The sequence below is a fragment of the Eucyclogobius newberryi genome, unplaced genomic scaffold, assembly GCF_026437365.1.
Source record: "Eucyclogobius newberryi isolate DKJ021-1_F unplaced genomic scaffold, fEucNew1.0.hap1 SCAF_15, whole genome shotgun sequence".
NCBI lineage: Eukaryota > Metazoa > Chordata > Actinopteri > Gobiiformes > Gobiidae > Eucyclogobius > Eucyclogobius newberryi.
Genome location: NW_027315779.1, coordinates 13,182,376 through 13,326,554, shown reverse-complemented (window position 1 = coordinate 13,326,554; position 144,179 = coordinate 13,182,376). Strand labels below are relative to the sequence as shown.

The following is a 144,179-nucleotide window of genomic DNA, read 5'->3' as shown; positions in this document are numbered from 1 at the left end:
GTCCCTCTCTCTCTCACATCACCATGTGTGAGATCAATCGTGACTCGTGATGTCTGTTTTACTTTGACTTCTTAAAGTGCAATGAGAGGAATGTAAAGGTTTATGCACGTAAGGTCCATCAGCCAATCACATCGCAGCATTGTGTCATGCAGGAGTCCAGTGTGTGATGTTCAGATCAGAACAAACATTTATATTGTAATTAACTTTTAATAGAGCAATAAAACATTTCAATTTATTTAAAAAGCATCATTAGACTATTTTTATAATTTATAATAAATTGATAGTGAAAAATAACCAGACATATTATAATTACGTCTGTTATAGAATAATACTATATATTTTTATATCAAAGTGGCAAAGTTGCAGAAACGCAGTCTCTTCACTATAACTAGGTTTGGACCTTCACTTCTCCTTCTGTTCATTCTCTGGGAATAATATGTTTGCACTGTTTTATCAGTGTTAATTGTTAATCAAGCAATGCTTATGCCATTTGTTTAATTTAATATAACTTGTTTTGTCACTTTAGCAAGAAGGAACAGTTGGGAGCTGTAAAAGATAAATTAGTAAGGATAACTATTACTTTTACATTTTCAGTTAAAATGAATCAATTTGACCATAATTATTTTTCATAGCCAATATTGTATTGAGTAATTAAGTACACTAATGTATTAATAACTGGCTTTAATCATTTTCTCCTGGCACAGTTTCATCACATCATCATTTTATAGCATTACAACCTCAACATTTTACTCTTACTTTAGCCGGCTGGACCACATTAAAATGCACCAGAAGACCCAAAAAAGGTCTGAAAATCTCTGGGGGAGGGCCCCCAGATCCCCCCTGTTCATTAATTTAAACTAATGTGCTAATGTGGCTGTAGACCCTTAACGCCCACAAATACACCCAAAAACATATCTGGGATGTGTGTTATTTGTACAGGGAGTAGAGGTGATGTCAGCGGAATACCAAGTTGCATTGTGGGATTTAAGTTATCAATATTTGAGCTTGTGAGGTGTTGAGAATAAACTAACTGGCAAACAGATGCCCTGGAGTTTTGGTGCGCTTTGTTTGCGTTGAAGAAAGTTCCCATATGTGAATTGTTTACTGACAATGGCAATAAAACTGATTCTGATGACGTGGTGAGGGGCCCCCAAAAATGTTTTCGCTTAGGCCCCCCTGAAGGCTTGGGCCGGCCCTGCTCGTGCTCACACTGATCTCAGCCTCACACTGGTCTCTGTGCCTCACACTGGTCTCTCTGCCTCACACTGGTCTCGGCCTCACACTGGTCTCGGCCTCACACTGGTATTTCACCCTGGAGAGACAAAGAGACCACGAGAATGGACTGTTGAGCAAGCTTTATTCGAGAGTTATTTGGCGCTCAGACCCCGGCGGAAGACGTTGCAATCATGGGCACTCCATGATCTATTTGTATTAGATGTCTCCCCCCGGAGCCTGGAGACTGGTGGTGGTAGATGTTAAGAGGAGGTAGAGGATGAGGGGAATGCAGAGGAGGAGCAGGGGAGGTGATGGGTCGCAGTACGGTTTGAGCGGCCGAGCCATCAGCCTGAGGGCTTGAATGTGACCGCCTGGGTGCTGATTGGGAGCAGGGGAGGAGTCACTTGAGAGCGTTGATTGGGGATGAGGAGCAGGTGCGAGGGCCATGGTACAGACGCCCCCTGACCTTTCACCCTACTTCTTTGGCCAGGAAAAACTGCATAACCTCTTTGGGATAAGCGCAGAAACCTGGGAGAGTCCATGGTGAAGGAGGGATCTGACTCTCACAGACGGACAGGCGGGCGCCCGCTTGAGTGCGATGATGGCGCTGGGGAGAGGGGTCCTTCCATGGAGGCCTTGACGTAGATGGATGGAGTTAGGTCTTCCAGGCTGAATTTACGCAGGCTTCATATCTGCTTCACACTGGTCTCTCTGCCTCACACTGGTCTCTGCCTCACACTGGTCCCGGCCTCACACTGGTCTCTCTGCCTCACACTGGTACATCTGCTTCACACTGGTCTCTCTGCCTCACACTGGTCTCGGCCTCACACTGGTCCCGGCCTCACACTGGTCTCTCTGCCTCACACTGGTCTCGGCCTCACACTGGTCCCGGCCTCACACTGGTCTCTCTGCCTCACACTGGTCTCGGCCTCACACTGGTCCCGGCCTCACACTGGTCTCTCTGCCTCACACTGGTATATCTGCTTCACACTGGTCTCTCTGCCTCACACTGGTCCCGGCCTCACACTGGTCTATCTGCCTCACACTGGACTCAGCCTCACACTGGTCTCAGCCTCACACTGGTCACAGCCTCACACTGGTCTCAGTCTCACACTGGTCACAGCCTCAAACTGGTCACAGCCTCACACCGGTGTCAGCCTCACACTGGTCCCGGCCTCACACTGGTCTCAGTCTCACACTGGTCACAGCGTCAAACTGGTCACAGCCTCAAACTGGTCTCAGTCTCACACTGGTCTCAGTGACAGATCAATACAGAGCCGTTCACCGCTCACACCAGAACAGTCCCATGTGACCAGCAGCACATTTTTTATACGTAATGGTACATGAGCACTCCGTTTATAAACTGCTGTCTTAATGAGACCAGTGCGAGTTCATCTTCTCTGAGCCTCTCAAATTTCCCAGATTTGTGACTTTGTCATAATTAGGGATCTGGAGGTCTCCTGTGCTGTAAGTCCATCATTCATCACAGACTCATACTCGTCGAGTATTTCTGACATGTTTGGGGTTAGCTTTTGTTTATTTTTCTAAGGTAATTCCACCTTTTGCTGTAGATGGAGCGCTAACACCAAACCCTTCTGAGGGAACGCCTGACTGAGAGAACGTGGGGTTGTGAGTACATACATTATTTTAGGAAACAAAACAAGTGAGGCACAATATGTGTTCTTTAAATAATCAAATGCAGTAAAAATATTGTGAAGCTAAAGATAATGTATTTCCCCCTGACTGTGATCATGTTTTTCTTTGGATGACCGTCTTTTGTACCGACTCTTTTACTTCTCTGCTGTACCATTTTCACATCCGTCCCGTGTGAGAGGGTCGTCCCGAGTGAGGATGAGGCAGGTGACACACATGAATTATTGAAGTGCAGGGATACGGTGGGCGTCAAGAGAGGTCAAAGGTCACACGCCTCAGTCACTCCGGGGTTGGTCCCACTGCCCCTCAGCTCTGAACATACAGAGACTCAAACAAGAGTCAAGAAACACAAATAAAACTACCTAATGATGGACTTCAGATGACAGTCCGGCAAGGTAATTGGTGCTTTATTGACACTCGGGCAGGAAAGGGGAGTTTTTCAATTAGACTGGCGGCAAACTGGAGGGTTTTGAATTCTTCTGCAATTTTAGGACGTGATATAAGCGTAGTCCATGGTGAGGAGGATACTTTGCAACCATTTTTCACCTCAAACTCGCATCTGGCTCATAAAAAAACTAATACATGAAGAAACGGGAGGAGTCAGCTGACTTTCCATGTGCTCTTTTTAAATAAAAAATGAGAAACGTGTGGATTTAACTCGCTTATAGAAGTCCCAGGAGCAAAACGAGCTTTTACAGTCAATGTAGCATATCATGTTCACGACACAAATACAATATTACAACTAGTATTTATGTTATCAGTTCAACAAAACGTCCAGGTTACCCTTACATCCTTCTCTCTGATGGAGCACTCCTGGACGAATGCGGGATTACAACAACTTTCCTTTAAATAAGAGTCATTCGTTAGTTAGTTAAAGGCGCAATGGACGATTTTTCGGCTATTTGAGAACGCAGGTGGAAGTGCGCATGCGCACTCCCCCATGTGGATTGATACAACACACACGTGCGTTTGTTTATTAGCGCAACGGAGCGCATCGCATCTCTCGTCTCCCGTAGATTTCATGAAATTTCCCCATGTGGGACAATAAAGGAATATCTTATCTTATCTTATCTCTTCTGAGTCAGCTCGAGCAGTCTATCTCCGTTCTAATTTTGTCCCGTACACTGAGGGAACTATATTATGATAGATCAATGCGCTTAGACACGCGGAACCGTGCTGCTCTCGGGGGACGAGCCACACGCGGCTGCAGGTGAGCGGTAGGTGCGTTTTATGATTGATACGTGGCAGGACTAATCGGCAGTCCACGCCACGAGGAAATAAGACTCAGATTTGGGCCAAAAAAATCGTCCATTCAACCTTTAATTCATTAGTTGTAATTACTACACATTTTGAAGTACTACATAACCAAAATAAACTGGGCCATGTTGTACTACGGCAGAACACGTGATGGGTGCGCACAACGACGGGCGCCATGAGGATAACGACGGGGCCCATGAGGAGAACGACGGGCGCCATGAGGAGAAAAACGGGCGCCATGAAGAGAACGACGGGCGCCATGAAGAGAACGACGGGCGCCATATTTCACATCTGTCTGATAATTAGACCCCAAAAACATTGAGGTTTTTGTCAAAACCGTCCCGGAGCGATACGGCTTCGGATTGTTTTTGCTTCTTCTCATGACTTTTAATCTTTTAACATTTACGTGATGTGCGCAATTACCATGATTAATTCAACACGCCTTCCCGATATGTGCGAGATGACACGTCTGCACCTTCCGACTCCCTCGTACAACCTTTTTATTTTCTTGACTTTACATTCAAACTGAAAGCCCGTCCTGTAATGTTCTCACAGCGCTAAAACAAAACATGTGCATCTCTTCCAGAGCGCTCCGGCGTCCGCCCAGAGCTCAGAGCGGTTTGTGCTTTTTGACTGCAGTCCAGACCCGGGACTGGGCCCTCGCTCCGGGGGCCCCTCTCGCCGCCCGCCCCGTTCATCCACCGCTGCTTTTTTGGCCCCTCTCAGCGCCTCTACAGCGGGACGCGGAGCAGCGGTAGCAGGGCAGCGCAGTCTGGCCCGGGCCGCGCTCATTAAAAATTGAACGCGGTGTGTCCCTTCGAGGAGCTGGCTTTCTGCTGTTCGCTGCAAAAGGACGAGGCGCATAAATATTTAACCGCGCAATCTCCTGCCTGACAAATTCTCCCACGTGATTGGCTAAAAGCTGCTCGCATCGCCTCCGCGCACACGCCGGCGCAAACACGAGCGCGCTGCAGCTCTCCGAGGCGCTGAAATGTCTGATGTTTTTAGAGCGGGATTTAGCCCGACAATGTTTGTGGGTTTTTCCGTTGAATTTGAATACTCGCAGTGGTGTTGTGTGTGATATAATTGTGATGCTTTATTGCAGTGTGCGCAGTATGATTTGGTTTATTGCCAAGTCTTTCTCCGGGCATAATTATGTATGTGTAGTTTTCAGTATGTATTGTTGGTTCTGTTGTGGGTGGAAGATTATACAGGAAGGTTTTCACGTGTTAAATAGGATACAGGTTGGGCAAAATTGACTTAATTGTGCTTATACTTGTTATATTATTGTTCATACCCAGAGTTCTCTTTAGGTTTGTTGTGCCGTCCCAGGTTGTAACAGGAGTGAAGTCCCAGTACATGAGCTGTGTGATCTACATGGAGCGTGGCGACGTACCCTCCACCAGAAAAGTTCCACAGGGCAGCTTTAAAATCAAAAGGAAGTGCATGTGTATTTGTTCTGGGTCTGTACTGAAAATATTATGACAGAAATAAGTTACAAAAGTCTTGGCGTGTCACTTTGAATCAGGCCTTTTGTACTTCATTTGTACTGTATTTCTAACACACAAATCAACCACAGAAATGTATTCATCAAAACCACCGGCTGCATCGGTTTTCTCTGGAGCAGAAACATTCTTATTTTATTTTGTGTTGTTGATTTTTGCCTGAGTCTGAGTTGGTTCAGATGGTTAATTAATTACGCCCCTTGCGTCGCCCCTTTCCGCGTGTGTGATGGGGTCCCTCAGGGGGACTCCTCGTCCCGGGCCGCTCAGAATGAAGTGCCATCCATTTTTAATGAAGAGCAGGTTATCCTGTTTAGTCAGATTAAAACCGGCCGAGGGGGAGGGGCCCATTAACCTACTCCTGAGTGCAGAGCTGACAGGTGCGGCAGGTCTAGAGGCTCTGACAGGTGCGGCAGGTCCAGCAGATGTGCCTGTCACTGTTACCTAGCAACTAGACTGTAAACAAGAGCCAAAATACACATAAATGACAGACAATAATTCCAGAGTAGAACCTTTATTTTGTCAAACGGTGGATTAAATCAGAGCTTTTCAAAGTCATTTTCCAGAGGGACAGATTGTTGGCGGGTCGAGGCCTCTGGGCAGAATCATACAAGGACTAAACCCAAGACCAAACCAGGTCTAATCTAGTTTTAACACAGAATTAAACCAGTGAACAAGACTATTGTTATTAGTTTTATTTTATTTGTTTAATATTTGGAAGATGGGTCGTGGGCCAGACTAAATCGCTTGGCCTGATTTAAGTCTGTTAAGTCTCAACGGCACGTCGCACGCTGATGACATCACAGAAGGTTTCAGCTCTACTTCCTGTCAATTTAAACTCTTATTTTTCCATGTGTAAAACTATGATGAATATTTACCACAGGTGCCCTCCCACCGGACCAAAGATTATAAAGACGTACCGACTTCTGCCCCAGTGTTGACAGCGAGTCTTCCGCCGCCGCCGCGTGGAGCTCGTGTCCTCATTGATTCTCTCTCGGTGTCCGTCCCTGTGGTCTTGTCCTCTCGTCGTCGGCGCTCCAGTTTTCCCAGCGAAGCCCTCTCCGTTTTTAACGCATGGACGGAGTAACACGCCATGATTTAGACCCGCGGCCTCGGAGACCCAGCGGGGAGAGGTCAGATCTGTGGAGCGGGAGTCGTCTTCGGCTTTAGCCGCGATCTTGAACATTTCTAAAGGCTTTTCTAATGCCAAATGGAACATTTTTAGCTTCTGTCACACTTGTTTCATTCAGGTTAGTGCTGGATATGCTTGTTGCCATGGTATTGTCTTAAATTCGGTTGCTAAACTGTTATATTTTTGACTGGTTTGTGTTTTTTTTCACAGCAGGTGATGGGATCAGGCGTGTAGGCGATACGTTTGTTTTCTTTAAGTCATGGCTGTCACATGTGAACCAGTTTTTCTAACCTAAACCCAAACTAACCCGTTATCTAATCTCACCTTTGCTGTCTCAGCCAGTTTCCAGTGATCTGCAACGTGGGGGGCTGTGGGCTTAAGCAGGATTATAAACAAGGAGTCCAGGAAGGTCCGCTCCGCGCTCAGAACCTGGTCCGCTCCGCGCTCAGAACCTGGTCCGCTCCGCGCTCAGAACCTGGTCCGCTCCGCGCTCAGAACCTGGTCCGCTCCACCCTCAGAACCTGGTCCTCTCCGCGCTCAGAACCTGGTCCTCTCCGCGCTCAGAACCTGGTCCGCTCCGCGCTCAGAACCTGTTCCGCTCAGCGCTCAGAACCTGGTCCTCTCCGCGCTCAGAACCTGGTCCTCTCCGCGCTCAGAACCTGGTCCTCTCCGCGCTCAGAACCTGGTCCGCTCCGCGCTCAGAACCTGTTCCGCTCCGCGCTCAGAACCTGGTCCTCTCCGCGCTCAGAACCTGTTCCGCTCCGCGCTCAGAACCTGTTCCGCTCCGCGCTCAGAACCTGGTCCTCTCCACGCTCAGAACCTGGTCCGCTCCGCGCTCAGAACCTGGTCCTCTCCGCGCTCAGAACCTGGTCCGCTCCGCGCTCAGAACCTGGTCCGCTCCGCGCTCAGAACCTGTTCCGCTCCGCGCTCAGAACCTGGTCCTCTCCGCGCTCAGAACCTGTTCCGCTCCGCCCTCAGAACCTGTTCCGCTCCGCGCTCAGAACCTGGTCCTCTCCACGCTCAGAACCTGGTCCGCTCCGCGCTCAGAACCTGGTCCTCTCCACGCTCAGAACCTGGTCCTCTCCACGCTTAGAACCTGTTCCGCTCCACGCTCAGAACCTGGTCCTCTCCGCGCTCAGAACCTGTTCCTCTCCACGCTCAGAACCTGGTCCTCTCCGCGCTCAGAACCTGGTCCTCTCCGCGCTCAGAACCTGGTCCTCTCTGCGCTCAGAACCTGTTCCGCTACGCGCTCAGAACCTGGTCCTCTCCACGCTCAGAACCTGGTCTGCGAGCGTGGAGAGTAGAATGGTTTGCAGTTGATGAAAAGATATTCCAGGTCAGGAGAGCAGTGTTTGGAGATCACAGTCACATCTCGGTTGGTCTTGTTTGTAAAATTATGATGTAATGATGTTTTTAGTGTATATAATTAGTGAATAGAATGGTAGAAAAGTGAATTAAATAAATACAAGCAAAAATAGATATAAAGAATACTATTATTACATATATTTATAGATAAATGGAAAAGACTGTTCTGGTTATAGAAATACAAAACCCATAATATAATGCAATTCAATGTGTTCATAATACAGTGCTCTGATTGGACCATGTAGTAGATTATGTTCTGAAGTACTTTTGAACGCACATATTCCGTATTCTGTGACTAAAACGTGTATTCTCCTGAAGTATTCTTCGCATGGACAGAGCGCCCGCCTGAAATGATCCGCGGCGCATCTCGAAAAACATCGCACTCACATTATTTGTTCTTAAAATGTTTCCAACGCTGTCGTAAAGTCAAGCGAAACAAACACGAACTGGTCTAATCTCAGCGGACGAGAAGCGGAAAGGCCTTTTACTGAGGCGTGTTTCTGTGGGACGTCCCGTTTGAGTGGGCACAAAAGGCCCGTGTCCGGTGAACGGGCAAACAAACCTGTCTGTGCACACTCCACTGGTCACTGCGCTGTCCGTCCCTCTGGGTCCGGCTCCAAACAAAACGCTGCCTCCACTCCAGAGGGCGCGAGAGGCTGAGGGGCTTCAGTTACTAAGACAGAACACATTTTACTACATTTTTTATTCAATTCTGTTTGTCTGTTTGAGTTGTTGTGTATTTTAAGACTTTTATGAAGCCGAGGTGTTTTTCACGATTTTACACTTGAAAATATACTTCAACAAAAGCTGCGTTCTCTTTTTTTGGAGTATGTGTTTGTTTCAAGGTTAAGGCGGACGACATCCTCTGCATTTGACCCATCCTTTTACGCATATTTATTTAATCCATTTCCAGATACACCCAGACATAAATGCATTTGTTTGTACGAACAATACCGTATTTTCCGGATTAAAAGTTGCACCTTTTTTCATAGTTTTGCCCAGGGTGTGACTTATACTTATATTTATACTTATATACTTATACTCCGGAGCAACTTATATGTGATATTATTTGTTATTTTCACACTTTCAACCGGATTTCATACTCCAGTGCAACTTATATATGTTTTTTTCTTCTCTATTATGCATTTTTTGGCTGGTGCGATTTACCCTCCGGAAAATACGCTAATATGTCAGGCCAATATTTGCGCTCAGAACGCTCAGAAAGTCCTGCCCTTTCGTGCAGGACTTTTCCAGCTGTTATAATACACATATCAATGCTATTTTCTCAGATTGAAAATAACGTCCGGATGACGGTCGAAACGTCTCGCCATCGAAAACAGCGTCCAGACGACCACATCGACTCTTTTCTGTCAATTTCGACTTTGAACGGCTCCAAACACGAAACCTGGGCCTAAAACGAGGCCACTTCCAAACCAGGTCAAAGCCGGCGTGTGTTTGCGGTGCAGTTTTGGGGGGTCTCTAATGTGCACTCCACTACAAATGTGTGCATTGAGGAACATAAGTGTAGTCCATCACGGCAGCTCGGAGATGTGTTTCTGCCGACCACAGGACTCCATTAACCGCGCCGTACTCTTCTTCGGGATGTAAATTATGAATGGGGCGCGCGTGTTGGGTGCCCCCGGCCTCCTCCGTCCACGCTGCTGAACATTTGTGCCGAGAGAGACAGCTCAGCCAATCAGAGCGCGGAGGGAAACAAACTGAAGCAGGGCCTGACCGCTGCAACAATTTGAGTGAGACAACTGGAATAAATTCAAATAAACGGGGCTGTACCAATTTATTGCATGCGATAAAGTGAAATTAGTACAGCCCCAGTCCAGATATGGTAAAAGCAATTCTTTGTGGCAAAATTAGACCGCTGTGTGCTGTCTACATCGACTTATAAAAGTGCTTAATTGTCCGCGAACCAGGAAGTAACGCATGCTAGCCGCCATTAGCTTCACTATGATGTCCGCGAACCAGGAAGTAACGCATTCCAGCCGCCGTTAGCTTCACTGTGATGTCTGTAAACAAGGAAGTAAGGCATGCTAGCCGCGGTTAGCTTCACTGTGATGTCCGCAAACAAGGAAGTAACGCATGCTAGCCGCCGTTAGCTTCACTGTGATGTTCGCGAACCAGGAAGTAACGCATGCTAGCCGCCGTTAGCTTCACAGTGATGTCCGCAAACAAGGAAGTAACGCATGCTAGCTGTTGTTAGCTTCACTGCGAGGACAAAAGTTGTGAAAAGCGGGTGAATAATGAAGGATGTTTAGGCGCAGTTTTTCACGCTTTTATGACAGTAAAAATCAGGTACATTTAAGTGGTGATAGAGAAATACAATATTATTCCCAAAACACTTTCCAAACATTTTCTCCCAGTGAATAAGGAAAAGTGTCACTAAATGTGTGATAGAACAGTAATTATTCTAAAGGCCGTGGCTGGAGAGCCGCGGCGCGGTCAAATGGCCACGCAGTTTCAGGGACCGCGGCATTTCCCTTAATTTAATTACTAACCCTAACCCTAACCTTAACCTTAACCTTAACCTTAACACTAACCCTAACCTTAACCTTAACCTTAACCCTAACCCTAACCCTAACCCTAACCTTAACCTTAACCTTAACCTTAACACTAACCCTAACCTTAACCTTAACCTTAACCCTAACCCTAACCTTAACCCTAACCTTAACCCGGCGCGGTCTAAAACGGCGCTAAAACACGGTCAAATAGCGGCGCAGTTTCAAGTGCGCGGCGCGCGGCAGGCACAAAAATAACATGGCTTTTTCGGCCGCGCGCCGCGGCTCTGCAGACACTCCCTATTCTAAAACACAGACATAAGCTCAACCGGGACAATACAACAATTCCACTATTAAATACGTGAACTCGACCATCTCAGCCTCGTGCTTTCCACGGCAGAGTCACAGTCACAGCGAGAAGGTCTGGGGTTCGATTCCCGAGCTCAGTTTGCATGATCTCCGGTGCCCCCAAAAAATACATAAATAAACAATTAAAAAATAATCTTCAGTTAAGTTTGTCCTGATCAAGTCTGTCTCACAATCTGCAGATGGTGATGCCAAACCTGCTCCTCGTCTGCTTCGTTACCTTATAAACAACTCATTTGCTTGTTTTTCCAGCTTAATTGACGTCTTAAAACCCTTTACTCACAGCGGCCCGTGTGCGCCGCGACATAAATACACTGCGATAAACGTATGTGACTCCGGCGTCAGAGGACAGGACGTCTCATTGGCCGAGATTCAGCGCTAACGAGGCTAACAGCGCTAACGAGGCTAACGAGTGGGCCTAATTAGCGCATCACACGGACTCGCTAAGTATTTAGACGGTTTTAATCAGTCCCGGTTTAGCGGCCTGTGTAAGCGTCACCATTTCACACTTTTGCATGTGTTTCCCCAAAGACCGCCGCCGCTGCCTCCGCCGCTATCGGGGAAACCCAGAGTTTGGTTTTTAAAAGTTAAATGCCGCCGTGTAATCCATGCAGATATCCAGGGAATAATCAAGACTTAATTTAGCTGCTAATTTAATTACTCACCGCTGCGAGTCCCCGAAGCAACACACTGCAAAATGAAAAATCTGCACTATTAAATGACTAGAATTTTGATGTTTATTATTATTATTTGAGTTATTATAAAAAATATATATATGTACGAATACATTGTCGAGCATTTTACAAATTCGACCGCAATCACTTTTATGTTTTTACCGCGCAAACGTTTTAATGATTTCAATGTTTTTCTCGTGGCTTTTACACCTGTTTTTTGTTTGGTCAAGAATGTTCCTCAGTGTCTTTTACAGGTCAGGTCTGTGGAGAGGTGTTTTTGAGCAATAAAAACGTATTCGTAATTTAATCATTGCTGGATAAGTGGCGGAACATTCCAGACCGGCGACTGAGCGGCCTCACAGCGAGACGGTTCCGGGTTCGACTCCCGAGGCTGTGATAAACCTGCCTCCAAAAAAAAGAGAACACACCTTTAAATTTTGAAATTTTACTTACTTAAAGGCGCAATGGACGATTTTTCGGCGATTTGAGAACGCAGGCGGAAGTGCGCATGCGCACTCCCCCGTGCGGACTGATACAACACACACGTGCGTTTGTTTACTAGCGCAACGGATCTCATCACATTTCTCGTCTCCCGTAGATTTCCGTCTCTTCTGAGACTACTCGAACAGTCTTTCTCCGTCTTCATTTTGCCCCGTACACTGAGGGAACTATATTATGATGGATCCATGCACTTAGGCACGCGGAAACGTGGGGACGAGCCACACGCGGCTGCAGGTGAGCGATAGGTGCGTTCTATGATTGATACGTGGCAGGACTAATCGGCAGTCCACGCCACGAGGAAATAAGACTTAGATTTGTGCCAAAAAAATTGTCCATTCAACCTTTAAAGATCTTCTCAAAAGAAAAAATGAAAGACAAAAAAAATCAATTTAGCGCCCCCTGTGTGTCCTTTAATTCCTGATAAATGCGCATGGAATAAAAAAAACGACAAAAACAAACAAAATATGAAAGGAAATGGGGGAATCTCGTCAAAGAAACTCTAAACCTTGACTTTGTTTTTGAGCTTGTCCCAATCAAACGGAACAAACACACAAAACTAGTCTTGGTTTAGAGTTTATTTTGGCAGTTTATGGCTCGAGCAAAGAATTTCATTTGAAAAACACATATTAGCAGCTGCATACGGAGAGCGGAGAGTGTCCGGGGGATATTTCGACATTTGTGGAATTACAATAAGGCTGGATGAGAAAAGGGGAGGGAAAAGGCCAAGATGGAGCCTGGGTTCTGACGAGTTGTAGCCTGCAGATGTGTGTGTTTGTGTGTGTGTGTGCGTGCGTGCGTGCGTGTGTGTGTGCTGTGCGTGTGTGCGCGCGTGTGTGTGTGTGTGTGTGTGTGTGTGTGCGTGAGTCGGTCAATCGGGTTTATCAATGCCACGCTCGATCTACGGACCCGCTCGCAGCTTTAAGAACACAGACTTCACACGGTTTTGATCATTTTTCGACATAATCATTTGAATAATGTGCTCTCAGTATAAAACACACACACACTTTCCTCTGCTGCTGGAGCTTGCACAATATCAGGAGCGTTTCGGTGGCTTCGTGCTAAACATCACGTCTGGACTGACAACACGAGCTCATTGGCTCCGGGGCCGGTCCTTTGTAGTCATTACGTTCCACTTTTATCCCTGGGGATTCGGCTAAGTCGCTCTAAAATCAATAACTCCTGACATGGCACAGCGAGCTGCAGGTGAACGTCACGGCAACCAACACGACACAGACTTCATGAATGAGCTCGATACCTCACCGGAGACACCTATGAGTTTTTAAAGCGCTTAGAGTGCCTTAAATCGCCCTGAAGGTGAAAAAACGCTGCACAAATAGTGACAATTTACCATTTTAATAATAATAGCAATAATATTAACAACAACAACAATAATAATAATAATAATGTTAAATAATAATAATAATAATAGCAATAGTATTCGTAATAATAATAATAAAATAATGATAAAAATTACATTAACAATTGTAAAAATTATGGTTTATACAGCACTTATTTGGACACCTTATATTGCATTATATATTCACTCCAGACTTTAGGTGACAAACTACTATTGTAGCCACAGCTGCCCTGGGACAGACTGAGAGAAGCGAGGCTGCCAATCCGCACCATCAGCCCCTCCCAGCTCAACCACTCACACGCCAGATTCATACAAACGCCACAAACTGAAGCAATCTGCACGTGTCTTCACTCTGCAGTTCACGCCAATGTCTTTAACATGTCATTAACGTCGTCGGGCGGGGTCAGGATGGGTCGGGCGACTGTCAGACGGCGTCGGGCGGCTGACCCGTTGCACGCTCTGTCCGTCATTGGTTCCAAAACTGTAAAGATCTGGTTCATTTTGGGACAAACGAGACTTTGATCACCAGTTTCCTCGCAAGCGCAGTTGTAATCCCGTAATTCTACTACGGTTGTGTGTGGCGAGCGGGCCGGGGGCTTCGCCGAGGCGCCGGGGCAGGCCTGGGGGCGCACTGTGGGGGGGCTGGGGAGAGGGGTCCCGGGGGGTGCGCGGGTTCCCCACCTCCCTCCACTCCAGCTGGGCCACACGTCCGTCCCTTTGAACAGCCTTTCCTCCACCGCTCCGGCGAGTCTGTTCTCTCGTCAGACTAATGAATGATTAATTTAGCCAATGCTCCACCTCTGCTCCTCCAGCACACGCCTCCCTCTTTCCACGCCTTAAAACCCCCTCTGTGTCCTTTTATGTGCGAAAGGGAAATTAGAAGTTCAGAAGGGCTCGTAGAGGGTTGAAGAAGTCCCTGTTCGTGTTGGAATTGCCTGAAAAACGACCATCTTTAGAGTTAAATAACAAAATGTGGCACCGCTTTGTTCGCCCCAATAAACCACGAACAAACACGAACAATGGTGTGCAAAGAATGACTCAGGGTCACATCTTCCTGAATAAAGGCGTTATGGTTGGTGTAAATACATTTCCGAGTCTGGTCACCGCTTTCAAACTCCAACAGAACCGTGCAATCCGATTTGTTCTCTTCCGTGACACGTGTGGAGCTCATTGGTCGTTATTCAGAACAAAATCAAACTTCGATTAACACATCGATCATTAGCTCATCGATTCGGCAGTTTTTCAGTTCCCTTGCTGTCCGTGTTCCTCTCCTTTCGTCGATCGTTACCCAAAACGAACTTGACAAAACTGAACTGTGAAATCAGTTTTAGGACAGAGCTAACGACGAGAACGATGCATTTTCTTCTGCGTATTCGATCGGGCCACTGCGAGTTCCTTTCCATCAGCTGTCCTGCATTTAACGCTCACAACTGGACGTCCGAGTGCCACCAGATCCAAACCAGGACTGATCCGGGACTCTTTCAATGATGTCTTGGTCTTAGACGGCGCTGCAACAGAACAGAACAATCATCACAAGTAGAAAATAACAGCTTTTTGATAAATGTCATGGTTACTTTCGACCGCACGGGCAAAACTCTCACGGAACTGCCTTTTTATACCAGTTAGAGTGACATGATTAACGTCAAAAAAGAACAAACTGTTGCGGTTTTTCGTACGCTCCATCTCAAGAGTGTCGATGATGAGTTCAAAGTCTCCACATACTGTAGATTTAACTGTTTGTCCGGTCGACTAACGGGAAACAGTAAAGTCGACAACTAAAAGTACTGTTTGTCGTAACGATAGAACTGGTCTGGTCTTTGCGATTAGCGCAAAGGTGGAAACGGTTGACTTAAAAACAAACCTCTGACCTCCACCCCGCGAAATGTGTGAAGCGGTGCTATTGATGCTCGACCGTACCGACAACCGCGGTCAAATGATACACGTTTCAAAGTTATTTGAGCGCCCCAGTTGGATTTTCTGAAGAGGAACTTGCTTCGCTCTTTCGATCGCGATAAAGACGGTGCGTGTGTTTGACAAATTACCCCACGATCTTTGCGGAGAGACGCTGGAAAAGGCGCGCGCGGATCAAGGGCTAATGAGCCTCCCTTTAAATGAAGTCTAACCTCCCCCTGGCACGCCAGAAATCAATTAGCCGCCTTATTATGTGCCAAGAGTGCTTAAAACTACACGTGGATCGGCCGGGACGTGTTTGGGATAATTGCTGTGAAGAAACCAAAATTCTTAGATGAAAGAACACGTAAGTGAGTTCGGACGGCGCACTTGAAAGCGACGCCGGGCGAGGGACAATTTAAAAGACCAGACCAGTTTTCTTTCTTTCTTTTTTTCTTTTTTTTTTAACTACGTTCTTGGAGAGATTTCCCTAAGCTCCCGACGTAACAGAGACGAGCCGGAGATGTGTTTTTATAATGAGGAATTATTATGGGATTATGTTCAAGCAGAAGATGGGTGTGGGTGATTTCAGGGATAAAATGGACTTCAAGGAACAGCAAAGTAAAGGAAAAACCTGCTAACAACCCTGAGGCATTGGGTGCACGTCGGTGACTTTAGTGACTTTAATGACTGTGAGAGGTGAAGTTCTTCTGTTGCACAGGTCAGCTGGTGGACACTGGTCTTTCCCTATCCACTGTGTGGCCGAACTTTTCTGACCGAAGGTGGTTTTGGCCGAGTTGGAAAACTTGAGCTTCAACCAGTCAGGAATTATTCCCAAAGGTAAAGTCATGATGGTGTCTGATGGTTCTGTCTGTAGGAGCAGGATCTCTCCTTCTGTCTGTGGAGCAGGATCTCTCCTTCTGTCTGTAGGAGCAGGATCTCTCCTTCTGTCTGTGGAGCAGGATCTCTCCTTCTGTCTGTGGAGCAGGATCTCTCCTTCTGTCGGTGGAGCAGGATCTCTCCTTCTGTCTGTGGAGCAGGATCTCTCCTTCTGTCTGTGGAGCAGGATCTCTCCTTCTGTCTGTGGAGCAGGATCTCTCCTTCTGTCTGTGGAGCAGGATCTCTCCTTCTGTCTGTGGAGCAGGATCTCTCCTTCTGTCTGTGGTTCTCCAGGTTTCTACTTTCTCCCAAAGGCTTTTGCAGTTGAAGGAGGGGCGGAGGATGCTGGGACATTAAACATTTACTGAATTCTTGTTCAATTGTTTAATCTGCTTTATTGACCAATGACTGTTTGATTGTCTGACGTTCTATTGGTTGAATCAACAACTCGAGAAAACTGCTGTTGTGATTTTGGACTTAAAAAAAAACATTTTTAATTGATTTAATTTTCTGAAGTCACAAAGCAACAGAACACATAAGTAAAACTCACCGGACTGAAAGCAGTGACCAGAAAGTTATTTTTAGGCTCTGGATCAAAGCCCTGAGTGAATTCCCTCTGTTGGCAGCAAGCTCTGATTGCTGTGAATTAATATCATCATCTTGATACTAAGCAGTCTTTAACTTGACACAAACAGAGCTGTGGTGGTTGGATTCATAGATTATTGTTCCCCTCCAAACGTCAAGGGACCTTTAGTTTGATATAGGCTTCATCACACTCATATAGCTGCTCCATTTTCCAGCGTTTCTGCAGGTTTTTTAGCTTAAATACGGGGAATATTCCTCGTGTCAACCATGGCTATGTGTTTGATTATATAGTCCCGAAACAGCAGTCATCTCACAGACACAACTTTTCCCCAGACAGAGATTTGCATCTTGAGACAAGCTTCCAGGACGTCAAAGACACATGTCTCCACAAGCGTCCGACAAGAGCAGTTTGACACGATTTAGAGTTTGGTCTAAACGTATAAGAATATATATTTTTCAAGGCTTTTGATTACACACGAGAAATATCACTTTAATGTTATGGGGCAGATGAGTTTGTGTGGGGCTTGGGAAGGACACTGACAGTGGCTCTCCGCTTGCTTCTGGTTTTGGCAGAAGTGTGAGCCAAAATGGCGTCCTCGTGGTGCTTTTTTTTGAAGTGGAGCCATCTTGGATCGAGTTGCGTCTTCGAGGCTTCGACTGCAAGAAAGTGCGGGACGACTGGGACCCGGGCGGAGCTCTGCGTCTCTCAGAAATCAAAGCCAAACTTCAGTCTTTGCCCAAGTCACGAGGAAAACACGAGAGGTCAAAGCCCAGAGCATCGGAGCCGCTCTTTCTTTGTACTTTAGATGAATTTATGAGCTATTTTTAAGCTTGAGCTATAGTCCACTTTTCACCATTATATTTCACAAAAGTAGATTATTTCTGTGTTCCTGAAGCCAATTTAATACCCAAAAAGCAGAAAACAATATCCTTCCGTTGGGTTTCCGGATTCAAAGTTCCGCTGTGATTGTAATTACATTTTTAATTCAGTAGGGGGCACAAGTTACAGCTTCACCCTTCAAGGACATTCTGTGTTGTTCTTTGCTCTTAAACTTGCTCTTTGAACTTAAAATAATCATGTACCACAAACCGCATTTGTTCCTGAATTAGGATGTTTGTCGTTGGCGCTCCATCTACTGGAAGCAGAGGGAATTACCATGGAGAAATAAACAAAAGCTACTGTGAACACACAGTCGTAATGAAGGTGATTTGAGTCAGAAATGCTCAGAGCGTGTCTGATGGAACAGGAGACCTCCAGATCTCCACCTCTGATGTCACAAATCCGGGACATTTGACGGCGAGAGTTTTTGTGAAGCTCAGAGAAGACGAGCTCGTGAACGGGACGAACAAAACAAAGTGCGAATGAATAAATACAAGTTAGAACAGTTCTAACTTGGCATTAACTATCTCCATGGACACAAGGAAGTGGCGCCACAGGGCCAAGTTACACCTGTAATTGCCTAAACAGTGTGACGGCCGGTGCTGGATCCTCCACCGAAAGGTCACACGGTGCATCTTTAAACAAGACCCCGGTTCAGGGCTCATCCCCAACGTCTTCAGAAATGTCCCGAGCTCTTGGGTCGAGACTTGCCTCTTTTTTCTGATGTGTATTTTCTGTCTTTTGATCAGTGATTATCACGGATGAATTATTAAAAGTGCTGAAAACTTAATAAACCACTTCACTCCAGAAATCGTTGGACGTGTGCGGCCTGAGGTGAGGGAGGGGCGGCTCCGTTTGACAGACGTTTAAACTCGGAGCGGTCGCACACGCATTTCTATATATATTTAGGAAAGTGAACTGGCAAACGGGCCGCCGGGACAGGCCGATCACTGTCGGAGGTGTGGCCAACCCAACCGAGGGGATCCGGGAGTCTAATTGCTACTTAAAGAGGCGCGGCGAGCAGAAACTGTTGCTATCATAAGAAATTGATGAACAAACTGCGCAAGCGGGACGGGCCAGAAAAGGAAGCGTCGTAAATGTTTTAGCAGGATAACTTACTTGGGCAAAACAGCTGTTTATGCATTATTTGTGCGGCGAGGCGTTTAGCAGCATTTAGGATGAAAAGCAAGGTTCCCGGGCCGCGGGAGACGCCGTCAGGGAGGGACCAGCGTTCACTCAACGAGGAGACGATGAAAAATGTATCGGCCGTTGGGTTTGTCAGTCTGAACGTGAAAAAAAGAGCGTTTGATTGAGAGTTTAGTGGACGGGATTTGATTGAGAGGGTTAAAGTGGAGCAAACTGGACCACGCTCAAACCAGGGCAAACTCAAAAGTGCACTGTGGAACTTCTCTGGTGCCTGCTCGTCTCCATGGAGATGCTTTGCAAACTTTGTATCAACACTTTTTTAAGGATCATGATCACAAAGAGCTTCTAAGCCATTACAGCAGCAAAGTAAATACGACAGAGGCCTTGAAGGTCACGCCCCCCTCGAGTCTGAAGTCTTGCTTTTGGGAGCAGGTTCTGACCGAGAGGACCGAAGGCTTTGACCAGAGGGGTGAAGGGTCAGAAGGTCCAAGGTCTCGTGAAGGGGGGATGAAGCTCGAGTGATGCGGGACCTTCTGCGGCGATGGAGGTTCTGCACGAGCTGAAGTCTGTTAAGAGCAGTCGAATTAAAGCCGTGATGACATAAAAGCATAAATAATCTTTTCCAGGTCAGACTTTGAAACCACCTCAGAGATATTCCTCAGATGATATAAGCAACATTTTGACTTTTTCAAATGGGCTTCAAATGACGTTGTAACTGTTTTTGTCTGGGTTTGAAATACTTTTATTTCCTGCAACAACAAATCAATCCTGGAATGGGACGTCCCGGTTGAATGATGATATATGTTGTGTCCAAATGAATTCCAGACTCATTCATTAAAGGCGTTTCTGTTGATTTTGACCTGAGCTTTAGTCGACTAAAGATATTTTAAACGCTTAATTAAAGGGGGCGTGGCACGAGATATCTTAATGTCGCTATGATCTAACCGTGTTTCTGGACCAAACTAGATTTACAACATGAGATCTTACAAAAACGTACTTATTAACAATATTTTCACAGTGCCTTTGATAGTTTAGGATGTTTTTGCCACACCCCCTTCAGGCGACCAATCAAGACACGCCTTTTGTCCACCAAGCATTTCTTTCGTTGTGACCGTGAACCTGTAACTAAACCAAGACCAAACCAGGACCAAACCAGAACCAAACCAGGACCAAACCAGAACCAAACCAGAACCAAACCAGAACCAAACCAGAACCAAACCAGAAACAAACCAGGACCAAACCAGGACCAAACCCGAACCAAACCAGGACCAAACCAGAACCAAACCAGGACCAAACCAGGACCAAACCAGGACCAAACCAGAATCAAACCAGAACCAAACCAGAACCAAACCAATACCAAACCAGAACCAAACCAGGACCAGAACCAAACCAGGATCAAGTTTGGACCCTAACAATGGCCACACGTCTCTTCTATTTAAAACACGTTCAAAATGGGGAATTCCAGTCTTTCTTCCTTCTCACTCTGTGCCTTTTAAAGATGAATGGCGCTGGCCCGGGGCAGGTGTCATCTCCCTGTTACCGCGGAGATGGGGCTGTCACCCTGCCGTCGCCGCGGTGACTGCCTCAGGGCGACAGGCGAGAGGCACTGAGGTTGATGGGAGCTGAAGGAGGCACTTTGTCGCTGTTTGTTTCACCTGAGGACACACCTGGGACCGACTGCCGCTGTCACTGTCGCCGCGGTAACAGGCCGGGGTGGCTCACGGGTCAGGTCAGTGCACACGTGCGGAGTCATTTGGCCGGCCACAGCGTCGTGAAGTCCCGGCTTTGTAAACAGCGGGAAAGGAAAAAACTTACATGTGTTACAGTTACAGGAATACACAGGAAATATGGATGGAAGACGTACTGTTGTTACTTATAAATAAAATCACAAAATATACTCATATACACCAAAATATACGTGACTAAAAGTTTTAAAGTACCCATTAAACCAAAACCAAATTAACTAAAGTCAAATGTGGTGATTTTAATAAAGATTTGTGCAGATCTTTTGGTTAAAAGGAGCAAAAATTGGTGCAACTCAAAACATTTATGCAGAATAATAAAAGTAACATCTCAAACCTCATGAATAGCACTTTATACTTTTTTAGTCCAGTTAAAAGCATTTAGAGGAGCAGAAAGTACAGCTCCTGCTCTCAAATTGAAGTCAACGTCAGAAAGACAAATGCGAGGACAAACTGAGAGGACAAACTGGGAGGACAAACTGGGTGGACAAACTGAGAGGACAAACTGGGAGGACAAACTGAGAGGACAAACTGAGAGGACAAACTGGGTGGACAAACTGAGAGGACAAACTGGGTGGACAAACTGAGAGGACAAACTGGGAGGACAAACTGAGAGGACAAACTGGGTGGACAAACTGAGAGGACAAACTGGGTGGACAAACTGAGAGGACAAACTGAGAGGACAAACTGAGAGGACAAACTGGGTGGACAAACTGCGAGGACAAACTGGGTGGACAAACTGAGAGGACAAACTGAGAGGACAAACTGAGAGGACAAACTGAGAGGACAAACTGGGTGGACAAACTGAGAGGACAAACTGAGAGGACAAACTGAGAGGAAAAACTGGGAGGACAAACTGGGTGGACAAACTGAGAGGACAAACTGAGAGGACAAACTGAGAGGAAAAACTGGGAGGACAAACCGGGTGGACAAACTGAGAGGACAAACTGAGAGGACAAACTGAGAGGACAAACTGGGAGGACAAACTGAGAGGACAAACTGAGAGGACAAACTGGGTGGACAAACTGAGAGGACAAACTGGGTGGACAAACTGAGAGGACAAACTGGGAGGACAAACTGAGAGGACAAACTGGGTGGACAAACTGAGAGGACAAACTGGGTGGACAAACTGAGAGGACAAACTGAGAGGACAAACTGAGAGGACAAACTGAGAGGACAAACTGGGTGGACAAACTGCGAGGACAAACTGGGTGGACAAACTGAGAGGACAAACTGAGAGGACAAACTGAGAGGACAAACTGAGAGGACAAACTGGGTGGACAAACTGAGAGGACAAACTGAGAGGACAAACTGGGAGGACAAACTGAGAGGACAAACTGAGAGGACAAACTGGGAGGACACGGGGCCAGGGGCAGTGCAGAAAATGTTCCGATGCCAAATATCTGCGAGATAGAGTCAAGAAATAGCTTTTATTTTCAGTCAAATCAATCAGTTTGGAGTGAATCGGGATCAAACTCAAGTCATTTGATTAAGAGGAAAATCTGAATGAAAAAGTTATAATAAGCCCAGATTTATTTGGGGCTTCAGCTTTAAAATGGGACAGGCCAGTCCTTCAACAGCAGCTTTACTCCTCCTCATATTCACCAAAATAAAACGTTTTTCTCTCTGTTACACTCATAATTAGAGTAAATCAGACGACAAAAGCCAAAAAGCCTCAGCTTCATAAAAACCCCAAAGGTTCAGAAACGGCTTCAGTTTGAATCGGGGCCAGAATCATCATCGTCCTCCTCGTCTCAGCTTTAGTCAGACAAATGTAGATCCGTGGCATTTGCAGTCCGGTCCCAGCGTCTCCGTTCAGAGCTGTGATTAGGCCTGATGTATTCTGCGTTTGAAAAGGAGGGACCCTGAAATGCTAATGTCTTAAATGTCACCGCCTCATCAACCTTTTGGTCGCCGGCCGCTGTGAATATTCTTATGGTTCGTCATGTTTTAGTAATGACAGTTGAAAAGTAAGTCAAATTTAACCTTCGCTGTACCTGGATCTGCTATGAATATTAACCGGGCCCATTATGTGAACCGGATCTAAAAGAATTTAACCTCCTTCAACCTCAAACGAAAAAGAAAAAAAAAAGAAAAAGAATCACATTTTTATCAACTGTAGAAAGAAATTCAGACAATGTTAATTTTAGGTTCATGCTAAAATTATGACATCATTTATACTACTTCACATGTATATTTATTCAATTATTATTATTAATATCGTCCATGATGCTCCGAGAAATGTTACATAATTGAAAAAGAAAAATCCTCCCTGCCCATTGTATTAAATCAAGATGAAGTTATTTTTCCTTCTGTTCTTGAACTGTGCGTCGCAACAATGGAATTTCCCCATTGTGGGAAAAATAACGATTATTTTCATTTTTATTTGTTTTATACTTGACATCCTTCTCTGGCGCTTTGAAAATGTGCGTTTGTGTGTTTTGCCTGAACTGAATATACGTCAAACATAAATTGTAGCATCATCCGCAAACACATTGACATTTAGAACACCAGATAACTTTTAAATACAATAATTCAGGGGCTAAAACAGAACCTTGTGGACACTTCCTCGTTGCTCCCAAACTTTTTATTTTTGTCCTGAGAACTCTCTTTGATGTGTCTCAAGCTCCATTAATTCAGGTACTGGGCAAATAACCATGATATATTTAGTAGTATAGTATATTGTCAATAATAACTTTATCATTTCTTGTTTTAACGATATTGCCGTCCAGAATCCTCTAAAATGTATGGAAAACATCATTCTTGTTTCAAATGCGATTCACTTTCACCTTCTTTCAACTGCCTCAAAGCAAAGGAACAAGAGCAAATAAAAGGACAAAAACAATACAAACACTGCAGAATATTTGTCAAAAGTAGCTTGTGTATTTTGAGCTATCTATTTCATAGAACAATTAAATCCTAACAATTCATAATTTCAAACATCTCGACCGGCTAAAATTAACCCAGTCGTTAACCCTTTTCCCTCCAGGCTCCTCCCTCATCAGAGATATTAGTATTTATAAGATTTACCTCCACAAACGCGTTTAAACACGGCCTCTGTATTGGCCCCGCCCCCCTCTGCTCGCGGCTGTTTACCATTCGTGTTTGCACAGATCCGGCAAACGCACGTCGGGATTGCATTTTGATCAAGGCTCTTTCATAGACCCCCCTTCAGACCCCCCGCCGGGCCCACGTCTCCAGGGACCGGCCCGGGAAGGTTCAGGGGGATCGCAGTCTCTTTTTTTTTTACGGAGGACAACAAAGAGCGAACACGACTGTCTCCTCATGTTTTCGATGATGTTTCTGATCCATGTTTGTTTTTTCTTAAATATCAGCGCAGGGAGATCAGGAGGGCGGCGCTCTGCTGTGCAGTCATGTGACAAGACGTTTTAGATGTGCATCAACCCAGCTCCAGATCAAACATGTTGTGAACTGAACGCGCCATGTTTGCTGCAGCAGTGCAAGCGGTCAACATTCCATCCAACAACACAATAAATGACAAAAATGAATATGATAAAATGGATTTGAAATGTGATGAATTGAACCAATTTAATTATGTGCTGGACGACTCGTTTCCTACCTAAAGGATCTAAAGTCTTTCTACTGTCTTAAGGGAACCGCACCGGCCCGTTTAAATGATCCAAAGTGAATTCTGAGAGGTACATCTACTACCGACTACCATGGGGGACTAAAACAAAAGCTAGCTTGTCCCGACATGCTAGTGCAAGCACACAGTTGTAATTAAGCTGATTTGCGAGTCTGGTGATGACGTGTGGACTTAAAAATAGCACCGGAGACCTCCAGATCTCTACCTTTGACGTCAACAATCTGGGAAATTTTGTGTTTTTGTGAGGCTCAGTAGGATTAATGAAACGAGTGTGACCGAAGCTAAACTCAACTCCTGCTTCTGACGATTGAATCATGTTATAACGCGGTTCAAAGAGGTAAAAGTCAGTAGAGTATTCCCACGGCGTTGTCACTCTGGACTGCGCGGATACTTGAACCCCTCGGCCCATGTCTCCTCCTCGTCTCCCCCTCGGCCCAGGTCTCCCCTTGGCCCACGTCTCCCCTCGGCCCTCGTCTCCCCTCGGCCCTCGTCTCCCCTCGGCCTACGTCTCCTCCCCCTCGGTCCACGTCTCCCCTCGGCCCACATCTCCCCTCGGCCCTCGTCTCCCATCGGCCAATGTCTCCCCTCGGCCCTCGTCTCGGCCCACGTCTCGGCCCACGTCTCGGCCCACTCCTTGGCCCACGTCTCCCCTCAGCGTGACTCTGATCCGGTCTGAAGGCGTCGAGCGTCCGTCGTGTGGTTGTTCATCGATCTAAACGGAGATCCGCAGATAATCCGGCCTCGTTATCCCCGGATTGAGCCGCGATCCACTCCGCGGCATGCTCTGGTCGACCGCCGCTGATATAAAACCCTCCTCTGCACCAAAACAATAATGCAATGTCATTACTATTTACTTTGTTTTCTCTCTGAACAAATACTGGCGCATGCTGAGACGCTGCATTATCAATGGAAACAATGGTGAAGGTTTATTAATCAAAAGCTGCTCCGTGGAAAGATTCATGTGGTTTATGGATTGATTTTACGGACTACAAAGCCTTCTTTCGCTTCTAAAATGTATCACACAGAATTACATTTGTTTTTCAGTAGGCTAATTGTGAGGCCGGTACGTGCGTTAATTTATTCTTTAGCAATTTTTAGAGGGGTTCTTGAACCTTTAAAACATTTTCTTCGACAGTTTACCCACTGGACGAACGAGGGATCGCGCCCACTCAGATCGTTGTAATGCACTTACTTTTGGGTTTAGTCAGACTTCTTTGGCTGCAAACGCTCCCGCACGACTCTCGCGAGCTTCCATCTCGTTTCACCTGTCGATCACTTCGTCGACTCCCAGTTCGTCATCGCGTTGGCGTTTCCTTTTCCACTGTCTGGGTTCAGGGTTGCTTCTGGTTTCCCAAACTCACAAACATGTTTAAAAGGCTATGTTAGATACTTATTTTGACGTTTAACTTTTGACCTGTAACTTCTAGAGATGCGTCAATAACCAACATATTGTGCTATCGTATCAAATTACAAGCTCCTTTGCTTGAACGCATTGTTTTCTTGCAGCAAAAGCCAAAAAAAACAACATGGGGTACTGCGTAGGCCATGATCCTTTGCTCCATTTCAGTGCAGACGGCGTGACGACATCGCTGTTTGCATGCACTTTTATATTTTATTTCTTTGCATCGTGACAGTAAGAAGGCTTGTCGAGGCATTTTCAAAGGAAAAAGTGTAAAATGAAGTTGACAATTCTGTTTGCCTCTCCACGATATCGCAATAAGTATCATACTGCGGGACCGGGGTATCTTTGGGGGTCCGCCAAAGTTCCACTGTGCACCTTTATATTCCTCTCTTACGTTCATATCCTAGCGCCGCGAGTCCGAGCGTTTTCCGCACAGTCTTCCTTCCTGTCGTTCGGCGCGTGGCGAGACGAGTCCTGGTTTCGGAGGAAGCTCGACCTGCTCCACGTTCAGACCGGAGCCGCATCGATCGCCGTCGTGTGATTTCAGAGGAGACCAGGACCAAATCAGGACCAAACCAGGACCAAACCAAGACCAAACCAGGACCAAACCAGGACCAAACCAGGACTAAACCAGGACCAAATCAGGACCAAACCAGGACCAAACCAGGACCAAACCAGGACCAGAATACTGTGATGAGACGAGTCCTGGTTTCGGAGGAAGCTCGACCTGCTCCACGTTCAGGCCGGAGCAGCATCGATCACCGTCGTGTGATTCCAGAGTGAGGGCGGGTTCACGACGAGGCAGGCTCTGAATGTTTAACCACTCCGATCCGCACTGACCTATCTCGAGCGGGGCACTCACACTCTACAGTCCCGCAGAGTCGTTACGTTTCCTTGAGTGGCGGCTGTTCTTCCCTGCTGCCGGATGCACGCCCCAAAGGTATCCATCCATTGTGTCCGTGACAGGAGTTTTGAGGCCCAGATACAACGCTCTGAACTCAAGTGGAATGACAAGACTCTATCTTTTATTCGACACGGATGGATTGACGTACTTGTTCAGTCAAATGCAATGGAAGTCTCTGTACTGGAGCTATGTATTTATATCTATTTTAGACATTATTTGGAGTAAATGTTTGGACTGTGTGTCTGTGTTGTGTTGCTTGGGAGAAAACGATCAGAATCAGAAAGGGTTTATTGCCGTTGTCAATTAACAAAACTCACAAACATAGGAACTTGTCTTGGGGATTCGGTGCAACATAAAACAATGTACAATGATGAAGCAACCTATATAAAAGAGAAGCAATTTAAATCTGAAAGTCTTGAGCCTGTTGTCAAAAGTAATGTTTAAAATCCTCATTAAATCAAGTCAGTATTTTCAAAATCAATGGGGAATAATATTTAAGACAATTTAGAAATTCCAGTCCATTATGATCCATTTATTTAGATAATATTGGAGTTAGCCAAAGCCTTTCCTGAACTTTATTGTTTGTGAATTTACAGCCGGGTTAAACAGTTCGATTTGATCTGAAACGTTGAGAAAATACACTGAACTGATTCCGGAGACGAAATGAGAAAAAGGTTTAGAGAGAGTCCACGATCCTCTGTGGACCGACTGCTCGACCCTGGGTCAGGCCTGAGGGGGGCGCCAGAGACAGAGACACAATTATGAAACAAGCAGTACTTTTCGCAGCTGACGGGAGACGTTCTGTGCCCGTGACCACAGCCAATCACAAGCCAACCACGTGCCAGAGTCATTTACTCTATTGAACATATGTTATAATGTAACTTTAAAGTTCCTCTATTCGATTTAGAACCACAAAAACAGGTTGGAGAGGGTTTCATGCCGACTCAGACAGTGTTGCCATGTTTGCCGTTTTCCCGGAGACTCAGACAGTGTTGCCATGTTTGCCGTTTTCCCGCAGAATCTGGTGACTTTTCATGAGCTACCGTGCGTGAAAATACTGTCCACTGGTTGGTCCGGAGCCATTTCCTACATAAAAGTTGTTAATCAGTGACAAAGCTCCGTATCCAAAGCCATCAGCCTCGATCCGGCGTTTATGTGAGCGCGAGCCTTGGCACGGGTTTTGGGTGTTTTTTCAGATACTCTCGCGCGGGTTCGGACGCCCTGAGCGCGGGTGCTTGTCCGAGCACCTGAAAACCGCTGCAGATCGCTGCGGCGTAAGTGGATTCTTTCCGTGAACCGGTCCGGTGTCCTTAAGTTTGGGTTGAGTTTGAAAATTGTTCCGGAGGTATCTGAATTCGAGTCGGATGGTGACGTCAAAGCCAGTCAGCAGAGCTTTTTTTTACCGATCTCAGTCCGATAATGCTCACATGAAAATGGCAAGCCTCCCTGCAATTACGACAACAGTTAGCATAATTTCCTTGTGAATAGAGAGCGCTTTGCCACGATGCCAGGAAAAATTGTGACACATTTTCCCAACAGAATTCTTTCCAAGCGTGTGATTTTGTAGCCCTCTATTGAGATGTACTTATAGTTTCCCATTCTTCGTCCGTCAAAACAAAACTACCCTCTCTTTCATTATTCATTTATTCATAATTTTTTTTTGCAATTCTTTCACGTTTGTTGCGTAGCATCAACAGCATGTACAGGCGCTTTAACGCGTATCCTCACTTACCCGACATCGCGCTGGGTGAAATAGCCTTTTTTTATATTGTGTTTGTAGCAGTTACTTGCGTGAGAATCCGATTGTTGATTATTCTCATTACATCCCCGCCTCCCTCTCTCTCGTCTTTCTATCCTCCACCTTTTTCTCCCGCTCTCTCGTCACACTCGATTACACGCCGCTGATATCTCTTCCTTTCTTCGTCTGAGCGCGTTGCTAATTTGCCGCGCGGCCGAGAGGAAGAGGCCCGGCTTTAATACAAATCATGTTTCAATCGTTACTTGAAGACCTCTAGGCCCGACGCGCCGCTCCTCGGGGCCGGGGTAATGAGCTCTGCAGGGACTCGCTCACTTTCACATCAGTAGGAAAAGAAAAAAAATAATACTGACGAGTGTGAGCAGAAAAACAGCACCGAAAAGGAAGAAAACCATCGACCCCCTTTTCCTCCCAGCGCGCACCAAAACAAAATAGTTTTTTTTTGAGGGTTCTTAATGCGAAATATAAAAGCTGCTTTTTTTTTTCAATACTTTTGTGTTTTCCAAATTTTATGGCCTTGAAAACCTTCTTCAGCACCGCTCAGAACAACTGTTTAAAAGTGGCCTCAACAAGATATGAACTGAATAAATCTTTGTGATATTAACCCTGTTTCATTACAAACTTTGTTTTTTTAATTTCATTACAAACTTTGTTTTTGGTTCTTAATTCTCCCCATATGGCGTATAACAAGAAGCTGAAAACCAGGAAAAAGTTAAAGAAAAAAAAATGATGAGGGGGTAAACTTTTTTTCTGTCCTGTGTCCTGATCGGTCACTTATTATTGTCCATGTCTCGATTTACAAAGACACAGCAAAAAATATATGAATAAACAAGGCAGGATCGCGTAGAGCTTTTCTAATAGTAACAAAGGTAACAGCGACAGTGACACAGAACGGCTTCCTATTGGTTAATGCTAGACACGTGACCTGTTGGCTGCAAGCAGCCATCTTGGTACTGGTCATTAACGTAAACAAATGAACTCGCTAATGTGGCTTTGTTGTAGTGAGTTAAATAGAAAATGCTAATACATGATTAGCACCGGTGATTAGCGCTGGTCAAACGTTTCATCTAAAAACTGAAACATGGCTGAAACATCACCTGTGTGTAACAGTGCAGCACTAAATTTGTTTTGTGATTTTGAGCTTTTCGTGTTTACTTTGATGAAGTAACAGTCTGTGTAAAGTAAAGTCGTGATAAAGCCGTTCTAAAGCTCCGATATCTGCGCTTACTGTGAGACATAAGTTGACTGTGAGACACCGTTCAGGCAAAATTTGTAAAAACATTTGTAAGATAAGATAAGATATTCCTTTATTGTTCCACATGGGGAAATTTCATTGGTGCAATGCAGGAAGATACAGAGGAAGATACAGAAGAAAAGTCTTGGTCTTGGTCTTAATATCCACACAAAGGGAAATTTCGTTGTAAGTACAAAAAACAACTTCCCGTAACAATATGTCTCAAACCAGCCGCAATTTAATCCTATTCTTGATGTGCGACGTTGCATGAACCGATTTGGAAGCTAACGGGCTAGCTACACGCTAAGTCCACTTCTGTGTACAGTGTGTGTACTCAAGTGAAATTCACAAAATGGAAAAAAATAATTACCTTTGGATTCAATTTGAAAATTTATTTATTTAACAGACGTTGGACAAAAGGGGACTTATGTTTCGCAGATGTCTTTTGCCATTTTACACTTTTTTAATTTGTGTTTTATGTTTTGTTATGAAATTGAAATACTAAAAGATAAATTGATTATAAAATTAATAATAATAACAATAATAGTAATAATAAATCAATAAAGATAGAAGGATGATGTGTGGAGCGTGAGTCTTCTCACTGAACACGTCATCTTCAATATTTAAAGTTGGAGTTTCTGTTCTGATGTAACTATTACCACTTTCACACAAACCGATCGAGGCGGAAATCATTTGTCCTGAGAGGAAATTCAAATTTACATCTCAGAACTTCAGTGTTCAGAGGAGCATCGCACAATAAAGAACAAGGATTTAGATTGAAAGACGTTTAGTTGCTTTAGGACATGAGTTGGAAGCTCATCTGTAAAAATAATGCACAAAAAGGGCTAAAGCAACATTTCATATGAATATAAAATTCATAACAACATGAGGAAACTTTACACCATTTTGGAGAATTGTTGACCCCAAAAACAAACCAACTCCTGCAGTTTTTCAGCAGTGGATACTTACATCAGATAATACAATAATTAGATTTAAAATTAAGAATCAGAATCCGAAAAGGTTTATTGCTATTGTCAATGAACAGAATTCACAAACATAGGAACTTTCTGATGAAAAATAACAAAACCACAAATATTAAGTCAAAAAGGGCACGTATTGGAGAAAAACTATTTAAATTCAATATAGGAAAATAAATACAGCCGATCACCTTCTCAGCAGAGGGCACTGTAGTCTCTGTTTGTCCCTGGCTGTGGCTCCAGCGTATCACGCGGTGATGGAGGAGGTGATAGAGGAGGTGATGGAGGAGGTGAGGATGGACTCGATGATGGCCGTGTAGAACTGCACCATCATCTCCGCTGGCAGCTTGGCTTTCCTCAGCTGCTGCAGGAAGTACATCCTCTGCTGGGCCCGGTCCACTTCTTCTGGTGTGTTTTCATGGCACAAGAGAACGGCGATCATCAAAAACCCTGTGAAAACCTACAGTTCAGCCCATTATCACCAGTGTCCTGCCCATAACGACTCCCCCACTACATTATCCAGCCACGCCCCCCTCTTTTCCCTCTTAAAGTTATATTTCTACTCTTTATTGTAGGTATGGTTTAATGTACAGGTATGTCAATTAAAAAACATAAACCGGTTGTAGCACAATCTCCAGTTACTATGAAGAAGTCTGTGATGAAATAACCTTAAAAAACGACAATAATAATAATGAAAAAGCATTAACCCAGACATTACTGGACGGGAGGTGTGTTCGCTGTTGTTGGCTCACTTTGTTGGACACAGACCGAGCCTTCGACCTTCCTGAGATGCCTGTTTACATTCACTCTGAGGGACTTCTCTTTCAAAGCCCCAAAACTAAATCAAACATTTGAATATCAAGCAGCGAACGCCCCGCAGCCTTTGAAGCCTCCTGAGCTGCACCAGGGGGACCGCGGGCCGGATTGAAGTCAGAATTCCCTGTGTATGTCCGTCTGATCAGAGCAGCCCCCCAAAGACAGACCTCCCACCCCAGGACCGGTGCTCCAGACCGGGCCGGACCACCTCCGACCCCAGGACCGGTGCTCCAGACCGGGCCGGACCACCTGACAGACCTCCCTGAACTTGCTTGTGTTTAGTTGTTGGTTTATTATGTATTAAACTGGGTCAAAGGGCATGAAACCAGGCCTAGAACTGGGCCAACTCTTGTCTGCATCAGGACTAAATCAGAATCAAATCAGGACGACTTATTTGTCAAATCCAAATCAGAAATTCTGATTTAGTCCAAGTTTAGTCCCGGTTTAGTCCTGGTTTAGTCCTGGTTTAGTCCAAGTTTAGTCCTGGTTTAGTCCTGGTTTAGTGATGGTTTAGTTCAAGTTTAGTCCTGGTTTATTCCTGGTTTAGTCCTGGTTTAGTCCTGGTTTAGTTATGTTTTTTACATGGAACTAAAATGCAGTCAGGAGAAATTCACAGAACAGCATATCGTTTGAGTTTATAATTTCACTTCATGTTTGTAATTGATGACATCACACTAGGAGGTAAGTGTTTTATGGAGAAGGTTTCCTCCCCCTCGGTTTTTATTCTATGTTTTTATCATACAAACAACAATATCCAGCTTTCTGTAAAATGGCTTGAATTTCTCATCATTTATCTCACGTTGAGTGAGTTAGAGTTGACGTGGACATTTCCAGTTAATTTACCTTGAAATAAGAAAATAAATGTACCCCTGACTCACACTTATAAACCGTAAAAGTGAAATCATCTTAACTCCTCAAATGTCCTGAATTCAAGTAATTTGAACTTCTCTAGGTTTTTGCCGTGTGATAAAAGTGGATTCATGCTTTTAGACTTGCCAAGCGGCTTCTCGACTGATCCTAACGCAGCCACGGTGACGGAAATGCAAACTTGTGTTGTGTCCTTGAGCCAGACACTCGAGTCTGTGGAGTTAAGCGTTTGGAGTCTGTTTCTAACCTCTGACCTCAAAGCGACAGGCGCAAATCCTCCGACACAAACTGGATCAATACAAAGTCTGTAGGGAACGAGAGAGAGAGGTCACATGTTACTGCGCGGCTATGCTAACAAACGTTAGCCTACTACAGCCTCGTTTCCAACGGTCTTCAACCATCGACCCTTTTACTTTTCTCTTTTATGCTCTGTTCATCATGACTCAAACGGCGAGAGGCGACGGCATGTGACGTCTGCATCACATGACCACAGAAGTCACGTGACCGCAGAAGTCAAAACCGCTGTAATCGCGCTCAGAAGACACGTGTTTTATAGTCTTTAGCGGCTGTAACGTGTTTAATGCCGTTTCGTCTTTTCGTCGCCGTCGTCATAACTCTGAGCGCATTCGAGGAAAATGGTCCGTCTCAAATCTCTCAAACTAAACCAAGACAAGGAAAAAGCCCCGAGCTCAAAAACATTGGCGTTCATACACCTGCTCACCTGCCCCGGGGCAAACTGACACGAGCGTGACTGCTATTCTGTGTGATGAGCACGACCACCACCTGTAAACGATGCAGGAATAACATTTTTAATTTTTTTTTTTTTTTTTCAGACCAAATTTAATGTCAAATGTTGTTCAGTTTTGGGATGAATCAACATTTTTATTTAATTATTTTTATTTTTTTCATATATATATTTTTTTGTTTTAGTTTAATACATAAAGTACATGACCGACGGAACAGAACCAGAGAGCAAAATTGGTAATAATCAATTGTTTTAAATTAGAAAATGATCATTTTCCAACAAAAGAAACACAAAAAAATATTAATTAAAATCAAAAGTTGGTCAAATCTCTCCAAAGACCCTTTTTTTAATTGAAGTTCTTGTTTTTATGTTTGTTTGGGCTGGAATATGCAGTACTTTACTACATTTGTACTTATTGGAGTCGTACCTCGTAAAGGTTTGGAGAGAAATTAGTTTGTGTTTTTTCAGATTTACTGTGTCTTTAATATAATATATATATATATATATATATATATATATATATATAGATATATATATATATATATATATATATATAATCCAAAATAATGCTAGATTTTGTATTTTTATTTAACATTTTAAATCTCAAATTATACTTCAGTCGTCACGTGCAGTAACTTTTACAATTGCTGAAGTAATAGTTTCCCCAAATACTTTTTCTTGGACCAATACTTTGTACTTTCACTTGAATATGATGTGTGTTTTGTGTTTTTGTTTGTTTATTTGTTTGTTTGTTTGTGTTGTTTGTGTGTTTTTTGCTATATCTGAAGCAGCATGACGCGTTAGGTGTTTTTTTTGTGTGTGTGTTTTTGTGTGTGTTTGTGTGTGTGTTTTTGCTGTATCTGAAGCAGCATGGCGCGTTAAGTGTGTTTGTGTGTGTTTAGGTGTGTTGTTTATGTGTGTGTTTGTGTGTGTTGTGTGTGTATTTCTGCTGTATCTGAAGCAGCATGACGCGTTAGGTGTGTTTAGGTGTGTGTTTGTGTGTGTTGTGTGTGTATTTCTGCTGTATCTGAAGCAGCATGGCGCGTTAAGTGTGTTTGTGTGTGTTTAGGTGTGTTGTTTATGTGTGTGTTTGTGTGTGTTGTGTGTGTATTTCTGCTGTATCTGAAGCAGCATGACGCGTTAGGTGTGTTTAGGTGTGTGTTTGTGTGTGTTGTGTGTGTATTTCTGCTGTATCTGAAGCAGCATGATGCGTTAGGTGTGTGTTTGTGTGTGTTGTGCGTGTGTTTTTGCTGTATCTGAAGCATCATGGCGCGTTAGGTGTGTGTTTGTGTGTGTTGTGCGTGTGTTTTTGCTGTATCTGAAGCATCATGGCGCGTTAGGTGTGTGTTTGTGTGTGTTTGTGTGTGTTTGTGTGTGTTGTGTGTGTATTTCTGCTGTATCTGAAGCAGCATGACGCGTTAGGTGTGTTTAGGTGTGTGTTTGTGTGTGTTGTGTGTGTATTTCTGCTGTATCTGAAGCAGCATGACGCGTTAGGTGTGTGTTTGTGTGTGTTGTGCATGTGTTTTTGCTGTATCTGAAGCATCATGGCGCGATAGGTGTGTGTTTGTGTGTGTTGTTTGTGTGTGTTTTTGCTGTATCTGAAGCATCATGGCGAGGTGTGTGTGTGTGTGTGTTGTTTGTGTGTGTTTCTGCTGTATCTGAAGCATCATGGCGAGGTGTGTGTTTGTGTGTGTTGTTTGTGTGTGTTTTTGCTGTATCTGAAGCAGCATGGCGCGTTAAGTGTGTTTTTGTGTGTTTAGGTGTGTTTGTTGTTTATGTGTGTGTATTTTTGCTGTATATAACGCGCTGATCACAGATGAAGCTGGAGCAGGTTCTTCTGACTCATTTCATTGAACAAACAGCGGTCCAACAGCGACATCTAGTGGACACTTCTGCCCTTGCGCCGTGTCAGTGTTGAGTTGTGGTGTTACACAGCCGCCACCAGAGAGAGCTGTGGGTCTGTGGACCGTGAATGTAGAGTGACACACTTTCCTCTTAAAGTGCAGGACAAAACTGAGAATATTTAATGAATAAAAGTGAATAATTTATGTTGATGAAGCTATTAAAATATGATGAACTGTCATTGAAACGCGACTTTCTTACAGGAGGACAGAGGGTCTTTTCTGGTGTGTGGGGGGGCTTCTCTCCACATGTTCAATGCCATACTGTGGAACATTCCAGACTCTGAAGCTCAGACTCTGATATCAGTAGAAACAAGCGCCGCTCAGAGGAAATCCGATTTTCTTTGTTAAACATGTGACTGTAATAAAGCAAAACTGTCCAGGCCTAATCCTTGTTACTTTATTTTAGGGTCATTTGTTGCTTTATTTTTGGGTCATTTATTGCTTTATTTTAGAGTAATTTGTTACTTTATTTTAGGGTCATTTGTTATTTTATTCTTAGGGTTGTTTATTACTTTATTTTAGGGTAATTTGTTACTTTATTTTAGGGTCATTTATTGCTTTATTTTAGAGTCAGTTGTTGCTTTATTTTAGAGTCATTTGTTGCTTTATAATCATAAAATTATAATCAAAATGTTATCCCAGAATAGTAATTTCTTTTAGGTTTATAATTTAACTTTCTGTTTGTGACTGATGACATCACACTGGGAAATATAACACTAATCTACGCTTGAGTTAATCTTAAATGTATATTAACGTAATTATTGTTATGCTTTTATTTTTTGTCTTGTGATTCATGTTTTAATGCGATTTTAATGTTTTTACTGTAGTGAAGCACGTTGTATGAATTGTGCTCATGACTGTGCTCTACAAATAAACTTTGATTGTTTGAAATTACCCAGCAAGCACTGGGCCAAAGCTCGTTTGACCATTTATTTTATTTGACAAATAAAAATACATGAAAACGACTTTATTTTGTTGAATTAATGTTTAAAGAGTCAAAAAGATTTAGAGAGTCCCTGGGGTGATGTCACTTCCTGTCCCTGGTGTGATGTCACTTCCTGTCATTTTCTACAGATTTTTCTACAATGTTTTCTCTACAAATACCTGCTTGATCGGTGTAAAACTATCATTTATATGTACAACAAGTCAACATTAGAACACCGTACAAACCTGTCATAGTCACTTTAATAATGAGCTTGTTGCACATCTCACACCCTCAAACCAGGGCCTGTCCAGTTCGCACGCCCCTGAACCAGAATGACCGCGACGTCCGGTTCATTCAGCCGAGGCCAGGGAAAGTCCGCTACTTTTATATTTAGCCGTGTTTGAGGAATCGAGGGCCAGCGGGTTTGCACTTTCCCACAGTCCTCAGCTGCAGCGCTCGGCCTCATGGGAAACGTAGTGCTGTCAACGGGAAGCAGGGGGTCAACGCAAACGACCCGCACTGTTCAACGCACTGGTCAGGGCCCGGCCAGATCTGCAGCGTGCAAAAATGTGGCTTCACAGCGGAATGAGCAGTCACAAAGTTTGTGTTTCGCTCGTGTTTCGCTCAAAGTTTAGTCTGTGTTTCGTTTGTGCCAGTGCCGTGCCTGCGGTCAGCGCAGAGGTCAGGGCTTTTGAATGGCCTTTTGCACAACTTTACACAGACTTTTTAAAACGCAAAGACCTCCATCAAAGTAAGCACAAAGACACGAACGTCGATGTGTGTGACCCGGATGCTTAAACAGTGTAGGCACGGGAAAGGGCGTGGTTGAGGCATGGTCCTGCTCCGAAACTTAAGATAACAGAAGCTTTTCTTCATTTCATACTTGGTGCGGCACTATTACCACATACGAGCCACATGCACGCCGTTAGAAGAGTTCTTCGATTCCATTATATTGACGCTGATCATTGATTAGCTTTTTCTCGCTACAACAAAGCCACATTCGCTCTTTAATATGCAGCTGTAAAGGCTGGGACGGCTCTGACATTTGCGTTTGTTTGCAATAGTGTCAAGAACTGAGATGGCGAACACGTCTGGCAGAAACCGATATCACAACTCATTGCTGTAGAATTATATTTGAGATGACACAGGGAAAGTCCAACCCAGTGAAGCGACCCGACTGCGTCCCGTAACGATCTTCATTAACTCCGAACCGCTACGGGCCAGACGCTTGACCCATCCGGCCCCAAAGTGACGAGCTCATTCTGCTCCGGTTGGATTATACGGTTCGAGAATGCAATCGCTTGCTTCCTGTCCGAGGACACTGTGGCGTTTATGAACTACTGAAGACGTGCCGCGCCTGAAGTCGACTGGCGGCGCGCGCTTTTCTGTTGCACTAACGTAACCTCTCCAGAGCCGCTGCAGATGGTCCGAGCGGCGCAAATGGACATGAGTGCGTTGAGGTCGGGCCATTACTATTCAGGAAATACTCTGAATAATTCAATCACTTCCTGCTGCCGGCGCGGACGACGCTCGCTCATGACCTACATCCCATCGACTTTGGCGTCAATACATGCACCAGTGTCAGCCGGCGACAGTTTGGACTTTAGGTCGTGCACTGTGGACGAAACGGTGGTGGAAGCTTTCAGATCGTCCAAGAAAAGGTGGAGGTAAAACAGCTGGAGACGTATTCGCTTTCTGAAAATGAGCTTTAAAGACATAAAGATCTGCCCTTAAAGTAGCACCAAACTTTACAAGAAGTAATTGATATCGAACTCTAAACCTGATTTATTAAAGTTTTAACTCAAAAAAAGAGGAACAACTTAAATCCGTCGGACCTCGTTTACCCGAATACTAAATCAAATATCCCAAAGCAAGACACTTAAACATTAAAGATAAAGTAAGTAGATTTAAGAAAAATAGTTTTGAATCTACGGCATAAAATTGTCAGTTACTTGGCTCCTCCTAAAGGAACGCCTTAAAATCTTATTTGAGCTTCACAAAACATTTCTGTAAATATTTGTACGGTAAAACCTAAAAATCTGCATTTGACCTAATGTGTCTTAATCTCCCATTAATAAATGAAGTCAACCGAACAATGGCAAATGTGTTCAAACGTGCGCGAGCAAGTTTTGACAAAACTAATTTTTCATATTTCCCAGTTTCTCCATTGAAATCTCATTACGTTTCATTATATTTTTGCTCCCTTTCTTAAACTAGAATGTATTCACATACTTTTAAAAGAATTTATGAATAAATGAATGCTTATTTTGTACATTTGTCTGAAATGTTGCGTGATGAGCCTATAGAATTATACTTTAATGTTTTTCACAACTATCATCCTAGAAACACATTTCTTTGACTATTTAAACTTTGATTCAACAAAATTAAGATGTTCTTGTATATTTTTATATGTCAATAGGCCCTTTTTATGACGGGCCCTTTCCACCTCGGCCCTTTGGGGCCGGTCTAGTTCCAGTTGCAGTAAAAGTTCAGATCTTCAATTCTCGTTCCGTTCATTCTCTGAATTTGCTGAGTCTCGATCAAATCAATATATAAAGCAGTGACAGAGCAAGTTCCAGAGTGATAATCACTGCAGCAGGTCCAGACTTTTACGTCCTGTAAATATGTCACAGAGGAAACCTCCGTGTTTATAAAAGTGTTTTTGTCTCAGAGCCAAAGGCTAACACACATTAGCTTAAATATAAAACATACAAACTTGATAAAAGTAGAATGTTTTAGTGAACAGGTTTGTTCAGTTTGTGGAGTTATTTTAACATTATTGATCATATTTATTGTAAGTTAGCATTAGCTTAGAGACCAAAGCACTCATGGGTTATTTTAGCGAGACTCATAAGAATGAATGGAGCAGGAAGTGACGTCATTTCCGGTGAGTGTGTCGCGTTTTCAGAGCTGTTCGTTCTTAGAGCCTTTTACCGATTAATCCACGAATTATACACACTATTTACGCATCATATACACGAAAGTGAACGTTTGATTTCTCCGCAAACAATCCGGAGCCTCAAGCCGCTCGCTTTTCAGTATTTCGTGGATTAAAAAGCCCTCCTCACTCTCTAGCTCCAGCCTGAACTAGCCTAGCGTAGCCTAGCCGCTAGCGTCATGGCTGGATCTACCTTTACCTGTTTGAGCTGTCATATGTCGAGTCAGAACCCTGGCTCCTTCTCTGATGATAGGTGCGTGAAGTGCAGTGTAGTGGTAGTTTTGGAGGCCAGGGTTACGGAGTTAGAAGCGCGGATCCGCTGTTTAGAGGAGCTTAAGTCCAGTTATAGTTCGGTTTTAGCGCGAGGGCTACCGGACCGCGCTGCAGGGCGTAGCATTAGCATTAGCAGTAGCAGTAAGGCCGAGCTCAGCCCCTCAGCGTCTCCCGTGCAGCCGGGACTAGACCAGGAACAGAATAGGGACCATTTTGTGACAGTTCGGAGGGGACAAGGCGCTAAACGCCGAACCTCAGAGCGCCGTGAGCTTCACGTCTATAATAGGTTTTCTCCCCTCAGCGATCACACGCCCGCTGAACACACGAGAGAAACTCTTGTAATCGGGAGTTCTATTGTTAGAGACGTGAAGCTGCCAGCTGCTAGCGTTAGGTGTTACCCGGGGGCCAGAATGGGTGACATCGAAGGAAACCTTAGGATCTTAAAGCGGAGTAGGACCCGTTTCCGGCGAGTCGTGGTTCACGCAGGCGGTAACGACGCCCGGCGGAGACAATCAGAGGTGCTCAAAGTTCAAGTAGCCGCGGTGTGTGACCTAGCGAAGTCGATGTCGGACACTGTAATATTTTCTGGTCCTCTGCCCAATCGGATCAATGCTGAATTGTACAGCCGTCTCTCAGCATTCAACAACTGGTTATCCAGATGGTGCCCTCAAAACAACGTTGTCTTTATTGATAACTGGAGTGCGTTTTGGGGAAAGCCCGGGCTCATACGCAGGGATGGCATCCATCCGACTTCGGAGGGTACATCCCTATTAGTTCGGAATTTGACCGATAGTCTTAGTCGTGTTAAGTGACCATCTAGGGATGAGCCCCAGGTGCAGAGCAGCAGTTCAAGACGCTCCTCTGTCGCTGAACTCTCGCCCGTTCTGTTACATGTGAAGTGTTCAGATTCAAGACAGATAGAGACTGTGTGTGTCCCTCGTGTCCCTCGTGTCCCTCGTACAAATAATGCCAAAAAGTCACATCTCAGAAAAAATATTTCAGGCGTCAGACCAAATAACTTAAGGAAAATAACAATCACAAATACACAAATGAATAAACACGTAAAATGTGGACTGCTAAACATTAGAGCAATTTCCTCCAAATCGCTCTTAGTTAATGAATTAATTAGTGACTATAACATAGATCTTCTAGCTCTAACTGAAACGTGGCTTCAACAAGACGACTACGTCAGACTAAATGAGTCCACCCCACCCACCCATGTTAACTTTCAGACTGCCAGGAGCACAGGCCGAGGTGGTGGTGTGGCAGTGATCTCCCACTCAAGCCTACTCATGAGCCCTAAAACTAACAATGCATTTCACTCATTTGAAAGCCTTATGCTGTCAATCACATGTCCAAATATGAAAAACCAAAAAGGAGTTTTGTTCATAGTTATCTACCGACCTCCTGGTCCCTACTCAGAGTTTTTAACAGAGTTTTCTGACTTTATATCAAACTTAGTGTTAGCCTGGGATAAAATAGTTATAGTTGGAGACTTTAATATCCACGTGAACATGAGTGATGACGCTCTCAGTAATGCCTTCAGCGCCTTGTTAGACAGCATTGGTTTCACTCAGAATGTAAATAAACCGACTCACACTCACAAGAACACTCTGGATCTTGTCCTAACGTATGGAACAGAGATTAGTGACCTCATTGTCCTCCCTCAAAACCCTATATTGTCAGATCATTTCCTAATTACCTTTCAGTTTATTCTTAAAGATCATCCAGTCCCACAAAATAAAGTTATAATGAAAAGGACAATATCTGAAAAATCTATCTCAAAATCCAAAGAAATAATAGAGCCAATATTCAGTGACATGTCATGTGATCCTGCTGAGAACAGTTTTAGTCCCAGTTTAAGTGATCAATGTGTCGACTTGACCATGAATTTTCTGAAGTCTGCTCTTGACGTTGTCGCGCCGTTAAAACAGAAGGTCATTAGGCCAAAGCGCGCCTCCCCATGGTACAACCAAGAACTGCGTTCACATAAACAAAGGGTTAGAAAGTTAGAGGGATTATTTCGTCGCTCTCACACCGAAGAATCCCTAAAAGCATGGAAAAGTTGCCTGCTGTCCTATAAGCAGGCTCTGCGTAAGGCCCAAACCAGATATTATTCAAATCTAATAGAAGTCAACAAAAGTAACACTAAATTCCTTTTCAGCACTGTAGCTAGGCTAACAAACTGTCACAGTGCAGTAGAGCCCTCAATCCCAGCTACACTTAGCTCTGATGATTTCCTCCTATTTTTTAATAATAAAATAAAAACAATCAGAGATAAATTAGATGAAATTACCCCCGCTATTAGCCCTGAACTAGCCCAAGCTGTAAATCTAACGTCCCATATAAATCCACCTGTAAACCTAGAAAGGTTCACAGCTGTTGATCAAGCAGAGATAACTTCAGCCATTATGTCCTCTAAAAGCTCAACTTGTGTCCTAGACCCCATTCCAAGCAGACTCCTCAAAGACATTCTTCCCCTAATTATAGACCCTATTCTTAATATAATAAATACTTCACTCGAAAGTGGCTATGTTCCACAGTCCTTCAAACATGCAGTCATTAAACCTCTTCTGAAAAAGCCTAATCTAGATCCCGACCTATTGGTAAACTACAGACCTATTTCAAATCTTCCCTTCGTCTCTAAAATCCTTGAAAAAGTTGTAGTAAAACAGCTTTGTCGCCACCTGCAGGACAATAACTTATTTGAAGTTTTCCAGTCAGGGTTCAGAGCCCACCACAGCACTGAAACTGCACTAGTTAAAGTCACAAATGATTTGTTATTAGCCGCTGACGATGGACTGGTCTCAATCCTGGTTCTGTTGGACCTCAGCGCAGCGTTTGACACCATTGACCACAACATTCTACTGCAGAGGTTAGAATGTGATGTAGGTGTTGGAGGAACAGCCCTCAGCTGGTTTAAATCCTATCTATCTGATAGGTTCCAATTTGTTAATGTAAACCAGAGCTCCTCACCAAGCTCTAAAGTAATTTACGGTGTGCCACAGGGTTCGGTACTCGGTCCAATTCTGTTTACTCTTTCTATGCTACCATTAGGCAACATTATCAGAAAGCATGACATTAACTTCCACTGCTATGCAGACGACACTCAGCTGTATTTATCAATGAAACCTGATCAGAGCGATCAAGTAGACAGACTTAGTACTTGTGTGAAGGAGATAAAAACCTGGATGACACTAAACTACCTGCTTCTTAACCCTGAAAAAACCGAGGTCATTGTGCTTGGCCCTAAGCATCTACGAGACGCTCTATCTGAGCAGATAGTCACACTGGACAATGTCAGTGTAGCCTCCAGTTCTACTGTAAGAAACCTTGGAGTCTTATTTGACCAGGAGCTCTCATTTAAAGCTCATATAAATCAAGCTTGTAAAACAGCCTATTTCCATTTGCGCAACATCGCCAAAATCAGAAGAATCCTGCCTAAAAGTGATGCCGAAAAACTTATCCATGCATTTGTAACGACTAGATTAGACTACTGTAACTCCCTGCTTGCAGCGTGTCCTAAAAGCTCCATAAAAAGCTTTCAACTGGTTCAAAATGCAGCAGCAAGATTACTAACAGGAACAAAAAGAAGAGAGCACATTACGCCAGTGCTGAAGTCTCTTCACTGGCTCCCCGTCGAGTCCAGAATCAAATTCAAAATTCTACTCTTGACCTACAAAGCCATAAATGACTTGGCCCCATCCTACCTCAAAGATGCTATAGAACCATATCATCCAAACAGAGCTCTTCGCTCTCAGAATGCCGGCCTTCTGGTGGTGCCAAGAGTCTCTAAAAGTACTGTAGGAGGTAGAGCGTTTAGCTACCAAGCTCCTGTGTTATGGAATCAGCTCCCGACCCATGTTAAATATGCTGACACAGTCTCTTCATTTAAGTCCAGGCTTAAAACGTTCCTCTTCGAAATCGCTTATGGTCAGAGTAGTTAGGAACAGAAAGATAAACCCACAGCTTCAGCTACGCTGCCCTAGGAGTAACTGGGCTGGGGGAAGTATGACAGCTTGAGCACTATCCTCTTCTTCTTCTGACTACTTATGCTATCAAACAATATTTATTTTTTGATTCCACTTGCAAACTGTTCACCGCCTTCTTTTCTTTCTCTCACTCCTGAGGACCTGTGGACCCAGATGCCCCTCCCCTGGTGAAGTGGTCCCTGCCCTGTGTGGACGGTCCCTCATCTGCCTGAAGAGTGGCTCCAGTTCGCCTCAGTCGGTCCCTCTTCTGCCTGAAGAGTGGGTCCAGCTCGCCTCCGACGGTCCCTCATCTGCCTGAAGAGTGGGTCCAGTTCGCCTCAGTCGGTCCCTCTTCTGCCTGAAGAGTGGGTCCAGCTCGACTCAGACGGTCCCTCTTCTGCCTGAAGAGTGGGTCCAGCTCGACTCAGACGGTCCCTCATCTGCCTGAAGAGTGGGTCCAGCTCGACTCAGACGGTCCCTCTTCTGCCTGAAGAGTGGGTCCAGCTCCAGTCTCCTTGTGTCCGTCTGTCCGTCTGTGAGAGTCGGATCTCTCCTTCACTGGAACTCCTCCAGGTTTCTACGCTTTTTTCCCAAAGAGGTTTTTTTTGTAGTTTTTCCTGGCCGAGAAGGAGAGTCTAAGGACAGAGGACCCTGGGACATCGTCCCTCGCCACCACAGACATTGTCTGACTTCATCGCCACCACAGACATTGTCTGACTCCATCGCCACCACAGACATTGTTGATTCATTTCTCCCTGTGGCCCTCAGAGGCAACTGTTGTTGTGATTTTGGGCCTTACAAAAATAAATTGATTTGATTTGATTTGATGAAGTGGAGCTCCAGGCGCTCGGTTTAATGTCATAGGGGTTTCCAAGTAGTAGCCAAATCAAGTTTTAACTTTCAGCAATATGTGACTCGTCCACGGCAATTGTCGGACCATGTCGGCCTCGGTGAAACTGAGAAAAACAGCATTTTACTTTTTTTTCCCCAAATTTGTGATTTTCATTTTTTTGCAGAATGTGCTAGTTAAAGTTATGAATAAGCCCCTGTGTGCTTCAGATAACACTATTGGTTGTCTTAAACGTATACATTAAGCTGTTAAAAATGTGGAGTTTTCGGGTCTTTTTCCTGCTCTCCTGGGGGGCGTCACCTTTTTCTAGCCAACGTGTTGTTTACATTTTCCACCAATCAGCTGTGATCCGCATGGCAGCTGCGTGCTCTGCGTGCTCCGTGTTTTCCTCTCATTACTCCAGACCGTCTGCAGAGCACAGTCTTCAGAGCTTACATTTCCTGGACTACATTGCAACGGAACTGTTTACTCAGGTACACTTTTACTTTACTACTAAATTATTGCTTTAACGCTGTGTTTTAAGGCGGTCTCGTGATCACTTTAGAATCTTACTTGTCTGCTCCGGTGGAGCTAATGCTAAGCTAACATGTTGCTTCAGTGCACTCTGCAATACGGGCTTAATGTGACTACTTGCTGTTATCACCATGTTATCGGGTTATTTTTCGGTGTGGGTTGGCCCGTGGGTTGTGTGGGTCGTGCTTTGTGTCTGTTTTATCGTGCTAAACCGGCCCCACAGCCCGGAGCTAAACGCAGCTATTCAGAGCTAAGTTGTAAGCTAAACTTTGCTATGTTATCGGGTTATTTTTCGGCGAGGGAAGAGAAAAAACTACAACTCCCGATACCACTTCTGGTCACGTGGCTTACCCACTGCGTCACTCGAACCAATCACGCGCTTGCCTGGCCATTATCAGCTTCCTGTGTGTCTCTCTGTGCACGGTGTTGGGAGAGACAACAGGACGGCTGAACCAGGTAAGCTTTGCGACTAAAATGTTTGTGTTTTGGTGTGCTGTTCTGCAAGTGTTTTGCTTTTACGAGCCGTGTTATCTCAAGTGAGCTAGCTAGCATCGCTAGCCGAGGGCAGATGTCCCAATATCTCCGCGTTTTGCATCTTAAATACTCCGTTAACGTCACAATGTGAACTGTTATCTGTGAAGCGTGTTATTCCCATATTACTGTTAACCCTAATCCTTTTATCCCCCTTTTCAGAATTGGCAAAGACACCCTGACTGACATGACCTGTCTCTACGTGAAGTCTGCTAAGGAGCGTGGTAAGTGTAAAACATTATTTTGGTGATTTTCGTGTTCTAATGATTAGAGTATAATTAACCATAAGCAACATCTGTTTTTTCAGGTGAGCCTGCAGTTTGTACATCAAGCTTCAGATCACTGTGGAAACAGCTTCTCCCACACATCAGAAGCTGCAGGCCACGCACAGATCATCAGATTATCAAGCGAGCATACATGAAGACCAGGGTTGACACTTTGGAAGACATCGCTGAGGTTAGTTTATATTATTTGACTACTGTAATGTGTAAACATTAGCCTGGCAAAACTTCAGTGCTGCTCTCTGCTTAAGATATGTTTCTTCTGTTCTCGTTTTTTTACAGTGTCGCCCTTGTCATCAGGTAGTGGAAAACAGCTCTCCTGAGAGTCACCTCAATATCCCACAGCTTGTTGGAACGGCGGATGGCAAAGTTTGTCAAGAACTTGGACTGGCAGAAGCATCTGAGTCCCTTCTTCAGACGGCTTCCAAAGATCAAGAGTTATCAGCACTTCAGGTATTTATATTGAAACTCTCACATTGTGTTAAAAAAAAAAAAATAGTTAATGAGTGTTTTATGTGAAATAGTTAGCCATTTCTTAAATGTCCTGTTATTTGTTTACAGCTTTGATGCCAAGAGCCGAGAGTCACAGCACAGAAGAGTGCACAGACGAAGAAGAGGATGAGGATGTGATCTCTGATGTAATTGGACTCTGGTGGTGTACATATCATATCTATTATCTCATATCTCATATCTCATATATTCAAAGCCATGGACCTGTTGCAGTTTGTATACCTGGCCCTGGCATCTGTTTATAAGAGTTCTTCTATTAAGAGTGTTTTTTAAACTTCCTATAAGTTACTGTCCTTTCCCCCTGTATCTACTGTGTTGTAACATTAAAGGCTATCTTATCTTATCTTATCTTTTGTTTGTGTTGCACTGAATCACCTGTGAATTATGTTTATCGACAAATGCAATGAACCCTATTCTCATTCTGATTCTTTGATTCTATTCAGGGCCTTTTGTAATCCAAGTATTTCCATTTTAATATAGTAACTTCTAATTCTGATTCAAGTCCAGTTACCATCAATAACAACACTCCTCTTGAGTCTTCAGTGACAGCTGTAGGGGGAGGTGGTGTCAGTGTGACAGGGGGGAGGGCTTATCTCAATGAGATGCAAATGAGCCCCCCTGTGACTCTGGGCTCACTCCGGTGAGAAACTTTGGAAGCCGTTTTCTCAGTGAATGGGTTTGAGAGTTGTTTACATTCAAATGACCACAACTTACTTAAATATTATCAGATCTACATGAGTGAGACATCATTGGAAAGCTTTGAATTCACACTTTCAGAATCTGTGAATAACTCAAAATGTCTCCGGGTAGACATGTAACTGGATTGGCCACGGTCAGTCACAAATGTTTATGGATGATTCTCATGAAACATGGCCGCCAATGGCAGCGAACATTTGCGCGTGTCGCCAGTTTAGCCTTTAGCGGCTAGCTACATCAGGTAGTTCTCAGTCCACCGTGTGCTTCTCCCAAGTGAGTCATGTGACCACTCTGACCATTGAGAGTGAGGACCGTTAGAGCAAAACTACTACGAGCAGTTTGTTTTCACAGTGCGCTCCAAGTGAAAAATGCTTTTATTCCAGTGGACGGGCCACATGTCCAACTCACGACGGGTTTAAGCAGCAAGACCCTGTCCAGACAGTTGAGCAGATCCATGGTCAGGGCTGGACCTTCTTTGCTCCATCAAACCGCCTCATCGCCGCGAGTGTGCGGGACAAAGTCATCCCAAAGTCTGGGACAAACCCGGATGCCGTCTGCGTTCTGGAAAGTGCTGGTGCGCTAGCCGGGCGTGTGCTGGCGAAGCCTCAGCGCTCGGCTCCATTAGACGCTCATGACTTATTAATGAGCTCAGCCGAGTGAAGGGAGTGACACTTCTCTCCTGTTTCCATTGTTATCTGCTGCTCCTCGCGCTAACGACCTACATGTCTTTGCTGGAATCACGATAAACTCTGTTATTGCAGCGTTTCAAATGACGTCACAACATTTTGAATTTTAGCAGCGAGTACCAAAACTGTGTGAGTGGTTTACTACAATGTAAAAGAGCTAATAAAAACATGAAAGGCTACAACTCTGCTAACTATATATACATCTGTACCTTGACATGTAAAAGAAAAAAATCAATAGAAAACCAGATAAATAAACAGAACGCTGCAGCTGAGTTGAAGTGTCCTTCATCTCCCCCTGTTGTTAAAAAAAAAACAAGCTAGCTAGCTCTGCACAATCGCAAACAAACGGAGGAAACTAAGTTCAGTTTAGGGGTAAATTTGAGCAAAACAATGGCTCAAAAATAATAAAAAAGCACATTTGATCAGTCGCACGTGATGCTGCCGCCCAGAGGAACGTTGAGTGGTGTTTTTGAACAGAAATTATAATATTTAATACAAATGGGGGAAGTTTTTGATGTGATATAGCAAGTTCTAGTCACTGGGTCCATCTACAAGACGAGACAGAACATCTAGAATCATAAAATAACGGGATTATTAGACGTGATTTTTACACGCGTTAGTTAATTAGTCAGAGTTTTGATGTGACCAGTCATAAAATCACTGAGTACGCGCTTCAGCGGCTTGTCCTAGAGCTGACCAGTAAGATCTGTCATGAGCTTTCTCAACGCTAAACATTTGTGTTTTGGGAAAGCCAACGTTACATCGCTAGTGGCAAAATTACTCCTTAAAACTAGAACAATGCCCTTGTTTTAAGCAAAAATGTCCACAAAATGAGTTAAATAAGTGAATCTTAATAACCTTACTTATCTAGCGTTTATTTAGTAGACATGTCTTAAAAGAAGATCATTCTGATTTTTGTCGTTCCAGATTTAAGTGACAAAAACTCGGTCAGGTTTATGTCGTTTGCAAATGTCGTGAACCGAGCAACGTTTAGTCAAAGAGCTCAAAGGATGAAGCTGGACGAACGGCTCGGCTGACCCGAGTCCTTTTCCTGAGCGTCCGCGAACACTTCGGGAAGTTGGATGACAGTGAAGGAACGCCGTGACGAGATGGCGGAACGCTCCCAAAACTTCGACTTTAACTTTACGCGCAAAGTAACCTCAAAACGCCGAACTCGTCGTACGTTTTATGCCAAAGGAAGAGAGAAAAATCAGGCGTTTCTAATCATCGTTTCTAATCATCGGTTTCTAATCCCTCCCTTTATTGCTCGGTCTCAGCGGAGGGTCGCAGCCACGCCCCATTCAGCGCTCGTCATAAATAAACATCTATCCACACTTTCCGGCGTGAATAAACGCCAACAGAAAAGGAGATGCACATCGTCCCGTATAATATATTCACTTTAGATAAACCTATACATATATTTGTTCAGTCAGGGTCCTTTACATTGGTTTCAAATTTTCCATAATATTTGACCTTTCATCCATTTCACACATACAAAGTTCTAACTGGTTTACATTTTTCATCTTTATTTCCTTTCCATAGACTTTTTTGTTTTGTTTTCGATGTGGTAGTACAATTTTCTCACGCCCAAAGACAAATATTTCCTCCTGAAACTTGGAAAAAAGACTTTGAAAACCAGTGGCACCTCGGTCCAAACCGTCTGCCCACGTTTGGGGTCTAAATCGGTGAAGCTGGCTACGCAGACTTTCCCCGTCGGCGGTGGATCTGTCGGAGGCGTCGAGTCTGGGTGTCTGAAGCATGACGTCAGTTTCCGGCTCCATCTGCCCCTCTCGGCTCCGGCACCATTAGGGTCTATCAGCCGCTAATTGCCCGCTTGATCAACTCTCCGCGGACCTGCAGCGGAGGCTTTTAGGCGCGTTAGCACGGGACGGACGCGAGGGCAGAGGATACGGTTAGCTCGCCGGCCCCGCTCCACTTCCACCGCTGCAGAATCTGAGGTAAAACTGCTCATTGTCACGGATAAAAGAAAATAAAAAGTGGTTTTGATTTCCTTCTTTGGAAATGTGAAAATACAAAACTCTTCACTCGTTCGTAAGTGTGCTCTGTGAAGCTTTTCTGTCTCTTGTCTCTATGTTAAGTATAATCTGACGCAATAGACCCAGTAAAAGTTTGTAAACAAAAACATTCTAATGTCCTGAATGGAGGCAAAAGTGAAGTGGAGGATGGAGACATTGGGATTAACCTGAGAATGTCAGAAAATATGAAAAGATGTTTTTGTCGGACACATTATGAGCAATGCCAGAGTCTGGTTCAAACACATTTACGATTGTGTTTTACATGTTGTGCTTCAATAATATGAGATTATAACACATTTTTGACAGGCAAAATTCAGATTCTTGGTTTTACTGGACAAACACGTACAGAAATGTTGACCCCACAATAGTTTTTCATTTTATCTACAGATACATTACATACTTAACCAAAAAATATACTTTTTGTGAAGCTCAAATACCATTTTGAGGCTAGAAAAAATATAGATTTTTAAAATATTCTTTGTAATAGAAAACCCACCGACTGGAATTTGTACCCTGGAAATTAAAATTGTTGTTTATTTTTTGCTTTAAAGACTGAAAAGCATTAAAAGTTATATCTGATGTCAGTTCATCTTTGAAAATGTGTTGGTTTACTTAATTTTGCCTCCAGTCCCCTCCACTACGGACTTTAAAAGAAAATTGTGCGTCTTTAACTCCTGCGGTGGCGAGCCCCCCACATACTGCATTTTATAACTTTGTCCTTGTTTCAGAAAACAATTTCAGAATCCTAACGCAACGGCGAGTAACGCAAAACAAACCGCTACGAATTTGGAAAGCTCGAGTCTGTATCTGGGCAGAAGTTGTGAGGTGCGTCTGGCGACAGAATGACTTTGTAAGGAAACCCGACCACCGCGTCAGAGCATTGCGGCTAAAAATAAACCAAAGCCAAGACAAAGGGAGGCTTCTGCAAACACAAGACATGCATGGGCTCTCCCTCGACTTCTCTCCCTGTGTCGCTTAGAAATCAGAGCAAAAACAGTGCATGGTCTTCTTTTTTAATAGATGTGCATAAGGTTACAGACAAATCCACGTTTGTCGTTTGTAAAGTCTTTCAGAGGCCGTTTTGGAAAGCACCATGGTCCTTTTACGCTTAAGAGTGGGGGAATAAAGGTGAGTTTTAACAATAAATAAATAAATAGATTTTGTCGATTGTGCAGCAGAAGGCAGAAGGAGTGTTTTTTTTCTGTCTGGAAGAACAGGAGTCAGTCACAGGCACAAGACAAGCTTTGGTCCCTCCTGAGATGGAGATAAAGGTACGTTACGGTGAAGACGCGTTAGATTCAACCTAGTTTGCTTTGGGTGGACAGAGAGCTTGGATATGTGGAAGAGTCAGGATCATCAACCCTCATGAGATGGAGGTAACAGCACATCAGAAAAAGCGAACTGATCCAAGTGGGCAATGAAGACATGATGTGGTCTCGGCAAGAGAAAATAGGTCTGAACAGACGAGATATTCGTGGGTTTCCGCTTCCTGTTCAGGCGTCATTTGGGGTGCTTTTAGTTTTGAATATAAAGATGAATACAGACACACAATTCTCTATCTTTGTCCGTTGCTCAAACGTGATCACAAACTAACACACATGAAGCCAATCCCCAGATTAAAGGGGCTGTATCTGATTTTTAAAAACAGAACTAGTTCATGAACCCACATTCTTTCATGTGATAAAGTCAAATCTGTTTTGTCCCAATACAGATTTATTGTAAACGCATCTATTCTTATGAAAATTAGACCACCAATGAGATCTTTGTTAGCATGCTAACAAACATAAGCATACTAATGTTTACCAGGAAAAAGCAAAACTGGCATTAGGAAAGTGAGAAAGTGTAAACCAGACCCAATTCTGTTTTTACATTTCAAAACAGTTAAAATCAGATACAGTGCCCTAGAAGTATGTCATGTAATCCCTCATCCAGAGTGATCTATCGTAGAAGAACAATCAAGTTTTAAACTGTAGTCCTCAATTCCTCTCAGTGCAGTATAAAGTCGAGCTTCACAGACCAGCTATTCAAACTGAAGACAAATCATCTTGAATTTTCCAAACATTTCCCCGATGACCTTTGAAACCTTTTCCGCCATATTAAAGTACATAAATATCATGAAATATCATGTTTATTTCATGATATTTGTGTAATTTATCTGCTCTCCTCGCCAGCAACATTCTTTCCAGAAGCACAACAGAAAAAAATCTCTACTTAAGGTCACTTAGCCTTTAGTTCAGATGCAAGACGCTAATTATCATTTCAGATTACTTTTAACGCACATTTTACCTCACCTAAATGTGGTCGATGGGATGGTACCAGCCCAAACCCACTTTATTCATAACTAGCTAATTTTGCAGGCTAACGCTAACGGCTATAGCAAAAAATACAGGGGATTGGCTTCCTTGAAATCTTACCGGACTAGCCGAGTTAGCATGACACATCACACTTAACCCACTTTGCGGATGTATAAATGGGGTGTGTGATGAGCAACGGATTTTTGGAAGTCGGAGGCCGTTGCCAAAGAATGGTCAAGTTTGAAGAGTGAATTAATAACGCAAGGTCGCTTTCTGCTTATATAAATCAACATAGAGTAATTGATATATGGGCACATGAAACTACAGGTACAAACGGCGTGTGTTTTGGACCGTGTGACCAGTGTCAGTTTAAGCTAACACATTCATTTTGCATAGTTTTTGTTCGATCCTAACTATTCCACATATTCTTCACAATAACCACACAGATGCCCTTCTTCTGACTGGGTTGATCATAGGTAGGTTTGTCGCCAAAACTCTGGCTCCTTGTTGTTCTTGGTCGCGTAGCTTTGGACATTTTCAACCCTGTCATAAAAGTTTATCCATGGTTTTGCTTCTCAGCGGCGGCGGAGGACCAGCGCTGGGGTTTGAGGCTGAGATTTTGCGGCACACGGTATTTGTGTTGGTGCATCTGCATCCGGGGCGCGTGGCTCTGTCGTGGGCGCACTGGCACAGGGCAAGGCACAGGCGGGCCGGGGGGTAGCAGCACAGGCAGGGCAGGCAGAGGGCGAGGAACGTCATGGCGCCCCATCGAGAGCAAGAGTGGGCGGAGGAGCAGGAGCACGGCCGGTCAGCGCAGTTCTCCTCGTCGTCCTCGGCGGAGCAGTGGTAAAAAAGTCCCTTGACGCAACACAAACAGGTCCCGTACTCGACGAGACTTTCGGGAGAGCACAGGCAGCGCTGGTTACACGCCCAGCACGAAGGAAGGCGGCGCGGGGAACAGCACTCCTGACATTTACAGCGACTGCAGCGTTCACAGATAAACATGTGCTGTCCGAGCTCATCCTCCGTAAGGCTTTTCCCAAAAGAAATGTCCTGTTTTAGATCCGCTTTGGGCTGGGAGCGCACTACAGAGCCCAGACCGGACTGGGATGGCGTTAGACTCGCCAGAAGACGCTGGTCGGACGCCGCACTCGTCCGGGACAGGGTGGAGCTGACGGTGCTAGAGCGACTCAAATGGGAGAAATGAGGGTGCTGTTGGTGGCTTTGGCTGCGGGGCAAAGCGGGCGGGCCGTGAACTGGGTAAACCCGGTCTTCGTGGACGTAGAAGAACCCGGTCTGAGGTCCTGGGTCGAAGCCTGCCACGGGACGATCCACATAGTCGTTGTTGGCGCGGATGGCCCTGATCTGGTCCAGGGACAGCACCTGGTCCAAGCCGTCGGGGTCCGTCCTGAACGAGCGAGGGTCCATCTCGAAGAGTCCCGGGTCAAAACCAGGACCGACTGCTGCCCAAAGTCACGGGACATCAGACAAACCTGCACAGACAGAAGAAAAGGCTCAATCACATCACAAGTATCATTTTGGATTTCAAGCTTTGTCCTCCCTGAGCCTGACCCCCTGAACCACTGATCACTCAAGTCCGCCCGGCAGATCGGGGTTGGCATATTGATAAAGCACTGCATCCAAATATTATAACTTTGTGAGTACAGTGATAGTTCTAATAGAAGGTAAAGGCCATAGTATGCACTGTTTTTGTTGCTTAAGGATTGTTTGGGCCGTGGGCTTCATTTGACCGGACAGTGTGGCCAAAGAGAGAGCCAAACAGCAACGTACCATCAGATTTATTTACTAATGTGAGGTGAAGTTGGATTTTGCTCTTAATGATGATGACAAACGGGTTCATTCACTGCACATAGAACTAAATTAGATTTCACTAAACTAGATTTCACTGAACTAGATTTATGTGCTTCGCTTGTTGGTACGCCAGAAATCTGCTATGTTCTTTAGTCAGTTTTTCCCTTTCTCTTTTCCTTTTAAGAAGCTTGTTGTGGGACGTACGGACAATGCCTATCCCCGATTGGCTAATCCACCAGTCAATCACGCCCATCTGAACTCGCCATGGTGAGACCGTTTTTTTCAGGCAAACAGTGGGCTGCACATGGCGCCTGGCACACGTCCGCCCGGCCTTTGAGTGAAGAACATGTTTCAGAGGAACTGTCCCTTTCACTCTGAGGCTAAAACATGACTTTTTGTTTCAAACCCAAGTAATACTATGATAAGTATCGCATCAATCTGATACAATACCAATGAGTTCTATAAAGAATTTACCTTGGCAGATAAAAAATAAAATGTAAATGATGTATTTCCAAAATGGACTACAATTTTATTGGAAAGTAAGTATTGATATTTTTGCATTAGAATGGCTACTTTTCGATACCTTGGTCAGTATCGGTACATGTCAATAGTTGCTATCGATCCTCCGCCCATCACTTCAAACAACCGTCTTGGATTGTCACAGAGTTTTGAAATAGTCTAACAACACTTCATGCACAGGTGAGGTTTGAACTGGTCACACAAACTGTTTACAAGTGTTTAAGTCATTTCCTTCATACTTCTTCTATACAATCCAAATATGAATTAAAAGCTCTGTGCAGGTTTATATACCGGACATGGAACGATTCCTGATCCAACAGTCACATCACAAAGTCTCACATCTGCTTCAGTGCGTGTCTGGCGGTGCCTTTAAAATTACCAAATGTGATTTGCTGAGGGTTTTGTAACGCTGGTGTGGCCCGAAGCAACATTACTGTATTTTTTGAGACATAAAAATGAGAGCGAGTCAATTTTATGAATGCTTCTGTTCAGCGTCAGGAGGCCTTTAGCTCTTTATCACAGATCTGCAGCGCTCTCCCATTGGCCTCATTTCCCTGAGAGCGCGGCCTGTGTCTGCCCGTCGGCCTTTTGGACACGACACGACATGGCTCTGCCACAAAGACACTGAAATATAGAGTGCAATTCTTATTCCTCACGTTTCTAAGCTTTTCACAACTTTCAGAGAGCCAGCGCAGAGCCATCACGCTAACGCTAACAACAACAAGCATTTCCTGGTTTACAGACAATCAGACGTTATTGATTGATCGAATGGTTTTGGGTACATCGCTTACTCATATACGTATGTACTAAACCACACAAAAGTAAATTTCTCAAAGGGCAGTGGGTAGAACAAAAACATTTATTAAGCCATAATGTGTATAAGAAAATATTAGATTAATATCTACCACAACAAAAAAGTTGTTCGATTCATTTTTTAAAAACTGACTACAAATATACATAAGACTCTCGTTTTTATTGAATTATTTGATGCAGACGGCACATAGTGGTCTCATTTTGACATGAAAAGGGCTGTACTTGATTTTAGTGGCTGCCCACAAGTCCAAAGGTTCACAAGTCCAAAGGGTCACAAGTCCAAAGGTTCACAAGTCCAAAGGTTCACAAGTCCAAAGGTTCACAAGTCCAAAGGTTCACAAGTCCAAAGGGTCACAAGTCCAAAGGTTCACAAGTCCAAAGGGTCACAAGTCCAAAGGTTCACAAGTCCAAAGGTTCACAAGTCCAAAGGTTCACAAGTCCAAAGGGTCACAAGTCCAAAGGTTCACAAGTCCAAAGGTTCACAAGTCCAAAGGTTCACAAGTCAGAAGGTTCACAAGTCCGAAATGGAGAGCTCTCCAGCTCCCCCCTACGCGCCACCGAGGGCTACCTGGTTGATCCTGCCAGTAGCATATGCTTGTCTCAAAGATTAAGCCATGCAAGTCTAAGTACACACGGCCGGTACAGGGAATGGCGAATGGCTCATTAAATCAGTTATGGTTCCTTTGATCGCTCTACCGTTACTTGGATAACTGTGGCAATTCTAGAGTTAATACATGCAAACGAGCGCTGACCTCCGGGGATGCGTGCATTTATCAGACCCAAAACCCATGTGGGGTTGCCCCTTAGGGCTCGATGAGCTTTGGGCCACCGGATCTGATCGCTCCAATGATGCTGTTTCATGCCGTGAGCAGGATTCGAACCATCGACCTCGACTCTACTGCCAGATCAAGTTGTTGACAAGGAATATTTAAGCTCACGGATAAAAACTGCAATAACACCAACAGTTTTCATCAATCATGACAGCCAGAGAGGTTGGATAACATTAAAACCAATGTAAGTCCAGTTGTTTTGGTGTGTTTTCTCAAAAGATATCTCAGTGACTAGCTTTAATTTCAGTTGCCATCGCCACAGCGCGGTGCGAGCCCAAAGACTGCTCCACCGAACGCGAGAGTGTCTGAAAAATCCAATACAAAAACAATCAACGGCAACTCAAGACTCTGAAACCAGAGCTCACTCATCCATCACCAGACGGACGGACGCAGCCTTCGCTTAGACCGACTTCTGTTAAGAATTCAACTTTACAGGCGAGCCACACTAATTCAACTCAGATCTCGTGTTAGCTGAAAACCCAGCTGAGCCGTTTCTACAACAAAAACATGATACATTGCTTATATGTTTAGTACGAAGGCGTATTAGGGCCACTTGTAGAGGAAAGAAAAAAAAGATAGCCATTTTTTTTATTTTAAACACGCAACAGTTCAGTATTTAGTGTAAAGCCTTGCTCATACCACAGCGTCAAATTCACGCCTGACGCAGTAGTTGGACGCCTGTACATTTGAAGGCACCCGTGTCCAAAAAATAAACTCACCAGCAGACGCGCGTCCGAGGCGTCCAGCGCACATGCTCAGTGGAGGGGAAGCTGTGTTTCCCCGTGTAGCTGTGCGATGGAAGAACAAGTGGAGAAAGTGGCTTTGGTGCTTTAACTGTAAAAATTCCAAACGGAGGCGATAGGCCCCGGGGCCAGTATGGGACCCGCAGATACTTCAGAGCTGAGCTGAGTTTAGTCAATATCATTATTTGCTCCAAGAGCTGCGTCTTAAGGATTTTTTTTTTATCGTTGCGGGGTCTGTTTTGGGTCTTCTTCCGGGTCGTGCGTAGTACGTCACTGGAGCATCATCTCTGATTGCAGCATCTGCCGCAGAAAAGTTTCTGCGTCCGACTCTCAAAACACAGGATTCGCGCCGCAAAAAACGCAGGACTCCCAAGACGCGTGTTTGCATAGACTTTGAATGTAAACTGGATGCTTTGGACGCTGCAGTGTGAACGGGCCATACCCACTCATTACGGGTCATCTCCAAAGTGTGTCTGCTGCTGTGTAGCTCACACACACACACACACACAGACAGGCACGCACGCACGCACACACACACACACACACACAGGCACGCACGCACGCACGCACACACACACACACACACGTTTAAAACTCGAGATGTGTGTGTTTTTCCTGGCAAATTTGCCAGGAACAAGTTTAAACTTGCATTTACATTTACTATGATTTTTTTTTCTTCAGTTCAAACTAATATGGTCAATGAATGTCTGTATGTGCGGACAACACAACACTTTACAAGTTTTTTGTTTTGTTTCTCACTTATAGTAAAAGGTAAACAAGGTATATGCAGCATAACTTATGTCGCAAACTGAAGGTGAAATTCTAGTTTTTAAAGGAATACAGGATCACTCAAACAAAAATACAACTCTGGTTTAGTTCATGCCGAGGGAACGTCTTTACAACAGGGCCAAAAGCTCATAAACCCATCAATGTAAATGTGTTTAGTTTACCAAATCCCATCTCATGTTTTAAACCTGCCGATCCGGATGAACACGGCAGGATAACATCACGAATATAAATGTTTAGGGTCATCATTTTTAGATTTGATACAGCATGACATCCAAGGACATGAAAGCGACTTCACTGAGTGGATTTGTGTCCGTCTGCGTCTGGTTCCTGTAGCCTGTGGACAGAGATTGGGTGTGTTTTTAGACGAGTCCTGGACCGAGGACTAATGAGGCCTGGTCTGGACTATCAGCACAATCTACTGTCCACAGCCCCACATGTAACCTGCTTTAGACCTGCTTTAGACCTGCTGTAGACCTGCTTTAGCCCTGGTTTGGACCTGGTTTTGAGCTGGTTTAGAACTGGTTTAGACCCGGATTAGCCCTGGTTTGGACCTGGTTTAGACCTGGTTTAGACCTGGTTTTGCCGTGGTTTTGCCCTGGTTTGGACCTGGTTTAGCCCTGGTTTGGACCTGCTTTATACCTGGTTTAGCCCTGGTTTGGACCTGGTTTAGTCCTGGTTTAGACCTAGTTTAGCTCTGGTTTGGACCTGGATTAGCCCTGCTGTATGTGGACCTTCAGACCTGTTTCTGACCTGGTTTGGCTCGTCTCAGTCTCAAGCTTATTCTCTCGTTTTTTTAAACTGTAAACTCAATCACAAGTGAGTAACACCAGCGTCTCATGACAAAACATTACCACATTGTTTTGTGCTGTACATTAACATTTAGCTATTAGCGCCAGAATTACAGAGCGTTGCAGTCGTTCTCGGAGCTCGGATACTCCAGGTTCAAGCTCAGAAACTGAGAGAAGATATCAAAGCCTGTTAGACAATCAAATCTTGACTGCGTCCTGTGTTTAAAACCCCGACAGCTTCATTTGTGATAAGTACTTGTGTTATTTTACCTTCAGTTGCTCTCTACTTGCTGTCTGCGAACCTGCTTCTGCGTCTGAGCTACCGCAGTTAGAAATGCACAGTTATGCTAATATCGCTAACGTCCACACAAAGCTAACATACACAAAAGCAAAAAATCACTCTCAAATATGGTTTTATTAAGTGGAAATGTAAGCTAACGACCAGCATTTTGGCTGATTCGAGCACATAACTAGTGTGTATTACTTGATTGAGTCGTTACTGTAATATACTGGTGATTGTGTTGCGAGTTGCACAAGTGAGCCACAACATTTTGACAAAGAAAGTTTTATTTCATGAAGCGCCACGAAACCTGCAAACATGAGTGATCTTTAGAATGTGTAGGCTGAAGTTAATGATTTTGACTTTCATTATTCTTAACAAATGTAAAAACAATTTGTTTTTTTTGTCTGCGCTGTCAAAATCCTGTCACGTTTTTAATTTGCTGCCTTGTTAAAGTGAACGGGATAGAGTGTTTACATAAGTACTGGCCTGTGTGAAATTCTTATTCTGGAAGGTCCTACATTCGTTTAAGAAAAATGACAATTGTTATCAGTCAAATGAGGCATTGAACATGTTTAGACGCCTTGATGTGTGTTTGAACATGGCAGAGTCTTTTCTGGGGCTGAGAGCTGAGGGCAGCAGGACCCAGGGGCCTGCAGCGGCGCCCGTTGGGACCTCAGGCAGATTGAATGACCATAAACCAGGATGAGTTTCCGGATGTGGCGAATCTGAGCCGAGCGGAAGGACTGAAATATAGACTGTCCAGATCTGAGCGCGGAGCAGGCCTGAGGGAGCGGCCGCACACTGGGAAAGTATTCAAGTCCAAACAACTGCCATGGATGTTTTGACGGAGGATTTCGAGAAACATGGTGAACTACAGCTGCGTAAAGCTGCGTGTGCGCGTTATTAACGACGCTAATCAAGTCTCAAGCGACTCCTGAACGAGATCGGTTTTCAGATCAAATAAACTGTGCAACTTACTTGACCCAGACTTAAACCTGGACTATAGAGCCAGACTTAAACCTGGACTATAGAGCCAGACTTAAACCTGGACTATAGACCCGGACTTAAACCTGGACTATAGACCCAAACTCAAACCTGGACTATAGACCCGGACTTAAATCTGGACTATAGACCCAGACTTGAACCTGGACTCTAGACCCAGACTTAAATCTGGACTATAGACCCAGACTTGAACCTGGACTATAGACCCAGAGTTAAACCTGGACTATAGACCCAGAGTTAAACCTGGACTATAGACCCGGACTTAAATCTGGACTATAGACCCAGACTTGAACCTGGACTCTAGACCCAGACTTAAACCTGGACTATAGACCCAGACTTAAATCTGGACTATAGACCCAGACTTGAACCTGGACTATAGACCCAGAGTTAAACCTGGACTATAGACCCAGACTTGAACCTGGACTATAGACCCAGAGTTAAACCTGGACTATAGAGCCAGACTTAAACCTGGACTATAGAGCCAGACTTAAACCTGGACTATAGACCCAGAGTTAAACCTGGACTATAGAGCCAGACTTAAACCTGGACTATAGAGCCAGACTTAAACCTGGACTATAGAGCCAGACTTAAACCTGGACTATAGACCCAAACTCAAACCTGGACTATAGACCCAGACTTAAATCTGGACTATAGACCCAAATTCAAACCTGGACTATAGACCCAGAGTTAAACCTGGACTATAGACCCAGACTAAACCAGGACTAGAACAGGACCAAGTCACGTCTTCATCCGGACTCAAACTTGGCTCAAATCAGAACCAATCGAGAACATGTGCAAACAAAAACTTAAAACAGTAAATAGTAACGCAACAGATTGTTGATGTTCTAACAATCTGTTGGTAGAATCATCATTTCCCGAACGCCCACCGAGGCCAACGGCTGTGGTGATTTTTTGGCGTTTCAAGAATACATTCTGTTTCCTCTCAATACATCATCAAACGTCATGTGTTCTGTAAGTATTGTTACCAACACTAACAAAAATGATTTGTGTATTTCGTAGGTCTGGAATCACAGGGTCTCTCATGTTACGACACCCAATATACTGCACATGATATTCTGCGATATAATCTGTTTTAAGAACCAAATCAACAGTATTTCTTTGTACAACCGCAACCTGCGCGAACGTAATGTAAAACACACCAATTTTAAGCATCAAACGCGCTTCCATTCCCAAAACAAGCAACAAAATTGTAGCTCTGTCACAACATACTTTTGTAAAATAAATTTAAAAATACTCTTGGCAATCAACCAAATTTGGCGTCACGATACAGTGATACTTTAGCATGCTTGTTTGGTAGATCTCAGCGAACTTCCCTAACTCCAGCTGGATCCTGGCCCTCATGACAAGGGACCAGCTGAACATCACAATTCTGTGTGTCTGGAATTGGTGAAAAATTCATTTTGATTTCATTTCTTGAGGAGCCCAGGGTAACTTGAACCTGGCCTGGACCAGAGTGAGCCCTGGGTGCACACCATCGACTGACACGAACCTGGCCTGGACCAGAGCGAGCCCTGGGTGCACATCATCGACTGACACGAACCTGGCCTGGACCAGAGCGAGCCCTGGGTGCACATCATCGACTGACAAGAACCTGGCCTGGACCAGAGCGAGCCCTGGGTGCACATCATCGACTGACAAGAACCTGGCCTCGACCAGAACGAGCCCTGGGTGCACATCATCGACTGACAAGAACCTGGCCTGGACCAGAGCGAGCCCTGGGTGCACATCATCGACTGACAAGAACCTGGCCTCGACCAGAGCGAGCCCTGGGTGCGCACCATCGACTGACAAGAACCTGCTCCAGCCCAGCTTGAACTGACCTTTAAGTAAATATATGAGTTGAATGATCATATAAATTATGTATTTCAAAAATTTGGTCTAAAAACATCTGTTTTTGGAGGAATCTTAAGTATTGATATTTTAGCATGATAATCAATACTTTTCTATGCCTCATGTATATCATTTGGTGTCGATTGTAGCTGACAAATATTGTGCTTGATTTGTCTCGTTATTGGCTTCAAACAAGCTCTTAAGTGCTTTTGCTTTGACATTTCACGTTCTAGAACAAACATTTATTTCTCGTTTGCCACGGCCGTGGGAGGAGCCAGAGTGACTGAGCTTTTGGGTATGACACAGTTTAAAATACACATTTGAATCTTGCCTCGGACTTCTTGGTCTAAGTTGAACTGATCGCGATTAGACGTCAGAAATCCCCAGAGTGGATCGAGAAAACGTCACACACCAGGCTCGAAGGGAGAGGACTTTCATCAAACTAGCGTGAATGAAGCTAAATGCTACTCCAGCTGTGTTTCTGAGTATGGAACAATGTTAGAACAGGATTAAAAGAGAGAAACAGAAAGATTGGTCTCATGATACGACAACACGATTTGACTTCACGCGGCCCACGGCGACGGCGCCCAAGGTGTTTTGTTTCCGTCGTAATGTTTCGGCAGCACACTTTATTAACGCGCCGCACTCTTAAACCGTGCGCGATTATAAAGTCTTAGCTCATGCGTCTGTGGGAGCGGGGCCCGTGTTTCCGGTGCTGTGAGCCGGTGATGCTTCAGCGCATTAGAGCACATTACGGTCCATCAGCTGCCGTCCATTCACTGGCGTAATGTCGTCCACCGCACCCACACTAACGCACAGGATCAATCGAGTCTGGCCTTTGGAGGCTTAATAACAAAGTTTGGAAGCGAAGCGATCCGGTTCAACTTGGTGCTGATTCCGATTTGGCGACGTGTGCACGTGGCCAAAGATGAAGGAACCCAAACACCGTAGACTATTTCCTTTCACAAACTTAAAGGACACATATTCTGCATCATGTATATTGTTATTGTACCTTTGGCGTCTCATGTTTAGTAATTCCAATGATGTAAACTGCACATGACTTTCTCTCAGTTGGGTGTTCCCTCATCAGGATTTGGGTTAACGCTCCATCCACTGGCAGCAGAGGGATTTACCATGGGGAAATACACAAAAGCTAGCTTGCCCCGACATGGTAATGTAAACACAGTTGTGATGAAGGTGATTCGAGTCAGAAATGCTCAAAACAAGTGTGTGATGATTTGTGGAGTTAAAAACAGCTCATGAGACCTCCAGATCTCTCCCTCTGACGAAGCTTGTGTTTTTGTGAGGTTCAGAGAAGATGAGCTCGTCAACAGGATTAATGAAATAAATAATGGAATAATAAATTAAGTTAAATACAACTGCAGGTGTGTTTTTGACGAGGGGACAATGTTCTAACATGGCAAAAAGCTCAAAAAAAGAAATGTTTTCATATTATGGGTCCTCTAAAAGAGTTTTACGTAATGATACTCATTGATTACCACATACAAGGGCAAGAAATATTTCATTTTTATGTAGATATTTTCTATACCAGAAACCAAATAAAACATACCTTTTCTGCAATTAGCAGTTAATTTCAATTCAGTTCTAAAACAGGACTAAGCGAGTACTAAGATCAACCAGGAGAACTGAACCAGGACTGACCCAAGACTTCTTCAGGACTTCACCAGGACAACCACGTTACTGAGGACTTTATCAAACAGGAGAAGAGGATTAACACTGGGTTTAATTATGGGAATAACTGGGACTAAACCAGGACTAACCCAGGACTAACCCAGGACTAAACCAGGACTGACCCAGAACTAAATTAGGACTGACCCAGGACTAAACCAGGACTAAACAAGGACCAAACCAGGACTATAACAGGACTGACCCAGGACTAAGATCACGTTTTGCTGTTGATTGCCCCTCCCCCGTCCCACAGCGGAGATGGATATCGACATTTTACATCCGACCTTGAGCGCAATCAATGCCAACCCACATGTCCCATCACACTGCCCCAACCAGGACTAAACAGGGACTAAACAGGGACTAAACAGGACTAAACCGGGACTAAACCAGATTAAAATTGGGACAGGATGCAATGCCAAGATTAACTAAACTTCCACAGGTTTCATTCAGTAGATTCAGGCAAATGTGGATTTAATTAGACTTTAGATCTCACTCGCTTATATTATCACCAAACTTAAAGAGTTTAAACTGAAAATTAGACACTTTTAATTGCTTCAAAAACACAAATGTCCAAACCGACACAATTGTTAATCTCAATAACTAAACATGCTATACCAGAACTGGGACTAAACCTGGACCAGAAGCAGAGGAAGTGTGAATTCCATCAAAATATTAGTTCACTGGGAGAAATATGTGTCAGGACAAAAACAAAATACAGCTAAACTTTATTTGTGTAGCGTTTTACAGCAACAAATGGACCAAAGTGCGTTCCATGAGTGCAATAAAAGATTAAAAATGTCATTGTATTAAAGGCAATGAACAGAGACAGTAACTCAAACTAAAACAAAATATTTATATTAAAGGAATGAGACAATAAGACAAGTGCCATTGGAAAAATAAAAGTCCATTGATTTGTTTAGTATGTTAGTGCAATAAAATTCTTTTGAGCGAAACCCAGAACGGTTAGTAATATGTGCAGAAGATGGAGTCAAAAAACAAATTTATGACAATTTTTCCAAGCCAAGAATCCCGTGCATTTCAGAACACGTCTCTAAGCTTCAAACACGGAAAAAGACAGAACATTTTGTTGTTGATTCGTTACAAAACTTTGAATTCGACTGCAGCTCAACTTTGAACCCACTTCCTTCATATTCCATGATTTTTTCTGTTGAGAACTTATTATTGGGCATCTACGATGTTCTAACAAGATGATCCGCCTTCCAAACTTACATCGAAACCCATCAAAACCCATCGAAACCAATCGAAATCTATCAAAACCCATTCAAACCCTTCAAAACTCATCGAAACCCATCAAAACCCATTTAAAGTCTTCGAAATCCATTGAAACCCATCAAAACCCATCGAAACCCATCGAAACCCATCAAAACCCATTGAAATCCATTGAAACCCACCAAAACCCATAGAAATCCATTGAAACCCATCTAAACCCATTAGCCGTGATGCTAAATCCCAGCCGCTCTCAACCCAAGGTCACGCGCATCATCAATACTTTAACAGTGGATCAAATGTCTCTGGGACTGATTCAGACTTTACCTCTCACTGGGGCCGGCTCCATGATCTCCGCTTCGTCTGTGCGGCTCGTCCCGAAGTCGCTCGTCCCCCCAAAAATATATATAAAAAAGAAAAAATCTGCCTTTTCAACCAGTCTCGTTGGTTAACCTATTTTCTGGGCTTGCCTTCGTGACATCCTCGTGAATATTTAATGACTGTTGGCTTGTCGGGAGGACGCTTCCCTCTCCTCTCTCTCGGTGCCCTCTTTATCTCCTCCGAGTGAATCCTTTAAGGCGATTTATCGGGAGGAAAACAACAAAACAAATAGATGCCCTCGAAATGACGGTCGACGCGCAAAGGCTTTCAAAAGTTTGCCGTGCAATGACAACGCTCGAAATGGCCGAGATCTTGGTGCTCTTGGCGGTGGAAACGAGCGGGAGTTTGCCGTCCCGTGTTTGGAATCAAAGCGGAATGAATGAGCAGCGCTTGGGACGCTCAGAGGGACGGCCCGCCTCCCTCCTCCCTCCCTCTTCATCCCTCCTCCTCTTCCTCATCTCCAGTCTCGCTCTCATCATTCAGCCTGATTCAGTTGAGGTTTTATGAACGTGACGGTGCAGAAGATCTGGGCTGCACCGCCGCTCGCTGTCACTGCGCCTCACACGCCTCGACTCGGTGAAAAACAAAGATTTAGCCGCAATTAGCAAATCGGTAAAGACTGCGTTTAGTTGTCACGTAGTTCACTTTGCAAAGAACCACTTCTTGAAAAGATAAATAGTTGTTCTTTTTCTAATTAATTATTTTGCTCCAAAGAAAATAATTTAGATTTTAAGATGATCTGTTGATGTTCATTCAACATTAAAATATTGAAAAGTAAAGTGGTGACAAAATATATTTAATGAGGGCAACCATTTATTTCTATTGTAGTTTTGAGCTTTATTTTGTGTGTGACAAGTTTAGTTTAGTTAAAGCGACACCGACTTTATAGAGGAGGATGTGTGGCATCAAACTCATCTGTGTAAAACCCCCTCGCCTCTCCACAGATTGGTCCTGTAACTTTACTTGCTTCCTGATGGAACTAAACATGAAATCAACTGTATCAACTCTGCCCTTCAGTCCTCCAGGCCCTGCCCTTCCTTATTTGAATGTAGGTGTTTATTTCCACTTTAATCTGCTTGTCTTTTATTGACCTATGACAGTTTAATTTACTTACTTTCTGATAAATTGAATTGAATAGAAAGTCCATGCCACACGTGGAACGTTCCAAGCAAAGCAGTAACGTCTCTTTCAAAAGGGAAAAATAAAAAACATATATGATTTCCATTCTTCAAAAAAAAACACATTTAAAATCTTCAAAATAATTTAAGAGGAGAAAAATGTAACAAGGACAATGTTCAAATGTAGTTGGAGGAAGCAGATTAATGGTCGTACTTAAAACAAATGCAACAAATTACACTTTCAATAAACCATCGCGTGTGCATTTATTTGCTCTCCACAGGAAACACGTGGTCACGGTGTGAGGTTACAGCGAGGAGCTGAGTAAGGCCACAAAGTGCACATACATGACATTTTCACACAAAACACGGAGCGCTCGGATTACGGTCCAGGCAGCACAAACTTCACCCGCTCTGTCACAGCTCAAACATAATCACTGTCAACGTGGCTCGGCGACAGTTTCATGCAGTTTTAGGCTCCTCAAAAAGAATAAAACACAACATAATTTCCCATCCACTCGTGCTATTGGTCAGCCTCAGTCATGCTCCCAGCAGATGTGACCAATCCGAGTGAAGAGCAGATCGCTTCAGATCCCTCTTAAGAAAAACATGAATCGTGATCTGGCTCACGACAAATTTCTCATCGTATTTAACGTTTTAAGAGCTTATGAAAAACAAAACAACAAAGACCTATTTAAATTCACTTTTATTTACATCTGAATTAAGCAGATTTGGCAAAGTTGGTCAGAATATTGAATCTGGACTATTTTGATCATTCACTCAAACGATGCAGCGAACAAACCATCAGTTTTTATTTTATTTTTAGCTCATGGGTTTCCTCCACTTCCTACCTTGCGGAGTCTTTTTACGCAAACATTATATGAAGTCGTCGAAGAATAAGGTGTCCAAAGGTCGTTTAAAAAAAAAAAAAAAAAAAAGCCAAACTCACATTGGGGCAAGGGAACCGTTGACCCTCTGGTTGATGGCTCATTACAGACTGCACAGAGGGTTATTAACGTGGACGTGTGGGTAAAGTCGTGGTGAAAATACATCATCGCGTTGTGTCCCGTTTGTTTGCCGCAGCAGAAGTAACGACAGCGTTGAATCCGGGCCGTTCGGCATCGATCCTCTCTGACCCAGAACGCGGTCACTCGTTTTGCTTGACCGGAGCGTGAGCGACAAAGATGGGGATTTGGACTGGAATTCAAACCACTTAGACATAGCACAGCATTTTAGATTTTAACCGCAGCAGCACTACATAACTTTAGCGTTCTTCACAGTAGATTTGTGACGTCAAAGTTAGAAATTGGAAATCATCTCAAGACCCGTTCTGACCATTTCTGCCTCAAATCACCTTCATCACAACGGCGCGCTCACTTTAGCATGTCAGGGCAAGCTAGCTTTTGTTAATTTCCCCCGTGGCAATTCCCGCTGCTGCCAGTAGATGGAGCGCTAACGCCAAATCTTGACGGGGGAACGGACGGCTGAGAGAAAGTCATGTGTGGAAGACGGCTCCAGATCGTAGCTGCGTGAAACTGAAAGCAGTTGTAACAAAAAAAAGCCTGAATCAAGATGAATTTGGTGAACTCCAGTCGTTAACTCACAGCTATGACTTTGTGGAAGTGGAACTGGGAGAGGAGCCGGTCCATTAGAGGCCGTCGGTGATTGGCCGTGGACGCGGGCCCTGAAATAGCAGGATTGGCCGCGCTCCAGGCCCCATTTCCTGTGCTGTGTCTGAGAGAAACGCATTTCCTGAGCGCGGAGAAAACTTTGCTAATGAGACAAGAGCATCCTCGGCTCATCAAAGAGTCGGAGCAGCGGAAGAACCGACGCAGCGGGCGCAGGCTAATGGGCCGAGTTTAAGACCCTGGAGCTGGGATGGGCACGGAGAGTCGTGGAACGTGCAGCTACGCGTTTGTCTCTAAACTGCGCACGGGAAGTGTGGTCAAAGCCAACCCGGAACCTTCTTGTTCTGTGGCTCTTAGACTTTTTCTAGCGACTTCTCATGATAACCTGCTCACTCCAGACTGACCTGTGTCTCTCGCCAAAAGCCGTCGGAACGTTAATAAAATACGTCACGCTGATTGGTCGAAGCGTCACAAAAGCAGAAGAAACGGAACAATCTAAATAGTGTTAAATCCAGAGTTGAGAAAAGCACAGTTGTCTTTCTCCTCCACAGATGTACAAAGTGCCCTTAGTGACCGGTTCAAACCACAATGCTGGTGATCTTAAGACAAAGCACAGTCTCTACAATAACAGTCAGTGACGTCATGATTCTAAACATTATAGGAACAATGGCGAAGGGTAGCGGGACATTCAGCAAACGTCTGACTGGCACCTTCAGCAGCAGAGTCTTTATAATGCAACTGTTTTGACTTGTAACTGTCACAGTCGCACAGAAGGAGAGCCACATTTACTTTTTTCTCTCTTTTAACCATGTTTTTTAACCAACATTGTTCCTCATCAAAAACACACCTGGAGCGGGATTTCACTTCATTCACCCTGGTTTTATGAACCCTGGTTAGAAACTCTTCTCCCATCCGAGCCTCAAAAAACCTCCAATCTTTTTTCTTTTTCTGCTGTTTTCAACTCCATAAATCGTCTCCAGACTCTGTGACTTTCTCCCGTCTAATCACCATCAGTACAACTGTGAAGCATCTCAGAGAAAACATTCCACCTGTTCATAATTAACCTGTGTAATTCTCTCTGCTGCCAGTAGATGGTGCCAAAACCAACTTTCAGTTCTCACAACCATGACTTTGTTGGATTACAGTGAATACTGTTTTGAAAGCTATATTTAATATAATATACAGTCAGATCATTGTAAACCACAGGATTTATACTGCACCTTTTCACCATAACAAGCTGCAGATTTACATGTGTGTTTTTATTTTAAGTTTAGAGCTGTGAAAGTGAAGTCTGACAACTCAAACATGCACCAGAGCCGGAGCCAGAGCGAGCTGAAGGTGTGAAGAGCTCACATAGTGCACCTGTTCATTCAAAGGGTGTGACTGTGATCTCTTCTGCGCGCTCTCCCTTTGGGCGCGTGCAGCGTGTGCAGCATGTGCTCGGGGGCTTTTGGCAGGACGTCCCGCTGATGGGGCACATCGATGGAGCCGTGCAGGACGAGGGTAATGGGGCAGCATTGATCTGGACGGAGAGCGCTGGACGGTGCTGTGCTGGTCCGACCTCTTCCGGGAAGCCTCTGTGGAAAAACGAGCCGACGGACACGCCATTTTTCCAACTCGCATTAAATCATAACGTTACACTTTTTGATGGCGTGCGCAGCGTTCGATCGCCCGGATACGGGATGATCGTCTCTGTGGAGATGTTTGTGCTTTACCTGCAACGTCCCGCAGTGTGGAATTAAACATCATATCAGTCCTCAGAGTGTTCAATCACAGGGGATTTTATTGCTCCAGAACACATTTCTCGTGTGCGCAGGCTCGCCTTGGCACAGATCTGACTTGTAACATAGCCTGGTGGCGTCACCTGCTCATCTCCTTTGAGATACAGGTTTAACATCGCAAAAGTTGAATATTTCGTTATTTATTCCAACAGGTCCAGAAATCTATGAAGACTTTTGATCGTTTTATCCATTTCTCCTTCGTAGCAGCGATCTAATGCTCCCGGTGTAATTGATACAGAAATATAATTGTATATATAATTTGAAACCTACTCCTACAGTCTGCACTCTTTATCTCCTTATCAAAGTCCTTAAATCTCTTCGGTCTTCTCTTTTACTTCAAACCTCAGCATTCTTCTGTGCAGATATTCTCATTTCAGACCAGGTTTAGCCTGAATTTAGGTCTGATTTAGTTTGGGTTTACTTTCTGGTGACTTGAGTGACAGTGGTGTGAAGAGAACATGCACATTTAAGTGCTGCACAGACGGAACACAACATACATTGCATAAAATGAATGAAAACGTCTATAAAACTGTAAAATGAATACAATTAGCAACAGAAAACTACAGAAAACAGGCTTGACTGAAGGGGCAGTCGTGATGTTCAGTTGAAGCCCTCAGACCTCAGCGAGTGCGAAGTGAAGAACGAAGTCCGAGACGACTGAAGTGCTTCTGAGAACAAACTTTTGAAAGAAACTCAAAAACGAAAGGGGAGGCGTTGTGGTGTGTTCTTCACCACGTGTGCCCGTTAAAAGCTCGTCACCGCCGCGGTTGGACGCCTGGGCATCTCGAAGACACTTTGGACGCGTGACCAGCAGACGCACGAGGAGTGGTGGCGTTTTCCCGGTCGCCACAGACGCTCAGGAAGCGGCGCCAAAACCCTGGATGTTTGTCCACCGTAGACGACACATGTAAATCCAGCTTCTCGGAGAATAAGACACTATATTCAGATTGACCTGTTCTGGGGCTAAACAGATATTATTTTATCACAGGAATACAAGTTGAGTTGAAGCACTTTAAACTCTTAAGACCCCAAGTCTGGCGGCTGTAGGTCTGATGTCAACAGTTATGCGGTTTCTTCAGTGGCAAGTGGATGTGAGAAACACCATAAACTTTGTATGAGCCCATGTTTTTGACCTATCCCAGAATCACACCGAGACCTTTCTTGCTGTGAGGGGACATTGTTAACCACTCTGCTACTCTGCCTCCTTCCACTAAGAGACGTGGATGATATTTGCTGATGTCATTGTTGTGCTCGTGGTGTAACTGCTGCTCCTCACAGCGAGAGCAGTTAAACACAGATCTGACATGACCTCACTCTCTGAAGCCAACCACAAAGGCGGGGCCGAGCTGAGCGGCGCCGTCAGCTGGAGAATAAGTGTAACGGCGTGCTGTTAGAGCGCTTTGTTTTTAAATACATTATCCACCAAATAAAGGTGGGAATGTGGTGACAGAAGGCTTCTAGATAGAGAATATTTAAGAATAAAGTGTATTATTTATGACAAACAAAAATTGGAAAACTTGGTTATTAAAAGGTGTTTGGAGCCTGTATAGTTCTAGTAAATACTTGAAAGGGTATTTTCAGAATTGTTTTCGAGACTAGTCATTATTAGTCAATTCCCTGGTTCCCCAGAGACCCTGGTTCCTCAGAGGCCCCCTGGTTACTCAGAGGCCCCCTGGTTACTCAGAGGCCCCCTGGTTCCCCACAGGCCCCCTGGTTCCCCACAGGCCCCCTGGTTCCCCACAGGCCCTGGTTCCCCACAGGCCCTGGTTCCCCACAGGCCCTGGTTCCCCACAGGCCCTGGTTCCCCACAGGCCCTGGTTCCCCACAGGCCCTGGTTCCCCACAGGCCTTGGTTCCCCAGAGGCCCTGGTTCCCCAGAGGCCCCCTGGTTCCTCAGAGGCCCCCTGGTTCTCAGAGGCCCTGGTTACTCAGAGGCCCTGGTTACTCAGAGGCCCTGGTTACTCAGAGGCCCTGGTTACTCAGAGGCCCTGGTTACTCAGAGGCCCTGGTTACTCAGAGGCCCTGGTTCCCCAGAGGCCCTGGTTCCCCAGAGGCCCTGGTTACTCAGAGGCCCTGGTTCTCTGCAGTGGTTGGGTCCAAGTATCATCATTGTCTCTGGGTCAAATGCAGAGACTAACTGTAGTGTAGCTATGATACCACAATCAAAAGCCATTTATATTCTAAGAAACATATAAAATATGTATAAACTATACATATCATGGTGTTGCGGTTGTGTGAGCAGCGCTTTGGAAACGTCTTGTTCATAAAATGAGCCGTTTCTTGTACTTGTCCTGATGAAGCTTAAGATCATTTAAAAATTGTTCAGGAAAGGTCACATTTTCTCCTGTTTGTGATTATTTCTGTTCAAATAAGCATGAATTAACTCAAAGAAACATTTAGTTCATTTACGCACAATTGTACGTCACGTTAAGTATTGAGCTCAGTTAAATAAATCCTTCAAGAAAACACACTTGTTGATGCACAAATCATTTTAATATCAACTTAAAGGCCAAAAATATTTCTCCATATGTAGCTCAAAATATATTAAAACATCTATCAACTAAGGGCATAAATCCAGCCAAAATGTACCCACAAAAAGAACAAATGTCAGTTAAAAATAACACATCATTGATTAATCATTTGCTTCGCTCATTACAAAAGTAAACACGTTCAAACGGGTTGACGCTGAATAAACGTGTCTGTATTTCACCCCAGAGCCTAAACATGACTTAAAAAAGTGGCTTTTTTGACCATTCAAATCACCAAAATGTCTGATGATGAATGAGTTCGTGGCCCCCTCTAGTGGACATTCATGTAACAGCAGTCAGAGTTGGTGCATATGAGATGAAGAGCGCTGCACAGTTCTTCTAAACGCACTACAGTTACGTATATATGTATTTATTATGTTTAAAAATGTCTGTCACCATCAACACAAAACATGCTTCAGTCCCACAAACCCCCCGCGGCCCCCCGACCTTCACCAGTCATGTTTCCACAACGCATTTTACATTTTAAAATCACAGATAGTCGGGACTTGTTTTGGAGTTGTGTTTCAGATTTACTCACCAATTATCAAACTTTTTACCAGACATTGTTCACTGGTTTTAAGATGATTTTAGTGTTAAAAAACAAAATAAAATACAGCGTTAACGTAAGAAAATGTAAGTGGGATTTTCCAACTTTTTTAGATCATTTACCATGAAATAGGAGAATATACTGGAAAAAAGTCTGAAATAAAGCTAGTTATTTAACATAAGAAAGTAAGAGATTGTCTAAACAAATTGGCTCCAAATCACGTTTTGGTGACAAATTCGTTTGCGTAAAATCCGTCAAAAACAACATAACCATAACGACGGGAGCTTAAATAACATGACTCACACGTGATATGACCCGTGCAACCAACACAACGGACAAACAATCGACGAGAACTGGTACAAACAAACGGAAGGATAAAACCGTCCCCATGGAAACATCTTTACAGAGCGCACACCTCCTTTAGAACATTATACATATGCTTTGTTTACATTAGACGTCCCCGTTTCGCTCGTGGGGTCCGGGCTGTGGCCGAGACACTGAAGTCATTAAATAAAAGACAAACGTTTTCTAAAAAGTGTAAATGTTAAAAAGAGAGATCAATATTTTCCCGTTCTTAAATGTGCTGAAGTTTTTCCACTGTATGTGTGTATGTGATAAGATTCTACCATTATGTGCCATTTAGTTTGATCCAATGTGAAGCTTTCAGCTGTATTTCACCTCAACAACAATAATAATAATTTGGCAAATCTCATTTTAGTTTTGCACGACCCAGTTCGGCCTAAACCCCGCCCTCACGGTGAAATATGTCATTTTGTGAAAGTGAGTGTTTTTTTATGTTTTTAACAAGTTATCCGTTTTTTATTATTCACTTCTGTACCTAATTTGTGTTACCAGAAGATGGCGCAGTAAATATTATGTACACATTATTAGTACTGTTATCAACCTTTAAACATGTTCTTGAGTACGTTTGGTTTGACATTTTGTGATTTAAAACAAAAATTATTTGTAAAAAAATAAATCAGCATTGGTACTGATAGTGTATTTTGTGACGAGTTTGTGACGAGGCACAGAGAGAGAAAAGAGAAAGGAGAATTATCTTAATATGTGTCCTTTAAGGAACAGGCCACTCCAGCAGGTTTCATCCCATTAATTTGAATCTAATGATTTAAAATGTCGTCGTTTGCAGACACAGGGTCGTTTTTAAATGTTCATTACATTTTCCAATGAGTAATAACGATCAATATCAAACTTCAGCCTCTAGTTTCTAAAATTCACTAATTACTGCAGGATTTGTGGCGCTTCATTAAAAACAAACATTATTGTTCAGAATCAGATTGGATTAAATAGATGTTTATTACGAGATTGTTAGCATGTATTACTAGCATACATGCTAATTAGCAGGGGGTGATGTAACGAGGTGCTGTGTCCAGGGGAAGCTTTACGTTACACTGCAGGGTCTATACATATTCATTTGTTCTCAATGGTGATATTTGTTTACTGTGCAGAGTCATATTTGGTCATGTACGGTTTAAAAATAGAAATAGTAAATACTTTTTCGTGTCATACAGTGGAAAACAAACTCCGTAGATTTGCTTTTTTGAAAAAAAAAAAAAAAAAAACACAGGGTACTCCGGGTACACACTGCGTACTCCGGGTACAAACGGCGTACTCCGGGTACAAACGGCGTACTCCGGGTACACACGGCGTACTCCGGGTACACACGGCGTACACCGGGTAAAGGGGGCTTCAGGGGAGAACATGCAGTGGTCCGGCGCTGGTCAGGATCTACGCTCGTTCAATCATTCCTGTCGAAGAGAAGCATTTTTAAAAAATGTCCAGTCCCGGTCCCGGTCCGGCCCCGGTCCAGTCCAGGTCCACTTTACCCGTCTCATTTCCTTGTCGCCGTCCGCTCGATGACGACGGTCTTGTCCTCTTTCATGGGGGACGTGTACTGATAATCATCGCCCAGAAGTCCCAGCAGTGGATACTGGTTTCTGTATCTGTCAAACGTGGAACAGAGAGTTTGATTCTCAGGAATATTACAAAGAATAAACAGAAACAGTTCCAACGACAATCTACAGTTTTTCACGCACTATAAGACACACAAAATTGCCTCGAGGTCAGAGAGCACAACCAGAATTAATCCATATAAAAGACGCACTGGATTATAAAGCCCCCAGTCATTTTTTGAGAACATTAAAAGGCTTTTAAATGCGCCTTAAAGTGCAGAAATGTTTTCGAACTACAAATGTCAAATGTGCGTTTTCTGGATTGTTTGAGATTCAAAGTGTGGGATGAACCTGTTGGTGATGGTGGTCCTCGTGACGCTGTTGGAGCTGCTGTTGCTGCTGTTTCTCTCCTGAAGCAGCCTCTTGATTTCCTGAAACACCATTTGTTACAAAATATTAGCCCCTCTAGTGTTGAGTAATAGAAGGATCATGTTCAGAGCATTAGGTCAGTGGTCTCGGTTTATTTATGATGTTTTACCTTTAAACATCTGTGAGTGTGTGTGGCTGTTTTTAATGTGCCATATAAATACATTTGATTGATCGATTGCTCTTGAGTCTGGCGAGCGTAAAATGGAAAAAAAATAAATGAATGGAAAATGGAGTCACACATTTGTCGTTTGTTAATTTTCTGTGTCTGTCCTGTTCAGTGATTTGTGTGTTTTTAATGTTTAAAAAAACTGCAGAAATTTAAATACAATAGATAAAATAAAATAAATACAATAAAATAAATAAATAAAATGAAAGATGAATAAAATAAATAAAACAAATAAAACAAATTGATTTATATGTTAAAAAAGTAGAATTAATGTGACCTTAAATTAAATATAGTACTACAAGCAATAATTATTAACTACAACATAAAAAAACAAAACTGAAACAACAGGCTGCAGGTCTGTGGTGAAAATAAATAAAGTAAAAAAAAAAAAAAAAGTTATTATGATTCTGAACTACAACTAAAAACAACAAAATTATTAAACGTTAGGATTGTTTCTGCTTTGTGGCGATAAATGCAAGAAATAAACGCATGAATTGGAATCTATGGAGTCACGGGATAAGTTTAAGAAGAGTCCAAAAAGGAGGCTTTCAGTTGTGTCGATTGTGCGACTCTCAATGTGACTTCAAGGTTAAAGAAACGTACAAACAAATGAAATGGATAAATTAATCAATCACTAGGCACAATACATAGCGGTGGTAAGTAATCAAGTACAAAGGTAAAAGTACTTATGTGAAGTACAGATACCTAAAAAAGTGTACATTTTACTGTTACTTCACTACATTTGAGAGAAGAATATGTACTTTATACTGCACTGCATTTTTTAAATGGGTCAAAAAGTCAAAATTAAAAAGGTTTTGAGTTCAAATCCTGAGCGAACGGCAATATAAAGAAAAGAAACATTGAGGAAAATCAAAATAGTACTAATAGTGATCAGATAGGTGTTAAGACCTCGATAACAATTATTTTCATCCATAAAACTGTTAATTCCTTCATATTCTTGCCATAAACGTAATCTATTTAGTTCCCAAACATCTCGTGTTCAGTTCAATTTGAGCTTTCAGTCTCAAACACTTTAGGATCAGATCAGAACATTGTCAACAACTATATATACTATACAACTATATATAGGAAATGAAAAGATAAGTGTTGTAATGTTGATCCGTGGAACATGAGGTGTTTATCCGTTTGCGTCTCGAATTCAACTGCATTTTGTGTGAGCGTTGGTCACATGAGAGAAACTCGGGAAACAAACAATGCAGCGAAACCGGAAAGTCGAGGCTGGATTAGAGCGTGATCGTTTTCTGAAGCAGTTAAAGCAGATAACAATCAGGTCGCAAAAGTATGTTAACATGATGGGGACGTAAACACAAGTGTGAGACAGTAAACGCAGCAGACTGTGGTTAGCGAGGCGTGGCCGATGATGAGGAACTGCAGCGGCTTCTGTTTGATCTCACTTTGAGACGCCGCGAAAAACAACACCATATATTTAAGTCATTACATTTGCTTATCTTTTGGCAGATACAGTTAATAAAGATACAGACAATAATAACTCCACCGCTAATATTAATCAAATAATGCCCGTTATTAGTGTCAATGGTGAATCAGGACATTTTCTCAGAACAACTCAAATGTGAACGAGCCGCTGCAGGCCAACAACACATATAAAGATCTACAAAAGCGTGTTGTTTACCACTGACGCAGCCTTTAGTGTCACAGTTTAACGGATTATTCTGTATAACCCTGACTGAACACCCCCCTCTGCAGGAGTCATCCACATGGGCGTTGAAGTCCCCCTGCAGAACAGCAGAGCCCCCGGCCTGAAGGCCCTGGGACCCTCTCGCTCACTGTTAAAGATGCACTATGTAACTTTTCTGGTATTCCGACATGTCATCGCTATGCCAGGGAATTAGACTTTAATATTTGACTATATTTTCCATTGATCCTTCTTTACAGATTATTTGCATCAATGTTGGTCTTATCACTATGACACAAAAACTAGTCATTTAACCACGCCTGCATCAGATGAAATCATGGGAAACAAAGCTCACGAGATGGTTCTTGATGAGCTCGTGTAGGTGTATACAGAGCGGGCTCAGAGCGAGCGCAGAGCGGGCTCGGAGCGGGGCGCAGAGCGGGGCGCAGAGCGGGCACAGAGCGGGCACAGAGGGTGCAGAGCGGGGGCGCAGAGCGGGCGCACACAGGCCGTACCGTCTCCTGCCGTGTGATGGTGGTATGCCGCTCCTCTAACGTGGCGAGCAGCTCAGAGATCTTCAGCTGCAGACTTCTCTCTGAGGACGAGCTCTGCGTGGTGGTGGTGGTCGTCTTGCTCTGGGTCTGCATACGACTCATCTGAGACTGAGCCAGACAAACATTTGGGAAATGATGGAATGTTTACAGTCAGATTTCATCACTTATTTGTAGTAAGTCGTGTTTACTCTGAGTTTCTCGAGCTCGCGGTCCTTCTCCTCCTTCATGGAGTTCAGCTCCTCCTTGTAATGACGGGAAAGTTCTTCAGTCTTCTGCTGCAGAGTGCTGCTGCTCGCCTGCCCCGCCATCTGAAGACACCAGGAACCAAACACATTTAGAAACATGATCAATTCCAGATGAAGTCTCATACATGAAGATCACATCCACAAATGTCTTAAAACTAGTGATTCTAAAACAATAAAATACACTCTCTTTGGAATGACAAAAAATAATAGTTGTTTATTAATGTGGTCATAAACTAGTTCTGATAAAGATGAAGACCATTCTAACTATTCAGGAAAGGTCAAATTTTGTCCTTGGGTTTTCAGTAGTGATAACTGTTCAAATCTAGTTTCCATTAGCTTCAGTGTGGAGTGAGTTGCTGCTGAGAACTTCCACACAGAGTCACATCTCGTACCTTCGTGCGCAGCATCTCGTTCTCCTTCTCGAGCGAGCGCAGACGTGCCTCCAGCTCCTTCACCTTAAACTCTCGACTCGAGTCCATGTCTTTGCTGCTCATGAGCTGGGACTCCAGGGAGCGCTGCGACACCGTCACCTCCTTCAGAGACGACTGCGGCCGGAAACACAACAGCGCCACGTGGATTTGTGAATCGCCAAAACACATTTCACACGAGACCAACACAATCACAGTACGCAACGTAAAAGAGTCACACAAGACCAATCTGACACTGGTCAAACAGAGACAAAGAGTCAGAAAAGGGAATAGAACTATTCAAATTACATACAAAAATTGATTAGGCTAAAGTGTGCAATGTAAATTAAAGGCGGTATGGACGATTTTTCGGTATATATGTATTTCTGGGAAGTTTGAAGTGCCCATTGTCACCCCCTGCTGTCTCGTTTTATATTTGGCAGCGTTGAATTGTGTTGTATGTTGATTGTACTCTAAAGCGAGTGCCTGCGTGATGTCACGCAGGCACTATATGTTCTTGTATTTCACATATTTTTTATTATTATATTTTCCATGATTTTCCATTTAGCCAGTTTCAACTCCTTAACGCTTTAACCGATTTCAACAAGTTATACCTCATTATGATCGCTTTCACAGTAGTACGTGTGCTATTACTTTTGACATTTGAGAACAACTTGTACTTTTTGCAGAATTATCAAAAGTATTAGTACTTTTTCCCCATTTAAATAATTTGGGCATTATGAGTGTCTGCGGAATTCTTTAGGCTTTATTCTTTAGAATAGAGAGAGAGAGAGAGAGAGAGGGAAAGGGAGAGGGAGAGAGAGAGGGAGAGAGAGAGAGACTTTATTCTTTAGTAGTTTGGGATCTCTGTCAACAACAGGTAAGATTATCTTGTGTTTTATATACATCAATACATGGCACACACAAGGGAGTGAGAGAGAGGGGGAGATGGGAGGAGAGGGAGAGACGCAGACACTCCAGCAATGGCTTCAGCCATTGCAGATTTTCTAGTTGTGTCTGTTCTTTGAGAGTGTATTCCCACGAGGGAGCTGCAGGGGGAGCTCTGTCGCGCACGCTTACCTGCAGCTGCCTGTTATTCTCGCGGACGTTGTCCAGGAGTGTGTCGTACTGTTTGGCCTGATCCGCTCGGAATGCCACGTCTCGCTCCAGAGTCTCCTTCTCCGCCTCCAAACGCTGGCGACACAAACACAAAGGCGCGTTCGATTAAGTCGCTTTCGACAGACAATTTCGACGTTTGGGATCAAATACACTCTGAACTCTGGACAGTTTCAGTGGAATGTGATGCGGTTTTGCTGGAGAAACTGAGATTAACCTCGGAACGACACCGAAATATGAACAATCCTGGTGGTTTTTGGCAAAGTTAAACCCCTCAGACACGGGGCAAGTGACGTCAGTCTGGTTCAAACACATTCACGGTTCTACATGATCTGTTTGATTATCAGTATTATGAGATTATGAAGGAATTTTGCATTTTTGATGAAGGTAAAACCATGACTTTTGTTTAGTTTTACTGGACAAATATACCCACAGTAGTGTCGAGCCCACAATTGTTTTTCATTTCATCTACAGATAAATTACATATTTTATAACAATTTTTACTTTTTGTACATTTTGAGGCAGGAAAAGTTTATAGTTTTTACTTCCTTTGTAACAGAAAATCAAGCAGACATTTCCACCCTTAGAATTCAGAACGTTTGCTTTTTTTTTTTTTTTTAATAAAGCCTTCAAATCAAACAGTATTTAGAGCTAATCTCATTTATTCTGATGAGTTTTAGTCGACTCGTGTTGCATTTACAGCTTTTTAAAGGGTCTGTTTACAACCAGAACGTGAGCTGCGGAGTCAAGTAAAACCAGAACAAACAAAACTAATGATACCGCTAGGACATGACAGAAAATACAATATAAAAAAGGCTGTGGCTACAGAGCGGCGGCGCGGTTAAATAGCCCAGCAGTTTCAGGAGCAGCGGCACGGCCATATAGCCTCATGGCTAAGCTTTATCTTAACCTTAACCTTAACCTTAACCCTAACCCTAACCCTGACCCTGACCCTGGCCCTGACCCTGACCCTAACCCTAACCCGGCGCAGTCAAATAGCCCATCACTTTCAGGAGCCGCGGCACAAAATAGCCTAGCAGTTTCGGCCGCGTGCCGCGGCTCTGTAGACACTCCCTATAAAAAAATATATATATTTTGGTTTAAACTGTCAGAAAAGTAAGTGTAAATGGTCTCCGTGTCGCACGCTGATGACATCACAGAGGGATCGGGCGCCATCTCCTCACTCACCCTGAGGTCCTCAGACATGTGCAGCAGCTCCTCCCTCAGGCTGCTGAAGGTGGACAGCAGCAGGCGCATGCTCTTGTCCGCAGTCAGGCGAGTCTGACGGAAAGAACACACACGTTTTACATTTTTATCCCAAATCAAACCATCAAAAGTCATTAATGACACTTTATTTGCAAACACTCCATCTACAAGCTTCGATCACCTTATGTCAGCCTTTATTGGACTAAAAATGGATTTAGAAAGCCTCAATAGAAACAATTCTTTGACTATTAAATCAACTTGAGTAATCATATTTTGAATTTTCTTTCAATCTTTTTACAATTGTGTTTAATAGCAATCTCTGGCCTGTGGGTGGAGCTTAAAACGAACCATCAAAATGCAGAAATATCACTCTTGGTTGAGCTAATTTTAATACTTTTAATTACGATGCGCTCTATATTCTACTTAAAGGCGTAATGGCCGATTTTTCAGTGACTTGAGAACTCAGGCGGAAGTGCGCACTCCCCCGTGCGGACTGATACAACACACACGTGCGTTTGTTTATTAGCGCGACGGATCGCATCGCATCTCTCGTCTCCCGTAGATTTCCGTCTCTTCAGAGTCAGCTCAAACTGTCTTTCTCCGTCCTAATTTTGTCCCGTACACTGAGGGGACAAGCCGTACAAGGCTGCAGGTGAGCGGTAGGTGTGTTTTATGATTGATACGTGGCAGGACTAATCGGCAGTCCATGCCACGAGGAAATAAGACTCAGATTTGGGCCAAAAAATCGTCCATTACGCCTTTAATTGCATTATTATCCTATATATATATATTTTTCTTGCATAGTTGCGACCTCTGCCGAGAATGTAAAATGATTTGAAAACAGTCGTTAATTATAATAATGATAAGACCCGGGCAGTGTTCAGTCCGACCTGGAGTAAGTAACGCATCTGTTGTTTGGTCAGTTCACTCGCTCCTTTGGGGATCAGCGCCTCCACCTCGTCACGCTCCACCTGCGAACACGGAACACGGAACACGCGCTCAGACGCTTTCAGCTCGGGGAAATGCACACATCAATACTTAAAGTGACGCATGACAGGTGTGTACGGTGTTCTAATGTTGACTTGGTGTTGGTGTATTTATACTTGTTATACATATACATTATAGTTTTACACCAGTCGAGCAGGTATTTGTGCAGAAAACGCCAAATAATCTGTAGAAAAGATCGACAGGGAGTGACATCATATTCCAGTCAAAGTTTATGCAGAATTTACACAACCTTTTTGACTCTAAACATTAATTTAACAAAATTATTATTATATTATTATTATTATTAATAATATTATTTGTCAAATAAAATAATAGAGACATTAGATGAGTTTTGGCCTAGTGTTTGCTGGGTAATTTCCTACTGTGATGTCATCAATTACAAACAGGAAGTGAAATTATAAACATAAAAAATGTGCTATTCTGGGATAACATTTAAAAAAAATTTTTTAGCACAATTCTAAATAGATTAATCTTAACTGCGTTTTAGTTCAATGAGTCGCTCGACCGGTAGGGGGTGCTTTAAACTTCATACAACGAGGACGTGTCAAAAGGTGTTTAAACGTTTTTTTTTTCCTGAACTAATTCCAGTCAAAACGCTAATATTCTGTCGTGTTTGTGTCGCCGGTGGAAAAACTGTGAAATTACCTTATACTCGAAGCTGTCCGTTTTCCTACAAAGACAGAAGAAGAATGAATGTTTTTTTTTTACTTTCTTTACCATTTAAATAAGTATTGAAAAATAACAGCAGAAGCACAGCGACACGTTTAAGAGTCACTTAAAACAAAGTCTATTTTAGAGATTTGAAATAATACACAAGACTTTTGGACAGAAACGACATCTAAACAAACTGACACTAGGTCAGTTCAGGGATAATATTAAAAAACTGTAACATTATAATGATTTGCGCAAAAAGGAGAAAAATCCAAATGAATCATTAAATGGGCGTGAGAACATACATTTCTGTTTATTTGTATTAAATAAATGCTTGTTATTGACCATTTTATCATGTTTTAAACAGGAAGTTCATGAAGAGGGGGCTTAAAAAAATAAAATAAAAATAAATGTTGCTCTGAATAATGACATTTTTGATTTACACACGTCATTTTAATCAAACACAATAATTTAATCTACATTTTGTTCAGCTGTATTTTCCATTTCTAATTTTGGTTCCACATGAGTTTGGTTCATCTGTGTCGGGTGGAAAGTTTACCACATCGTTTTAATTACATTTTCGATTTAGTTTGATTTTGTAACACCCAAAATCACAACAGCAGTCATCAGTATAAATGTGTGTACCATGCATCTATATATATGTATATGCCATGTACGGAAGTGATATATGTACCCAATGTGTAAATATACACGCATAAATAAGCATACATATTTAGGTTTTAAGTGTTTTTCTTTCTCGAGATCCTATGGAGTAAATGTTTGTCTACCTGTAATTTAAAAAGAATATGAAAAAAACCACACCCAATATAACAACAGCACAATATAATGAATGTTATAAATCCTGATTGTAAAAACAAAAAAAAACTAAACTCAATTGAATACAGAAAGTTCAATATGTTTAAATAGAATTATGAAAATTACGTACAGGTAGTACCGAGGAATAATGACACACTGAGACAAATATTAGAGCGCGTGACCGTTTTAGGCAGATTATTTTGTCTCGTGGTAGATTTACTTTTACATTTTACTTGTAAATCTAAATGTACATGCAATTTGAGAAGTATTTAATTATGGAGCCCAAAGGAAGACTTGCGAGCTAACGGGGATCCAAATAAGAGATTTGAGAGTAAAAGGCCCAAATGGATTTTATGAACCGGTATTTTATCATTGCTGCCAGTGCACTGTATGCGCTCTCAGATTACAGAGCGGTTTCAGACAGTATAATCCAGAGTCACATCCCGTGTGTCCCGTGGCGGTGAATGACTCCGTTTGTACAAGGACAAAAAGGGTGTGGTGATTGAAGTATGACACCGAAACCGACGACCCGCCTCGAGCCTGTCCCGGCACGGAGCAAGGCGGAGCCATCGTTCATGTCGAGGTAACCCACGGCAAACGCCCGCGAGTCGACTCGGAGCGCCGACTCCTCTGGATTTATATTATAAAGAGTAAACTGGGATTCTCCTGCTTCAGTTTTATTGTTTATTGTGGAATTTCTTATTAGTATAGGCCTAAAACTAAGTGTACATTAAAGATGCACAGTGTAACTTTTCTGCTAGTGCCCAGAGTCAGGACTCAACATGGACCGGCCTCCTGCTGGTACCAGAGTCAGGACTCAACATGGACCGGCCTCCTGCTGGTGCCAGAGTCAGGACTAAACATGGACCGGCCTCCTGCTGGTGCCAGAGTCAGGACTAAACATGGACCGGCCTCCTGCTGGTGCCAGAGTCAGGACTAAACATGGACCGGCCTCCTGCTGGTGCCAGAGTCAGGACTAAACATGGACCAGCCTCCTACTGGTGCCCAGAGTCAGGACTAAACATGGACCGGCCTCCTGCTGGTGCCAGAGTCAGGACTAAACATGGACCGGCCTCCTGCTGGTGCCAGAGTCAGAACTAAACATGGACCGGCCTCCTACTGGTGCCCAGAGTCAGGACTAAACATGGACAGGCCTCCTGCTGGTGCCAGAGTCAGCACTAAACATGGACCGGCCTCCTGCTGGTGCCAGAGTCAGGACTAAACATGGACCGGCCTCCTGCTGGTGCCAGAGTCAGGACTAAACATGGACCGGCCTCCTGCTGGTGCCAGAATCAGGACTAAACATGGACCGGCCTCCTGCTGGTGCCAGAGTCAGGACTAAACATGGACCGGCCTCCTGCTGGTGCCAGAGTCAGGACTAAACATGGACCGGCCTCCTGCTGGTGCCAGAGTCAGGACTAAACATGGACCGGCCTCCTGCTGGTGCCAGAGTCTAGATACTAGTTTGGGCTTTTATTGGGTTTTGACAATTCCTCTTTCAAAACTGGAGCTGATTTGACTAAAATTGTGTTTTAGGGACGTGTAATAAAGATGAAAAGTCCTATTAAACGTTTTTGGAGAACAAACTGAGCCTGATTCATCCCAGAATGTTGGATTTGATTGGAAATAAGAGTGGCACAGCTTTATTTTTTCATATTTAACATGTCCAGCAGCTGATAATTCCATTTTGTCAGGTGTGGACAAAAGGAACACAAAAAATCATCGCAAATAATTTTTAAATTACGAACGGTAAAATGCAGGTGCAACCAAAGCGTGAAGACGTTTGAAACTTACTGCCCCTTGATCTTGGACACGTGCTCGGAGATGCAGGAGTGGATGTCGCAGTTCTTGCGGTAGACCTCGGCGAGCAGCTCGCCGAAGTACCGCGTGTCGAGTTTGGTGGCGGTGTGCGGTGCCGCCGCCGCCTCGCTCAGGCTGCTCCTCACCTCCGTCCGCGAGATCTTCTCCACGAGTGGCGGCGGCTTGTTCTGGAAGACGTTCACGATCTCGACCTCCTCCACCTCCACGACCTCTTCCTCCTCATCCTCCTACATGACAGAAGGGTTTGTTTTCAGCTTTCTTAGTTACAGACAATACAGACAAAAACACATAATTTCAACCTCAACAATCCTCCACCGGCTGTTCATTATTCACAAGGTAATTATACTGCTGGTGAAACTGTGGCATCAGGAGAAACTGTGGCACAAGGAGAAATGGCACCAGGAGAAACTGTGGCACCAGGAGAAACTGTGGCACCAGGAGAAACTGTGGCACAAGGAGAAACTGTGGCACAAGGAGAAACTGTGGCACCAGGAGTCAAACCACCATCACATGTTCTGGGACTGTCCCGTTGCTTTTTTTGACATTTCTATCACTCTTAACTTTAGAACTATGTACTCGGGCCTCAAACCTCCTGCCATGGACACAATAAGTGGATACACCTTTGTAATGTTCTTTTGGCGGTGAGACTAAAGGGCGTCGCAAAGAAATGGATGACAAAGAAATCACCGACGATCAAGGACTTGGACTGACATAGGAACAGACATCATACAAATGGAAAAATATTACATTCGAACTTCATTTGGAAAGAGGTCTATTTGTATCTTTATTGTATAATTTGCTTTCTAGATGTGTTCCATTTGTAGGTCACATTTAGGATTGATTTTAAACTCCCCCTCCTCCCCAACGCTCAAAGCCAGTCGCTGCCTTTCCCCGCAAAACCAAAAGGGGGCAGTGTTTTGCCTGTAGCATGTATTTAACCTCCCGCCACAGACCGACCGCCACTTCCATCGACACCAGTTTGAAGACTTTGTTGAAATGAAGTCGAGCGGCGTCGTTCTAGTGCTATGCGGTGGAATGTTACTCTTTGGTTCATTTGCGCGGTTGCCAGAATGTTACGTGGCACACTTTTCTGTTAACACTGCGGGCTTCTGATTACATAGGAGAGTTCCACGTGGTGTAACGTCAGGCGCTTTGGAGGAAACACACCCGGGTCAAACTGTGACGCGGATAAATATCAATCAAGGCATAATCGCTGTTTTGGAGATCTGCAAAATTAGAATATAGAGTGTATTTTCTGATTAAAATTATAAAAAAGAGACAAACATCTAGTGCAATCTCCCAAAAAAAGGTATTCAATTATATTTCTACATTTTAGTGGTTCATTTTATGACATTTACAGACACACCAGGTTCTGTAGTAAACAATTTTGAATGCATCAATAAATCACTAGTTATAAGCACTAGTTATAAGCACTGGTTATAATCACTGGTTATAATCACATCACTAGTTATAAGCACTAGATATAAGCACGAGGTATAAGCACTAATGATAAGCACTAGTTATAAGCACTAGTTATAAGCATGAGGTATAAGCATGAGGTATAAGCACTAGTTATAAGCACTAGTTATAAGGATGAGGTACAAGCACTAGTTATAAGCACTAGATATAAGCATGAGGTATAAGCACTAGTTATACGCACTAGTTATAAGCACTAGTTATAAGCACTAGGTATAAGGACTAGTTATAAGCACTAGGTATAAGCACTAGTTATAAGCACTAGTTATAAGCACTAGTTATAAGCACAATCACTAGTTATATGTTAAAGACATTTACTAGTGCTTATCACTTAAACAGTTTAATAAGCAGCTCATTCATGCTCTTACAAACATGTTGCACAGGGTTGATTAACGCACAGGCTTATTAACAATTATAAAGGCGTTATGAGTTATCTACATATGCTACTGATTGTCCTAGTGCTCATAAACGAACCAGTGTTTATTAATGCCTTTTAAACCCTACGTCGGTGTAATCCCTCATTCGTCCAGGCGTGTTCCATAGTAGAAAAAGCTTCAGTTGTAGTCATCTGGACTCAGTTAGAACCCTACCCTATATATGCATTTAACATGGAACTATTCACGGGTTTCAGGCACTTGATTCCTTCCTGATATGAACCTTCTGTGGAGGACCTCAGATTTGAACTGTGCCGTTGCTATGACAATGGAAGACCTTTGCCTTCGTCAACGTAAAGTGACATGACATTCATGACAAGTGTAAAAAAGATCAGAAGAGAAGCTTATATAATCCTAACAATATACTACTACTAATAATAATAATAATAATAATAATAATAATAATAATAATAATAATAATAATAATAATAATAATAATATTATAATTATATTATTATATTATACTTATTAACGCTACACAGACACACACACACTAAAAACACACACTAAACACACAAGCACACCTGCTGCACATTCCTGTCGCTCTGACTAAAGCCACACCTGAAGCTTATCTGTCTCGCTTATGTAATGTGTGTTATCTAACCTCCTTCACTCTCACTGTCTCACACACACAGCCACACACCTCTGAGCATGAGTAAATGCATTAAAATAAACATGGACTGGCCTCCTGCTGGTGCCAGAGTCAGGACTAAACATGGACATGCACCTCTGCTGGTGCCAGAGTCAGGACTAAACATGGACATGCACCTCTGCTGGTGCCAGAGTCAGGACTAAACATGGACCGGCCTCCTGCTGGTGCCAGAGTCAGGAATAAACATGGACCGGCCTCCTACTGGTGCCAGAGTCAGGACTAAACATGGACCGGCCTCCTGCTGGTGCCCAGGCTGGCTACGCTTGGCCCCTTTTGAACTCAAAGTGTTTTTGTGCCAGGCGATGGGGCGCCCGTGGGGGGATTCCTACAGCAGTGACGCGTCTGCTATCGATGAGGAGGGCACGGCCCTAAGCAAATAGGAACGCGGGTTGAATTGCAGTTTAGATTATGAGTTGAATTATTCAGAGCCAGTGACACGAGAGCTTTATAAGAGATGGTTACGACGTTTATACTTTATTTGTGTTTTATACACGTTTCTCTTTCAGGTCAATCAGAGAATCTACTTAGAACAGTTTATTTTGTCCTGATCAAAGGTGAAATCTGCTTTGACCCGATTTAATATGTTTGTTTCAGACCTGGTTCAGACCTGGTTCAGACCTGGTTCAGACCTGGTTCAGACCTGGTTCAGACCTGGTTCAGACCTGGTTCAGACCTGGTTCAGTCCTGGTTCAGTCCTGGTTCAGTCCTGGTTCAGTCCTGGTTCAGTCCTGGTTTAGTCCTGGTTTAGTCCTGGTTTAGTCCTGGTTTAGTCCTGGTTTAGACCTGGTTTAGACCTGGTTCAGACCTGGTTCAGACCTGGTTCAGACCTGGTTCAGTCCTGGTTCAGTCCTGGTTCAGTCCTGGTTCAGTCCTGGTTTAGTCCTGGTTTAGTCCTGGTTTAGTCCTGGTTTAGTCCTGGTTTAGACCTGGTTTAGTCATGGTTTAGTCCTGGTTCAGTCCTGGTTCAGTCCTGGTTTAGTCCTGGTTTAGTCCTGGTTTAGTCCTGGTTTAGACCTGGTTTAGTCCTGGTTTAGTCCTGGTTTAGTCCTGGTTTAGTCCTGGTTTAGTCCTGGTTTAGTCCTGGTTTAGACCTGGTTTAGTCCTGGTTTAGTCCTGATTTAGTCCTGGTTTAGACCTGGTTTAGACCTGGTTTGGACCTGGTTTAGGTTCAGGTGTGATGTAGGTCAGGTGAAACACTAGGAGCCTCTGTGTTGGTGACGGCTCACGTTTCTTCTCGTTCTTTGTTTCGCTGTGAAAAGGTCTTTTTGTTCGGCGGCGAAAAAGTGACACCATGAAACATTTTTACAGATCTCCTTTTTGGTCCCATCACACCACAAATGTCCTGGACTTAGTATTTGGAGCTGGGGTGCCAAGACCGGCCCCCCAGACCTTTAAATCCCGCCGACCAAACATTTCTAATTCATATGTATTCATTTCCGACAGATACAAACTGTTTTTATCGCTAGAACTAAGAAGTCCCACAATCCTCTGCAGCAGCCATGGCCCCTCCCCCACGCTGCTCAGTCCTGCTGTGCTGCTGGAGCGAGTGCACTTTACAGACTTGAGCAGAGGTCTGAGCGAGGAAAGAGGCGTGTGGTTTCGGGAAACACGTGGAAGAAAGAAAGGAGATGGTTTGTGGACGTTAAATGTGGCGCTAATGTGGAGCTAGTGAGGAGCTAGTGTGGAGCCAGTGTGGATCCAGTGTGGAGCTAGTGTGGAGCTAACGTGGAGCTAACAATAAGAAAACAAACATCTGTGATGATGCTCTGTGAGGAAAACCAGTGCAAACCTGGACAGATCAGGAGCCACAGGTAAAAACACAGGTCAGAGTGTAAAAAGTATGAACATAACAGTGTGATGCTGCTGTGAGCTCTGACTGTGTCCACACTAATGTAACTGTTACTAAAATAAGTTTAAACTATGAAGATACTGAGCTCTTATTGAGTTTGTGCAGTAACATGTCTGTGATTTCTACATTTCACATCAGAATCATCTCACAAGTCCATGTTCCTGTTCCTGCTGCTGCATGAATATGGATTTGTGCAACAGTGTCCACAAATAAATATTACTAGGGTCTATAAAAGCCATTAATTTATAATATTTCGAATTGTTTTATTTTTCCGTCGGCCTGCAATCAAAATTAGTTTGATACCGCTGGTTTAGAGCTTTGGCTTTTGTGTGCGCAGAGAGCGATTGAGAGCGATTTGTGAGACTGCAACGCGCTTAAATCGTGTTCATTTTAAGCACATTCATCTTTTCACAGCGCCAAACGTTTCTTCGTGTTTCATAGCATCGTTTACGTGGCTGTTATTTGCGCGCTCGGAAAACCACGTTGGAAAGCCCGTGCGAAAGGCTCAAACTACAAACTAAAAAGCTCAATAAAGTCCATTTTGCAGTAGCTTCCACAGTGTCGCCAGAGTCCACACAGCTGGCCGGGTTTCAGTCGCTTCCAGTCTTTCCTTGGACCCGGTCCCAGATCCAGACCAGTGACCGCTCTGTTTTGAAGTTGGACTGGGTCAAATGAGGACAAGTTGAGTCCATTTAACTAGAGCTGTAAATCCTTTAGCTGTTTAGTCAATCAAGATTTGTATTAGTCGACTAATTCTTATCATATTTACAGATTGCAGTATTTATACAAGGCACCAGCTAGATATGGAGTGAGTTAGCTGAAGACTTTGGAGTTTAATCTCTCTTATAAAAACACTCTGTAAGCAGTTTTTGCATGAACTCCGGTGCAGTTGTGATCTTTTTGAGTGAAGTTTAGGTCGTATACACAGAAAAAAAATAACGCCGTTGTTTTGAGAGCTTTAAGTCGACTATTCGACCGATAAAGGCACATCTTTAGTCGACCACAGCCCTCGACCAGGTTTAGAGGTGATTTACACGATCGTTTGTGATCCAACCTCTCCAAACCGTTTCACTTTTCTATCCTGCGATCATCTGAAAGCCTCCAAACATCGCACGCTGCGATAATGCAGGGCTGTTGTGGCGACAGAGCAACACCAGTAGCGCCTCCATAGAAAGCCTGTCGTTATAATTACTTTATCAACGCAACGTTCCATAAATAACGGCCGGAACAATTCACTTGAGGCTCAATAAACAGTATGGAATGTTTACTTCTTGGATTACAACAGGTTTTGTGCCGTAGACGATCCAATAAGTCATTTCTTTTCCTAATTATATATACTAAATGAGTACCAAGTCTTTAATACTGTTTTCTATTTACCACAGATTATGTATTTACAATATTATACATTTAGAAAAGAGTGTGCACAGCGAAAAAGTATAGTTCAAAGCGCTAAAAGTTAGCAACATTTTAGGACAAAACATGGTGTGTGAACGCAGCGCCGCACCCTTCACCACCCTTCAGCGACAGCCTCTCATTTTCTCCAGTGTCTGTAATCACCGCCGAGTCGGGCTGTAGGTAATATTCAAATCAGACAGAGCACAGATGGGGTCGTGAAGGGGGCGGGCCTGTCTCGTGACAGGTTCGGAGGCGGCCTTTAATTATGAAGGAATGTGTCACTCACAGCTGTCGCTTTATAGGTCCAACAAAAACTTGGAAGTCTATACGACGACACATTTCACTGAGACGCAGTGAAAACAGTTATATTTCAGATTTAATCAACATTTTGCCCGTTTGTCCCCAGTAAAGTTTATAATTGTACTTCCTGGTTGGACACGAGCACAAATATGACATAGGTAGAGGTAATTCCACAGCTGTTACCTAGCAACCAGACTGTAAACAAGAGCCAGAATCCACATAAATGACACAATAGTTCTGATCTGACACACAATAATACCATAAAACACCTTTATTTAGTCCAACAATGTTTTAAACTGTCTCTGTGTCGCACACTGATGACATCACAGAGGGATTCAGACACTTCCTGTCATTTTACACTCTTATTTTTCTTCACAAACTGCAACTTAACAGAACTAAAACTACAATACATATTTACCACAGGTTCTACTCCACCAAGTCAGAATGAGTGAAACAGGAAAAACTTCATATGGACTTTAAGACAAGGGTTCCAAATCACGTACTTTTACAGCAAATATATGTACATCTGTGATCATAGCCTTAATGTTTCATTTTTTACATTTATATATGTAATTTAATTAAAAAAAATCTACTTTTAAGTGGACAAAACTGCCTGTAATTGTAATGATTTTATATATAGGTTTAATATATTATTATTTATAGGTATACATCTATTTTTTTCATGATTCTATGTTTTTTCCCCGTTTTGCTGTGTTATTTGTCCTCGTCTTTGTCTCTTATGTTGAATGAGGTAAATTATTTTGTATGTTTTGCCCACACGAGTTTTGCTGACCATCTGTATCCTTGCCTCATCTGAATAGTGCAAATCACAAATAAAAACAAGTATACATCCCATAAAAATAAAATAAAACGCATGTCAATTCAGTCCCAGTTTTAGCCTTAGTGAGAAAATCTTCTGCATCGTGAAGCTCGCCGCTGTGAATGCAAAAGTGCCCGTCACACACTGCTCCTTTGTTCACGTATCTAAGTAACTTGTTCAGACTTCTGCACGATAAATCCCCGGTTGAACGAGACAAAACAAACGGAGTGGATTCACAGCACAGGTTGGAGTTGAAAAACGCCTGCAGATGTGCGACTGTTTTAACACGCCGCGGCGGGCCACACCCCACCGCCGTAAATCACCCGCCTCGTTTCGGCCGAATATTTGCCTGACGCGTCCCTGAGCGCCTGGCCGAGGCTCGGGACGGAGGGCACGATTCCTCAACATTCCTCAGAGCAAATCGACTGCGGCACGGGCAAAACGGTGATCCGGCGAGCTGTGCGACGGGCGGGACATGAAGATGGCCCATTGTCGCGCCCCAAAAAACATCAAAATACATTGTTTCGTAAGGCGAACCTTGTTATCTGATGGAGACTAACACTCCAGGCCGGAGAGAACTATGGACGCAATGGTATAGGGTCGATATCGATTCGATTTCGATATGTTTTGGTGCTCATTAAAAAAAAAAGAAAGAAAAATAATTATAAAAAAACATTAAAAACAAGTTAAATCATGACAGCTGTGAATGTGTCTGACGAATCATGAGTTCAATGATTAACAGCTCTGAACTTTTAAACTGTGGAACACTTTTTATGATGTACTTAATGTGGGCCGCTGGGGGAGACACACCACCAGAGCCAGGGTGTGATGCGGGCAGGACGGTGAATGCCAATAAACCCTCAGATGGGTGTATATCCAATACGGTCGCACCGCTTCCTTGTAAGAAGCATGTTTTTCAAAGTGTAATTTGATAAACACAAAGTAGATACATTTAATGGAGTGTTTCTGACGTAGATTTAGACCCAAAGGCTGAAGTGTTGTGGCTGAAGGCTTCAACAGGTCAAATATTTATATCTGAAGTTGTTTGTAGGCTTTTTTGACATTTTGATTTAAAATTCTGCTGTCTTTGTTATAAAATGTCTTTTCGTTTGTGTTTGAGAGAGTGTATAGTTGAGATAACTATTATGATGGCCAGGGCCAGGGCCAGGACCCAGGGCCAGGACCCAGGACCCAGGACCAGGACCCAGGACCCAGGACCCAGGACCCAGGACCCAGGACCCAGGACCCAGGACCCAGGACCCAGGACCCAGGACCCAGGACCCAGGACCCAGGACCAGGACCAGGACCCAGGACCAGGTTCCAGGACCCAGGACCAGGTTCCAGGACTGCTCGGCCAAGTCTTTCCAAAGCGCCTTTCAGAAAACCGTCCCACGTCGTTACCTCTGAGGCAGTGACAGTATTCATTAGCGCAGGAGGGGCCCATGTCACCGTGTCCTCAGGGGCTTGTTTTTTTCTTTTCTTTTCCCAGTCATCCATAATCCTCTGTGATACCTCGAGTAGCTCAGCGCTGACAGAAAACCACTACAAACACAAATGTAAGTACTGCACGAGCGCTGACGTTCAGACGGAATCAGGAACAGAAACAAATAATAATCGTGACCATTTTAGATGCAAGAATCAATTATTTAAATCTGTATTCTAAAAAAGTAAAGCTGAATGTAAAAAGCTTTTATGTAGCCGTTTATGTTAAATATACACTAAGGTTATGCACACGTTTACTGGAACACACTGAACACATTTATTTAGCAGATCTGACTAAACATTTTGCCCGTTTGACCCCAGTTTGACCATTTAAGTAAAGTTAATAATTGTACTTCCTGATTGAACATGAGCACAAAGATGACATATGTAGAGGTAATTACACAACTGTTACCTAGCAACCAGACAGTTAACTAAAGGCAAACTCCACATAAAACAATAGTTCTGATCCGACACACAATAATACCATAAAACACCTTTATTTAGTCCAACGATGGTTTAAACTGTCTCTGCGTCGCACACTGATGACATCACAGAGGGATTCAGCTCTACTTCCTGTCATTTTAAACTCTTTTTCACAAACTGCGACTTAACAGAGGTAAAACTGTGATAAATATCTATCACAGGTTCTACAGCACTAAACTGAGACAGAATGTGAAAAACAGGAGAAACTTCCTGTGGACTTTAAGCTACACCTGCCCTGGGCTAAACTGGCTGTAAATCTGTGCCAGTTACTCCAAGGCGGGTGAAGAGTCTGTGTGTGACTGAAGCGCATTAAAGGATCAAATGTAATTACAGCTCGGAACAAACGCGACGCAGAAATCACATTTAAACAGTTTAAAAGTAGTTTTAGGTTCAGTAGAGCGCGTCCACGATGGAACACCCACAATCTCACAATCTGTCCCTTTGTTTGCCTCGACATCAGCAAAGTAGTCGAGTGAAACCTTAGTCTTCAATCTGTGTAAACACCCGACTAAAGGCAGAGCAAAACGCCACTGTCACGATTATAAAATACACATTTAGAGGCAAAAAACATGCAATAACAACAACAGGAAGGAATTAAGTCACGATATCACGACAAACTTTGAACGCTGATGTGTTGCAAATGAAAATATTACTAACTTTAACTACTTTATGACACGGACAATAACGCTAAAGCTGAATTAAGATATATTAAAAAAACATGAGCTGCAATATAAAATAACAATGAAACGCTAATGTAGGTAAAAGGAAATGTCAAAGTCTTGCACGATAACAGGTCGATTTCCTTTTTCAGCCTTTTGTTTTGGCCTTACATTTTCAGGAAGAAGACAATGACACACTTTGTCCCTGGAGTAAATCATTACCGAGTTGAAGATGTTATTTATTTAACGCTCTACCGCTCAAATGTTTATGTGACACACAGAAAAAGCTGAGCACGTGATAAATATTGAGCCTCTAAATGGATTGTTATTTCAAGTGGTATTTCACCCTGGAGAGACTCAGACGGTCCCTCATCTGCCTGAAGAGTGGGTCCAGCTCGACTCAGACGGTCCCTCTTCTGCCTGAAGAGTGGGTCCAGTTCGCCTCAGTCGGTCCCTCATCTGCCTGAAGAGTAGGTCCAGCTCCAGTCTCCCTCGCGTCCGTCTGTCCGTCTGTGAGAGTCGGATCTCTCCTTCACTGGAACTCCTCCAGGTTTCTACGCTTTTTTCCCAAAGAGGTTTTTTTTGTAGTTTTTCCTGGCCGAGAAGGAGAGTCTAAGGACAGAGGACCCTGGGACATCGTCCCTCGCCACCACAGACATTGTCTGACTTCATCGCCACCACAGACATTGTCTGACTTCATCGCCACCACAGACATTGTTGATTCATTTCTCCCTGTGGCCCTCAGAGGCAACTGTTGTTGTGATTTTGGGCCTTACAAAAATAAATTGATTTGATTTGATTTGACAAACACAAGAAGACAGTATTAGCAGGCTTTATTACGAAAGTTATTTGGCGCTCAGACCCCGGCGGAAGACATTGCGATTACGGGCGCTCCGTAATGTTATGTTTAGATGTCTCCCCCGGGTCTGGGGACTGGTGGTGGTAGGTAAGGGAATAAAGAGGATGAGAGATGCGCGGGAGGAGAGGGGGAGGTGGTGGGTCGCAGTACGATCGGGGACGGCCGAGCCAACTGCACGGGGGTTATATGGGACCGGCTGTGCGCTGATTGGGAGCGAGGAGCTGCGTTGATTGAAATGGGGAGCAGGTGCGGGGCGATGGCTTGTTCTTGGACCCTCGTTCTCGCCAGGAAAAAACTACAAAAAACCTTTGTGGGAAAAAGTAGAAACCTGGAGGAGAACCGTGATGAGGGAAGGGATCTGAACTCCCACGATGGACAGGCTGGACTGGGTGCGTTGGTGTAGCTGGGGGGGGGCAGGAGGCCATGATGTAGGTGGAGGAGTTAGGTCTTCCAGGCTGAATTTACGCAGGCTTCATTAGTTTGACAAGTAATTTTAATCTTAGCGTTTTTGTCGAGCAATTCTTTTTAAATTAAAGTCAATTTAGTCGACTAAATCTTTACAATTTTGAGCCAGTGTTTGGGTTTAACTGTGATAAATATACATGTTATTTATTGTCAGGTTTGATGCTGAAACGTGAAACTGTCTCCATCGCCATTCGTTCCTTTTATGAATCCATGTTTAGTTTTTATTATTTGACAAAAGAAATCTATACTTTGTCATTATGCTTACTTTTTATTTACAGTAGAGCACCTGTAGTTCATGTGTTCATTGTCTTGTTTTGTCATCGTTACTTTTTTTGGTACCACTTTATAGTCACTACACCTTCATTTGCATTACACGGCATGAATAGACGTAATTAATAATGAACACATAGTTTATTAAGCACGATTTAGGCTTAGTAACAACTTAATTAAGGTCAGGGTTATGAATCAGGGTTAGAGTATTACTAAGCCTGAATCAGTCTCAACAAACCATTTGCTCATCATGAATTAGTTAGTTGCAGCCCTAGACTTAATTTTGATAATAGATAAGTCTAGCAATTATTCTTTTGATTAATCGATTAGTTGTTTTTGATGCGAAATGCCAGTAATATGAGAGCTTTACCCAACTTTACCCAGATAAAGCTGAACGTTAAATAGACAATGTTTGTTGTCCGAGTAACAAAACCTCTTCTCTCAGCTCATGGCATGTTTTGTGTATGGATCAGTTAACAATTATTCAATTACCTAATTAGTTGACTTAGACCATTTTTATTGCGATTAATCGATGAAATTGTTTCAGCCCTAATTAAGTCTTTGTTATTTACATATTACACAGTTGTAGTCAGTAAAAATACGACAAAACGTATGTGTAAATGTTTCGGGCGACGTCATAATCGTGGCCTGCCAGTCTGCGCAGGTCGTAAACCGCCGTCTCACAGGTCAAACTCCAGTCCCGCCTTGTTTTCGTTCAAAAGCCGGACGCAGCAGGTTTCAGGTGCCGCAAAGCCTTCTGGGAAACGCAGTCACGCCCGTAAAAGTGTGTGTAAATGTGTCGCCGTTGAACCCAGTGCTCGGGGGGGAAAACGCCTCTGCTTCTGCTGGTTTTATTTTCAGCGCCACGGGCTTATTGCGCCGTCACACGCTCACACACAAATCTTAGTGAAACATTTCACATGAGCAGCATTATTGGAGTTCCAGCGCAGTGCAATTCTAAATATGTCGAGTTTGTTTTGTTTTAGAATGAATGAATGACAATGAAAGTCAAACTGGGCTCGTCTTGTTTCACGCTCCGTTTATAAAAGCCGGAACAATGCGCGTGTAAGGATCTCACAATATCACATTATAGTGAAGAGAAAATCTAAAAAAAATACCGTTGCATGCTTTTTGCACTATAGCTTGAGATAAAACTCAATACAGACTCGAACATTATAGTTTTGTATTTATTGCAGTTTGTGTTTCCTTAAACTTTAAAATGCTCTGTAATCAGAATGGAGACAGAAGTTCTTACCGGGTCAAATAAAGGTTAATAAAGTAATAAACAAAAAAGTGAAGTAGGCTTAACACATCAAAATGCTAAACAACAGGGCCATTTAACTACATTTTCCAAACACGAGATCTCTTTCACTAATCATGAAAAAACAACCGGTACATTGGATTTTTGTACAAACAGTTTTACCCAAACCAGTACTGAACCAGAGTTACTAGTACCAACCAATCTGGGACTAAACCAGAACTAACCCAGAATCAAACCAGCTCTAAAGCAAGAACTAAACATGGACCAAATAAGGACTAATAAGTTTACAAGATAATATTTAAAAAACAAAACAATATTTGGCAGTGGGCCGGATCCGACAATCTGAAGGGCCTGATATGGCCCGCAGGCCATATAATAACATGGCTAATTCTTTACACCCATACAACCATAAATAGGCAACAATTCTTTATTTCCAGGGTAGAGATGACAGTTCTATTACAGAGGTTTTTTTTCTCCTTTTTAAAAAACGAAATAAAATAAAATAAAAATAATATATATATATATATATATATATATATATATATATATATATATATATATATATATATATATATATATATATATAAAGTTATGGTAAAGTTTGTAATAAATCTGCAGATAAAAAGAAAAAACTATCTGTGAGCATTTGTCTACTTTTAAAACATGTTTTCATCATTTTCTCCTATATAAACAAATAATTCATGTAAAATACAACAGTGAATGTGTTAAAACCAGGTCCTGACGTCGCTCACACGAGTCTGAGGGTTTCACGTCGACAAAACCATCGGGATTTGTCATATTCTGTGATTAATGGAACAACATGTTCCACTTCACTTTAGCCTCCAGTCAAAAATATTAAAAGTAATTTTTTACAATCTCCACGGTGACATTTATCGTTCTGTACAGACACAATTCAGCGTCGTCCCACTTTATTCAGCTTCGCTCAAAAACGTCCAGTAGTTACAGACTCTTTATTGTACAACTTGATTTTCAAAGTTTCCATCAAAAAAGGGGAGGAAAAACGTCTTGTTTATTTAGTTCAAACTGGCATTTAAGTCTCTGAGGGTGTGGCTGTGTTGACTTTGGCCTGGGAGGAGCTTCGTTCTTCATTTTGACTCAAAAGACAAGACTGACCTTCGACATTGAAGTTTAGACAAATTCCAAAAGACTTGAAATCTGACCGATAAAGTAATGCTACGATTTAAAGACGGCGCGTTCTGTTCAGGGCGATGTGTGAGACGGGGAAACACTCAACGTTTAAAACACTGTCAGAGTTTGAAAATTACACAACCTAGTGCAGCGTTGGGCCTAAACCACGACTGGGTTAATCCATGAGTCGTGATTATTCAGGTCACAATATAATCCTAAGAACCAAACAAATTATGATTCTGACACATTTAGAAGCAAAATTAACAGGCCAAAAAATAGACCTAAATGTAAATATTTGTTTTCATTTGGTTGTCTTTGTCACATTTAACTTTATTTTGTCTTTCAGAAAGTTTCATGAAGCAGCTCACTAAAGAAATAAAGATTTCATTGTTGTTTGGTCAAAGTCTCAATAATCATAACACAAAATATTTTATGCCGATTACAGAGCAGTTAAAGTACAAAGAAGAGCTCCGCCTCCTCATAATGATGGGTAATAATAATAGGTCTTACTCGGAGTTGGATACGGATCTGTCCAGATGATACAACTGAATTTTCTGCGATGGAACCCTACTGGATGAATGAGGGATTACACCCACTTGATATCGCTCACTAAACTCACTAAATCATAGTAATCATAATAGTAATATGAACATATATTTGGCATTAGGGAAAACATATCTATTAAAAATAAAAATAATAGAATACATTTCTATTCTTACTTATTAAGGACTTAGAAATGCCCATCTTCGCACAACCCTGCACATTCGTCTGGGTTTGGGGCTGGCAAAGAAGGGAATAATGTCACATGTGAAGCATGCGCAGTGTTAAACCGGCTTCAGATCACATGCATTGTGTGTAATCCGAGCCGACTTCAGACAAATGACACGGTTCTGTTGTGACACGCCGCGCGCTCATCTGCCCAAAATCAGTCTGCAACTAGTCTGCTCTCACAGCAGTTCGATCGGAGGTGCGTCCTAGTGTTCAAGAGAGGAACAACTCCAGCTGCTTCATCGTCTTCCTCCTTCTGAAGCCACAGCAACAGTCTCCATCCAAACCCCGTCATCCTCCGTTCACCTCGGCATCTCTCTAGCCTCAAAACCTTTATGAACGAATGCATTTATCTTCCCTTCACTGGCACTTTATGATTCATTTAAAAACAGCTTTTATTTGTGTGTGAATGTTTGGTCGTTACATCACTTTTAAAAACTTTTGACACAGTTTGAGTATTTGAGTTTTATACATGTATTGTATTCGATTGTGTTTTGTTTTGAATTGTTTTTTTGTTAGCGTGTTTAAATAGGCCTTTTTGACTAAACCGAGCGGTTGCCTTAAAAATGTGGAGCTCCACTTCCTGCTCCACTCATTCTTATGGGAATTAGCCGAGTATCACTAGAATAAAATCAATTAATGAAGAGAAAGAGTGAGTTCCAGATAATAATCAATCACATGTTCAGACCTTTACGTCCCGTGTAAATACTTCACTGAACCTGCTGCAGTGATTATTACTCTGGAACTAGCCGGGCCCATGGTGGAAAGGGCCCAGAATGGAAAGGGTCCAGAGTGGAAAGGGCCCAGGGTGGAAAGGGCCCAGGGTGGAAAGGGCCCAGGGTGGAAAGGGCCCAGGGTGGAAAGGGCCCAGGGTGGAAAGGGCCCAGGGTGGAAAGGGCCCAGGGTGGCAATAGTAACGCACAATGAATCACTGAAGTAACAATATTTCAGTATTTGACAAAGCAAATATCGATACCACGACAAACTACACATATCACGACAACAAGAAGTCCTCCATCTGACAGAAATGTACAAGAATGTATTCTTTCAGTCGGAATCAACCTCCATTTTGTCTCTGTTAAGTCATCACAGTCATATCCGATATTGCGCAGCGCTAAAAGCCGGTCAGTCGTTCCTGCTGATCCAGACCAGATCAGGAAATGGTCCACGTCGGGTAAAGTTCAGCGTTTTTGCAGTTGTGCGTTATAATCGTTGCGTTATCTTCGCTCTTACCTCCTCCTCCTCGAGCTCCGGGCTCTTGATGGGACTCGACGACTGACTGAAGACCGAGGACTTTCCACTGACGCTCTGCGAATTGATAAAACAAAAAGACGTCAGGTCAAAACACACATTAAAGCTGAATTAACCCAGCGTTTCTCCCCCGCACGCCTCACTTCATCCGCGCACAGATCGGTTTTATAGATCGAAAAAGGTGAGCGAAAGAGCCACTCTACGACAATTTGGGACGGGAGATGATTGGCCGTCCTTTGGCGTCGCTTTTGCATCCGAAAAGGCCCGTTCTAAACCCGTGTTCGTGGCCCGAACGGTAAGATTCACACCTACTTTCTCATTTCATGGTTTAAAAATCAGGCTTTTAGTAAATAATGACGCCAATATTATTTGCACTGCCCTAAACTGGTTAAGTTCCTATCTGGAAGACAGGAAGTACTTTGTTGAAATTGGTAGCTGTGTCTCAGACCACATGACCCTGACCTGTGGAGTGCCCCAAGGGTCAGTCCTGGGTCCCCTTCTGTTCAACCTCTACATGCTGCCGTTAGGTCAGTTGATACGCAGTGAAAATGTGTCCTATCACAATTATGCAGACGACACTCAGATCTATGTTTCACTATCGGCAGGTGACTATGGACCAGTGGATTCACTCTGTCACTGCATCCAACAAATCAGTTTGTGGATGCAAAACAACTTTCTCCAGCTGAACTCAGACAAGACTGAAATAATCGTTTTTGGCCACAGAAACAAAGAGAAAGTGTTAGCGGTCACCTCCAGAGTCTCGCTCTAAAACCTACAAACCAAATTAGAAATCTGGGGGTAATAATGGACTCAGACTTGAACTTAATAGCCACGTCAAATCAATAACATCAGCAGCTTTTTATCATCTAAAAAACATTGCCAAAATCAAAAATATAGTGTCAAAACCAGATTTAGAGAGACTTATCCATGCGTTTGTCTCCAGTAGATTAGACTACTGTAACGGCCTGCTCACTGGTCTCTCCAAACGAGCTGTAAAACAGCTGCAGTACATCCAGAACGCTGCTGCTCGGGTCCTGACTAGAACCAGGAAGTATGATCACATTAGTCCTGTTCTCAGGTCTCTGCACTGGCTCCCTGTGGCTCAGAGAATAGACTTTAAAGCAGCTCTGCTTGTGTACAAGTCTCTCCATGGCCTAGCACCAAAGTACATCTTGGATATGTTAGTGCCATATGAACCATCTCGGACTCTGAGGACCTCAGGGACCGGCCTCCTGCTGGTGCCCAGAGTCAGGACAAAACATGGGGAATCTGCGTTTCAGTTTTATGCAGCTAAAATCTGGAACAGTCTTCCTGAAGATGTGAGACAGGCTTCAACTCTGACAATGTTCAAATCTAAGCTAAAAACAGTTTCTTTGCACTCTTCTCTTTTGTTTGTGATTTTATTAGTTTAGAAAATCAGTTGGATTGATAATTTTTAATTTAGTTAATTTTATTGTATTTCTGTTTCTGTAATTTCTTTCTGATTTGAATGCATTTTTCCTGCTGTGAAGCACTTTGAATTGCCTTGTGTATGAAATGTGCTCTACAAATAAACTTGCCTTGCCTTGCCTTGCCTATTTGGATTAATCTATAATAGTGATAATTTGGGTCACAATACGATCGTGTGAACCAAAAAGTAACAATTCTGACAGTTTTAGAAGCAAAATTAAGTATTTTTAGCTCAATCTATTGTCCAAAAAAATAGATCACTTTATCTGGCTTTGAGTCACATTTAACTTTATTTGTCTTTCAGAAAGTTCAGTTTGGTAAAGCCGCTCACATGTCAGACTGAGGGAACGACAGACAACTAAAGATTTCACAGTCGTTTGGTCTCAACAATCGCGAACAATCGTTAAACCACAATGTTATTTACCACACAAAAATTTGACATTCGACAATTTTAGTCAGGCGGGTTTATAATGTTTAATGTGCAACGTTAACCGACACGCGCGCTGCTTTTTGTGTTCTTTTTATCTTGATTTATGGGATTGTCGGCGTTACTTGGGAGTTTCTCTGCACTTCCCGAATAATGGTTGATTACGATGTAAAACGGGCCATTGACACACATCGTTGCAACATGATTGACGCTGCTGTTGTCATTAGCAGTTCAAACCCTTTACTTAGTGTGCAAAACCTTCAAATCAAACAGAAGAAACGTCCGTGACTGACTGAAGTGCAGTGACTGACATGAGACCGTTTTAAAAATAATTCACACATTCCTCGCAAGCACTAAAACCATAAGTGGAATTAGTTTCTGTGTCGGCGTGTCTTTACCGGGCGATGATTTACAGTTTTCCGACACACCTGTTTGAAGAGACACGCCCCGGCACAGCGCATAGTTCCACCTGGACCTGAAACAAGTCCAGCTCTGTCTCTGTCTGTTATTATTCAAAAAAAAAAAAAAAAAAAAAAAACGCTTCTGGATCCATCAGTTCAGAGATTTAGGATAGGATGTTACCTCACACCTATGAGCGGAGAACTATGACGAATCGGGCGTCTACGATAGCCACAAAGGAGTGTTTTTAATGCCGTTTTTCTTTTTCCCATCGAGCACTAATGGTGACACGATTGGGTTTTTGAACCGCCGATTGTTTGTAAAACGAGTGGTTTGGAGCAGACTTTGGAGGAAGAAATTTTAGTATTTTTTGTGTTGAATGACACAAGTTTAAACATCTGCACGGTTAACGCCAATGAAATCCATATGAAAATACATTTTTATTGTTGTTTTTGAACCAAATCAAATTAAATTGACATGGATCAACATGACGACAAAAAACATTGACTTGAGAAACGTTTTAACCACTTCATGGAGTCGTTTTTGGGCACAATACTTTTCACTCCAACTTGATTTAGCTTGAAGTAACAATATGCAAGTGTTGGTTCCTTTTTCCACCGTGACACTTCATGTCGACAATATTAAATTATTTGAACATTCCTCCAGCTGTAATTTAGTTTGTTTCATTTCTGTCACATGTCCGTTGTTTGAAAATACCAGTTTCTGAGCTTCATCTAAAGTTTTGTCGTACCAAATACATAAACTTCAAATTATACATCAAATACCCCCGACAGATTCTCTTACTGAAGTAGTTGTAATTTCCCCAAGTACTTTTGAACTCAATATTATAGGGGTGTAAATCAAAAGTACCAGCCAAGGACACATTGGCGGCATTAGAAGTTGGCGTGGAGATAGAGTTGAATAATGACATAATTAAAGATAATTATATCGTACGGTCTAATCTTTTCACTGCAAAAAGTCGCAACTAAAAGCCTTAAGAATGTCAACCAAAGCAAAGAATCCAAGAGTACCTCGCCGAGCACCAAACGATGTGGAACGACGATGCGCCCAGTTTCGCTCGGTTTAACTGGACCACAAACCAAGTCCTGACCACAAAGGTGTCTTATCTGGGCTTTAAAAACAAAAACGGCGATCCTTTCCCGTTTGCCTTTGTGGCTGTCGAAGGTGTCGGGCCAAATTGCCGGCGGAGACGTTCCTCGAGACGTTCCTCGAGACGTTCCTCGAGACGTTCCCCGAGACGTTCCCCGAGACGTTCCCCGAGACGTTCCCCGAGACGTTCCCCGAGACGTTCCCCGAGACGTTCCCCGAGACGTTCCCCGAGACGTTCCACGAGACGTTCCCCGAGACGTTCCCCGAGACGTTCCCCGAGACGTTCCCCGAGACGTTCCACGAGACGTTCCCCGAGACGTTCCCCGAGACGTTCCCGAGACGTTCCCGAGACGTTCCTTGAGACGTTCCTTGAGACGTTGCTTGAGACGTTCCTCGCGTCGTTGCGCGATTGAAAACCTGACAAAAGGAGCACGCTGCAGGCAGGACTCATGTCTTCCTCATTGACTTGGAAGCGTTTCAGCCGCTGGGCTTTACTTCCTCCAATTCTTTCTGTAAGCGTTACACGCAGGGAGTTTCCAGAGCACTTTTAGTTGGGTAATTGCGGCGTCCACAAACACATTACCACCTTTATTAGACAGTTTTTAGCATTTATACATAAAGTTCACAATATTTGCCAATGAATTACACACAACAAAACACTAGATTTAGATTAATAGACCTAATATTTTACTTATTTATGTATTAACCGTGATTTAACCAGGTAAGAACCCTCTTTTTCAAGGGGGACCTGGGATTTTTGTTGAAAATTTACGGGAGAACGTGTGTGAGTGAGCCCAAACATTACGACTTATTTAGTACTGAATACAGTTTCTTTTCATGTGAACTGTGGGTCTAATTTCTCCAAGTTGCACTTCGCCTGCTACACGTCACCTTGGTGTTATTTTCTCGTGTTCGAAGAGATGGAAGGGGGTTTGAGTGTCCTCCCCCTAAAAAAAACATTTGTACAAAAGGAGGTACAATTTCCTGCTTTTTGTGGCTTTTAGAGTTTGCCCCAAATAAATCCAACTACCGTATTTTCCGGACTATAAGTCGCACCAGCCAAAAGAAGAAAAAAAACATATATAAGTTGCACTGGAGTATGAAATGCGGTTGCAAGTGTGAAAATAACAAATAATATCACATATAAGTCGCTCCGGAGTATAAGTATAAATATAAGTATAAGTCGCACCCCGGCAAAAACTATGAAAAAAAGGTGCACCTTATCCATCTATCTTCTTCCGCTTTATCCGGGGCCGGGTCGCGGGGGCAGCAGTCTAAGCAGGGACTCCCAGACTTCCTTCTACCCAGACACTTCCTCTAACTCCTCCGGGGGATCCCGAGGCGTTCCCAGGCCAGCCGAGAGACATAGTCCCTCCAGCGTGTCCTGGGTCTTCCCCGGGGCCTCTTCCCGGTGAGACATGCCCGGAACACCTCCCAGGGAGGCGCCCAAGAGGCATCCGGAACAGATGCCCGAGCCACCTCAGCTGGCTCCTCTCGACGTGGAGGAGTAGCGGCTCTACTCCGAGCTCCCCCTGTGTGGCCGAGCTCCTCATCCTATCTCTAAGGGAGCGCCCAGCCACCCGGCGGAGGAAACTCATTTCGACCGCTTGCCATCTATAGTCCAGAAAATACAGGTATTCTTTTTACTTTGAGGATGGCAGTTCAGTCGCCTTTAATTTGTTAGTTCTAGTGAATAAGTATAAACTCATATCTAAATTAGTATTTCAAACTTGAGTAATTAAGTTTTGCTGTTCTCTTTGTGTTTTTCTCGGCAGGTCCATGAGGACATTAGAGCCCCGTCCATCAGAGCCACTGCTGCTCTACAAACTCCGTGAAATCTCAGAGCTACGTGTGAGAACTGGGACCGCACCGCCACGGGTCCCTTCACACCACGGGACCAGACCAGGGCCAGACCAGGGCCGGACCAGGGCCTGATTAAGGCCTGACCAGGGGCAGACCAGAGGCAGACCAGAGGCAGACCAGGGGCAGACCAGGGGCAGACCAGGGGCAGACCAGAGGCAGACCAGAGGCAGACCAGGGGCAGACCAGGGGCAGACCAGAGGCAGACCAGGGGCAGACCAGGGGCAGACCAGGGGCAGACCAGGGGCAGACCAGAGGCAGACCAGGGGCAGACCAGGGGCAGACCAGGGGCAGACCAGGGGCAGACCAGAGGCAGACCAGAGGCAGACCAGGGGCAGACCAGGGGCAGACCAGGGGCAGACCAGGGGCAGACCAGGGGCAGACCAGGGGCAGACCAGGGGCAGACCAGGGGCAGACCAGAGGCAGACCAGAGGCAGACCAGGGGCAGACCAGGAGCAGACCAGAGGCAGACCAGGGGCAGACCAGGGGCAGACCAGGGGCAGACCAGGGGCAGACCAGGGGCAGGGCAGGGGCAGACCAGGACCAACAAACGAGTATTTTAGCAGTAGACTAGTCAAATGATAATTTCTGTTGTACATTGAGACTTTTTGATACATTTTTAACCAAATAAATGTTGAAATAAAAAGACTGAAGGCTTCTAGATAAAACATATTTACATATTTATTTGATTTTTTATCAATAATACACTTTGTTTTTAAAAAAAAATGTATATTTTAAAATGTTGCCGTCTTTGTTCTAAAAAAAGGTTTATTTTTTTGTACTCGACTAGACCCAATTAAGTTATAGTGACATGACCACAATGATAGTTACAATTTGTTATTTTGACTTTTCAAACTCTAAAACACATGAAAAGACCTTTTTATAATCACAAAAAAATAAATACATCTTCCTGATTTTCATCAATAATACACATACATATTTTTAAAATATGCTCTATCTAGAAGTCTTCGGTCACCATATTTCTACCTTTATTTTCCTCTGACCTGTGGGGTGCCCCAAGGGTCAGTCCTGGGACCCCGTCTGTTCAACCTCTACATGCTGTTAGGACAGTTGATACGCAGCGAAAATGGGTCCCATCACAATTATGCAGACGAGTCAGATCTATGTTTCACTGTCGGCAGGTGAATATGGACCAGTGGATTCACTGCATCCAACAGATCAGTGTGTGGATGTGTGGACCTGCCTCCTGCTGGTGCCAGAGTCAGGACTAAACATGGACCGGCCTCCTGCTGGTGCCAGAGTCAGAACTAAACATGGGGAATCTGTGTTTCAGTTTTATGCTGCTGATGATGTGAGGCAGGTCTACTCTGACAATTATCAAAGCTTGGCTAAAATAGTTTGTTTTAAATGTGCATGTGACTCTTCTCTTTTGTCTTTATCTGCTCTGTGATTTGAAAGCCTTTCTTCCCTGTTGTGTGAAGCACTTCGCCTTGTGTAATAATTGTGCTCCACTGATAAACATTTGGACTATCAAAAAAATAAAATCATTATTCTTTGTTGCACCCCAATTGTGATCATCAAAATATGACTACAAATGTGTTTTTTCATAATCGACTTGTAGTCCTGCGGGATACATTAATCTTATATTTGTTATCATTATAATTTGGTCGAGACAGTGCGTGTTAATCTAGCCATGAGCCAATATTCATCCGTTGCCCCACAGTCACTCTCACAAACACTCTGTCATATTATTGTAAAGATTCCAAGTAACCACGAAATAATGAACTAATCAAATGAGAAATCAAACGATCAAAGCAGAGTTTCTGTTCACATTAAAACTAAAACTCTTTCCCACAAACCTTCTATAAACACCTTTTGTAATTAACCCGTGCGACTGGTTTCTAGCTCAGCGATGTCACATTCTCTGGCATCTGCTTCTTCATAACAGAAAACCAGCATTACCCAACAGGAACATGATGATTCAATGACAAAACGGCGATATCCACTGCAGAGACGCGTTTCCACACGTTGGATCGTCGGCGTTTGCACGACGGGGATCAGAGGTTAGAAGTACAGCAGACAAAAGCACAACGCCGTCTTTAACATCCACCCTTTTCACAGGAGGATGCCACAAAGAGATGATCTGCATTTCTGAAGTTCAACCCTGCTCTACCTTATGTAATCAGCAGCTCGTTAGAACAAATTCTGAAGTGTGATTTACTGCATACTGCTGAATAAAGTACTGACCATAATAAAGAAACTCAATTATGCCAGTGACACAGCAATCTGGAAGCAAATGAACACCCAAAATATTTTTCGGACTATCCGAACTATAAGTGGCACTTTTTTCATAGTTTTGGCCGGGGTGCGACTTATACTCCAGAACTACTTATATGTGATATTATTAATTATTTTCACACTGACACCCGCAAGAGGGCGCTCTAGGCTCTTAGCGACGCAGAAGATCTGCACTTACTCCGGATTTTGTGGAGTTGTTAAGAAGTGACACAGAAGAAGAAGAATTCAATGGATTTAGTGATACAGCGACACATTTCCCCAAAAGATGCAACTTATATGTTTTTTTCTTCTCTGTTATGCATTTTTGGCTGGTGCGACTTGTACTCCGGTACGACTTATAGTCCGGAAAATACGGTACTTCTCTGAATGTGCAATGTTGTTACAAAAATACCTTATTTTAATACAGAAAACAAACAAAACGAGTCTGACTTTTCACGCTTTCAAAAGGTCAAGTTCAAGTGTCACCTGCAGCACAAAAGACAAATATCTGCTGTGGCGCCGTAAAGTACAGCTAACAACGGCAATTTGTTTTGAAGTTTGGTAAAGCCGCAACCAACGACTGTTTTAGTAATAAACGAACTGAACGGTTGTTTCTATTGCACGCCGAGACTGTTTAAATCCATTGTCAACCAAATAAAGGGTGAACTCTGGTGACTGAAGACTTCTAGTCATTTTATTATTGATGAACATTGGAAACTGATCATTTTTTGGAAACATTTTGACTTGATACCGTCGCTGCCTTTACACGTTTCAGAGTCTGTTGCACGATATTGGACGTTATTAACCATTATTATTAAGCATTACCATGCGATATGGCTGTGCTGTGGAATCGATACATGAGAGTTATTGCAATATTTGAATTGCCTTTCTGACGCAATACTTTCAGTTATATTGAAACTAAAATGCGCACACTTTAATTTACCAGTCAGAAAAACAGCTTGACATTGACTAGTCTAATTAAGGACTTAATTAGAATATGAGAGGTTTTGTCTTAAGAGTTTTGTTTATAAGAGTTTTTCTATTAAGAGTGTTTTTTAAAGCTTCCTATAAGTGATCCGTTCTTTTACTTGTATCTACTGCGTTGCAACACCGAAATTTACCTGCAACCAAATCTACCCTCGGGTACAAATAAAGTAACCTTACCTTATGTGTTGACAAATAAAGTCTCATCTTATCTTAAAATAATTATTATGTTTTAATAATAATAATGAAAATAATAATAATAATAATAATAATAATAATCATAATATTTAACAGAATGTTTATTGATATGACCCTGACAAATACATAAAAATATAAAAGCAATCTGCCGTTTTAAAATTGCACATACAGATGTAGTCCAGACGCCAATCATCCAAATATGATCATTTTAGCAGTTCTAAACATAATTGAAACAGCAATAAAAACGTCAATGAAGAACCCACAGATCAGCCGAGGACACGCATCAAAGACTTAATTCAAATGGAGTCAATCAAATTCAAGGGATTTCATGCAGCGACATTAGCCTTTGGCAAAAACTCTTCAGTTCTGTTCTGTCACAACTTGTGGCATTCCTTTCAGCCAAATAAGGAATCATTCAGGTCACAATGTAATCGATGTAATCTGGCTGTTTTAGTCAAGTTGTCACTTTATTTTGTCTTTTAGCAAGTTCAGTTTGGTAAAGCCGCTCACAAACTTGAGGAACAGGAATGAAAGGGCACTGAAGACTGTTTGCACGACAGTCAGTAAAAACAATATGAATCAGCTACAGCTTTTATGTTTTTGGAAGAAGAAGAACCGGAGTTGTGTTAGACCTCACGCTCAGAAAACACATTAACACAGTCACAAAAAAACAGTACATTTAACATGCAAAACGTGAAACAAATTTGACCTTTCATCAGAGCAGAACACGCCAAATCCAGTGCATTTACAGAGGCCCATTAATACATGCCGTCCCATTCAAATACATACATAAACTAAACATTTGGTTCACAGTCTAAATTGTGAATAATCGTTAAATTGTGATGCATTTTCCCATAAATGCTAAAAGACTAAACTTTGATATTGTGACATCCAAAACAAGAATTATTTTTATTAATTTAGATTTTTGTTAAACAATGCATTTTCTTATGTTCAGTTCCTATATCTGTAAATGTTGTTTATTGACAAATGGCAATAAACCCTATTCTGATTCTGTATGGTCCTGACAACGACTAAAATTTTCAAAACTACAATTATTTTCTACAATCAACGAGACACGATTAGCCGATTAGTCGTTGCAGCCCTCGTAAATGCGATAAAGCGGCTATTGTGACGCGCGTGTCTGCGGGTCACGGGTTCACGGGTCTCACCTCCAGAGTCTGCTGCTGCTGCTGCTGCTGGTGGTACATCTGGTGGTACTCGGACTCGTTACCGACGCTCAGGCGCGGCATGCTCTGCAGGTAAACGGGCTGCACCATCTGCTGCATGACCTGCTGCTGCATGACGGGCTGCTGCATGAACACGTACTGCTGCTGCGGCTGCACGGCGTGTTGCATCGGGACCAGGTAGCGCACGTCGTACGACCCGTTCACGGCGGTGGCATACGGTATCGTGGACATCGGCGCCGCGGAGATCACCGTGCTGGCGGGCTCAGGCGACGCCACGCTCAGGGTCCGGTACGTGGTGGTCTCCGGTGCTCCCACGCTCAGGGTCCGGTACGTGGTGGTCTCCGGTGACGCCACGTTCAGGGTCCGGTACGTGGTGGTCTCCGGTGACGCCACGTTCAGGGTCCGGTACGTGGTGGTGGTCTCCGGTGACACCACGTTCCGGTACGTGGTGGTGGTCGTCTTGTGACTGGTCTGAACCGACATTGTTGGTCAGCGGATCCCAATGTTCGGGTTGTAAAAGTTTTCCCAATAATAATAGAACAAAGTTTGGAGACGCGCGCCCCGGACAGACGTGTTCCTCAGCGGGCGCAGCGAGAGGAAAAGTCCCGGTCAAGAAGCGCGTATCCCGAGCAAGGAAGGGCAAAGTGCCGCGGGGAGTGTGCGCTCTGTATGCAAATGACGTACTTCAGCATGGGCGGGGCCTGAGTCAAACCGGTTCAAAGCATTGTACTGTATTTGATGCTTTGACCAAATTTGTCAACTTTCTAAGACCAGTGCAAAGAGGAAAAGTATGTCCACATTGTCTGTGACGGACACGCCGTGTGAAAAGCTTGTTTTACACCGGTCGATAAGACAAACAGAAGAATACGTGCTCTATTTCTACATTATATGGAAGGATGGACTTTGAATCAACGCTTTTAAAAAAAAAACAATAAGATGAAAGATGTCTCTCTTAAATTAATTCAAATAATTTACCCCACTAATCAATTTATGCTAAGATGTATTAAAACAATTGACCCTAACTGCACTTTTTGTAAAAGAAATACCCTGAAACAATGAGTCATCTTTTTTATAATTGCACGAAATTTCCCCATGTGTGGACAATAAAGGAATATATTAAAGGCGGTATGGACGATTTTTCGGCGATTTGAGAACGCAAGCGGAAGTGCGCATGCGCACTCCCCCGTGCGGACTGATACAACACACACGTGCGTTTGTTTATTAGCGCGACGGAGCGCATCGCATCGCTCGTCTCCCGTAGATTTCTGTCCACTTCTGCGTCAGCTCGAACTGTCTTTCTCCGTCTTCATTTTGCCCCGTACACTGAGGGAACTATATTATGATAGATCCATGCGCTTAGGCACGCGGAAACGTGGGGACGAGCCTGACACGGCTGCAGGTGAGCGATAGGTGGGCTTTATGATTGATACGTGGCAGGACAAATGATTTATCCACGCCACAAGGAAATATGATAAAAAATTGCTGAAAAAAATCGTCCATTCCACCTTTAATTATAAAAACCTTTTGGAAAGACCATTTACAATTTATAATACTTCACATTGATTCCAACTTTAGACAAAAATTCGAACGTAACATTTTTGGTTTTCATTAGGCCCGAGCGCCACAAGCTGGCGAGAGGCCTCTTAGTCCCGTAAGGCCGCACGGCTGCGAAAGTGAAATTGAGCGCGAAGCGCTCGCCCACTTCCAAACACTCACTAACGCACTCCTCCACTCATGCACGCCCCGTGCATACTAATTAGTAGTAGGAAAATGGAACATTACCGTTGTAAACGGGCGAAGTCCGTGCAAAAGTGCGCACTAAACGAGCACTTGCGCTAAGTAGCTCACGAATACGTTCCCCATCTCTTGCATGTTCCGTGCATATAAGCATGTAATGCAAAAATTGAACATTATTACTGTATAGAGGGCCAAAAACACAAAGTGGGCGGAGCCCACTCAAAATTAACGAAAGTATCCGTCAGTGACCAGGTACCCACACCATGAGGTAGGAAAGCGCGAGCGCTTTCCGAAAATGTATAGTTTATGATATTTGAAAAATGGGAAACATTGTTTTCGCATCGGAATATTATTCTGTCTTCTTTCTTCTTTCTTTCTTTCTTCTCGGGACCAACTTTTTTCACCCAGTGAACATTGACGAAAAGTCACAAAAATTTGCACACCTCTAAGAATCGTGCCTCTCTACATTCTGGCTATTTCCCTTTTCTAAAATAAAAAATTGCCGCGTCAGCGCCCCCAAATGTACCAAAAATGCATTGAGATATAGGAAATGACCCAAAAAAAATCTGATCGTAGAATCATGAAATTTGGCGCAGAGGTAGATGGTGACAAGAGAAGTAAAAAATATTAACACGGCAACGCCGTCCGCCCAACCAAATGTCGGCCATATTGCTTCTAAAATGGCTAAGCATGACTCGGGAGTTTTTCCAAACGTCGTACTTTTACGAACTCCTCCCAGGGCGTTGGCCCTAAAAAGCTGAAATTTGGTGAAAATGCTACTGAGGAGTGGGACATCAAAAGTTATTCAAATTACATTGATACCTGTCACGGTCTCTGTGCGGCGAAGCTGCAAACTGTAGCTAGAATTTCAGAAATCTCCCAAATTTAACATTTCTGCCGTTTGCGCAGATAAAGTCCGAATTGCGTCAAATTAGAATCAGTTGTTAAACTCTTTGCCCTAAACCTACTTGAGGTGAAATAAATTAATTTGGCGCCACAGCGCCCCCTACAGATTTTATATGGAGGTTAAATGTTTAGTTTTGCGAAATTATATGAAATTTGACACACAACTCAATTTTGGCATCCCCATCAAAAAAGTCAATGAGACCCATGTCATAATTGTTATGGCTTTGCCGTAGCGATGACCGAAACCTCACATGTTATTCCAATGGGGAAATCGCCAGAACATGTTTACACTTTATACTTTCACGAACTCCTCCCAGGGCGTTAGCCCTATTAACCTGAAATTTGGTGAGACTCATCTTCAGGGGTGGACCGTCAAAAGTTATTCACCTTTTTATTCAAAGAGTCACGGTGTCTGTGCGGCAAAGCCGCACATTTTGCCAAGAATTCAAAATAAAATTGCTTTTTGATGGTAAAACAAAGGGGAGAAGATGTGACAGCGTCACAGATTCAGCAGTAGGCGTACTAAAAGGACAATTGGGGCGCATTAGCGCCCCCTCCTCTTGCGGCGTGGCGGCGGCGCGGCGTGGCGAGGGCCGATCATTGCCGCTAGCGGCTATATTTTAATTATTATATTTGGCAAATTATACATTCATAAAAGTAAATGTTCACATCAGTATCCCTTTCCCCCCCGCTGTTCTTATTAAAGAAATCATATTTGCTCACCATTTCCAAAAGCTTAAACCAAAAAGCCATTTTTACTTTGTATGTCTCTAAATGTTTTTGATGCATGAAGTGTAATTGTTTAAGCTTAACATGGCATTGCATTAACTGTTATATCGTTTGTTATAATGTCTTGTTATAAAGAATCTTGAGTATTAATAAATAAATAAATAATAAATAAATAAATAAAACCGGTTCAAAAGGTCAGGTAGTTTGGAGCCACTAGAGGGCGCCAAGAGACGTCATTTAGGCCAAGGCGCGTCCACAACGTAAAAAAAGAGGTCAAGAGTATGTTTATGGACATATATTTTGATGAGAGGCAACAGTTATTTAAATTATACTAAACTAGACTAATTATTATATGTGTTTTAAAGTTTCTTAAGTAAGGTGTTCTTGAAATAAATAATAATAATAAGAAGATAAGCTTTTATTTGTCCCACAATGGGGAAATTCCACAGTTGCAACACAAAGTAGGTACTGAAGTAAATATTAAAAAACGGATAACTTATACAAAAAAAACTTTAAAAAAACACTTATAGAAAAGCTCTTATAAAACTCTTTTAAAACAACATCTTATACACATAATAAAAAAAATAACAATAACAATAGTAACGCTCTTATTTACAGCTTCTATAGGGACAGAGAATGATCATTTTTAGGGTTAAACTTCTGCCAAGTTAGTAAACCTTTTAGTATTTTCTGTTTTTAATAACACAGCACTGAAATCATAATGTGATTTTATTTTCAATTGATTCTCGGCTTCCCAATAACATTTTAATTAAATGTTTGTTTGCCTGAATTTCTTTGGTAGAATATCACCTTCTCAACATGGCTGCTGGAATTCGGATGTTTGGTTTGCGTCTGTTGGTTACCAGGCGACGACCGCTCTAGTCACGTTAAATCTCGCGATACCAAACAAGACTTGGGTGCTCGGTTCAGTCCGGTTCCGTCATTTCAGGAAGCGTCTTTTATTTATCGCGAACACAATGATGGCCGCTTCTCCGCGGATTTGCGCCTCGTTACCGCCGAATGCAGTCGACATTTGTGGGCCGGGGACGTCTGAAAACTCACTTTAGACTCGTCGTTTTCCCTCTGGTAAGACATTTTTGCTCCATCCGTTTGAAGAGACGTGGCTCAAATCCCGTTATGTCGAGCGTCTCTTCCGTCGCACCAAACCGCGCTTCGGAAAACGACACTTTTGGGCAACGCTGCGCTTTTCTGCGTCTGGCGCTGTGGTAAACGCGTGGTTCTAGCACATCACGACAGCGTGATGCGTGTCTGTGAATTCGGCATGAACAGATTTTACAGATTTACCCCGTTTACCCTATAATTGAAGTCGTTTAATTTTTATGTTCAGACCAGAAGAGCTACGTTAGAGCTTAGGAACAAAATGAAGTTGAAACATGTTATGTGATTAAATTACAATTACAAACTTTACTTTCATCCTTCTTTTCCCCCCTTAATACTTAAAACCATTCGTATTCAGATGTGATTCAAGTATGTAATCTGTCTCTAGATATAATGCAAATCTGGTGGTGTATTAGTATAGTAAAACCTAAAAATATTACAAATAATAATGATAATAAAATACAATCGCAAATGTATTTTAACCAAGCTCGCGTATATTAGAGTGTTTTTCCTTTGCCAAAACCACCTTGATTTATTTATTTGTTCATATTTTGAGGTTAATCCCAGTTTTTTCCCATTGTAATCACATCATGTTCCACTTCACTTTTGCCTTCAGTCCAGAAATATTGAATGTTTTTGTTCACTAACTTAAGGACTGACATTTGTATGGAAGATTTGTAAAGAAAACCCTCTGTGGCTGTTTTGATGATCTGTCAGACCCACTCAAACTCATCCAATTAGGCTTTCATCAATTGCAAAGTTTCATTCAATGGCACAATTCAAAATATTCAGCGACGGAATAATAACTGGCTTTTATTGACTTGTGATGTGTTTGTTGTCATTCACCTGATCAATGCAGCCCCACTGCAGCAGCGGGCGTTACGTCATCGGCTTCAGAAAAGGACTGGGAGATTGTGGGGATTCTGTTGCTGTGGCAATTGCGGCGGCCATCTTGTGGTTGTAAGCGCAGCAACATTTTAATTAAAAATGATGTGAGAACTGGGCCGGAGTTTGAATGAGCGGTTTGTTTGTGGTCGTAATAATGCAGCAGACTTTTTGTGTCTCTGAAAACCAGGGCCGTGCCGAAATATTGATGTACCGTGATGCTAAATGTAATGATACGGTATTACGGTATCGATATCGTGGGCTGCTGTATACGCCGCCATGAGTCATTTTTGGTATGATTTCCCGAATGATTTTGTGACCACGCTACAGTATTGTTGCTCGTTAAAAGAAAGGAAACTTGTTTTGATGATTAAAATTGGTGTATTTCATTCTGAGCTGGTGCAGGTCGTGCGTTTAAAAAAAGGAAAACGTTGAATTGGTTTTGTAAAAAAAATGGTGACATAAAATAGAATAGAATATTATGAGTGATATATCGATTATTGTATGTATTGCGATATGTCATCATATCGTGAGCCGAGCGTCGTATATCGGATCGCGACCCAGTGATTACCAGCTCTACTGAAAAATACGGCGCTGGTCTTTTATTTTCTTAGTGCCAGTACACGAGGGCTACAAATAATTAATTCACAAAATAATCCACGTGAAATCCATGTTAAATAAACACTTTATCAATCTTTATCAGATAAATCCACTGTTTTGGAGTTTCAAACAGACAAACAAGTTTTAACCAAATACAGGTTGAAATATGTTGACCACCGGCTGCAGGAATAAATCTGAAAATTGTCTTTATTCTTTTTGATGTAATGATGTCACTGTCTTTGTTATAAAAGGCCCTTTCATGTGTTTTAGATTGTCCCGTTTAAGCGGAATATTACAGTCTCGACATGGTTGTTGGCACGGGAAGTCTGTTACCATGGCGACGACCTCTCTAGGGTCTCATCTACCACATCGGCTGCTCCCTCCTCTGGTTTAAGCTGGTTCAAACCTGACACGGCTCAATATGTGTTTTTAATCGTCCGCTTTGGCCCACATTTGAATGATTTTTGTATCGCAGCCGCGGAGTCACAACTAAAGCATCTCTATGTTGTTACGGTGACAAACGACGCCAGCAAATTAGGTCAACATGAGAACAGAAAGCAATGACACCGGACAGCATTTATCTCTCGGTATGAACGTGCTGTAGGGCTAGAACCATTTTGAAATACTCGTACACTTCGTTATCTGGACGATACAGACTGTGAAACACTTACAAACACACCTTTTTATGACTCAGACCGTGTCATTATTGAATGAAATTTAATAATGTGCAATAATACTCTTTTGATGTTTCTAGATGCAGAATATTTATGAACAGTCATCATATGTCAACCTTTTATTTGGTTAAATGTATTTCAAAAGTGTGCAATAATTATTTTAGTAGTCGAAAAATCAACCTTATTTCTCTTGGTTGCAGCCCTAATGTAATATAAAGGAAATTATTATAAAAACATACATTATTCTTTTGCTTGTATAATGTTGTTTGGATTCAAGCAAATGTCTATATTGTTTTCTTTTCAAATGTATTTATTTTTGTCCATATTTTTCTGTAACCTCTCCCTTCTCCCTCTCCCTTGTGTCTCTTTCGTTTGGTGCTTTCAGTCCTGTCCGGCCTGGCTCATTACCCACAATGCATCCCGAGAGGGCTGTGTACTCTTCCTCCAAGCGTCAAACGTAACCTCTGCTCGCCGGCGCCCCCTTCGAATCACTCCGCGACGACGAGGAACGACGAGCGCCAGAACAAAAGCGATTGCACACGTCCGTTTTGACCAGTGCAGTGACCTGTGCTTTCAGTCCGTGTCGACCTTTGACCCCAGAAATCATGGCTGGTTCTGGCGATTTTCCTGGTAAGTTTTTGAATAAACGTCTAAAATATCAGTTTAAAGTAAGTACATTTGTAAAAGTAATGATTTAAACCAGGCATCTCCACTACGGCTCGGGGGCCAAATGTGGCCTTCAAACCATTTTTTGTTGGCCCTCCGGCTTCCTGCTAAATTGGTCCAAACAATAACATTTTTACTGTAAAATTGAAAAAAATCAAGCATTTTGATGTTATACCAAACACATATTATTGTTCCAGGTCATATTAAAGGTGCGGAGGCATCAGAATAATGTCAAATGCAACATTTTGAATTATTCACTTTGACGGGTTGTTTGTGGCCCTCTGCTCCATATAAAGTTTCAAAATGCGGCCCTCCGTGAAAAACATTTGTACGTCCCTGACTTAATTGGATCCAAAGAGTTTGTTCAAACCTCTCATAGGCACTTTAACAACACTCATGAAACTAAAATACAGGTATGATAAAAATACATTTAACATTTTGCATAAAGAAAATTATACAAAAATGTATCCCAGAATAGCAATTTATTTTTCGATATATTTTTTTTTTAAATTTTACTTCCTGATTGTAAATGATGACATCACATTAGGAAATTACTCATAAACCACTGGGCCAAAACTTTACTAATGTCGCACGTTTTTTTATTTGACAAATAAAAATATATTAGAACCACTTTTTTTTTTTTTATTTAAGTTTAGAGGGTCAAAAAATAAGTTTATTTTGTGTAAATTCTGTATAAACTTCAAAGTGCATGTTGTCATTCCTGTGTCAATTAGGAAAATAAAAATGAGAAAGATAAAACCCTCTATTGGACTATAGCAGCTGTCAGTAAAACAAAGAGAAAATCATTATATTTAATCAAACATTTTGCCAGTTTTTCTCCAATTTGGCAACGGTTATAATGTCACTTATTGGTTTGTCATGTCCAGCAAATGTGACATAGGCAGAGACATAACATCGTAAACAAGGGCCAAAATCCATTTAGTTATGATTTGACAAATAATTACACACAAATAATTACACCTCGTGACGCCTTTTTCTTGAATGTTTAAAGTGTCATAAAAGGGTGCGGTCTTGCTGTCGGACCTTGATGGTTTTTGTGTGGTTGTGCGGCGCGTCCACAGCCCTCGAAGGCTCCGGGATGGGCATGAAGCTGCCCATCGGGATGACGAGACGCGCCCTGAGCTACGACGACAACCTGGAGGCGCCCATGTCCACGCCGCCGCACGACATGAGCATCAACAACCTGTGGCGGCGGCCCGTCATCCCCGAGAGGAAGTTCACTCAGCTGGCAGAGGTCTGTCTGTCTCTGTGATAAAATAAGATAATCCTTTATTGTCCACACATGGGGAAATTATGGTGTTACAACGCAGTAGATACAGGGGGAAAAGACATATAACTTATAGGCAGTTTCAAAAAAACACTCTGAATCGAAGAACTCTTATAAACAAAACAAATAACTGTTATTAACAAAACTCCTCTCATATCTTAATAGGGAATGGAGGAAAATAAATAAGATAAAAATAAATAAAAAAGTAAAGTAAAAATAGCAAGCAAAAGACTAAATAATACTAATACTAATGGTAAGTAAACAAAACAAAACACTCTTATTTACATCAGTTATATGCACATGAATATTTAAATAATTGCTTGTGAGTATGACAGTAATTGCACATGAATATGAGGGTATTGCACATGATTAAGTCAGTCAAGTATTGCACGTGTTCAGGGCTAGCAGTGTTTGTTATACAGTCTGACCGCAGCAGGAAGGAGTCTGTGTCTGTCTGTGTCTGTCTGTCTGTGTCTGTCTGTGTCTGTGTGACCCAGAATGTGTTTGTCCCGCTGTCAGATCAGGGCAGGAGACAGTATTCTAATATTGATTATAAGATCGAGCTGCGTCAGCCTTTTTCCTGTGTTTATTTCCCGTCTCTGCAAAGCCTCGACATAATTTCCCGCCAAAACAATTACATGTAGTTTTGCCCTGATTTGTGGGCGTTCTTTTTGATTATTATAATTCAAAATTTGCTTTGGCGTCAGGACAAAAAGGCCTGTGTTTACAAATGAAGTGAGCGAGTTGTAAAGTCCATGCGACTCCTTCGACTGCGCTTTCTAAAACAAAGAGAACGTGATTATATTCAAGATTTGACCAAACATTTTGCCAGTTTCTCTCCCAATTTGGCTATTTTAGTGAGGTTTATCATGTCACTTCCTGGTTTGACGCGTCCAGCAAATACGACATGGGCAGAGACGCAACAGTTACTTGGCAACTAGACCGTAAACAAGTCCATTTACATAACACAATAGTTATGATTTGACAAATAATTGCATGTATTTGAACCGTCATAAAAAGGTGTAAGTCGCACATTTTCTCCGCATTTTTGATGGAACGGCACTTTTTGATGACGTCACAGAGGGGATTCTGTTGGAGAACTCGGCACCACTTCCTGTAAGAGCTTTAATCATCAGATTTTTCCCACAAACTGCAACTCGACTGATGTAAAACTACGGTCATCATTCACCACGGGGACAAACGCTCCGAACGACGGCGTGATTAGAAAAAACACCGTCACGTGGACTCGGCCGTTGATCCGTCAGGATTTTGTCATTTAACGCAATCTAAAACCTCTGCTTTCGATGCTTTTAAAAAACGTTATCCCACTTCTCTCATCACCTCGAGCAGCGATCTGTGTTGAACCAAACGCAGACTCTTTTCTAAACTGAACGTGGTTTCTTCAAACTCGTGTCTTCAGGAGGACGGGGGTCACGCAGCCGTTCGCCCTGCAGCTGACAGCGCCCCCTCCAGGCCCTCGGCTGTAGTGAAGACCAAAGCTTCCTCTTTAATCATGAACTCCATCATCACAAGTAAGACGCGGCAAACAAACAGGCCTTTTACGTCTTGTTGTGTCGTTCTAAACCCTGTGTTTGTGTGTGTTTGTGTCGTGTCGTCGCTCAGAGCACACACATGATAGCATGTCCAAGTTCGAGCAGAGGGCGGGACTCAGCGACACCGGCTACACGCCACACAAAGGACTGACGGCGGAGGAAACCAGGCACCACCACCGCATGCCCGAGGCCCTGCAGGTCAGAGCCGAACTGTGACCGACACGTTTAAGCCCGGAACATTCTGAGCAGGAAGCAGTGCTAAACATCACAGGGAACACATTTAGATCATGTCATAAAACAAATGTTATTTGTTGAAGATTTGCTTTAAACCTGCATCTGTGGAGAGGAAACAAAATTTAAATGTGCTGTTAGTTTAGTCTTTTGGCTTTAAAAAGTTTTAAATCAGAAATTATATCTAGTATAAAGATTTTTCCTCAAAATGGCAATTGAGTTTGACATTTTATGAGAACAGTAAATGTAAAATGAACTAATTAACACATCTTTTTGTTTTTAACTTTCTTCATGTGTGCCCTTTGCAGAAGCTGCAGATTCAGAGCCTCGAGCACAGAGAAGACAAACAGAGCTCTTCAGCTCAGTCGACTCCATCCAACACTCCACACAGCTCGCCCAGACACCAGCGCAGGTACAGAGGGTCTAAAGGCGCCAAAACACCACTGCAACGTGTTAACTGAGATTTAACCAGAGTTAAAGCATTGGTAAATCAGGACCAGGACCAAACTGGAGGCAGATTATGAACAAGCAGGCCGCTTTATTTTTTAAACTAAATTAAAATTTACCTTTTTGTCTTGTAGTTTTGTGGATAAAATAGAGTTGCAGCTCTTTGACTTTAATTTGACCCCTGAACATTCAAATGTAACGGTCGCTGTATGATCCGTCATGACTAAAACACATTTGTGCTTTAGTTTCATCCATGAAAAGACACATGACCTGCCGCTCTGTCGACTGTGTGTTGACGGAGCGAGTTGTGATCACGTGCTCTTCGTTGTGATCATGCTAATCAGAACAGGCCGAAGCGTCATGGCAACAGTTAAACGTGGACATTCTTCTTGGTGTGTGTTCTTGTGCAGAGGCTGGTTCAACAGCGCCGGCTCCGAGGCCAGCGTCACCTCCGGCTCCAGCGTGGACCTTGGCGGCGGAGATGCTGCGGGTGGCGCCGTCGAGCGCTGGGGCGTCTTTGGTCCACGGCCCGTTGTCCACAAGGCCACCTCTGACGTGGGCTCCGAGTCCACCGGTGCGGGTCAACACTTACATTAACATACACGTACACTTGTTTGTTTGACGGTGTTGAGGAGATGCACAGGGTTCAGATCATAGTCACTGACATTCTCTATTAGGCTCAACGAATATTTGTCTGTGCACATTTGAAACACATCCAGGAGCACGAACATTGCAGAGACATCTGAAATCTGCATTAGGAACACAACCGTCGTCCTGAAGCGGTGTCTGACTTTCAAGCTTATTTAAGGCCGTGTTCACACTCGCTGTTCGGGAGGAAATCCGCTGCAGAGCTCGCAACGTCATTGACATGCGTCCCAGTCGTCCTGAGCCTGAGTTAGAGAATCAGACGTGGCTTCATCAGTGACCGTGGTATTTTACCTTCAGTTGCTCGCACTCTTGATCAACTTAAATGAACCTGCATTTTGGCTGATATGAGCGCTTTCTTGGTTTTTCTCACCCGATTGAGTCATTGTCGTAATAAACTGGTCATTGTTGTTCCCGACTTGACGACTAGAACACAGGAACGCAGAGAAAACGTCACTCCGAGTTTTGTCCGATGGAACTGCGCTGACCGAGGGCGCAGTACCATCACTCGCCACGAGCAGGCAGCAGTGTGTCTGCAGAAACGAGCAGTTTTAATAGAGTTTTAATAATGATAAATAGCTAATGAATTCTTGCGGAGGAGCACGTTTGACCGAATGGAAATTTGGACCGACATTTTTCCAAACCACTGTTTCCAATCGATCGGACACCGAGGTCCGAACACGCCCTCTCATGCCGAAGCGAAAACAAAGAACAACAATGAACGACGGATTCACAACTGCCATAAAAGACGCTAATCTATTTTAGGAAATGCAATACTATGACACTTCACCATAATATTTTCCCCTCTGTGTGCGCGTCGCGGTGAGGAAAGCGTGACCTGTTTGTTTGGTCCGTTGGACTCGCTCAAGGCCGGCGTGTGGCGTGTTTACTTTCTGTGTTTTTGACCTTCAGACTCTGGTTTTTAACACAAGTCTCATTTTGAAACGGGTTTGAGAGCAGTTTGAGTCGGACTCGAGGGGAAACGGGCAGCTTCAGAACACTGTTATTATCGATGTCCCAGGATGACTTTGGGTAAGAGCCGTTTGAAGGCCTTTTACGTTCCTCGTCGTTTCCTTGTTGATTTTGACCTTTGGCTCTTTCTTTTGTGCGTATTGTGTAGAAAACAACAGTTTAAAACGTTCATACAGTGGCCATTTGCTCTCGAAGCAAAAGAAAGTGAAATTCTGTCAACTGGACAATTGTTTTACCACTTCAGTTCATCTGACACTTCATCCCCTCAGAAGAACTGAAGAAGCCCGTCGCGGAAGTCTAGTTGACAGAATGAGACTTCTTTTTATTTTGCTCTGGAAACTACAGACTTTCTGGATCCAAACCCGAGCTACAACCGTCCCACGAAGCGATGCCATTTATGTATTATGTATGTATGTATCTATGTATGTATTATAATAGAAATGCAGTAGATTATAGTTGACATTTAGTAGACAACAATTAAAAACTAACCATTTCCACTGGTCACCGCCCACATTGAAACATTCATTAAATATATTACACATTATAAGAACAACTGCGATTCGATCAAACACAATACACTTGATATTCTACTTAAATATAAAATTAACAGAAACATCTCGTGTAATCGTCCAAACAAAGAGTATAAAGGGATATCTACACGTTTGTGGTCTTTTTACAGACGCTTTGACAGACAAAGACACGTTCCTGATGCGTCGTTAACGTGTCATCTGAACACTATTGCCAACACGCGGTGTTAACCACACTCTCCTCTGGACTCTCCCAGCAGGCTTCGCTCTGCAGGCGTACCGCGGCGCCCAGAAGCCCAGTCCAATGGAGGTGATGAAGTCCCAGGCCACCCGACTCGCCGACCCCACGCCGCAGCAGGTCAACCCGCCCAAGCTCGAGATCCCCGCCGTGGAGGGCCGCAAGCAGGGATCACGGCCCCACAAGCTCAAGCACCGCGACATGAACATCCTCACACCGTCCGGGTTCTGAGGTCACGGGTCCGAGCGGCGCAACCAAACGGCTGGTTCTGTTTCGTTTTTGACACAGCGCTGATTGGTTCAAATCGATCAGTAATGGATACAAACGGGACAGGGGGGCTTTACGTTCATCGATTTCTGTGGGGAAAGGGTAAAGGAAAGACGTGGCTTTACTGTGAAGGTGAGCGCACGTGAGGCTAACTGCTGTTCTGTCTGTGTCAAGAGTTAAATAAAGTTCTTCACGTGACCGCAAAGGCCATTTTAGTGCTGTAGACGTGCCACTGTTATATAAACGTCTTTCTTTTATACAACAGTAAAAGTCAGGAACAGCTCAGTTAAGACCAGCTCGTCTGTCTTTTAAAAGCTTGAAAAAACGGCGCTAGTTCTTCATAACGCAAGTAGTTCTGGCAAAAGTTGATCACATTCTGTATCTCTACGCTGTTGATATCAACACAGCAACGAGTAAGCGCTGCCGTTACGAGGGACTAGCTTCAACTAAGACTGAGATCACTTTAACTCGTTTTACCCTTACCTAATCCTAATTTGAAAGTTTTGAGCGCGAACTTTTTTAGCAAAATGTTGCCGCCACCTTAAAGCTAACGGCGGCCTTACACTGTGACTTCGTCATTTAACAATCCTGTGGCGTTTTTGCTTTGTTTTTCGTACCGAGACGGGGGCAGGCTGACTGGTAAATGTTGCTGGGTAATGGACCCTTTTGACTGACTTTGAACTTATGCGAGATATTACTAATTCTGGAAAGTGAAATATTGAACATCGGACCAGCTCGGTTGACATGAAATCTGCGACTCGGCTCATTAACGTAAGAACAGACTTAGTAAAGACCTAACGATGACGACGTAAAGACCAAACGGTGAAGAAGGGGCAGGATATCGTTCTGTTTACCTGCTTGCCTTTCTTGCTAAAATCCTAAAAAAATATTGTTTTGGGTTACTGTATTGAAGACGAGTTTCGACGCGTGTTTAAATGTAAAGATGAATACTGTTTTTTAAAATGCACTTTACATTAGACTCGTTCCATGTTACAACGGTCGAGAAATGTCTTGAGTTGTTTGATTAATAATGAAGATTTGGTCAATTCTGTTTAATTGACAAAACTAAAATGCTTGAGGAAAAAGTGGCAATGTTTTTTTTTGCCATTATAGTGAAAGCAAACTGCATATAGAATATCAATGTATTATGTTTTTCAGAGTGTATAATTCAATGGCACAGAAAGACACTATTTTAAGTTGTAATATTTTAAAAGTGTCAAGGGCATTATTGTTTGGGTCAAAAAAGTAGAGTTGGCGTCATTAAGAAAACTAAATCCTGTATTTTCTGGACCATCAGTCGCACCAGCCAAAAAATGCATAATGGTGAGGGGGGAAAAAGTCGCGTTTTTGGGGAAATTAATTTGATAAAATCCAAGAACAGATATTTAATCTTGAAATGCAGTTTAAAATAATAACAGATTAGAGAACATGGTGAATAGGTGTACGTATGCTAACGCTAACAACTTCAGCTACATGACGCACAGACAGAACTGTGGTAAGTGTCTGGTACGTTAACGTAACATATTATCAGTTATTCAGATAACTATAGCATAAAGAACATGCTAACAAGTTTACCAAAGCATCATTATTACCCCAAATCACTAAATCCATTGAATTCTTCTTCCTCTGTGTCACTTCTAAACAACTCCACAAACTCCAGAGGTAGAGGAAGTGCAGATTATTTTTCTGCGTCACTTAGAGCCTAGAGCGCCCTCTTGTGGTTGACAGTGTAAAAATAACAAATAATATCACATAAGTCGGCCAAAACTATGAAAAAAAGGTGTGACTCAGTCTGGATAATACAGTACTAGCTCATTCCGTAGAGACCAATAGTTTATTCTTACTAACCACTGTATATTATCGCTTTTATGCAAATGTAGAACCTTTTGTATTATCTCCAAGTAGCAGCTAAAATTATAAATATGAGAGTCTTGACTGAATATCAGACAGACACGTACTGAGATTTCGGAATATTTGTTTTTTTCGTTTGACGATTGAAAAATGACCGAAAATCAAGCTTGATCTATTTACGTGTATATTCTGATTGTTTTAGGTCATTTATTGCTTGTAAGTTTATGATTTAATGTTAAAGTTTTATTTCTGCCATTGACTGATATTTGGTTTTGCACTTGAAACACAGTTGAAAGTTTAAAAGGTGAACGATGATGATAATAACAAATAATTATAATAGAAAAAAATATTAAAGCAAGTCTTGATACATGTTTTGCTGTCTTGAAAGAAAATAAGTTAAAAAGAATAAAATAAAAATAAGCCGTAAAAATTGTGTTTACATGGTGTTCAAACTGTTTAAACATGAAAGTGTTTTTTTCCCCCTACATCTGTTTTTTTTGTGCTGAAGTCGTGCCCCTTTTGTCCAACTGCAATAGATCCAGAAATAGCAAAAAATACACTAAAGTAAAGACTGTTGATATTGTTACGTTTGAGTGAAATGTGTGTTGTGTGTGTGTGAATCCTGTGTGTTTCAATACGGATTTATTTTCTGCCAAATCTGAAATAAATGTCACAGAAGAACTCCAAACTGACTATTTTTTAAACGTTTATAATTTAATTTGATAACCGTTTTTAGACTTCAGGTGAGATCCATCCAATGAACAGCAAATGTAGCTCATGCACAAGTGTTTGGGATTCAAACAGAACAGTCAAGTGTCAAGGGTGCACTAAAAACCCTGGTCTCACTGAACAAATGTAAGAATAATGATCCAGAATCTTCCTGCAAAAATATTGTCACGTATGTAAAATGTACTCAAGTGTTCAAGACGGATAATTAAATATTTCGGGGGGAGAAAGGCTGCACTACACGACCGCCGACACTGGAGCTATTGGACCATTGGAGCTCCTGGTTTCAGGTTGGTTTCGCTGCGCACACAAACGGGCGTCGGCTGAGGAACTCTGCAGGAGCCCGTTCTGAGCTGGTTTGAACACCGATAGCTTTATATCCTACTAACAGTTCTTTATGGACACTTTGTGCTTGAGTCCATATCCGTGCATCAGCAGCAGGGACATGTACTTGTGATATGAAATGTAGATATCACAGACCTGTTTCTGCACAAACTCATTATGAGCTCAGTATTTGGTACTATTTTTACAGCTAATCTTTGTGACAAATTCATAAGCTCACAGCAGCTTCACTCTGTCATGTTCATACTTTTTACACTCTGACCTGTGTTTTTACCTGTGGGTCCTGATCTGTCCAGGTTTGCACTGGTTTTCCTCACAGAGCATCTTCACAGATGTTTGTTTTCTTATTGTTAGCTCCACATTAGCTCCACATTAGCGCCGCTTTTAGCACAGCTCTAATGTCCACAAAACTGTCTCCTTTCTTTCCCGTCTTTCCAAAAACTAAACGTGTCTTTCCAAGTTTTTAACCTACTTTATTTAAGTTTCACAGGTTACATAAATGTACAGTGTACATAAAATCAACATGTCAATATACAAAATATATAAAAAAAAATATATAGATTCAGAATGTCCCAGGGCAATGACGTGTTGATTGACTCTATTCAAACAAGTAATCACTGAACTCAAAAGAAGAAAGTTGAGCTGTCAATGAAAGTTTGTGAAATTGTCATTTTTGTCCGTGTTTTCCGTGTATTTGAATTGTACAGATGGAGATGATGAGCTGAAAGAGTTCTGTTCGTTTTGGAGTGAAGGATTTTTGTAGTTGATCATAAACAACGGAGCAGTAATTTAACTTAAAAGTCAGTCCTATTGTTTTTAGACAGTGCCAAAATTCTTTACTTCTAAAACAGAAACAGAAAGTGCTCCAGAGTCTCGTCCTCTTCACAATTTGGCATCGGACACATTTTAGTTTTCACAAACAGCTCATCAAAACATGAGACGACCGAAAGGCACAGGAAGTCACGAGTATGAGGGACCAGAGTCCGGTCAGAACACTTATTTAAACATTTTATTACATTTATAAATTGATTTTCAGTAAATTTATTAAACACCAGCACATCCCCATGAAGTGTCTACTATCAGTTTGTATAACATTTAGAAGTTAAGCCAATGTAATCCAGTTTATGTTTATGAGTAAAATCACCATATATAAGTTTGTAAGGGCCTTTACGCGCCCTCCCCATCCGCTTTTTCCACAGTTTGAGGTCCTCCACCCGAGGAGCCCCTCTGGCAATGGCCATGGACGTGTTCTTAATGAATGTGATGCAAGTTTTATTTCTACATAATATCACCCAAACCACCTACACTTTTATCTTTAAATAACCATTCATTTTGTCACTTCACGAGGCATGCCCCGGATGAAGTTTACACACACTTTTGTTAGATTTTTTACAATCTGTTTTTAGATAAACATTTTGATAATACTTATTCTTGGTAAGTTTTTCTGTTTTCCTATTTCTAAAGTGCTGCGCTCAGAGGACATCCCTATTTTACCCTGCGACACGCATTAAATTATTCAGTTAAGACGTCATTAACCATCATGAATCATGACAGAGACCGCTCCCGCAGCAGCCCCGGCTCCGGCCAAAGCCAAGGCCCCCAAGAAGAAGGCCGCGGCCAAGAAGAAGGACGCGGGCCCCAGCCTCACGAAGCTGATCACCGACGCCATCGCCGAGTCCAAGGAGCGCAAGGGCACTTCCGTGGCCGCGGTGAAGAAGGCGCTGGCGGCAAAGGGCGTCGATGTGGCCAAAGCCAACAAGCGCATCAACACCACTCTGAAGAAGATGGTGGCTTCAGGCACCGTGAGCCAGACCAAGGGCACGGGGGCCTCCGGCTCCTTCAAACTGGCCACGAAGGAGGCCAAGCCCAAGACCGCAGCGAAGAAGAAGAAGAGCCCCGTTAAAGCTAAGAAGCCCGCGGCGGCGAAGAAGGCAGCTTCCCCCAAGAAGAAGGTGGTGAAGAAGGCCCCAGCCAAGAAGGCCAAGTCCCCGGCCAAGAAAGCAGCGCCCAAGAAGGCCGCCAAGAGCCCCAAGAAAGTGGCAGCCAAGAAGCCCGCCAAGAGCCCCAAGAAAGCTGCACCCAAGAAGGTCGCCAAGGCAGTAAAGAAGAGCCCCGCAAAGAAGGCCCCTGCAAAGAAGGCCCCAGCAAGGAAGGCCAAGAAGTAATGTCACAGCGACCACTACGACCCTCAAAAGGCTCTTTTAAGAGCCACCACTCTCTCTAAAGAGCAGCACTTCCCTTGAATATCTGTTCCAGAATCACAATTAATTTTACAGACGCGCAGTAATAATAAAACACATTATGCCTATTCTCCCCGGGAAAACATGAAACCTACATGACATAATCATTGGGTGTAATAGAAATACACTTTTGTGTCTTCTGTGAGACTCATCCACACACATGTTCTACGTTTGTCTTTTGGTTTGCATCTGGAGTAAAAATGCCTATATATTAGGGCGGGTTGTTTTTATACTTTATAAACATCGTATGTATTACATATTACTACAATATATTATTAACTCTGTTCATTAAAAAATATTATAATACATGTATTTTTCAGGAACTAAGTGTTCAATATATTTAACTAACTATATCTAACTCAAAATTAACTTTAACAGTTTCAAATGCCTTGCAGAAACTCTATTTATTAAGTTATTGAATGAAAGAAACCAAAAAAGGGGGCGCGTTGGACAGAGGCGTGGTTAATGTTTGAATTCAGAGCGCGAGCCCAGCACAGCCAATCAGCTTCGCCCTGGCTTGTATACATACCGCTGCCTCTGACTAGGCCACAGACTCTTTCAGGTTTTCACACTGAATACAGAGCAGAAAAAATGGCCAGAACGAAGCAGACAGCGCGTAAATCCACCGGAGGAAAGGCTCCCAGGAAGCAGCTCGCCACCAAGGCGGCCCGCAAGAGCGCCCCGGCCACCGGAGGCGTCAAGAAGCCTCACCGTTACAGGCCCGGCACCGTGGCTCTGAGGGAGATCCGCCGCTACCAGAAGTCCACCGAGCTGCTCATCCGCAAGCTGCCCTTCCAGCGCCTCGTCAGGGAGATCGCCCAGGACTTCAAGACCGACCTGCGCTTCCAGAGCTCCGCCGTCATGGCTCTGCAGGAGGCCAGCGAGGCCTACCTGGTGGGTCTGTTCGAGGACACCAACCTGTGCGCCATCCACGCCAAGAGAGTGACCATCATGCCCAAGGACATCCAGCTGGCCCGACGCATCCGCGGAGAGAGGGCTTAAACTGACCCTGAGTGAACCCCAAACAACGGCTCTTTTAAGAGCCACCTACACAAACTAAGAGCCACACTTTAACCGAACATTTGACGGAATTTTCACTAACTCATAAAGCACCCTATACACAATAAAAAAACGCCCATGCGTTAAAGACTACTCTTTAAAAAAGTGATATAGGGTAAAACCAGGCTTCAATTATGTATATAATACAAACCATTTCAACAATTTAAATTGTGCTTCACCCACGTGACTTTTGAAATTAGGCATAACATGTATGTTGTTCCTATCCTGCACTGTTACAGAGCTGCGCCATCTCACAGGGGCTGATTCTTCACTAAAGTGAATAGTGCTTCAATTGACAATTGTTCTACCAACGACAGAAAAAAAAAATATATATATATATATATATATGAAATAATGTCACTTGCAGCCCAAGATTTTTTACCATTGCCAATGAACTGAATTCACAAAACCTAAATTAAGATTAAGAAAAGCCTTTATTACTCCACACAATGAGGAAATTTCAGTGTTACAATATAGTTACAGAAGTGAGAGATCAGATAACACTCTTAATAGAGGAGCCCTTACAAAACGAAAAAAGAAAACTTGAAAAAAAAAACTAATTCTTAATAAAAGTAAACAAAAATATTAATAATGTACAATGATAAAGCAACCTATATAAACTCAAAACGATTCTAAGCTGCTACAGGATACAAATAAAAGGCTGCACAAAATGTACAATTTACAAATCCCCATTATAAGTTCTCTTATCCTAAATGTACAGTTGTGAACTTGAATGTATTTCATATGTGTACTGTGCTTTGTAAACACGACAATGGTGATAATCGATAATAGTTTAACTTTGGTAAAGCGGAGAGCATGTCCGTGCTCTGATTGGAGAACCAGACTACCGCTCAGCTGACCAATCAGAAGTCAGCACTGCTGGTATATATACCGCCCGTGAGCCGCAGCGGGTGTCAGTTTTTCCTTCGTGTGAAATCATCTGAAACAACAATCATGTCTGGAAGAGGAAAAGGCGCCGGTAAAGCCAGAGCAAAGGCTAAGAGCCGCTCCTCCAGAGCCGGGCTGCAGTTCCCCGTGGGCCGTGTGCACAGGCTGCTGAGGAAGGGTAACTACGCCCAGCGCGTCGGAGCCGGAGCTCCCGTCTACCTGGCCGCGGTGCTCGAGTACCTGACCGCTGAGATCCTGGAGTTGGCCGGTAACGCCGCCAGAGACAACAAGAAGACCAGGATCATCCCCCGCCACCTGCAGCTGGCCGTCCGCAACGACGAGGAGCTGAACAAGTTGCTGGGAGGAGTGACCATTGCCCAGGGAGGCGTGCTGCCCAACATCCAGGCCGTGCTCCTGCCCAAGAAGACCGAGAAGGCCAAGTAAAGCTAGACCCCAATAACACAACGGCTCTTTTAAGAGCCATTCACTCGAGAGAATGAAACCAAACTGTTCCAAACTTTAATTTGGATGCAAACTTGCTTATAGTAAATTATTAATGTTCTGAATTCACTATTTGTGGTCCTTCCACCACCTGGCGAAAGTAAAATGGCTGTTGGGAGAAGTTTACTATTAAATCTATGACCATAAATGAACACAGACTATGTCTGTCTCCTGTTTAAACCTCTGTGTATATTCCTCAACATTTACAGAACTGCCTACCACGTTGGGGCAGTCAAATTCTCCCCAACGCAGCTTTGGGTGACTGTAATTAAAAAAAATGTCTTGAGTCATCTTGTTTTGCTTTGTCTATATCCAGAAGTTAAAAATGTCGAAATCCAGTAAAATTGCACATTACCTTCTCACTCGCTGTGTATTTGTTTACTGATGGTCAATTAACTGCAATTTAAGACCCGGACAAAGCTCCCATTTATATACAAAAATATGCTGCGAGTTAAATTTGTTTAATTTGTGAACAAAAACTGTTGTGTCATTTGCAAAATGTTTTTGTTGAGGTTAGATTTGTTTAATACACAATCATTTGCCATCAAATTATTTGATAGATTAACTGCTTTAGAAATGCATTTACTTATCATAAAACAAACACATTTTGTTAGAGCTGAATCAGAAAGGGGTTTGTCAATCAACATAATTCACAAATGGCATTAAGGTGCAACATACAAGAATGAATAATAATAGTAACATATATCAAAAAGGGCATGCTTAAATTTGCAAATTGAATTTGCAAATTAAATTGACTTGGTTTGAATAGTGCCAAAAATGAGCAATGCACTGCAATGCATTCAAACTGCAATTTACAATATTTAAAATAGCATTCCTACATTTCTGCCGCGTTGAAACTAGATTCAGAAATGTGAAATAGAAAACCACTTCTACAATCCACCAATCAGCTTTGGGGAACAGCACAGTATATTTAACTGACGGCTGAATAAATCCAGCGGGGCGGCGTGGAGCTTCCTATTCGTTCATCAGTTCTCATTAAAACAATACGATGCCTGAACCCGCCAAGTCTGCGCCCAAGAAGGGCTCCAAGAAAGCCGTGACCAAGACCGCCGGGAAAGGCGGCAAGAAGAGGAGAAAGTCCAGGAAGGAGAGCTACGCCATCTACGTGTACAAGGTGCTGAAGCAGGTCCACCCCGACACCGGCATCTCCTCCAAGGCCATGGGCATCATGAACTCCTTCGTCAACGACATCTTCGAGAGGATCGGCGGAGAGGCCTCCCGCCTGGCGCACTACAACAAGCGCTCCACCATCACCTCCAGGGAGATCCAGACCGCCGTGCGCCTCCTGCTGCCCGGAGAGCTGGCCAAGCACGCCGTGTCCGAGGGCACCAAGGCCGTGACCAAGTACACCAGCTCCAAGTAAACCCAGTGTGCTCCCAACCCTTAAACAACGGCCCTTCTCAGGGCCACCCACATCTGACAAAGATTAACTTCTAACATTTGTGCGATTAGAATATGGAGGACAAAATTACACGAATCTTAATTTACTGTAATGGCATATGATCACCAAACTACAACATTAGACACTTAATAAATTCTAATGTAATTTATATTTTTTGTCTTTCTAAATATGTACGTTTATAATGAGGCGAAAACTGATTTTGGAAAACTCTAAAGTACGTTTTGAAAAGTGGAGAGATGAGCCCTCAACAAAACGGCAGTTCATGTTATTTGAAGACAAAATCATTTTCAGTGTATTTTTAAAAGCTAAGTCATAAACAGTTCAGCATATTAATACGGTAAGGTAACTTTATTTGTACCCGAGGGTAGATTATGTTGCAGGTAAAAAAGAGTGGGCTGCTTACATACAGACAACATTAATGATAGACAGAAAACGGCTAGTGCTCCAGACAGAGACATGGATAACAAGTATACAAACAATTATTAGTATCAAAATACAGAGTAATGTGAAGCTATCTTTTGCGCGGTCAAATAACCGCGGCTCTGTAGACACTCCCAATTTATGCTGTGAACTGTGCAGAAATAGATATTGCTTTATTTTCATTTGTAAAGTAAATGGACATTGTTTTTCAGTTTGTAAAAATCGTGACCAAACAAGTTTTGTTTGTTCCGGGACATCTCCCCTTCGCACGTTCCTATTGGTGGAAGAACGACACCGCCCACAGACTGTCTCCACCAACGTCCGCAAAAGCAGAATAAAAAACCGCGGAGCTGCCGCTAACGCCAGAGTTGACTCGTCTTCCACTAAAACAGAAAAAATGAGTGGCCGCGGAAAAGGAGGAAAAGGGCTCGGTAAAGGAGGCGCCAAGCGTCACCGTAAAGTTCTCCGTGACAACATCCAGGGCATCACTAAGCCCGCTATTCGCCGTCTGGCTCGCCGCGGCGGCGTGAAGCGTATCTCCGGTTTGATCTACGAGGAGACCCGCGGAGTGCTCAAGGTTTTCCTGGAGAACGTGATCCGTGACGCCGTCACCTACACCGAGCACGCCAAGAGGAAGACCGTGACCGCCATGGACGTAGTGTACGCCCTGAAGAGACAGGGCCGCACTCTGTACGGCTTCGGAGGTTAAACGACACTTGACTGAACACAACAACAACGGCTCTTTTAAGAGCCACCCACGTGTTCAGAGGAGCAACTTTTATCTATCAATACTGGGACTAAATTATACCTGTAACATCGTAAGCCTACGAACCAAGAAGGTAAATTGCTTTACATCATTTAGTCTTCTGGGGTATTATCAAAGTAATCCAAAATTACTATAACTGGAAAATGTGCATTAAACTTAAGTCTACAGCATGGCTAGGCAGCCACATGTTTAACGCTGAATACGTGATTATGTTTAACACAAGTGGAATCTTCCCAGACTCAACACTAAACACCTCAACCTGCTCAAGTTTCTTTCATAGGAAATGTAAATATCCACACGTTTTAAGACTTCGTTCAGAAACGCTGGAAAATGTCACTTTTTTACAATCGAATAAACCTTACTCTTAAAACTCGGCCTCAGATCTGCACCACTGTAAGCACAATAAGTCTTTTCACACTTTGTGCAAAACAATACACACAGTGATTTACAACACTGAACACCCTTGTATGCATTTAGACACATAAATATATAAAGATGTCACTTCTTTGAAATTCTAAAGCACTGTCAAGTTACCACACCCATATGCCAATCGATTGAACACTGCCTTTAGGTGACCAAACACAAGATCACTTAATTGTAGACACACCAATCCGGTTTAAGCACAATAAAAATGCAGCATGTGAGTTCACCAAACTGAACCAAAATGGAAGGAAGAGTGAGGAAGAGCAGCAGGAGGAAGAGGGGGAGGGTTCTTTTTTGTACTGGATAAAATGTAATGTTCATGAAAACCGGGAATCTTTTTCGCCATGTTGGCACACTGTCAACAGCGTTAGCCTTGTGTCATGTGTGGTGTCTACAGTGATGCATACAAGTTAGTGCAGTGTTCACTGTGTGTATTGTTTTGCAAAAAGTGTGAGCAGACATTGTGTTTCCAGTTGTGCAAATCCGAGCGATGTTTTGCAAATTCACGGTGAACTTCACCCATACGACTCTGTGCACTTAGAAGAAGGATTAGCCGAAAGTGTTTAAGGTTTTCAGCAGCAGTGTGTTACTGGTGCAAACATAGTTAAGTCATATGCAACGTGTGTGTTTCATTTGGTAAGAACATATGGTTTTGATCAATTAGTGTAGAGTTTTTACAAGAGTGTTTTATTTTGCAAAGGAGCTAAGGTGTTTTGATAATTGGGTTTGTGGTTGTGCTAATTGTGTGTAGGGTTTTGCTAAATAAAACAAAACCATCAAAATTGTGTTTATTGAATCGTAAATAAAACTAAAAAAGCAAAAATATGTTTTGTTCTGCGTCAAAGGCCGTTGGGACAACTCCTCATACGCACGGTCCTATTGTTGAAAGAACGTCCCCGCCCACAATCTGTCTTCACTAACGTCCGCATCCGACTCGTCTACCGCGAAGCAGTAAAAATGAGCGATCGAGGCAGAGAACAGACGTCTTTCAGCTCATCACCTCCATCTATACGATTCGCGGACAGAAATGACAATTTCACAAACTTTTATTGACAGTTTATAAGAAGGTCACTCAACACGTCTTTGCCCTGGGACATCCTGAATGTATAATTGTATTTGTATATAGATTTGTATTTCAATATTTCTGTTTAAGCTGTTACAGCTGTTTCAAGAGTCACCATATTAACTATATATATGTATAATAGTTTCTTCTTTGCCTTTTGCAAACTCAGTCAGTGAGTCCAAAGCTCAGTTTGGTCTGGAAGTGTCCTTTTAAGTTTATGTAAGCATAAAACATCTATTAAACTCTTAGAAAATGTTGTGCTCTCCCCAAGCAGCGTTTGCCACAATGCACAAAAAATGATTCTACCGACGATGACTGCGTTTGGGATATAAGTATGTTAAACTGACCACCTAGAATAGCCTATATGCCTCAACCATTATATCTACTTTCTATATCTGTCTTCACTTTAACTACATCTGTTCTCTGACAGTGAGTACCGTGCTTTGTTAACATGACAATAACGATAGTAATTTGACTCTGGTAAGGCATAGCTGGCCTCTGATTGGAGAACCAGACTAACGCTCAGTCGACCAATCAGAATATACCACCTGTGATCCACTGCACAGGCTGCTGAGGAAGGGTAACTACGCCCAAGAAGACCAAGAAGGCCAAGTAAAGCCAGACCCGAATATGAAAATACAACGGCTCTTTTAAGAGCCACCCACTCCAGAGAAGGAAACAAACCTGTTCTTGTGCCATGCTGTATTCTGTATCTTGCTTCTTGTAAGTCACTATATATCCAAACGGTTCTAATCTTAAATAAGTAAACCGCTATGGGAAAGATATGACCGCTGTTAGGACAAGTTGACTTAAAAAGAAAATGAATATGTTCCAAATAAATGACAAACTATTGATCTAGTTCATCTAATTTATAAAGGGCAATGATTTCTTGTCCTCTTGAGTCTTCGTGTTTTGCTTTGTCTATAGCCAGAAGTTAAAACTACGTCTGAATCCAGTTAAATTCCATATTATCTTTGCTCTCTCGCGGTGTAAATTAAGTCACAAAGCTAAAATGTATATGAAACATGCAGTGAGAGTTAGTTTGTCTTTGTTAATTGTGTGGTTTGCACAGTTGTTTTTGTTGAAGTTAGAGTTGTTAAATACACAGTAATGTACCGTCAGTGATGAGATCAACTGCTTTGAAAATACATACAAACATACATTTGATCATATCAATAAAAGCTGTAGGTAAACTATATTTAGACAGAACAGTCCATATTTTTTTTTTTTTTTTGTCAAGGCCCAAAGTTCTTGTCTTCCTTATTTAAATACAAAACTTCCCTTATAGCGCATGACCCTCACTTTAATCACACACGTTTGTTCTTTTGCAATTATTTCTTCAAGCGCTTCGTTCATTCTATTTACAATCATTTTCACCAGTGTTTTATAATCGGTGTACGTGATCTTTAAGTGCCTATGGTTATTATTATCACAATTGTTTCCTTTTTGGTACAGCAAGTTCATGACCCCTTCATAGAGAGTGGCCCCGGGACAGACCCTCATTATGCACATGAGTTTAGAATTCACTTGTGTCATGAATAAATAATTGATCAAATTCAGAGGAAAGTCCATTAGGACGAGGACATTTTCCACGGTTTAATTGTTAAATTGCGTGTTTGACTTCTGACTCTTGTATTTGTTGGATGAGAGGCTTGAAGTCCAGGTGGCTGTACGTGGGGACGTCTCTCAACAGTGTTTGAGTGTTTTTTTTTTAGAGCTGAATCAGAAATGGGTTTGTCAATTAACCGAATTGGCAAACTGGAAAATGCTTTTTCATTAAGTTGAAAGTGAGTAAAAATATATCAAGAAGGGCATGCTTAAAATTTTGAATTTAGAAATAAAATTGAATGGGTTAGATTAGTGCCAAAATGAGCAGTGCACTTCAAATTCAAACTTCAATTTACAACATTTAAAATGGCATTCCTACATACCCACATCTGACAAAGATGCGCTTCTATCGGTTTGACAACGTAGAAAACGAACAGTGCCAAATGTGTTTCTCCTCAATCCCGATCTTGCCCGTCTTGTGGCGCTCTACACTAAAACTTGCGCCAGTGGTTTTATCCTTATGTGTACTTTAAATGAATTGCACTCGGAATATACTAAAGTGCTGAAAATGTTCCTGACTAGATGAGGATTCACGGATCTAGTGCACACTACGTGAAATTTAAAAGTGTTAAGATTTGAGTGCTTTATGGTTCACTTTAGGGTTTTACTACCTAATTTCTTATACATGGACATTTCCAAGATTAATTCCCCTTTATAGAATATTGAGGAGAAATGATTCAGGATTTGAAGAAAACATTCAATAGAAGCTGATATTCACCAAATCAAAAATGCCCACGTATATATGCATATTTTATGTTTGCCCATGCAATTATTTATGTATATATTAATTTGTACACTGACATTATTACAACGAAGTAAGCACATCAGCATATTAATTTAAAGTTAATTTATGTTGTGAACTGAAGAAACTGCAATAATAAATGCAACTTTATTTTAATTTGTATTCTTATTTTATATACATAATAGCTTATTGTTTGTTTCATCCAAAGCAGATTTAAATTGTTTCTCTTTTGACTTATTCATCATCTTATGTTGCAACGAATCACCAAGACAAAAAATGTTTGTGAATTCTGTTCCTTGACAATAAACCCATTTCTGATTCTGACAAACATTAATTGACTATTGAAGCAGATAATCACTAAACCAAACAAGCCTGTAATGCATATTTTATGTATATACATATGTATGTATATTCACATTTATGTATATACATAGGTGTTTACGTTTTTACTTTTTTGTCCTGCGTCAACGACCGTTGGGACGTCTCCCCCCAGTCGCACGTTCCTATTGGTGAAAGAACGACACCGCCCACAGACTCTTTTCACCTACGTCCGCAAAAGCAGATTAAAGACGGCGGAGCGACCGCTGCTGCCACATTTAATACTTCTATAACTTAGCAGTAAAATGAGTGGCCGCGGAAAAGGAGGTAAAGGGCTCGGTAAAGGAGGCGCCAAGCGTCACCGTAAAGTTCTCCGTGACAACATCCAGGGCATCACTAAGCCCGCTATTCGCCGTCTGGCTCGCCGCGGCGGCGTGAAGCGTATCTCCGGTTTGATCTACGAGGAGACCCGCGGAGTGCTCAAGGTTTTCCTGGAGAACGTGATCCGTGACGCCGTCACCTACACCGAGCACGCCAAGAGGAAGACTGTGACCGCCATGGACGTAGTGTACGCCCTGAAGAGACAGGGCCGCACTCTGTACGGCTTCGGAGGTTAAACGACACTTGACTGAACACAACAACAACGGCTCTTTTAAGAGCCACACACAGAACTAAAAGATTTGCCTTGTTACATTCTCTTCAACCCACCGTACCCACATTTGAGTTCAACCTTTAAGAAGTAATCAAACCTAAAGTGTTTATTACAGATTTTAGCCAAAGTTATTCAAATAACTCCATGAAACAACTGCACGCACAGGAAATCTCTTCACTGCCATAGTTTTCATCCTGTTTATTTATACAGGGAAAACCTAATGAGAAAAATAACAGCCGAATACTAATACATTCAATAAAACTAACCAATACATAAAACCACACTTATACATACAATTATATAAAATAATTGCATCGGCACTGTGGCTCGTCCTTGACCAGTTCTTTAAAATAATAAAGCAGTCTGTGTTGACACAATGGGATTGTAAGATAAAATGTCCTGAGACCTCAAATGCTGAATACTTGAACTAATGTGCAATAAACTTGCTATAATAATTGAATTATCTTCAATAATCAGGGAAAATGCTTGAGCCTTAGACACAAACAAAAGGCAGTGCTGTTCTCTTCACATCCAATGATCACATTCTACTTTAGAATATAATTCACAGGTGAGTTCTGTATCCTTCTCCTGTAATGAATCTTAGAGCTGAGCCTTAAAGCTAAACCTTAGAGCTGAATGATAACCCGAGTTCAGAGGTTTTGCTGTAGAATGCATATATATAATATCCAGTGGTCTTTTTTGGATTTATTGACCGCAACATATTTAATACGTCATACTGTGTAAAGGGCTTAAGGGAAAATACTTGATCATCAGGTATATTCTCATGTATTGGAGAAACAGCAACAGATGGAGCAGCATCATCAAAGATATTTCCAGAGACACCAAATGAGATAAGTTTTTTTCATCTTAAAACTTAAGTTCAGGAGCTCACGCTCAAATACATGCTTGTTTGTTACCTTTCAATGGATCAGCTCGACCTCGTTCCTTCCGTTGCATCGGCCTGACCCAGGCCTCACCTCACCCAGCACAGGAGAGCCACACCAGGCCATCCGCCACTGGAGTCCCACTCCCGGCTCCATCATCTCAGCTCGTCGCCTTCGCCTGCTTCGTCTCACTCACACCAGTCTGGTAGCTCACTTTCCGGGCTCTGTCCACGCTCCAAGGCCAGGCTCCCGTCAGCAGACCAGTGTCCCGCCACTGATCACCTCTGCTGGTCCTGGATTCGGGTCCTCGCTTGTTAAGCCCACTTCCCTAGCACGCGTTGCCAGATTTGATCATTCGATTTTACTATTTTTATTTTTGCTGCTTCTGAACTGCTCCTCGGAGGACAATTAAACATTAAATATATATAATTATACTTAATGAAAAATATTTAATTAAATACCTATCAAAAATAATTAAAGGCGTAATGGACGATTTTTTGGCGATTTGAGAACTCAGGCGGAAGTGCGCATGCGCACTCCCCCGTGCGGACTGATACAACACACATGTGCGTTTATTTATTGGCGCGACGGATCGCATTGCAACTCTCGTCTCCCGTAGATTTCCGTCTCTTCAGAGTCAGCTCGAACAGTCTTTCTCCGTCCTAATTTTGTCCTGTACACTGAGGGAACTATATTATGATAGATCCATGCGCTTAGACACGCGGAAACCTGCTGCTCTCCTGGGGACGAGCCACACGAGGCTGCAGGTGAGCGGTAGGTGAGTTCTATGATTGATACGTGGCAAGACTAATCAGCAGTCCACGCCACGTGGAAAAAATTGTCCATTACGCCTTTAAATACAATACAAACACTATCATCTTAAACACCTCCCCCTTCCTTGTGATCCCTCCCTCATGCTCTCTCCCTCTTGCTCCTCATTCCTCTCTAGCCCCGTCTCTCTCCCCTCTTTCTTTTCTCTCCATCTCTCCCTTGTTCTCTCCATCTCTCCCTTGTTCTCTCCTTCCCCTCCCCTCGGCCAACATGTTGCCAGGTCCCACTCACCAACTCTTACTCTTTTTTTCTTCCGGCAGGTCCTCTTCTCTTCTCTCTAAGCACTGGGATGCCAGGTTCCAACTCCAGCAAGATTTGGATTACATACACATTGCATAAATCTGCCTTTCAGATGTAAATCCACAAAACTGTTGAAGGGGAGTCTGCATATTCACCTGGATGTTTGTTTTAATTCAATATTTGTGAAGTTTGATGCCGTGGAACAAGCAAATGAGGTAAGTGATCATTGATAAGGAAAATATTAAAGTGATGTTTAATATTTTGAATTATTTGACACTATTTTGACATAATTCAACCCATTGACAACACAAAAATCGTACTTTCATTTACTAATGGGTGCAAATCCAGACTGAAATGTGACATTTTAGTGTAAACTGATGGCAAACCTTGTGATTATTGGAACATATTTAGAGCATTCACTACATTTCTTCCCCTAAAGACTCTGTAAAACTCTGGTCCGTGGTGTGTCCTCCTTCACGTCTCCCTCGTCCCTGTTCTCCTTCCCTCCAAACGTCTGGAAGAACTTGTCCATCTCTCGCTGCAGTTTGTAGTTGCGTCGGTCGGCGTCCGCTCTGATCTGCTCCATCTGCTGGATTTTAGTTTCTGCGACACTTTTGCTGCGCTTCTGCTCCTCCAGGGTTAGCCTCAGGACGACGATCTGCCTCTCCAGGACGTTGTTACAGCGCTCCAGCCTGAACGAGCAGGAGAGAGGAGATGTGGAAGAGACGTGGAAGAGACGTGGAGGAGATGTGGAGGAGAGAGAGAGCAGGAGATTTGCAGGATATGTGGAGGAGAGAGAGAGCAGGTAGATGTCGAGGAGAGAGCAGGAGATGTGGAGGAGATGTGGAGGAGAGAGGAGGAGATGTAGAGGAGATGTAGAGGAGACATGGAGGAGATGTGGAGGATATGTAGAGGAGAGAGAGAGAGCAGGTAGATGTGGGGGTGAGAGCAGGAGATGTGGAGGAGAAGTGGAGGAGATTGGAGGAGAGAGGAGGAGATGTGGAGGAGAGAGGGAGCAGGAGATGTGGAGGAGACGTGGAGGAGAGAGGAGGAGATGTAGAGGAGATGTAGAGGAGACATGGAGGAGATGTGGAGGATATGTAGAGGAGAGAGAGAGAGCAGGTAGATGTGGGGGTGAGAGCAGGAGATGTGGAGGAGAAGTGGAGGAGATTGGAGGAGAGAGGAGGAGATGTGGAGGAGAGAGGGAGCAGGAGATGTGGAGGAGACGTGGAGGAGAGAGGAGGAGATGTGGAGGAGATGTGGAGGAGATGTGGAGGAGAGAGCAGGAGATGTGGAGGAGAGAGCAGGAGATGTGGAGGAGAGAGGAGGAGATGTGGAGGAGAAGTGGAGGAGATTGGAGGAGAGAGGAGGAGATGTGGAGGAGATGTGGAGGAGATGTGGAGGAGAGAGGAGGAGATGTGGAGGAGATGTGGAGGAGAGAGGAGGAGATGTGGAGGAGATGTGGAGGAGATGTGGAGGAGAAGTGGAGGAGATTGGAGGAGAGAGGAGGAGATGTGGAGGAGATGTGGAGGAGAGAGGGAGCAGGAGATGTGGAGGAGAGAGGAGGAGATGTGGAGGAGATGTGGAGGAGAGAGGGAGCAGGAGATGTGGAGGAGAGAGGAGGAGATGTGTTTGTTTTCTGCATTAAAAGATTCGAAAATTTGTTTTTCTGACTCCTTCAGACGTGATTCAGTTTGCCTAATTATTTTGCCTAATTTTGTTCAGTTCTTTTGTTCTTTATGTTTTGTCTTTCCGGTGACATTAACTTCAAATTATAAATCAGATGTTTTGTTCAGACAGTTACTGAGAAAATTATTTGTTTCCCCAAATACTTTTCAACTACTTTGTACTTTAACTTGAGGAATAATATTTTGAAGTAACGTTGCTCTCACTTGAACACAATGTTTTTAGCTCTACAACCTCTGCCAGTCCAGGGCCGATGGAGGGCCTCCCCTGGTGGACAACTGGTGGAGTATAACTAAAATAAGGTTGGACCTCTACAGCCTCACATGTTAGTCCTGTCCTGCTTTTGGTCATTTACGCGTTCAGAAGAAGGAAAACTGTTTGACATGGTAGTAAAACCAGCAATTTTTTTCTCGCTGTCCCCATTTGAAGCACGTTCGCACTGAGTAGGAACTAGGGACTGGGGCAGGAGCCTTTAGGAGACACAAGTGCACTACATTTATGACACTACTTTTGTTGGAAATAATATTTTTACTCATTCGCAACATCAGACAAACTACTAATCCACAAGAGAAATTAAGTAAATAATAAATAATTTAAAAAACATTTTGAATTACTTTGTGTTTCATTGTAAATGAAACATACTTGGCTGGATTACTGCAATGCTCTCTACATGGGGGTTAGTCAATTGCTCGTCTCCAACTGGTCCAAAATGCTGCTGCCCGTCTTTTAACTGGAACAAGAAAATATGAGCACATTTTGCCTATTTTAGCTTCACTCCACTGGCTGCCCGTTCATTTTAGGATTAATTTTAAAACTCTTTTATATACTTTTAAAGCCTTAAATGGTCTCGCCCCTCCTTACCTCTCCGAGCTGCTACACCCCTACACTCCCAGCCGTTCCCTCAGGTCAGCTGACCAGCTCCTTACAGTGCCACAGGCTAAAGGTCAGAGGTGAACGAGCCTTTGCAGTGGCAGCTCCAAAACTGTGGAACAAACTGCCACTCCCCATAAGAAAAGCCTCCTCACTGCCTCTTTTTAAATCGCTTCTAAAAACCCATCTGTTTTCTCTGGCTTTTAACACCATGTAGTGTGTTGATTGTATGTTTTTTATGTGTTGGGAGGGCAGCACCTTTTATTTATTTTATTTTGTTCATTTTTATTCCATAGATTTTAGTGTGTTTGTTTGATTTAATTTTCTATTTGATTTTGTTTTTATATCTCATTTTATTACTTTTATCCTATTTATGCCTCTGTAGTCTTTTACCTTGCTGTGAAGCACTTTGGAACCCTCTGGTTGTGTAAATCGTGCTATATAAATAAAATGGATTGGAATGGATTGGATGCAAAAAAGCAGGACATTTTTTTTAAATAGACTTATTTTCCTAACCCACCCAGATGCTAATGTTAGAGTGGTCCCTGCCTGTGGAGGGTCTTGGTTTTTGGTACTTTCAGAACATAACACCAACAAACACATGGATGTCTCGTGCAGGAAGCCGCAGCAACTCACCTGTGAATCCGGACCTGGTACTCCTCCCTCTGCCGGGCCATCTGCCGCTGCAGCTCCACCAGCAGCGAGTGCGCGTCTCTGGGCTCGCTCTTCCCGCTGTCGGCCGCCTGGTCCTGGAGCTCCGAAGCGGGTCCCGAGGGGAGAAACACCTCGGAGCTTCCCGTACTCAGCGGACTGACGCTGGGCTCCGAGCGCGACGTCGGCGTGGTGTAATGCAACGATTCAAACGCCTCTTCACCCGCCGGCCCGTCGATGACCTCCCGTAACTCCACTGCGGGTGAACTTGCGTGTGTTTTGGCAGAAGCGACGGGGCTCACGCTTTCCTCCAGCGGGATGATCTCGCACGACGACCAGGAAGCGCCAGAATCCTCGTTTTGTTCGTCGGAATTGTTTTGTCGCGCACGGTTTTCGGCTCGGACATTTTCAAACGATCCCCGCATAGAGCTCTCTTGTTTCATATTGTCATAAGCAGAGGGAGTGCTAATCCCGCCCGAAACACTGCTGCAGCCGCTGAGGGAGGCCAGTCCCTCGTTCGGGGTCTCGTCGGGGGTCCAGTAGTCGACGTTGGGGTCACGTAGGTCCGACCATGCCTCAGTCCAGCTCAGGCCGTCCGGTTTGGAGAGAGGTAAATGCGTAACATGCTCCTCGATGTTGTGGTACGGGCTGGCGGAGCGCGGGGCGAAGAACAGGCAGGTGTCGGGGTGGGACGAGGTGTGGCGGTGACCCAGCAGCTTCTTTTGATAAAACTCCGATTTGGACATGCAGCTGAGAAGAGAGCAAAGGAAAAGCTTGAACTTTATTGAAAACATTTGTTATCTATTTCACTCATTTTGATGCTTTAATACAGTGGTCCCCAAACACATCCAGCCCTTTGGGCCTTTCAATTCGGCCTGCCAAGCTTGTCCAAGTTATATTAAAAAAAAAAATATATATATATATATACCCTGCGACAAGTTGGCCACTGTCCAGGGTGTACCCCGCCTAAGGCCCGAAAACCCCGAAAGGGAGCAAGGATGAAAAGCACAGCAAGTCCAATAGTGAATAAGAAAATGGATGGATGGATGGATGGATAGATATATAGATATATATTATATTATATATATATATATATAAATATATATATATATATATTATTATTATTATTTTTTTTCTGTTACAAGTTACAGGTCAAATCTTGCGTGTAATTTATAGTAATTCTTCAGTTCACACAAACACACAATCCATATTTTCCGGGCCCGGCCCCTCGGCCAAATTTTAGAACCCAATGTGGCCCTCAAGTCAAAAAGTTTGGGGACCACTGCTTTAATAGTTCTGTTCTGTCTGAAATACTTGTACTTTAACTTACACAAAATTCCCTAGTTCTTCCACAGCTTTCTTAAGATTTACAGATAAAAATAGATGAATTTCTCCTGATATCTTCAGG

At 43.1% G+C, this 144,179-nt stretch overlaps 8 protein-coding genes across 10 annotated transcripts in view; 5 read left to right on the top strand and 3 right to left on the bottom strand.

Moving 5' to 3' along the window:
- Nucleotides 1-50,082: 50,082 nt before the first annotated feature.
- On the bottom strand, nt 50,083-64,362 carry LOC140360728 (protein sprouty homolog 3). The gene is made up of 2 exons (XM_072446073.1): nt 64,044-64,362; nt 50,083-52,863 (listed from the first exon to the last, which is right to left on the bottom strand). The coding sequence occupies exon 2, from the start codon at nt 52,796-52,798 to the stop codon at nt 51,917-51,919; it is 882 nt and encodes a 293-aa protein (XP_072302174.1). The 5' UTR covers nt 52,799-52,863; nt 64,044-64,362; the 3' UTR covers nt 50,083-51,916.
- A 6,759-nt stretch (nt 64,363-71,121) lies between these two features.
- Nucleotides 71,122-109,674, bottom strand: pof1b (POF1B actin binding protein). Its single transcript, XM_072446067.1, has 13 exons — nt 109,086-109,674; nt 99,234-99,308; nt 83,652-83,905; nt 81,036-81,060; nt 80,273-80,353; nt 79,365-79,457; nt 78,141-78,254; nt 77,046-77,198; nt 76,597-76,716; nt 76,370-76,516; nt 73,957-74,036; nt 73,540-73,656; nt 71,122-73,461 (listed from the first exon to the last, which is right to left on the bottom strand). Exons 1-12 carry the CDS (start codon nt 109,584-109,586, stop codon nt 73,545-73,547), a joined length of 1,755 nt encoding a protein of 584 aa, XP_072302168.1. The 5' UTR covers nt 109,587-109,674; the 3' UTR covers nt 71,122-73,461; nt 73,540-73,544.
- A 6,464-nt stretch (nt 109,675-116,138) lies between these two features.
- Nucleotides 116,139-122,583, top strand: LOC140360727 (putative monooxygenase p33MONOX). Of its 3 annotated transcripts, none has more exons than XM_072446071.1 (7): nt 116,139-116,383; nt 117,502-117,674; nt 119,128-119,239; nt 119,331-119,458; nt 119,800-119,903; nt 120,349-120,512; nt 122,340-122,583. In XM_072446071.1, the coding sequence occupies exons 1-7, from the start codon at nt 116,359-116,361 to the stop codon at nt 122,549-122,551; spliced, it is 918 nt and encodes a 305-aa protein (XP_072302172.1). In that variant the 5' UTR covers nt 116,139-116,358; the 3' UTR covers nt 122,552-122,583. The 3 variants fall into 3 exon arrangements, with proteins under 3 accessions (XP_072302172.1, XP_072302171.1, XP_072302173.1); XM_072446070.1 differs by having other exon boundaries at nt 120,349-120,518; XM_072446072.1 differs by having other exon boundaries at nt 122,343-122,581.
- Nucleotides 122,584-127,053: 4,470 nt separating this feature from the next.
- On the top strand, nt 127,054-127,671 carry LOC140360337 (histone H1.4-like). Its single transcript, XM_072445550.1, has one exon. It carries the CDS (start codon nt 127,054-127,056, stop codon nt 127,669-127,671), a length of 618 nt encoding a protein of 205 aa, XP_072301651.1.
- Nucleotides 127,672-128,325: 654 nt separating this feature from the next.
- LOC140360732 (histone H3) lies at nt 128,326-128,779 on the top strand. The gene has a single exon (XM_072446079.1). The coding sequence runs from the start codon at nt 128,338-128,340 to the stop codon at nt 128,746-128,748; it is 411 nt and encodes a 136-aa protein (XP_072302180.1). The 5' UTR covers nt 128,326-128,337; the 3' UTR covers nt 128,749-128,779.
- Nucleotides 128,780-129,739: 960 nt separating this feature from the next.
- LOC140360734 (histone H2A-like) lies at nt 129,740-130,179 on the top strand. The gene has a single exon (XM_072446081.1). The coding sequence runs from the start codon at nt 129,760-129,762 to the stop codon at nt 130,135-130,137; it is 378 nt and encodes a 125-aa protein (XP_072302182.1). The 5' UTR covers nt 129,740-129,759; the 3' UTR covers nt 130,138-130,179.
- Nucleotides 130,180-131,200: 1,021 nt separating this feature from the next.
- On the top strand, nt 131,201-131,621 carry LOC140360735 (histone H2B). Its single transcript, XM_072446082.1, has one exon. The coding sequence runs from the start codon at nt 131,204-131,206 to the stop codon at nt 131,576-131,578; it is 375 nt and encodes a 124-aa protein (XP_072302183.1). The 5' UTR covers nt 131,201-131,203; the 3' UTR covers nt 131,579-131,621.
- An 8,355-nt stretch (nt 131,622-139,976) lies between these two features.
- The window catches only part of LOC140360336 (rho GTPase-activating protein 24-like), an 11,516-nt gene continuing 7,313 nt past the window's right edge, over nt 139,977-144,179 (bottom strand). The window contains exons 8-9 of the mRNA XM_072445549.1: nt 142,757-143,521; nt 139,977-140,256 (exon numbers count right to left, since the gene is read on the bottom strand). Of these exons, the coding sequence (XP_072301650.1) occupies nt 139,998-140,256; nt 142,757-143,521 (1,024 nt within the window). The 3' untranslated portion in view covers nt 139,977-139,997. The remainder of the gene's footprint in view (nt 140,257-142,756; nt 143,522-144,179) is intronic.

Bases quoted from the DNA above. Each gene is read 5' to 3' on its own strand.
- LOC140360734 (XM_072446081.1), top strand. From the start codon at position 129,760: ATGTCTGGAAGAGGAAAAGGCGCCGGTAAAGCCAGAGCAAAGGCTAAG.
- LOC140360727 (XM_072446070.1), top strand. From the start codon at position 116,359: ATGGCTGGTTCTGGCGATTTTCCTG. The intron at 119,904-120,348 runs GTACAGAGGGTC...GTTCTTGTGCAG, and splicing joins TCGCCCAGACACCAGCGCAG to AGGCTGGTTCAACAGCGCCG. The intron at 120,519-122,339 runs GTCAACACTTAC...GGACTCTCCCAG, and splicing joins CTCCGAGTCCACCGGTGCGG to CAGGCTTCGCTCTGCAGGCG.
- pof1b (XM_072446067.1), bottom strand. From the start codon at position 109,586: ATGTCGGTTCAGACCAGTCACAAGACGACCACCACCACGTACCGGAAC. The intron at 83,906-99,233 runs GTAAGAGCGAAG...TCTGTCATGTAG, and splicing joins CGGAGCTCGAGGAGGAGGAG to GAGGATGAGGAGGAAGAGGT. The intron at 79,458-80,272 runs GTCGGACTGAAC...TCTTTCCGTCAG, and splicing joins AGATGCGTTACTTACTCCAG to ACTCGCCTGACTGCGGACAA.
- LOC140360337 (XM_072445550.1), top strand. From the start codon at position 127,054: ATGACAGAGACCGCTCCCGCAGCAGCCCCGGCTCCGGCCAAAGCCAAG.
- LOC140360732 (XM_072446079.1), top strand. From the start codon at position 128,338: ATGGCCAGAACGAAGCAGACAGCGCGTAAATCCACCGGAGGAAAGGCT.
- LOC140360728 (XM_072446073.1), bottom strand. From the start codon at position 52,798: ATGGACCCTCGCTCGTTCAGGACGGACCCCGACGGCTTGGACCAGGTG.
- LOC140360735 (XM_072446082.1), top strand. From the start codon at position 131,204: ATGCCTGAACCCGCCAAGTCTGCGCCCAAGAAGGGCTCCAAGAAAGCC.